The sequence below is a fragment of the Fistularia commersonii genome, chromosome 24 (assembly GCF_037954325.1).
Source record: "Fistularia commersonii isolate RoL2024-O1a breed Wild chromosome 24, RoL_Fcom_v1.0, whole genome shotgun sequence".
Classification (NCBI taxonomy): Eukaryota; Metazoa; Chordata; class Actinopteri; order Syngnathiformes; family Fistulariidae; genus Fistularia; species Fistularia commersonii.
In genome coordinates, this window is record NC_141307.1 from 11,559,716 (window position 1) to 11,703,894 (window position 144,179).

The 144,179-nt window shown below is 42.6% G+C and overlaps 2 protein-coding genes across 4 annotated transcripts; both read left to right on the forward strand.

Moving 5' to 3' along the window:
* The first annotated feature begins 37,938 nt into the window (after positions 1–37,938).
* Positions 37,939–87,091, forward strand: col8a2 (collagen, type VIII, alpha 2). The gene is made up of 3 exons (XM_086171573.1): positions 37,939–38,469; positions 79,079–79,268; positions 83,178–87,091. The coding sequence occupies exons 2-3, from the start codon at positions 79,106–79,108 to the stop codon at positions 85,079–85,081; spliced, it is 2,067 nt and encodes a 688-aa protein (XP_086027699.1). The 5' UTR covers positions 37,939–38,469; positions 79,079–79,105; the 3' UTR covers positions 85,082–87,091.
* A 2,414-nt stretch (positions 87,092–89,505) lies between these two features.
* Positions 89,506–108,990, forward strand: ptp4a2b (protein tyrosine phosphatase 4A2b). 3 transcript variants are annotated; one of them, XM_086171779.1, is made up of 8 exons: positions 89,506–89,977; positions 99,104–99,291; positions 102,633–102,926; positions 103,253–103,361; positions 103,443–103,535; positions 103,650–103,780; positions 106,675–106,749; positions 107,221–108,990. In XM_086171779.1, exons 3-8 carry the CDS (start codon positions 102,922–102,924, stop codon positions 107,330–107,332), a joined length of 525 nt encoding a protein of 174 aa, XP_086027905.1. In that variant the 5' UTR covers positions 89,506–89,977; positions 99,104–99,291; positions 102,633–102,921; the 3' UTR covers positions 107,333–108,990. The 3 variants fall into 3 exon arrangements, with proteins under 3 accessions (XP_086027905.1, XP_086027904.1, XP_086027903.1); XM_086171778.1 differs by having other exon boundaries at positions 99,187–99,291; XM_086171777.1 differs by lacking the exon at positions 99,104–99,291.
* The last annotated feature ends 35,189 nt before the right edge of the window (positions 108,991–144,179 follow it).

Consider the following 144,179-nt stretch of genomic DNA (forward strand, 5'->3'; position numbering starts at 1 on the left):
GTTGTCATATTGTTGTTGTTTTCGTGTTGTTTTCATATTGTACGTCTGTCAAACGGATGTGAGATTGGGCAGAGAGTTGTATATTGAAAGCGAGCAACTGTGGCGGTGAGGATTAAGGACGCCGGTTCAATGAGGGCGGCCTTCTGCCTCAACCGATTGGGGAAAAAGTGATCAAAAATAGAAAACAGTGCTCAAAAAAAGTGCTCAAAAATAAAGGGAACGCTAAGATAACACATCCTAGATCTGCATGAATGAAACATTCTTATTAAATACATTTTTCTGTCCATAGTTGAATGTGTTGACAACAAAATCAGATGAAAATTATCAATTGAAATCAAATATATTAACCCATGGAGGTCTGGATTCGGTGTCACACTTAAAATGAAAGAGGAAAAAAAAACAACAAACATGTTATGTCCTTAGAAGTGGAAAGTGTGATTGACTCGGAGTTACATTGTGTTGTTCAAGTGCTCCCTTTATTTTTTGAGCGAGTTAATATAAACAGGTAGGGGTTGTATTCACAAGTTGCAACGAGACATTATGTGGACAATATATAAACAATATAAACTTGTGCAAAAGTGGTGATTAGCAGCGAACAACAACAATCGCCAAACTCATTGTCTTCCTTCAAACACAACCTCAAGACCCGCCTCTTCCAAACCACCTACAACACCTACAGCTCTTCCCATTAACAATGTTTATGTTCTATGTTTTTCTGTCGTCAACTTGTAAAGCGTCTTTGTGTACCGTGGAAAGCGCTATACAAATCGTATGTATTATTATTATTATAATTAATACTTGCAGTGGTAGCAGCGCAGCAGTAACACCTACGGTGTCCGAGTGAGGGGATGCTTGGGAGAGTGAATGAATGGACACTTGAGTAGATGAATGAAAGAGTGAATAAATGAATGAAGCGAGTCCACGGGACCCTCGGGACGGAAATAGCTTTCCACAGCAGATCGTGGATCCTCTTCCTGTCAGCTGCTGCTCTGGCAGACCAAAGAAAATAGCTGATGCCACCAGTCCAGTCCAGTTTATTGTTCAGATGAACACCAAGGTAGTTCTAAGAGACCAGTCTCTCTATGTCAGGGGTGTCAAACAGACGGCCTGCAAGGAGATTCGATCAGGATACTTTGAAAGTGAAAAAAATGCATAAAAGACAAGGTTTTATTTTTTCTAATTAAGTGCAATTCGAGAATTTTCCGCTAGGAGCGCACTATTTTGGTCAGAGTAGAAGACAAGCCGCATCACTGAGACGGACCAATCAGCAGATGTTATCAATGTACCACCTGCATCTTGTTACCACCTTGTTTCTACCCTGTTCTCCACCTCCTGCTACTCCCTCATTAGACAAAATGTTGTTATCAAGACAGAGAAAAGTTGATGAAGAGTGTAGAATTTTCAAAGAAAAATGAACTACCTCCTATTTATTTACAGAGACGCACGGGAAACCTTTGTGCTTGGTGTGTTTGCAACAAGTTTCGGTATTTAAGGAATATAACATTCGGCGCCACGACGAGACTCATCAAAAATATAGTTTGCAAGGAAAACTGAGAAGAGATAAGATGAATGAATCGCTGGCAGGTCTGAGGAAACAGCGTCCACTTTCACCCGTAGCAGAGAAATCAGTGCAGCAGCGGTAAAAGCCAGCTAGTTAATTGCTAATTGCTAATATTAGTCACCAGCTTCACCACAAACTAGTATGTTGGAATTCTACCGTTCATGCAACTCCATGCATTTTCAGTATGTATTGTATGTGTTTGCATGTTTACATGTATGAAGTTTACACATTTACAGGACAGGTGAATACTTTCTTCCTTACACATTTAATAGCACTCTCTTTAATTTGTAAGATGTAGGCAGGGATTCAATTTAGATTTCATATGCACATGTGGAAATGGTTTAAAAATCCCTTTCTTTATATGTCTCATTTAATCTTAAAGTGCATTATTATATTTTTCAATACCAATGACTTGTTAAAGTTATGTGCCTTTGTACGATCAGTGGGATCCGTTGCAATGCAAACATGTGAACGATAAAAGTAAATTGCACTTTTGTCTAAGGAAATATGAGGTGTTTCATGAAATGTTTTGTAAAAGGACTGTTCATTAAATTCCAAGATTTTCCTCATGTCCTTGTACTTCTTTACACCAAAACAGAGGAAAGACATGATATTTTGGTTATTTATTGCCGAGTATGGTATCATTTTAATGATCCGGCCCACTTGACATCTACCTCGGCCGTATTTGGCCGCCATGAGAAATGAGTTCGACACCCCTGATCTACGTCCATCCCCTGGATGTTCATTGATGTCAGGGAAATCCACCACCAGCTCCTTGGTTTTTCCTGTGTTTAACAGTAGCGCTAACATTTACATGGTAGAAGGAAAGTGGGTTGGAATGAATGGAGAAAAGTGTCGGGGGTACGAAGAGATAGAAGACTATCGGCCAGAATGAGAGGAAAGGTGGACAAGACAGTGGTGAGACCTGCGATGATGTTTGGACTAGAAATAGTGACAATAAACAAAAGCCAGAAGGCAGAGCTGGAGGTTGCAGAGATGAAGATGTTGAGGTTCTCTTTGGGAGTGACCAGGATGGAGAGGATCAGGAATGAGTCCATCAGAGGAACATCACATGTTAGATGTTTTGGAGAGAAGGTCAGAGAAGCCAGACTGAGATGGTTGGGTCATGGACAGAATATATATTGAATATAGAACATAGAATATATATTGGTTAGACGGATGCTGGAATTGGAGGTCGAAAGCAGCGGTCGGGAAGGTCGCGAGCCATATTTGGCTCTTCTGGTGACGACATGTGGCTACTGGACATTTGAGTTGAAAAAGGAAAAAATCAGTCGTGATATTTCTTCATAATACTGTGTCATTTTAAAGTAAACAGAAATTAGTTTTGAAGATAAATGTCACGGGTCACCCGTCGGTCGGGTCGGGAACCACTGGCTTCCGAGCACGTCCGGATCGTTGTAAAGGGGAAGAAATTACCGTTATTTCCGGACGATGAGCCGCGACTTTTTTCACGTAAACAACGATGCGGCTAATATATGGACTTTTTTGGGTGGGGGGGGGGACGCTAACGAGCTTCACGCCGCTAAAACGTTTATCCTCGTCACATCGGACCGATGAAGTGACCGGGAAATTCTGAGTCCGTTCAACTCCGACACCGAAGAAGACGACTTTGGCCCGAGATAGCGATCGGCCAGCCGGTGCGGCTTATATTAAGGTGCGCTCTATAGTCCAGAAATTACGGCAATTTTATCAGCTAGTTCATCCGCGTCAACAATCGTAACGGAAAAGATGGCGAAAAGAAAACAAGACTATGATTACCGTGCATTCCAGGCTGCGTGGGCAGAGGATCTGCGGTACGTCTCAAATGCTATGCCAAAACGGTCAATAGCTAAAGCTAATAATAGCTTTAGTGTTCACGGAAAAGCTAATAGGTGAATGTCAGATAGTGATTTTGATTCCAGCCAGACTGTGCACGCTCCGCTCACCTGTCACCGCTTGATCCTCTTAACCGGCCGGGTGGTTAAAAAAAAAAAAAAAAAAAAAAAAAAAGGAAATAACTCCGCCGCTCATTTATCATCCGGGTTCCGAGTCAAATGCGAGCAGGGCGTCGGTATTAGCGAAGAATTCCCCGCCGTCTCGAAACTCTTAAGAGTATTTGGAATGTATAACAAATGTTTCGGGCGCCGTTTTTCAGTGTTTTCACATTCCAGACATACAATGATGAGGGTCATTTGTCTTATGTGGTCATTTGCGCGCCGGCAGAGGACGGGGAAACGGGAGACATTCGGGGGCAGGAAAAACAAGAGCGAAGATAGATAAAGTGAGAGGGTGGAGTGAGGTGGAGAAAATGAAAGGAAAATAAATGGAGGGTAGAGAAGCAAGAAGAAGTGGAGGAGCGGAGCCGGGGTGGAAACCGGTGGAAAAATAAGGAGGGCAGGGAGGGAGGAGGGCCGAGGCCTAAGGGAGTGGCGGCGAGGGTCGTTTGAGTCGGAGCGGCGAGGAGAGGGGGCTTCGGGAGGGGAAGCCAGAGGGACACTGTGAAATGTTGAAAAACCTCACAATTGATGGTGTTTGATTTCCACAATAATTACCATTCCTCGGGCTCTCCGCGTTCCCCGATCCGGGCCTATCTTATATCCACGCCGCATTCCATAAATGATTAGCCGGCCCGCCGCTGCCCACGGACGGGACGGAGAGTTTAAAAAAAAAAAAAAAAAAAAAAAAAAACCCTTTGAAATTTCAACAGTCGCCACTCTGAAAAGACATAAATGGAACCAAAAAGGTGTAAAAACCGCAGTGTTGCCATGACGAGGGGCGGGGGGGGCGTCGTCGAGGGGGCATAAAACGAATTCCTCCGAGTCGAGAAAGAGAGGAACAACAAAAGGGAAGGAGACGGAGAGAGCGGCGGGATCGCTGTGCCAAGATTTTTTTTTTTATTTTTTCACACACACAAATCCCCACAGCAGCGGTGTTTAACAGCGCGAAAAAAAAAAAAAAAAAAAAAAAAAAAAAAAAAACTGGCCGCAGCCATTTAGGAAATGTAATGTTTTCTCTTTTTCTTGGTTTCCAACTTAAGGAACATTATGGCATCGACGTGCTCGGCAGATCGACGCGCGCGCGCGTGTGTGTGTGTGTGTGTGTGTGTGTGTGTGAGCGTCCGCTCTACGCGATTTTACCGCGTAAAGTTGGGATGGCGGAGGAGCAAACTGCAGATCGGGGCGAGTCCAGAAACTCTGGGGCACCCCGAGATCTCGGGTCCAGCCGCTAGCCCGTCAGCCTGCTCATCAATCGTCGTCCACTTATTCAGCAGGAGGTTTCACTGTTATTCTACGAATCCCGCCGCTCTCTTATTTTCCGATATTTCACAGGCTTTACATAACCGGGCCCCGTTTTATAAGCACGAACGCTTACTCCACGTCCATTGAGCTTAAACAGACGTCCGCATCTTGCGGGAAACCGACCTCCGAGTTCACCTCGGCCCTCCGGGGGTCACGGTCGGCGGCCGGAGGTCAAACGAGCCGCCGTTACGGAACCGACCCGACGGTCCGACCAATCGGACATCGGAAAAGCATCGGAAAAAACGTAACGGACGACGCGGCGCTCACTTTAACGGAGAGCAAATGCATCCGTTTGTTTGAATGGAGCCTTTAAGATAAGATAAGATTAGAACAATTTTATTTATCCCGAAGGAAATTGTTGTGCCGGAGTTTCAAGGAAAACAGAACAATAATAGATGATAGTAGGAAGGAGGGAGAATAAGAAATACGAATAAAATATAAAGTGTCTAAGTTAAGGCTGTGAAAGTTTTTTTGGTTATTACCCATTCTTTACAGGAATTAAATTGCCAAAGATGTTGTTTTGACAACTTTAAGACTCGAGTCTGCGTCCAAATGGTATTTGGTCTTTGTACCGTACTTGGTTGCTAACGTGCTAATGATCTCCGTTAACAAGTAATGAATTATATATGACTTTATTCCTGGAGCAGGTCCATCTAAATATAAAACATACTGACTTTAAATACAGACTTTTCCGCATTTTACTCTGTGTACATGCATGACTCCAATAGTTATGACTACACTTGCTTGACTGCGTGGGGATTTGCGCTGATTAGCTATCAAGTGTTTTAAGTTCTTAAAAAGGTACAAAGATTTGAATTTTCCCTTCGGCCGAAGGAAGAGGAATTAAAAAGTCTGATAGCCTCAGGTAGGAAGACTCTTTAGATACTTTTCTTTCTTTAGCTTTTAAGGTTTAGCGACGTTTAGCGATGTTTCCGAAACGTCTCGGCGGTGTGGGATAATATTTTTTAGTAGCGGTCGGTCCCTTATGAGATAATCGTCTGTCACCGGCTCAGCTTTGACAGAAGCGGCAGAATTCAGGATAAATAGAAGGCGGGATTGCAATAACATGAAATGACGCGTTTGGTCTGTAGGCTGGAAAACCTTCATTTCCTGCGGTTTCGTCAAATAGAAGGAGACTTTCGGACCTTTTCCTCCCGTCAGGTGTCATCAGAGGCAGAGATAAGCCAGACCGACGGGATTCATTCATTTATTATCTGCAGCGTTTATCCCGCAGTCTGCACGGCGGAGGGGCTGGAACTCATCCCAGCTGTGTGTTGGGCGAGTGCACCGGCCGCTCGTGCACGTGGAGAAACATGCAACCGTTCACCCCTTCATTTAAAGACATACGGCGGAACCTCGGCTCACCAATTCAATTTTATTCTTTGACTGTTTGCGAACTGAGTCACCGTTTCCCCTTGAAATCAATGGAAATCCCATTGATTCTCCAGCACCGAAAACTTACCGCACAATTTTTTTTTTACGGGTTTATTTGTGGCAAAGATCGGAGTCAATCATAAACTTAATTATTGCTGTATTTCTGGCGTTTCCTTCACTGAAACAGCAAAAGGGAAAGTCTGGCCGCACAGGAGACGCTCGCTAACGCTATCTTCAGCTACCTGTCATTAATCCAAGCTAACTTTTCGACTTCTTCTAAGACTTGAGAACTTTGTTTTCGTTAAAGCAGTCGCCCCTTTAGTCTATCTTCCCTTGTGTAGATCTGTAACACGGCCACCACGCTAATGTTAAGCTACTATTTCCTTCTCCAGATTGACCACAATTCTTAACTTCTTCTAAACACCACTAGCATTAGCACTCTTGACCTTCTTGGGAGCCATAATGAGAGCTATCTTTCTCAAAAAAAAGCGTTCTAACCCTCGTGGTTCACCTTTTGCGGCTACACTGTTTCCCGTTTTTTAGCGCAATTTTTGTTGTTTGTTTTTTACAGTACAGTATGTTATGTTCTGCATCCTCATTGGCTAAAGGAGGGTAGCCCGCTGTCAACAATCTCCGCGCCTCGTCACTGTACAGCTTGGCAAATTTACCTTTGCAAATTTTCTCCATGACAAAAAAACCCCACAGTGTCGACGAAACGTTCTGCACCGTCAAAGACACCCGACGACGCGCCCGAAAGGAAGAAGAAGATGTTAACTATTGCAGAAAAAGTTAAACTTCTAGACATGCTGAGAGAAGGTAGAAGCTATGCGGCTGCAGGCGCGCCATTACGGAATAAATGAATCTTCAAAAATAACATATTGACTATTACAATTAAAATTTTACTATACAGTATTTCTAGAAATTATCATTCGTCAGAAAACGTTTATATATATATATATTTTTTTTTTAAATGCTTTGGCCCTGAAAATAGGTTTTGATCATTGGTTTCATTCTATAGTACAGAATTGTATTCTATAGTAATTGTAAAAAATTAAGCTGACCATTGCGAGTTATTTCTATAACGTAACCCTTGCAATAAACGAAGGTTTACTGTAAACAATGCATGAAAACCATGAAATATAAACAAATTTGCTTTGACTTATTTGGTTTTAAAGTTTTCGCTAGCAGTGCTTTACACCAGACAAATACATTTTAATTTAAATCCACATCTGCGCACTCCTATGGAAATGGGAAACGAAAGATGAAAGAGCTGCTGCTGTCGAAGACCTTCTCCGGCAGATTGTCAACATTTGTATTATTTTTTTTTCCTCAGCGAGACATTGAATATTTGCAGAAGTGACAGTTGTGTATTTGGGTAAGGATGAGAAAATTTGCTCGAGCCAGAAAAGAAGGCGGGTTAAGCAAAAGTGAGAAAACAAACTGTGGTTGTGCAACGAGTGCAAAATGTGAATTACATTTTCTATCCCTCTGTCATCCCGGGTCAAGCTCATGCTTTCTCTTTTTATGCGCCGTTTTCTACGATCTGTGCTTCATTTCCACCGAAACAATTCTTTCCAATTCTTCACGACGTAAATTAAGTATTTAGAGCGCCCCCCCCCCTTCCTGTTTTTCGGCGTCCCGAAACTTTTGCAGGCCCCGCGTCGCTCCCGGCTCTGGAGCTCTGTCATCCTCAATGACCCCAAAAATCAATTTTCGTCCACGCCGCGTTTGAAACCGCGCCAGATCGCACATGATTTTGGAATTATCCGACGACGGGCTCATAAGGCGTCTGGTGAAAACGGTCCCCCCGGACTTTGATCAAGAATGCCGGCGACGCCGACTGTGACCGTCCCAAGCGGAGGCGGGGGGGCGGGATCGGCGCGGGGTGTTAAAATTGGCACGGCAGAAGTCAAAAAAAAAGTAAGACTTCAGGGGGAGATTTGCGGGTTTTCGGGTACTCTGGGTATAATTTTCATAGTTTCGGTCATCGCTCCCGTCCGTATCAATATTTAGTTTCTCTTGATTTTTTTTGGGGCTCGACCTGGAGAGCCAAAGCAGGCGTGTTATTTTAAATAATGCGGCCAAACTGCCTGATCATTTTTCTTGCACTGTCAGACTTCATTGTCAGTAATGCCGTTCCCTTATCTCCCCTGCCTTCTTTAAAATCGGTCATTACATTCGCGAGCACTGTGCGTTCCCTCGTTCCCTGCCAGTGGAAACAAAGGAAAATGTGGTTTGATTTTTTTTTTTTTGTTTTTGTTTAAAAAGTCAAAAGACTGGGTTGATCAGTACGAAATAATGGATTTGTATTCTGACTCTTACGCCTTGTTTCCGCATCGCTCTGCGGACACATGAGAGAATTTCATTCATTCCTGTGGGAAACTTCCTGATCTCTTCACCTTTTTCTATCTTTTGTCTGTTCCTCAGGTCCGATAAATCTTCTTTTCCTCTCATCGGCACAGCCAATCACCTGCCGCCATCTCCTCCTCTGCATCCTCTTCTCTCACGCCGATCCTGTCCGTCTTCTTCACTCTGTAAGAGAAACACGACATCTTGATCCCCGCCGCCTCCGGCTCGGGCTTCCCGTCTCTTCCCCAGCACGTTTTTGCCTCGTGAGCCAAAAAGATCAGTCCCGCATCTTCCAGCCGTCCTCCTGCAAACCCCTCATCGCCGTAGCGTACCGCCTCTTCCTGACATTGCGTGTAGAGGAGGCGAGTTTGCTTGATTCGGCTCCAAAACTCACGTTTTACCCTTTCGTCATTTGAAAGGCTAGGTTAGCTTCGCTAGGTTAGCTTCGCTAGGTGTAGAATATTGACTGTGGACACAGTACTATTGAACAGTTAACCATATATGTTTACTTGCAATCTGCGCATGCGCAGACTCTCTGTAGGCGGGCTCATGTCTATTGGTACCAATTTGTAAAATAACTAAGCGCTACTCTATAATATCTCCGGTTGTCTTTTACCCAAAACACAACACTAGGTTAGCTTCGCTAGGTTAGCTTCGCTGGATCGCGGTTGCTCGCGCGTGCACCCGTGAGTCCAAAAAAAAAAACAAAAAAACAGACTTTGACTGGTTTGATCTCCCAACTTAAATCTTAATCTCCTAATCCTGCTTCAAACTGCAACGCAGCATCTCCCGTCCCGATCACTATTATTATTATCGACGAGCCCAGATCACTATTTGTTCACTGTCACCTGCATGCCGTGCATCGGAAAATCCGCACAAATAAGCAAGAACGCTTTGGCATCGGTATCTCATCATCTATAGAAAAAAGTAAAAAAAAAAAAAACCCAAACTCATCTTTTACTGTCATGTTTTTTTTTCCCCCCTCTTTTCTCAACTATGACAAATATGCATCGGTGCGTTCCCTTTTTAGGAATAGGAAGGAATGCTTCTATCACCCCGTGTTTTTCCAGCAATTTTCATTTACAAAAGAGCAAGCGGTGGCGAGGCTCACGTCTAGACGTCTTCGGAGGGAAGGCAGTCAAAATAAATTAGGGGGGGAAGATGAGCTGGACGAGAAGCGTGGAAGGTATGAAGTTGATTGACTATGTATTACTTTGTTGTGAAAGGAACAGGCAACGAAGCAGCTCAGATGTTTGCGGTTGTTAAGAGCAGATCAATAGGTGATCCTTGGACCATGCGCTCGTTTTTCGAGCCACTATTCATCTATTTTGTTTTTCTCTGGCAAACGACATCGCCGTCGGATCGCCTGCCTCGCAACGCCGAACGGGCTGCTTAAACGCGGGCTGGGGGATTATTCCAGGACTAATAAAAACGAGCTAGCGGCGGCGCTATAGCGGGTAGAGGATTTGAGGCCGAAGAGGAAAATAACGTGGGTGGAGATAAGCGTTTAGCTGCCAGGTCAAATAAAGGTCGGATGTATTTAGGTAGCTGCGGACTGTAAAACAGGAGAAAGACATCTGAACAATGCGGGACGGCGCCCCAGTGATCTTTTAGCGCTGCCAAAATGTTTGAGGTTTCTGAGATCGGGAGAAAAAGGGGGATGGAGGGTGCGGCGTTTTTCGGCTCTGCCATCTTAGAAATCGACGTTCGCCATGGAACAGCAAACTTGCGACTTCAGACAGACCGATATCTTGACAAATGGGCACCCATCAAAAAATATTTGGAGAGTTGAAGATATTATCTCTATTTGACTGAGTTAGATTTTTTTTTTTTTTTTTTTGTGTTTTTTTTTTTATTTTTATTTTATTTTTCGCTTACTAGTGAGGAAATAAGTGACCTATAAAGAATATTGTATAATTTGTATCTTGTTATGAGGTTTTTTTAAGAATGTGTGTGTTCTAATAAATGCTCAAAAAAAAAAAAGAAATCGACGTTCGCTCTCGCGTCGTTCCCGTCACAGCATTTCTGATAAGCGTAGCGCTCTGTTAGCCGCGGCTAGCGCCTTTCAACGCCGCGAGTTCGTCCAGTCCGAACGGTTTCTCTACATATTTTAAGGGTCCCCATAAATTCCGTCACCTGGACTCGGATGCCGAGGGAGGAAAGGGGGGAAAAAAAGGAAAAAATAAAAAAAACAGTCACCCGAAATTGGGAGTGACAAACACGTTTGACTGGAGGACAATAGCGGGTTTGCTTCGGTGCGGGTTATACGAGACCCTTGATGTACCGGCTCAGACTTATGAGCCACAAACGTCGAATGAAAAACAAAAAAAAAAAAAAAAAAAGTATGAAAATTTGGACATCGTTTTAGAATGACCTCATGCGAGGATGTAATTTTCTGCCCCTGAGCAGGAAGGAATTTGCCATTAAAAGGTTTACGGTTTATATTAGCGAAAGGGCCAATAAATGTGGCCTGAAATGCAGTTTACCTCCTGAGTGGATACACCTGGACCAGCCTTTGCTTTCCAGTTCGCGTGCGCCGCAATGGCACGGACGTCTTCATTTCCGTCGTCTCTCAGCTGTTGCTTAAGAAAGCATTGTCAGTTTAGTCTTAAGTTTTGACAATAAAACTAATCAGCTCTTACCGAGACCAGGCTCCCGGCCACATTTCGGGGCTCCCGGAGGATAAAATGTTCAATCTTTTCCAAATAGAAAACAAGAAAAAAATAATCTACTCTGTCAGTATTCCATTTGTCTGCTACAGCGAAAACATTTACAACCCGGAGAGGTACATATTATGAAAACAGAAGCGCATTATAACCCCGAAGCTCACGCCAGAGCGCATACCTCCATAGAGGGGGGAAAACTGGTGTTTCCCCATCTCAATAATGGGCTCTTTATGGCTGACTTTCACTGCACCTACAATAATTTGGGGGGGGAAAATTAGCCAAGTATTATTTCATAATCTTGTGCGGAGTCGGTGGTGATTTTAACACTTAGACACCCTGGCGGCATCAGCCGTCTTTTTTTTTTGGAGCGGTCTGCCAGGTTAGTAGCATAGCATAGCAGCAGCGGGCAGGAAGAGGAAGGACGGATAAAGAAAGTCGAGTTATTATCGTTGCCGGACGACATTTTGCGACGGGCTGGAGTTCGTCCCGGCCGTCGTCGGACGAGGGGTCGCCAGTTCATCGCGGGGCCGCGTACGACTATTCACTTTCTCATTCGAACATCTGGCCAATTAAAGGGTCTCCAATGACCCCACCGCATGTTATTGGAGGAAACCGTGGGAGGAAACCGGTCGGAAGCCAACCAAGAACCCCCTTGATTTCTTGTTTGATATGCCAAGTCCAAAATATCACAAGCCTTAAAACCGAACGGCGCCGTGAAAACAAAGTGCAATTTCCCGTTTTTTTTCCTCTCTCTTGTGAAGTATGCATTGTCTTTATGGAATATTCCATTTGGACTGAAACATTTTCAGCGGCTGCTGTTTCTGTTTCAGTGTTTGGTCTCCCTTCACTAAAAGGATTTTGGTTCTTTAGTTTGTCAAATATGTCGGTGTAGTAGCTCTTTAATGGGGCGGGCGATGTTTACCCAAATGTTTCGGTTCCCGTTCCACCCGAAATAAAACTCAAACAAAGCGACACAATTACCGCTAATTTCCCCCGAAATGTTATTTAGCCGAATGAAGAGGAGCCAAATGCTACTTTTGACGACTGCGGAGAGAGCGGATGCTTCACGGCCCTCTGCTGAAACATCTGTCCTTTCACAATGTTACCAGGGCATAAAAATGGGTCCAATTATTCCCGCAAGCTACAATCAACTGCTAAAAACAATCGGCGAAACTTTTTTTTCCGTTTTTTCAGAGACCACCGAGTCGTTCCCAGCACCAATCCCTTCAGCTGTGGGTCCAGTTTTTTGAGGAGGGGATACTTGAGTTGGTTGTATTCGAAAAAAGGCGTAGACATTTTTTCACCCTCTTCCGGTGGTTAATACTTTAATTTCTGGACTATAAGACGCAGATTTTTTGCCCACGCTTTGAAAACTGCGGCTAAATTATGGATTTTTTTGGGGCTTATGAGCTTCAGACCGCTAAAACATTTAGCCTCGTCACAACGGACCGATGAAATTACCGTGAAAACAACTTCAGTTGGAGTATCTATCTAATTATGGAGAATATATTTTATTAAAAGTTTAAAAAGATGTTTCTGTGTTCCATCTTACTGTGTAAATATCTCATGTTACAACATGGACACCTGCGGCTTATAGACAAGTGCGGCCTATATATGCACACATATATTTACTTCTTTATTTTTAGCCGATGCGGCTAATATTCGGGTGCACTCAATTGTCTGGAAATTACGGTAGTTGTTTTATTAGCGGGGTTGTTGCTTCTAAATGTGTTCCCGGTGATTGACTGGTCCAGGGTGAACTCCAACTCTTGCCCAATGACAGCTAAGATAGGCTCCAACCCTGATTGTAAGATAAACCATATCAGAAGTAATGAATAAATGAAAGCATACTTTGATTCCTCCAGCTTCTGTATATCTATTTCCTGTAGCTTCGTCATTCTAAAACAGGGGTGTCAAACTCAAACACAAATACACAGTGGGCCAAAATTCAAAACTGGGACAAAGTCGCGGGCCAACATTGATATTTATTGAAAAAAATCTCCCTCCGGATATAACATGGACCCAAGCAAGTTTTGCTTAAAAACTAAATATGGAATGAGCATAGCTTAATGCTATACAATATATAACGTAATATTGCACACATGCAAGATCCTGTTTTCTGCCTAAGTAGCAGGGTGCCAGTATTAGCATAAAGTCGCTATGACTACTGTCAACAGAGGAGAGGGCGTTTATGGGTCCCGTTGTGATTTTCGTGCCGAAACACCGGCAGAAAACTCTGGGATTGGTAGAATTAGCGGCACGTGCACTGTAGACTGTCCAGCTCTAATAGTTATTTGCTATGGCTCTGCGGGCCAAATATAATTAGAGTTCGGGCCAAATTTGGCCCGCGGGCCAGAGTTTGACACCTGTGTGCTAAAGTCTTGCTGCTCATCTTCGGATCACAATGTCATCTGCAAAGGTAGTCCATTGTAGTCATCATCTGTCAGCCCGTCCGTCAACTTAGCAAACAAGAAGAGTCTCAGAGCTGATCTCTGGTGAACTCCCACCTCCACCTCGAAGTCCTCACACCTTCGTCACGCCTCACCACCGTCTCCCAGCTGTCATACATGTCCTGCACCACTCCGACGTACTTCCCCGGCCCTCCCGACTTCCTGGTTCAACCACAGTTCCTCTCCCGGCGCCCTCTCGCATGCTTTTTCTAGATCGCCAAAGGCACAACGCAGCTTCCTCTGACCTTCTTTGTACTTCTCTGTCAACATTCTCAAAGCAAATCCTTGCATCTGTGGTACTCTTTCTTGGCCATACTGCATCCGTAGCACTCTTGGTAACCTACAACGGTGACATGGACAGCATAGCAAAGCACCACTGTTGTTTTATTGTACTGTTTGGATATTATATTGTTTTTGCTGACGACCCGACACCCCTGGTTTTTTTATCAATTATCTAAAAAACATTGCCTTCAGCCCTCTTTCTTCTCCCTTCTCTTTTCCGCGTCGCAGCATAGCATTAGCACGGCACAGCTTACTTCACTGTTTTGCCCGGGTAGGTGCTAGCGATACAAACTGTTGGTCAAAATAAACACCTCTTCACGATCGTTATAACCAAAATGAAAAAAAGCCTGACAAATGATGGCAAGCGTCACTTCAACGCGCAAAAACCCGCCCGTCCTGCAACCTGAGGCTGTCTTTCACACGTCCACGTACCGCCGACATCTTCTTTGTGGTTGTAACCATGTTGGAATCCACAAAACACCCGGAACATTCCCCGGGAACTGTGACACACACGCAAATTATAAAGGTAACAGTTGGGCCCCACATCTGCAGGCGTTTTTCTTCCTGTATTTGCATGGATCGGTGTGTGTGTGTGTGTGTGTGTGTGTGTGTGTGTGTTCCTCCAACTTCTATTTTGAAGCAAGAGGAAAAGGTGTAAATTGTAAACGCAATCTCTTCGCTAATTGGCGTTTGATTTATTCTCGCGTGGACGACGGTCTTGTAGTTGCCGAGAAATAATTTACGTACGTCTCGGCGGTTGTGCGTGTGGTCTGAAGAAAGCCCCACATGTGGCCGTGGTTAAAAGAGGATTATTTCAGTTGTTCAGAAATCGGAAAATATCTCCACCCTTTACCCTCCCTCCCCTTGTCACTGACACAGAAAACTAATGGAGTCTAATGGCATTCTTTGCATTCTTGGTGCACGGAGCCGCTGTTTCCGTATTTCACGGATCTGAATGGTGTGGCCCAGGCAGTCTGGAATTCCTGGCTTTGAGATCAGAGGCCATGATTTATCAGGATGGACTCCCTCTAAGGTGTGTGTGTGTGTGTGTGTGGGTGTGTGTCTGCAAGCCCAGGGAACTTCAGTCATCGTGCATGCACACAACATGCAAAGCTGTATCTCTTGTCGTCTTCGGGGTCACGGGGAGTCTGTGGGGTTACTGATGTGCGGTTTATAATTCTTTTATTCTGGAAGTGACCGTTCACTCTTTCATTCTTAGAAAGTTCGATCCAAGTGGTCATTCACGATCTCGTTCAAACGTCCGGACGATCCGACCGGACCTCCGGCGTCTTTTTGTACTGCAGGATGGAACAACATGGAAAGACACCTTCTTACTGTGAAACACCCAATTTATATTTTTAAGGATCAAGCATCAGGGTTTAAGACTTTTATTGTCATTACACAAAGTGCAACGAAATTTTTCGAGATACAGTAGCAGCTCTCGTATTCAGCCTGATCAAGAACAGACACAAAAAGACCTTAAAAAGGCAGGACACAACGCAACACAGCGATAATAAATGGATAAATATGTAGAAAGAAAGTGGAAAAAAAAAGATTCAAGTGTTCATGTTTGTGTCAAATTTAGTGCAATATAAAAAAGAAATATATATATGTGTAAATGAATAGCAGCAGATTCATTGAAAACAACCAGATCTGGTGAAAAATACATACATATTCGACAAAATGTTATGTACTGGTAATGCACACAACGTCTCACGCGTCCAAAATACAGATGGACACAGAAATAGGGTTACGCTGTCATGTGCCAGGCATTTTATCTTTTGGGGAAAGTGGATGTAAAGATATGATTGTGAACCAACGCAAAGCGATGACCTCATCTGTTGGGTGGGGTCCATGGGTTTATTTTTATTTCTTTAAAAAAAAAAAGCACACATACAACAGCGCTTGTTGAAGCAGTCACAGCGACGACACTTGACTGCAGTGCTTCCCCTTCAGAAAACAACACCCATATATTTACCCCCGCTTAGTGCAACAGGGGTGTGACATCGGGCCGGGTTTGGGGGTCCCCCCCTGCGACCGCAGCAGCGCCTCAAACCCCCCGTGCTGTTGGGGTCGTGTGTTTACATATGTTTATTTTACCAATAGCCGACGTCGCTCATGATATTTATTAATTAGCGGAATGCTAAGAGCGGGCGGAGGGAGACGACTGGTTCATTCATAAACATTTAGCATGTTGTATGCTTTTATTGTATGAGGAAGTCTGGAGTGGCAGAGAAGTATGTTAGACTGGTGCAGGACATGTATGCCAGCTGTGAGACAGTGGTACGGTGTGCTGTAGGGGTAACAGAGAAGTTCAAGGTGGAGGTGGGACTTCATCAGGGATCAGCTCTGAGCCCCTTCTTGTTTGCAATGGTGATGGACAGGCTGACAGATGAGGTGAGACGGGAATCCCCATGGACCATGATGTTTGTAGATGACATTGTGATCTGTAGTGAGAGCAGACAACAGGTAGAGGAAAATCTAGAGAGGTGGAGGTATGCTCTGGAAAGGAGAGGAATGAAAGTTAGTCGCAGTAAGACAGAATATATGTGTGTGAATGAAAGGAACTCGGGTGGAACGGTGAGGCTACAGGGAGTGGAGATCAAGAAGCTGGAGGATTTCAGGTACTTGGGGTCAACAGTCCAGAGCGTAGGAGAGTGTGGAAAAGAGGTGAAGAGACGGGTCCAAGCAGGTTGGAATGGGTGGAGAAAAGTGTCAGGGGTACGACGAGATAGAAGAACATCAGCCAGAAGGAAAGGAAAGGAGTACAAGACAGTGGTGAGACCAGCGGTGATGTTTGGACTAGAAACTGTTCCAATGACCAAAAGACAGCAGGCAGAGCTAGAGGTTGCAGAGATGAAGATGTTGAGGTTCTCTTTGGGAGTGACCAGGATGGAGAGGATCAGGAATGAGTCCATCAGAGGAACAGCACATGTTAGATGTTTTGGAGAGAAGGTCAGAGAAGCCAGACTGAGATGGTTGGGTCATGGACAGAGGAGGGATAGTGAATATATTGGTAGACGGATGCTGGAATTGGAGCTGCCAGGCTAGAGGTCTGGAGGAAGACCAAAGAGAAGATATAAGGACGTAGTGAGAGACGATATGAAGGTAGTTGGTGTGAGAGAGGAGGATTCAGAGAATAGGGTTAGATGGAGAAAGTCGACTCGCTGTGGCGACACCTGACGGGAAAAGCCGAAAGAAGAAGAAGAAGAAACATTTAGCATGTATTATTCATATCACATGTGTGCAAATTCATCATTTTGTTTTCAGAAATAGATCATAGGGCCAAATATAAAGAAAAACGCCCATTCCCTCCTTCATTCAAGTGTAATATACAGACATCCAACCTCCGCTCTGGGTTTAAGCTCTCCGGTGAACCTCCAGAAATGGAGAAAGTACCTGCAGAAAGTACGGATTCGTACCAGGGACCTTCTTGCTTAGAGGCGGCAAACCACAACATGATGCATATTGAAGAACCTATTCCTGTGCTTTTTTTTTTTCCCCCCCCCTGAAAATATATTTTTAGATATTGTTTTCCACCGAGCTGCCGGGCCAAAATGGAAGAGGCGTGTATGGGATAGAGTTACTTGGTACATTAGAAGCAGTGTGAGGAAAGGGAAGAGTGATATATTGGATAGAATTAGATTTTATATTGAAAGCAGTTTTTTTTTTTCTGGTGAAGGGTTTAAGTACACCTACGTAGTAATTTAGTCGAACATTCGCCCAACAGGTTACAGAACCACTCAATTGAAAAAAGATGTCTCTCCGGGGAAGCGTGACATGTCTCACAAAGTAGCTGGGATGTCAAATCATTTGTCTCGCTCTGGACATTCGTACCTGGAGCGTGGATAGCGCACAGCTAAATCGCTCCTGGCAAAATTCATCTTCAAGTTTCCACACAGGAAGCCTTTTCATTCATACAAGTCATGAGCTAAATGTTGAAAAGGTTTTGGCTTCGTATTTTAGGAAAGAACAAGCTCTTAACCTTTGAGGTTTGACGTAGAAAACTGTTATTTTTTAAAAACAGTAACGGCGAGAAGAAGTTCCCTCAGCAGATTCATGAGTCGTGTTCTGTATAATTTGCCTGCGTTTGCTTTCAGAAACAGCTCTGACTATTGGATACGCTCTTTTTTTTTCCCGTGTTTTTCTGCTTCCAGCGCCGAAAGCGCCGAACACGACATTGTGAGGTGGCTGAAAATAAAACTCAGCCCGCTCAGCATAGGTTTTTTTTTTTTTTTTTTAATCTGCATGTCTGAACGCACAAACTAACCCGCGTTATAAAGGTTTGATAAATATAAGGGCGACTCGCTCTAAAAGCCCCAGATGTCAAGCGGTCGTTTTTTTCCGAAAAAGAAATAACGGAAATGAAACACTTTATTATATCTCGTTATTTATGTATGTAATAACACATTGAAACTTCCCTTATAAAAAGAGTATTGAGTTCATACTTTCACCCTGAATTTTATGGATCGAAAGGCTTATTTACGCTCAATATCCTTTACACTCCTGACTTTCCTATTCATTCATTCATTCATTCATTCATTCATTCTGCTCCTCCTGCACTCACGGTCGCGTTGGCGTCCGTCCCAACTGTCATCGGGCGAAAGGCGGGGTTCGCCGTGGAACGGTCGCCGGTACGACCGACACACGACCAACTCATTGGGCAATTTAGGGTCTCCGGTGAAACCTGAAGAAACCCACGCAGACGTGGGGAGAACATACCAACTCCCGGTGGGAATGGAAGCGGGCGCCTTCCTGACGTCACCTCCCCCTGGGCTTGTGTGAAACACAACGCGGAACTCGGAAGTGAAATCTGAACTCTGCACTGCCCTCCGGTGGATGCATTGATTAACAACCATGGCAAAGTGAAGCACGCCGGGGAAGTAACATAAAAAGAGCCTTAAAGGGGAGCATCATGGTTTTGATTTCAGTCTAAACACAAATAAACAAGCGTTTGGTCCATCGAAGCTAAAGATGCAAAGCAGGAATATCCCCAGTCAGTTTTTGCCCCAAACTTGTCGAAACTCAGTCGTTTGACTGAAACACAGATGATCCGAGTATCATCCGCATGCACGGACCTGCAAGCGATCATTTGTTTTAAAATTAGAATTAAACGGGACATTGAAGTTCCATCAAAATGACGCGATGAAAAGTCAAATATCCCTGTATTTCAGAGCTAATCACGGAAAGAACACACATCCGCATCCACGTCCGTATTGACTTTTTGATTACATTTACAAATGCACGACTCTTGTTAACGCCGCCGACTGCTTATTTTTTTTCTTTTTCTCTATTTAAGCGGGAACATTAGAGAGGGTTTTGCGGGGCCTCGGTGCAGATGGCCCCCATGATCCGCATGCCGAGGACCCACACTGGAATACTTGTACCCTTTGCCTTTTCTCTCTGCAACTTGTCATTTCTCCTGCCAACCAACAAAGCTTTGCTCCTTGAAAGCCATAAAATGAGTGTTTTAACAAAAAACACTGGCATGCCTTTGCAGCTCTTCAAAGGGGGACATTTCTGGCATTGGAAACAGTACAGAGACTCTGGTTGTGTCACGCTGGATGTTCTCAGACATATTCTCGATCAACAAACGCGGAGGGGTGGGATATTTGCTTGGCAAATCGGAGCATCGCCGCAAACTTCAGACAGATGCTACGCAAATACAATACAGGATGTGAAATGAGGAAAAATAAATCTCCGATCTCCATAACATTATACCTGAAACGGCCTTGAGAGCAAGCATTCCCAGGGCTCTGATGAGCGCTGCGCTCTGGCGCTGCGGTTCCCAGGAGGTTGTGCGCTCCAATCTTTCTAATGAGAGAACCTTCCAGGCTAGACATTGTGGGATCTGGCTCCAGTCTGCAGCCCATGCTGTTCTCACCACAAAGAAACAAGCCAAGTTATTCACTGATTCCTCTCTGCAATCCCCGGCCAAAATGTCTCCGATCCCATCCTCTTACTGCCACCGCTCTTCTCTCTCCCTTCCAGTTACCCTCAGATTTCTTGTTTTGTTCTTTTTCTTTCAATGCTCTTTTTTTTTTTTTTATTACAATCGAGAAGAGAACATACTCGATGTTTTATCCCGTCTCGCCCGTCTTCGTAAAGGTGCCGGTGTTTCTGAAGCACAGGAAGGAAAGTGAAAGCAGGGGTGGGGTGTCAAATCAAGCTTGGGTGACAAGGCAAACAATGGAGAGCGAAAGCGGGGAAATGCGAGGCATTCCTCTCTGCGTTTCAATCAACCGCCGTCCTCCTGAAAAGAGGCGTGCCCTCGGAGGACCTCCGTGGGTTTTTTTCCCGTTTTCGATTCTTATCGGAGGCGGCCGGGGCGGTTTTGTCTTTTCGAAGACGTCCCGCTTCTTCGCGCCGAACGGGAGATTTTGATGTGTAAATAGCAGAGGAGGCGGAGGCTAAGTTGAGATGGGTTTGTTCGTGTGGTCACATGACTGATGCCTCGAAGTCCTCGACAAAACAAGTTGGATCTCTTCATCAAGCACTAAAAAAACAAAAAACAAAAAAAAAAGGATGAAATGAATGTTTGCATTTGGTTCTGAGATGGCTGTTTGGTAGAGTGGTCACTTCTGACCTCCGATTACTTGTACTTCGGATCTTCGGGGACTGGATTTTGTAAGTCGCTTTGGATAAAAACGTCTGCCGAATGACTGGAAGGTGATATGACGTAATCTGACATATTTTTGTACCGTCAAATTTAGATGTGATATCTTGCATTTACGGACGTATGATTGAGTCAAAAATTGCCATTTCACTTTGGAGTCGCCATTACTCAGAAAGTCAACATTTTCAATATTTAGTCATGTTGCATTGATGATAAATAGAATATTTAGTATTTCTTACCACTTTTTTTGAGACATACAATCATCCCCTCCCTCAATCACATATCTGGGCAATTTTCAATGAAATTGCATGTTTCACAAGGAGGCTTGGAATAACCAGAGACCTTCTCGCGGTCGTGCAAACCTCTGCATCACCAATAGCTACACGTATTCCTAAAATCGAGACAAATTAAACATGATGCTAAAAATATGTAGCATTTTATAGCAATGATACCATATCTCACATCATCATAATCAATATATTGCTGTAATCTAATAGCAAGCAAATAATTTCTCATTTTTGTGGGTCAAAAAAAAATTAAAAGTAAAGAGTGGACTGAGCAAAAGAAAATATTTATGTTCTCACAATCTAAAAAAAAAGCCCTGCGAGCTCTGGCCATGTATTTGCCAGTTCTTGGTAATGCCACATTAGCAACAGTAATGCAGAACGGTTACAATAACATGAACATGAGTAACTTGGACGTAATGAATCACTCCAATACAATGATACTCGATAAACTTAAAGACTTAATAATGCTTATTTTAAAAATAATGATAATAATAATGTCAACAAAAAGCATCACGGGATCTTGTAACGGACATATGGCTCCGTTTATTTGCGCGACCATTTCCAGCCCCTCCTGGGTGACCACATGGCGTTCCCAGGCGAGACGAATATAAGATCGATATAAGACAGCGCCTCCTGTTGGACGGACGGACACGTCGGGAACCCCTGAACCATCTCGGCAGACGTTTTTTTATAAATGTGACAGAGCGACGGCTCCACTTACAGTTCCCGATGTGGACCGGATGAGCAAGAACCCTCTGGGAACCTCGCCAGAGCCGAGAGCTGCTTCACCGTTTAAATCCTTATCTACCAGACCAAGGGTTCCCATTTTTAACAAAAAATGGGAAAAAAATGGCCTCGTCTGCGATGTAGAGATCGAAATACTTCCATCGGTGACGGTGAAGAAGCGTGCCGTCCAAGTTTTCTGCATCTCCGATACGACGCCTCCATTTCCGCGTCGCTGAGGAGCTTTCAGACAACGCCGGTGATGCTGATTGGACGTTCCACCTCCGCCGAGGTTCTCTCCGAAAAGACGTAGGGACCGTAAGACGCCCGTAGCTGGAAAATTTCTTGGAGGGACCTCTGGGAGGATGGAAGCCGTCGGTCCTTCATCATCTCCGCGACATTGAACATCTCGCATCATCTGGTGAGCCTAGACCAGGGGTGTCAAACGTACGGCCCGCGGGCTGGAACCGGCCCGCAAGGGGATTCGACCAGGCCCGCGGGATAATTTGAAAGTGAAAAAATGCTTAAAAGACAAGGATTTATTTTTTTTAATTAAGTGCAATTTCCGCTAGGAGGCGCACTATTTTGGTCAGAGTAGACGACAATCCGCATCACTGAGACGGACCAATCAGCAGACGTTATCAATGCACCACCTGTTGCTTGTTATGACGATTTTTCTACCCTGTTCTCTACCTCCCCGCTACGCCCTCATTAGCCAAAATGTTGTTATCAAAACAGAGAAAAGTAGTCAAAAAGTGTAGAATTTTCAAAGAAAAATTGACTACGTCAACCTTTGTGCTTAGCGTGTTTGCAACAAGTTTAGGTATTTAAGGAATATAATATACGGCGCCGCTACGAGACTCATCAGAGCGAAAAATATGACAGCTTGTTAAGAAAACTGAGAAGAGATAAGATCGATGAATCGCTGGCAGGTCTGAGGAAACAGCGTCCACTTTCACCCATAGCCGAGAAATCAGTGCAGCAGCGGTAAAAGCCAGCGAGCTAATTGCTAGCGAATATGTACAATTTAAAGTTAAGTCACCAGCTTCACTACAAACTAGTATGATGGAATTCTGCTGTTCATGCAACTCCATGCATTTTCAGTATGTATTGTATGTGTTTGCATGTTTCATGTATGAAGTTTACACATTTACAGGACAGGTGAATACTCCAATCCTTGCACATTTAAAAGCACCCTTTTTAGTTTGTAAGATGTTGGCAGGGATTCAATTTAGATTTTATATGCACATGTGTAAATGGTTTAAAAACCCCTTTCTTTATAAGTCTCATTTAATCTTAAAGTGCATTACTATATTTTTCAATACCAATGACTTGTTAAAGTTTTGTGCCTTTGTACGATCAGTGAGATCTCATGATCACATGATTGCAATTCATACATGTGAATGATAAAAGTAAATTGCACTTTTTTCTAAGGAAGTTTGAGGTGTTTCATGATATGTTTTGTAAAAGGATTGTTCATTAAATTCCAAGATTTTCTAATGTCCTTGTACTTCTTTACACCAAAACAGAGGAAAGACATGATATTTTGGTTATTTATTGTTGAATATGCTATCATTTTAATGGTCCGGCCCACTTGACATCTACCTCGGCCGTATGTGGCTGCCATGAGAAATGAGTTTGACACCCCTGTTTTAGACGAAGCCCCGGTTTGAGGAACAGCAGAAGCGGTGAGGTTTTCGGGGCATCTCTTACGCTTTTGAGGTATTTTTGAAGCATTTCTTCGTTGCTTCCTTGTCGTCGGTGTCTTCAAGTCACACTAGAGTGCCTCGGGAATTTGAAGACGGGAAGAGAGAGGGAGATATTTGACTTTTTTCCCGTCGACAAATAAGGTCCGCCTGCAGATGAATGGACAGCGTGGCTTCGGACGGAGCGAGATTCCCGGCCCTGTCCTTTCCGTCCTTGAGCCGGGCCTCAGGGGTGACAAAAAAAACAAAAAAACAAACAAATGACGACACTTTTAAGCGAGATCGGCCGATTTTTTTCGGCGGGGGGAAAAAATTCATGCCGTCCAGCGCAGCCGAAAAACTCTTGGTCTTCGTCGGTGGCGATATTCCGCATGAAAGTGACTCACACGTTCAAGCTCATTCAGAAGTAATGCTGTGTTTGGCAAATTCAGCGAGCGTCGGTGTTGACACAGCATGCGATAGCTCAGGCTAACGGAATGGAGGAAATAGCACCAACGAAAAGGGTGGCCAGTTCTGGAGGAAAAGGTCCATCTGTGTAAACACCGTCTGAGTAAGGGAGTAATTAATTACCTCGGAACGCCGGAGAACCCTTTGGCCCGTTCCGGCGCAGGAATCGTATTTTTGGATTTCATTTTAGGCTCTTTTTGACAAAAAAAAGGTGCACCGGTACGCTCATTTCGGGCTTTTCGGATAACCCGCCGTACGCCGCCGCGACGGCCGCTCCCTCGCATGTTATCTTTTCTCCCCTCGCTCACTTTCCGCTCCTCTTAAATTCGGGAGCGAGGGGTCAATGGCTCTGGTCTTACCCCTCCTTTCTGCTTTCAAGAATGTCTGCAATGCCTCTCAGGAATCCCACCTTGTTGACTTTGGTTTGGGATAAAAGGTAAAAATCTCCTCTGTTCTCCACGCTGATCCGAAAGGTGATTAGGCCGGCCTCGACGTGAGCCCATGCGTAGCCCTGCACGTCGGTCCAGACAGATTACCCCACGTTCCTGTGCGCTCCTGTTTTTCGGGGGGAAACCTGAGCGCAGAGGCGGATGAGAATTCTGGAAAGTCGGTGTTGCAGGATGAAGCTCGAAAGAAAGGCGACGATGAAGAATCGTTTCGCTGAATCACGAATGAATGATGCAGACGCCGTTCATGTTATGAGATCGACTTATTCGATTTACACGTGAGACAAGTTTGCATTCCAAAAGTTACTGTAATATTCTCCATATGTCATATATATATATATATATATGTATCATTGTAAATAACTCCATAAGGATCGATTGCGACTGGCTGTAAAACTGAGCCCTAATCCGTGTCTGAAATTCAACCCGAGGATATTTAATCCTTTAGCTGTCCTCATGTTTCCTCGAGAAGAGCTGCAGCTCTGAGCTGTTTTGAGAAATTGTTTTGCCTTTTTGTCAAATAAAAGAAATATTTGACCTATTTTAATGATGTACTTCAGTAAGAATCGAAAACCACAGACAGGATGTTGAAGTCTGGGAGCATTGTAAGTTGGTTTTGGTCTTTTATGGGATTTGTTTTTACCGTAAAAAGCTTAGTTTGGTCACATACTCGGGTTTTTTTTTTTTTTTTACATCCAGTATAGACAGAATCATGCAAATACCTGAAGTGAACAAACCGTTAAAATATAATACTCACATTTTTCCCGTCAAAATGAGCCACATTCCAACGATCCATTTTTTTTTTTATGCCTGTTTTTAATTTACCGCAGGTTTCCGAACAGTGCCAACTAGTTTCCTTCCAAGTTATTTCAATCACTAAATAATTATTCCACATTATGGGGGATAAAGGATCTTAGTTACTACTGTTTAGTGTTCATTTATCGGCTATTTCTTACTTAGCGGCGCGTCAGATGTCATCCATCATCTCCCACCTGGAGTGCAAACACCGCACTTTATATTTTGTGTCGTCCAGTCGTTTGTTTACCTGCACGTGACCGTAAACCGGCCGGTCGTGCTGCTTCTGACTCCGAAATTTCTCCCTTTTTTATGAACATTCATTTGAATCTCATCCAGTCGTATTTCATTCCCTCCGACAATAATCTAGATGTTGAACATTAATAATCAGACTGTGTCTTACTTGTGTAAAGTCAGGTCGAGTCAGATCTTATTTATACGGCGCCAAATCACAACACATCTGGACCACACACTTTCGATGATTTACAGAAACCCAGCATTCCCCCAAGAGCAAGCGCCTGGCGACAGCCGCGAGGGGGAAAAAATAAGCCTTTCACCTGAAAAGACAGATCGGCTTTCTGCCTCGACCGGCGGCTATCGAGCTAACAGTTACGTGATAATAGCTGACTTGATGCGATAATAACTTCAATATTCATGCAAGAAATAATGTTAGCATAACAAGGCGCCGGCTAGGAGGAGGGTTGCTACCTGAACGGTAGCCACGTTTTGCTTTTTCGCTATCTTAAGAAGTAGCGATTTTAGTCCGGCTGCAGATTTTTCTCGGGTGAAAAACAACTTTCGCGCTGAAATACGTCTAAATAGAAGCGCGTCTGTAAGGTTTCCTCCAAATGATCCGTGTTTCTCAACAACGCAGTCCATTCTGAAGATCCTTTTTGTTGTTTTTCCTGCTCCGCGACGCTTCGCTCTTTCTCTTCATCCCCGACCGTGATTATCATCTCCCTCTCGCCATCGGGAAGCTTTAAGGAGAAACTGGTGTTATGAAATACGGCCCGTTTCCACATGCAACGCAGTTTAAAACGGGGGTGAGAGAAAATGGTGATTGGCTGCGCGGGCCAACAAAAATATTGTGCTTAATCTAGATATCATTACATGAAAGACAGAGAAAACGAGGGGGAAATTCAAGGGCACCGTTGTTTCCCTTGGACAATTTTGTCCGGGGTCTGTTGTGGAGTGTTTCCTTTAGAAACTCAACCTGAAGAGATGTGGAGGTGCCACTTTCAATATTAGCGAAGCCAAAAGATGGACGGGGACGCAGAGAGACGTCGGGTTAGATTTAAAAACATGACATGTTTGGACTTTCACCTTGTGCTTCTTTACGCGAGGCGTCGCGCAAGCGTCTCCCGGCTTCGGGCCGCAAGGTTGCAGACAGACAAGAAAAGAAAGGCTGTTACACAACTTCTGTTCTTAGAAGTATCTTCAAAAAGAAAAGAAAAATGTCTCCACTTATAACACTTGGCGTTGCGGACGAGAGCACGAGGGTGAACTGAAATAGTGAAGTTACAGGGAGCAAAATCAGACGTGAAAGTATGAGCGCTGTACATTGCATGTTGCTAGTGTTACCTTTTTTTTTCTCTATATTTCATATCAAATTCATCTCTAAATACATCTACTAGATACATCTAACCCTGGGATCAAGAAACTACATCTATCTATCTATCTATCTATCTATCTATCTATCTATCTATCTATCTATCTATCTATCTATCTATCTATCTATCTATCTATCTATCTATCTATCTATCTATCTATCTATCTATCTATCTATCTATCTATCTATCTATCTAGCTATCTATCTAGCTATCTATCTAGCTAGCTAGCTGTCCATCTGTCTACCTAGCTAGATAGCTAGGTAGACAGATGGACAGATTGCTAGCTAGCTAGCTATCTGATAGCTAGACAGCTAGCTAGCTAGATAGATAGACAGATAACTAGCTAGCTAGCTTCTATCTGACAGCTGGACAGACAGATAGTTAGCTAGATAGACAGATAGATAGGCAGATAATTAGCTAGCTAGCTAGCTATCTGATAGCTAGACAGAGAGATAGTTAGCTAGCTAGCTAGCCATCTGTCTATCTGTCTGTCTTTGTAAAGAAAAATGAGATTTAGATGAATTACAAAGTGAAATATGTGTCATATTAATTCCATCCGTTCATGTTCATCCAAACGTCACCCAGAGACAAACAATGATCAGCCTCTCATTCGAGTTTTACGCCTAAATGTAATCATTCTTAACGGGAACGTACGCTAATTTGGAATTATAAAATTCTAGCAAGGGTCTTTTCAAGAGCACTGGCTCGCTCCATTACTCAGTATAACTTAGCCGCTGCAAAACAACTCATGACTCTCTCGGGACTTTCCAAAAAGCCAGTTTTAAACATTTCACATATCTATATTTTTATTCGTGTATGTATTTATTCATTTATTTATCGACGGAAAGGCGGGCACGTTCCCTCGAGGCGATGGATCAGATAAGCGCGAATGTTTCGCCGCCCACTAGAAACCAATCCAGTTTTCACAAGTCATTTTTTTTTTTTTTTTTACACCCTTATATTACACAGGAAAGGAAAAGATAGGATCAGCTAATTCTCTCTGTCTCCTCGTACCCTTCTTAATAACTCCTCTGAGAGGATGAGAGGAAGAGGAAGGAGGAAGAGGGAGCTCAGAGAGGGTGAGAGTGCCATAGGATGTGATTAGGTTGGACCTCCCGTTTATGATTTCTGTATTACAGGCGCTCGGTGCCAGACATTCCCTCCATGGAAGGAATGTCTTCCTAACCAGTTCCATGTGAATGGTTTAGGAGGGAACCACAGCCCGCTGGTTGGGTTGAGGGCTCAGACTTAAAACACACACCAAGGCAGAAAATATGTAGAGGATGAAGGACAAGAGGCTGGAGAGGGAGAGCGAGAGAATGGGAGGAGAACGATGATGAACAGAAGGTCAGTGCAAGCGGGTGGAAGGATCTAACTTATGCGAAATAAAACACACATGTACTTCTCTACTGCGCCGCCGCGATCGTAGACGTGACGCGGAACGGCCGATCGCGATTTTGTCGCGGAGATTCCGGTAAAGTGACGCCGCTTTACGTTTGGGGTACGAAACCGGCTCGCTTCGTTTCTGTGATAACGTTCGGGTTTGCGAAGCGAAACGTCCGGAGGAAGAAAAAACAAGGTTGAAATTTTTTGATATGAATCCCGTTCACCGGTCGTGCGGTTCATTTGTTTTTGTCTTTTAATCTTATTAGGTGTTAACGCCATGACGATAATCTCCTACAAGAGGCGATGGCGATCTGTGTCCTTCTGCAGCAGCGACAACTTTTCTAAACGCCGATGCTAACAAATCTTTAATGTGTTTTTCCGAAATCTCCAGACCTAAAATCCACCCTCTTTTTCTGCTCCTGCAACAAATTGCCCGAGGAGGCAACAAGCGCTTCCATCTCTTCAGCACCATGTTGATCGCTTGAGTGTGAAAATCGGTTTTTATCGTGGAATTTCTTCTTGGCTTGATCACACTCCTGGTTATTTTTGCCCTGTGAGAGAAACAAACAAAAAAGAAAATTCTTTAATTTTTTTTTTTTTTTTTTGTGAAGAACATTTATTTGACATTTCCATTTAAAAAAAATGATGCGCTTTAAATCATAATACAATAAAAAAAAACAATACAGTTTCCAACCTCAGAGCCATCTTTACAAGCGCTGCCTAATTGCCTCATTTCGGAGAGCGTGTCTTACATTCCCCTCCCGCTTATTTTCCCCCGTTCTGTTATTCCAAGCAGCCAACCCCCTTTTTTCTTTTCTTTTTTTTTTTTTTATATCTTTCCTGAACATACACTCACACACATATACAGCTGACAGAAGTCACGACCTTGTCCCACACCAGCTCCTGGCCTTCGCTCCAACAATAATGTTTACTCGTCTGTCTCAGGAAAGAAAAGACACGCCTGCTGCGAGCGGCTAGTCAAAGCAGGAAATCTACATGTCCGAGTCTGCATCTCATGCATATAAACACCCCGGGGTGCGCGGGCGAAGCGCCGATCCGGGCGGGCGTTATCGAGGAAGGCGTTAATTGGCGAGACGATGGGAGTCGCTTGGTTCCCGTGGATAAAATCAAGCCTTCGTAACCGTATAACTGGAATGGTTTGGACCGAAGGGGCATTACGTGCACGCTTTGCAACATGTAGATACGGCGGAACCTCGGTTTCCATCAAATTTTAAACGAGCCTACAATGCACAGACACACAAACAAACAAACTGGCAGGCTATCCGCGTTGTGGCGTAGCCGCAGTCCTGCGTGCTACTTAGCATTGTTTACATCTTTCGTCGGCGTGTTCTGCTGTTGTAATGTTTTTTTTTTTCCATAAGTTAGCCCTCATTAGTCCGAGTGCTAGTGGTGCCGAGAAGAAGTTAAGTACCGTCATTTCCGGACGATAAGCCGCGACTTTTTTCACGTAAACAAAGCTGTGGCTAATATATGGACTTTTTCGGGTGGGGGACGCTAACGAGCTTCACGCCGCAAAAACATTTATCCTCGTCTCATCGGACCGATGAAATGAGCGGGAAATTCTGAGTCCGTTCGACTCCGACACCGAAGAAGACGACTTTGACCGTTTAGCGCGCAGGAGGAAGCCAGAGATAGCGATCGGCTAGCCGGTGCGGCTTATATTGAGGTGTGCGCAATAGTCCGGAAATTATGGTATATCAGTTAATCTGAAGAAGGAATTAATAGTTAAACCGTGGTGTTGATGTCACATATCGCACCGAGCACAACAACACGGCTAAGCTAACCGTCTGTCCAAAGCTGCGCTGAAGATAGCTTATGTGGCTAAAGGGGCAAAGAAACAAAGAAAAGGTCTCAAGTCTTAGAAGAAGTAGAAAAGTGATTGCCGAGTTGGATTAATGAAAGACAGCTAGCTGGAGATAACGTTAGCAAGGGTCTCACACGTGGAAAGGCTTTACTTTTGCTGTTTCAGTGAAGGAAAGGAGGAGAGAAAGGAGAGAAAGAACACCAGAAACACAGTAATAATTAAGGTTATCTGTAATTCCCTTTTGTATTTTTGCCACAGATGAACCCACGAAAAAGCTTCAGTCGAGCGCGGTATGTTTTTTGGGGCCTGAGAACGAATCAATGAGATTTACACCGATTTCAGCGAGGAACGACCCGGTTGGCGAACGTCAAAGTCAAGGAATGAATTAAAATCCCAAGCCGAGGTTCCGCTCGGCTCAAATCGCCCCGGTTATTGCAGATAATCGCCAATCGCGAATGCCTGCGAGGGTGAAAGTTTGACAGCCGACGGAACGCGATCGACAAACGCCCGGATCCGAACTCTTTCCTCTCCTCCTCCTCCTCGTACCGCTAATCGTACTTTCCCGCCTTCTCAACCCGGCGTTGCCTCGGCGACGTGGCCAGCGGTCCGGCGTGAACGCGACACCGAGGGGAAAACGCACAAGATTACGACAAGGCCGTGCAGCCAATTACTTCCTTTGCATTTCTCATACCGCCGTTCACCCGCCGCATCTGCCTCTCGCTCTTTATCCATCCGTGCGTGTTACGCTCTCTATCTGGTAAAGCCGAGATCCAAAAAGCTGGTTTTGATCGCGGTTCCTCTCTTACCGCCTCCGTGGGTGGTCCGTGTGGCAGTTTTTTTTTTTTTTTTTTTTTTTTCGCCGTGGTGTTTGTACAGTTCAGAGGTCTTTGTTTTTCTGGCATGTGTCTCCATGCTAACCGAAAGCCGGAGGCCCGCTGCCTGTTTTCTTTCTCATAGCTACACATCTGCAGGCGTTGGGGAAGAAAATGGGCAAACAGCAGAAAACACAAGGAGGGCGGATAAACACAGAGGCGGGGAAACGCTAATGCTCTGCCTTCAAACCAACTCGCCACTTTCTTGCCTATGTGTGTGTAAGAGTTAGTGTTAAACCCCGCTGCCCGAACACAAACTGCGGTCTGTTGGCAAAGACCTGGCACACATGTTGACAGCTCCATTATTTATACTCCCTTTTGACAGCTTGTTTTTTGTCACATACAAACACATATTTCCATCCTCGGGTCCCTGTGACGGGATGGACGAGCGGACAAAAATTCAGAGGCAGACGTACCCCAAACTTGCTAATTCTCTGATATAAACAGAGAGCAAAGGGTAAACACACCGCGCAAAATCAAATACCAGGCTCAAAAATAACTTGCTAAGTGTGGAATTAAAGCGGAGCAAAATAGCAGCGAGGACACGACAAGATCGAACCAACCGTGTTTTGGACTAATATAAGAGATTCGGGAAATCTTTCCAACCTCATGCCATAATCCTTTACAATAACTCACTCTCATACTTCACTTGCCCATTATTTATTTGTTGGTAAATATGGATATTATAGTGACAAGCGAAAAAATACATAGTATAAAAGAAATAAAATAAATAAACCTTGAAATGTAAACGTTTTCCTTGTATGTCTTGCTGCTGCTGCTAAACAATTTCCCGAGCGTGGGATAATTAAAGTGTATCTCATCTTATTTCGATGATGTTTAAAGGCTATCAGACTTTTTAATTCCTCTTCCCTCAGCCGCAGGGAATCTTCAATCTTTGTAGTTACTGCTAACAGCTAAGACAATTTATATTTCATTATATTTCTTATTCTTCCTCCTTTCCACTATTATCTATTACTGTTATGTTTTTACTTGAAACTCTGGCACAACAATATCCTTCGGGATTAATAAAGTTGTTCTCATCTCATCTCATCTTAAAGGGATCGAAAGGGGCGGTTGGACGTCCGTCATCCCCGCGACGCGCAACATGTCGGACCGGCCAAATTAACGCCGGAACACAATAAATATTATATTAATAAAAGAATATTAAGAAAAGCTACCACCCCATCTGCCCAGTTCTCCGTCAGCACGCGCAGCAAATTGCTAAACGCGCCCGAAGACGCGAAGTAATGGAACGTTCGCGCTTCGGATTTATCCGGAGGAGGTTCCCGTGAGCGTCAAGGTCAGGAGAGTTTTCGGCCCCTTCGATCTGGAGCCGATACGTGAGTTCACTCGCATGCCTTCTTAGATTCATTGCCGCTGACAGCTTTGTGCAGGAAAGCGTCTTGTGCATATTTGTGCGTTTGAGCGATCGAAACAAACACGCTTTCGCCGTCCCTGGAGGTCACCGAGCGGTCAAGAGGGTAAATGAGTTTGTTATAGCGGGACCAAACTGCACTGATGTTTGTGCAAATGCGAACACAGAAGCTCCTACGTGTAAACACACCGGGAGGGGTCAAAGGTCAGGGGGGAAAAAAAGGTCACGACCTCCGCCGCTACGTTTCTTCGGGGAGCGTCACGCCGCTCTGAGGCGATCGGTCTCGGTTGAACGCAGCCCGGAATTCGCAGTAAAATTCAACAACCGTTTTTTTTTTTTTTTTTTTTTTTTATCAAATCCAAATCCAGTATCAAATTTGTTTTGCCAAATCTTAATCCTGTTGAATCCATTGTGGAATCAGGTTTATTTTTTACAGATGCAGCCACCTAGAATTGTCGGTGCGCTCCCAGCAGATCCCCGCCTGGTCGTTGCGTGTAACGCGATCCCTCGTGATGATGCGGCGAACGCAGGTCCCGATCGACCACGAGCACGTCGCTCTTTCCCCGAAGACGGACGTTTTAGAATTTAGTAAACAGAAGCAAGAATCCGCTGCTCCGGCCCAGTAGGAACATCGTTACCAAAGAGATTTTCCCATCAGAATTTAGAGGATTTCTCGAGGATTCGCATTAACGGACTCCTCCCGTCCTTAGCTTTGGACGCTTGGAAGCGTGGATGAGCTATTTTGTTTATTCCCGCCTGAAAATTAAGCAAAAGATGACGTAAAATACAGTAATAAACAATATTCAGGGTGTCTCTACCTCTCAAAAGTCATCTAGATCTATTTAAACTTTGAAGGTAACTGATCTGATACCCATAATTATGGTGTTTGGACAATGCAGTTGATTAAATGTTGATTTATTTTAATTTTTCACCACTAAACTTGATCACAATCACCGTATTCTGCCTTATTTTACTTTAACACACATTATTTTGTGACTGTGACCGTCACCCAGTGATCTGTTTTTTTTTTTTTTTTTTTTTTCAACTGTAACCTACTTTCCAGTATCCTTTTTTTTTTTCTTCTTTTTTTTTTTTTTTTTTTTTTTCCAGAAGCATCCACTCCAGTGATTTCTTTTGGATTTTCCGTAGTTTATTCACTTGTGTTCCTGGCTGCTGTGGCCATATTTCATCACTCTGCTTTGTGAGCACCCACAATCATTCTGATGTAAAGCAACTTACGACAGGAACTCTTGTAATTACGGGTTCTGTATATAATAAAATCGAGAGATGCCAGACAGAGATGTAGTTTTAAATTAGTCTCCGGATGTATGGAATACGTTTGTTCGTCTTTTTGGGTCGCTACGAGTTGGAAACAGAACTTTTTCTCCGCCGGGTTTGACCTCCACGCTTCACAACTCGATCCCCTTAAACGCTTTTTCTTTTTATCTCGTCTGGGTTACGGCCCCCTTTTTTCCAAATCTGGACATACAATTTGAAATCTCGATGACAAATCAGTCTTTCGGCGGTGCCACGCAGGGTCAAAATAACAAGTGGGAACACAGAGGCGGTAAATAAAACCCAGTCCAGCATCCTGCATTTGTATGCATTCACTTCCTGTTTGCACGCACCCGCGTCTCGCGGTGGTTTTTTTTATTCCGTCTGTATTTTCGGTCATTCGATGCTCTTGCTTGGTTTGGATGGCGTTAAAGAATTACCATAGTCCGTTCTCTTCAGGGACCGTTTATTCCCAATTAGCAAATACCGTAACGTTTCTGTTTTTTTTTTTTTTTTTTTTCCCCCGCTCGCCAAATAGTCTAATGATGACCCCGGAGGGGAAACGTGAGCTGTTGAAACTCATGCTCAGGTGTGTTCTGGAAAGTGGGACCAGCATAGCTCTGCTCGTGACCTTCATACATCCCCTTCTTCACCATCCCATTATCCAACCTTCGCACGCCGCCCGAGTGCCAGCCGAGTATCGTGGCGGAGGTCAGAGTCCAACGCGGAGGAATTTTTCTGATTAAACCTTTCATTCATTCCGATAGAAGCCTGAAATTGTATCCAGAAAAAAAAAAAAAAAAAAAAAAAAAAAATCGGACGTTTCCCTTTATATACCATTCATTCCCGGGTTCTTTTCTTTCGTAAATCCCGCATTCCTCTATTCCGGATCCTCGGTCACGATGCCTTTTGACGCTCCGCTTTCCTCACCTTTTCCCTCCTCTCTCGCCGTTTCCCTCACCACCTTTTTCCACTCTGCTTAACAGCCCTTCGCCGGCACAGCTCGGCGAATGCCAGGCATTCCTTTGTAAGGTTAGAACAGACGAAGGTGGACCGCATCACCTGAGACCGACGGCGAGTTCGATCGGGGAAGAACGAACGGCGGTGGAAAAGCCTACCCGGCCTCGTGCGACCCTTCACCTTTGACCTTTCTCACCCGGTACTGTGCCTTGTTTGAAGGAAACGGGCTTAACGTTGAAAAGCGAGGTTTTAAAACGCCCGTTAATTCATCCGAGGCGTTCGATTTTAGCTCCGTCAACATCGTTAACGTTCTCCGGTGATTTCGCGACATACGCGGCTCGGAACATTCGGACAAACGAGGTTATATTGCGACCCGAACGTTAACGCCGACCGAGCCCTCACACACAGCCGCCCATTCACACACTCACTCGCTTACTCAAGGAACATACTTGCTCACTGAACCCCCAAAGAAACCGACTCCACCCCGGACGTAAACCCCACCCAGGACTCGAACAGACCCCCATATGTGAACACACAGTGGGTTTATGTTGGCGGCGCCGGGCGGGGGTGTGTATCGGTGACGCCAGCCTGCATTTCGTGGCTTATTTTCGGCGTCCGACTAACATCGAGGCCCCGTGTGATGCAACGCGACGATTTTCCAGTCGCTAAAGGGCCGCTGTTTGTTTTTACTCCCGCTGATGGAAATGGAGCGAAGAGGAAAAGTGGAGCGAAAAAAAACAGAAACCGCCGATGGCCAGGTGTTTCTGGCCACCCCCTTTTTTTTCAAGAACGTTGTAAAAGTAAACAAATGGGAGGGGATTTGTGTGCCTTCGCTAATGTGAATATTGCGGGAATCTTACGGGAGGGCCGCCGCCGCCGCCGCCGCCGCTAACCGAACAGAGAGCTCCTTGTGTCCGCCGGGCATTCGCTAAGCAACAAAAAGCTGTCATTCTTATTTTTTGGTAGGGCGTGAAGAACAAAGTGCACGACACGGTCACACATAACCGCACACCTGCGCACGGATGAATGGCGGTTCTGAGAACCACACAGGGCTTCTATTGATGACATCACCGCCGGGCATCTGGTCACTCCACCCTTTCCACGTTCAGAGGACCATTCAGAACCCCCATTACTCTTTTACAGACGTGACGCCTGTTGCTTGTTTTTTTTTTGAGATTATTCAACATATGTAGCTCCGGTGAAGTCGATAATGTCACGGTTTCCACTTTTTAATGGCGCGTTATTCTCATTGAACAGCGTAAAAAGAGGTGTAACGCTCTTGCGCCGCATGTCATAATCTACTGCTGCTGAGAGGGAATAAAAGAAACAGAAAAGTGCAAGAGTATCATCGTCAATACAGGAACCGGAACCGGGATTCGCCGAACGGTGACTCGTCGGCAAAACATGCCGGTGCAGTAGAAGGCTAAGTCAACAACGTAAAACATTTGCTCTTTCCCGATTTAAGAATAAGAATAAGAGCAACTTTATTAATCCCGAAGGAAATTGCTGTGCCAGAGTTACACAAAATATAACAGTAATAACTAATTAAGAAAAGGCAGAATTAGAAATAAAAATAAACTATGAACTATAAACTATAAACTATAAAGTGTCTCAGTGATAAACTATAAAGTGTCTTAGTAAACAGTGATAAACTATAAAGTGTCTTAGTAAACAGTGTCTTAGTATTATCCGACAAATCGCGAAATGACCGCCGTCAATCTTCCGTACTGTCTTTAATTTAATCACATTTACAACAGTTTTTAGTTTATCTACTGTTTTCTTTTTTTTAAATTTGTACTGCCGATTGCACTTGTTTTTAGCTTTATCCACCCCCTTGTACTTTTTAATTTGATCTCATTTTTTACTTGTTTCGAGTTTTATCTACGGCTTCCAAACTGTCTTAAATTTCATCTCATTTTCACCTGTTTTTAGTTTATCTCCTGTTTTTTAATTTGATCTCATTTTATTGTTGTGCTGTGCTCTGCTTTGCTTGTAAACTTGTCGACCCTGAAAATGAGGGAGACCTCAGTGGTCTTACAAGTATAAATAAAGGTTATTATTATTATTATTATAATCAATGGACAACCGGGAATATATCGACGTGTGAATTATCCGGATCGGGCCGAACCGTTTTCTCTACCGAAGGGGTTTTTCGCGTCAAATCCGAAAACCTGAACGCGCCCTCGCAGATGAAGGCGATAACAGCTAAACGTCGATGCCTTAATTACGTCATCCGTGCTGTTTTTGTGGAAAACGTCAACAAGCGTAAAATGAATCAATCGCCGCCAATCGTACTTAATGTCCGATATTACGCCGGGTTATTTTACGCCTCTCTCCAGAGGCTGAGCGTTTATTTGGAATAACGTCTTGTTCTGATCTCTAAATCAGCCATCTTAGACCGAGTAGGTCCTTTAGGAGAAACCCAGGCCAGCTTTCCTCCGCGCCGTCCAATCACAAGCTCCGAACGGCTTCGGTTCCAAGGTCCACTCCTATCGCACGGGGCCAACTAACACAGCCAATTAAAAACTGAAAGCTTCGAATGTCTGAAAGCGAACGTCTGTTCGGAAGTCACCGATAAGGAGCGATTGCGGTTCGGCGGGGGATGTCGGCCAAGACGCGATCCGTGCCTCGTAATTACCCGCGTTGATGGGAATTTATGTATTTTCCCATCCGGCGTTTGGCGCATTTTAAATGCAAACTTTATCTGATTCTTGCAAGACATCACGGAGCGATGAATGGCCAGGTTGTTGGTGATTAACCCCGAGAGAGACGCTATCGTTTAACAATTATACACAAACTTGCAGGGGTTTTTTAACGTCGAACACAAAGCCCCTTTTTAATCTACCGCTCTCTCTCTCTCTCTCTCTCTCTCGAGGATGTAGAATTCATTAATCGTCCGTAAAAACAGGGTTTATTTTGCAGCAATTTCAATTGAAATTGACCAAACTGATTTGAGTTATTCTGGAAAAAAGCAAAGAAAAGAAGGGGTAGTTCTTTAAAAGGTGAATTGTGGAAGGACGGGAGCGCGGCGAAAGTAGCGGGAAGGCAAAACAAGGGCAAGAGACGCCTCCACATTCCCTTTTTTCCGTCTTTTTTATTTTTTTTTTTTTTATTCTCTTCCCTCCTCTTCATCCTACCCCACGCCTCTATGCACGGCAGCCACCCCACCCCATCCTGCTCACTCCCCTTCTTCTTCACTCCAGCAACACACACACACACACACACACACTAGCTTTTTTGTATGAAGGGGGTTAACCCGATGAACAATCCTGTCTGTCTTTCCCAAAATAAGCCAGTGGGAGAGGGATCGAGGAGTAAGCCAGGGAGATTGGAGCAGCGAGGTGCACGGCCCCTGGTTATAAGTCCTGAGAGTGGGAGCGCAGCCTGCTGGAACCCACAGCCTTTAGCTCAGCGTTATATTGCATCGCTGCCTGCCTGCCTGCCTGCCTGCCTGACTGACTGAGGGCCGATGAAGCGAGTCTCACTTCACTCTTCCTCTCTCTCCCTCTCCGTCCAGCTCCGTCGGTCCTTCCCTCCTACTTTTTCTACCCCGGAGCGCGAGGGCGAATAGATTGGGAAGGTGCTCTCCTCAGATCTGCGTCTGGACATCTTACAGAAAGTAAAGGAGAGGGTTCCCCCCACCCACCCACCCACCCCACTCACTCCTTTTTTCATTTTTTTTTTTTTTTTTTTTTAATTTTCTGCCTTTTTTTTTTTTTTTCACCCCTTTTCTCATTTGCAGCCTAAAAGCATATGGATGGAGTTTTTTTTTTTTTTTTTTTTTTTTTTTTTCGCTTTTTCTTTTTTGCCGGAGACAGAAAAATAAAACATAAGGAGTCAGTTTGGTCCACCTGCAGTTAACTTTTTTTTTTTTTTTTTCCCTTTTTTTTTTTTTTTTTTGTTTTGTTTCGTTTCCTCCAGCACGCGTGAGCAGCGCCGGTTCTTCACTTTTTTAAGTCGCCGAGCCAAGGGGACACCACTCCTCTCTTTTGGCTTCATTGAAGAATATCCGATGCCATCGTATCCCATGGGAGACACACGTGGCTGAAGCGAGGAGGGAGGTAGACGAGAGATCCGCCAGAAGCTCATACGTACCACTGCCCTGCCAGTGCATCCCCCCCCCAAAAAAAATCTCCCTGCCCCTCAATACTCTGAGGAGAGCAAGGTAAGTCCTACCTGCCCTCGCTATTCCTTTGGATCTCTTCGCGTCCCCGCCGTCTCCTGTCTTTTCACTTCATCACATGTGGCTGCGGTGGCCCGCGCCAAGAGAAACAGAAGGAGAGAACAGGAAAAGGGAAAAAATAAAAATAAAAAACAGACGTCGCAATATCTTAGTCATGGGACCTGCATAATTCTCCACAGTCCTAAGCTAGCGTGGAGGGTAATGGCTTGCAGATTAGAAAGTTCAGTTTATTCAACCGGCTCCGGCTCAGACTCTTTACAGACGCTTAATCGTACGATTTCGGGTGTTGTTGTGCGGATTTCTAATGACACTCTATTATTTGTACATTATTTTTTCATCAACAACAGGTTTACCCCATCTGGTTGTTTTAGATGCAGGATTTCCAGGTGTAGCATCGGGACGACCCGGTCGCGTGTACTTTTTTTTTTTTTTTTTTTTTTTTTTTGTGCGCGGATGATGCTAAAATGTGGGCGTGGCGCCGTATCTGAACATGCATCGGGTTGGGGGGGGGGGGGCGGGGGGGACGGTAACGGGATACGGTAATTCAACCTAAGGGCAGATGATAGCTTCGGTTTTGGAAAAAAAAAAAAAAAATGGAGTTTTAAACTATGGTCTTCATAGATCCTCTCCTTTAATTTCCATTCATCTCTCCTCCTCTCGCCATTCTGCCTCAATATGTCCATCCACTGTAACGCCTCTGGCAAGCCATGCTGCATTCCAGTGTAACAACAGAGAGACGAGGCAGAGTCGGGACTTCTCAGGTGTCTCGTATGACAAACTTAACAGAGAGTGAGTAATAGATTGGAGGTTTGCGGGGAAAGAAACGTCAAGGGGACGGGGGGGGAACCTGTGATAAATAAATAGAGGCGGATAAAATCTCGAACATTTTCGATCGCGTGCGTTTAACGGGGTGAAGGGAAAAAAAGGGAGAGAAAAGAACGGAGGGGAGGAGGGGGTCAGCAGAGGTGTAGAACCAGTGTAAGAGAAAGAGAGGAGGAGATAGTCTGGAAAAGAGTGTGGGCTGGAATTCTGAAATCCAAAAAAACATTTGGCAGCGTCGGTCTCTTTAACCGGCTCGTGGCGGGGAGAGCGGACTCGGAGTGTACCTGCGTGTTCCCCCCCCCCCCCACCCCCCATTTTCGAGAGCAAAAATCGCGAATTTTCTGGCGCCGGGACGTCTTTAATAGTTCTCATCCATTCCAAGACCTCCGCGTAGCTGCTGGTCCACAGCGACTCCTGCTTCACTCTCCAAAACACTGTTTGCTTAAAATGTTCGGGGGCCTCTCGGACGGATTCGGCGGTTTGCAGTTGGACCCCGGTTCCGTCTCTGCTCCTATTAAAACACCCATAGGTTCCTAGATTTATGCTTTCTCTGTCGTTCGCCAGCCTCACGGTGCCGTTTTCTTGGAAACGTACTAATTGTGTTTCCGCTCCTGGCATAAAGATTATACCAACATTGTGTCGTAACCATGGCGATTCTATTCGGCGAGTGTTCTGGAGTGAGAGCTCTCGCTGACGCGAAAAAACCCCGGCGACTCTCGGCGAAATCGCCTCCCCGAAAAAAGGCGGCACAAGAAATCAAAACAACAGATGATCGGTAACGGCAAGAATTCTCCGCATAGTTAACCAAATAGCTGAACTGGGTATTGTGCTCATTTAACAAACATTGGCAGGTAAAAGTAACCGCATTAACTATTAACTTTGCGTGCTGCTGGTGAGTCATGCATTTTTCCCCCATCTTCAGTTTAAACAAGGAGACATCAGAGGGAAATCTAACTAATGACTTGTTTTGTTCCGTGCACATCGAGTCCCTGCTCGCAGGGATTTGTTTGTTTTATTCGCAAACAACGTTTTGTTGCTTCCCGCCCGGAAGCAACAAAGCGTTCGGCTTAGAACCCCTTTTCCAATTCAAATTTAAAAAAATGGTGAAAACCCACATGGCTTAGCGCGCTCATCCGGTGAACCATATAGCGAAAAACATAAACAACAACAGCAGCGGTGGTGATTTAGCAAACAAACAAACCAAAAAAAAAAATAACACGCCAACTATTAGCCTTCCGGTAGTTTCCGATGGTTTCCGACGGGGGAATTCGCGCGCTTTAGCGACCTCGCTTACGAAAAGCCCAAGCGTGGCCAACCTTGACACAAACAATCCTCGCGCTGAACGCTCAGTGGCAAAACACCGCACACTTTATGCCCGGCGCAACACAAACACACATGGTTTTACACTCCTTACAGACATTTGCAAACAAACACACGTTTGGAACAGATGAACGCGCTCCCGCCGCCTGTGGCCCGACGAGCTTATCGTATAGCGCAGATCTACTCCGGTTTTGATTTCTTCTTTTTTTTTCCGAGGGGGCCGGAACGAAACGCGGGGATCGTCGGACCGATTCGTCATCGGATTGAGAAGCGATAGCGGTTGAGGCGGGAGAGCGTAGTCCTTCGAAAAACCGGAAACCCCGAATCGCACCGAGGTTATCGCCGCCGCAATTTGCCGCCTCGGTGCTTCTCCTCCTCTCCGGCTTGGAGAACGCGTTACACGCGGTGGCCACAAGGGGGCGCTATAGCAAACATTTCACTCCAAAATTCCCTCTCCTGTCCCACGGCCGCTCAGAAAAGTCTGTTCTCAGATAAACGCGGCAATATTCAAAGATTGGAAAAGTCAAAATCTACATTTTATACAAACACATCAGTTCTACTTTTCATGTATTATTTGTTAAAAGTATTATATTCCTCTCCGTTTTTGTGTTTTAACGCATGTTTGTTCGCCTACTATTGCTCGCACGTGCACATAGGCGGAGGCTAAGTGTGTCTTATGTCTCAGCGGACAGGAAATGAAGAAGCATGCCGCTTGTTCTCAATCAGAAGTAAAGGCCACTTACTTCAAACACACACACACACACACACACACACACACACACTCACAGACACGTGTGTTTCATGGCAAACCATCAGGGTAAAGCTTATGTAAACCTCACCTGCAGCTGCATGCCTTTCCTTACCTTCAGAACACACAATTATGAAAACACACACACACACACACACACACACACACTCACAAGGCCATGCGTGCCTCTGCACAAATTATAATGATGCAAAGTGGTGCCACTGATATAGCGAATGAAGAATTGCACCGAGGGGTGATGGAAACAGGATCCAGGCCCTGGTCTTAATCAGAGTTTGGACCGTGGCGTTCCAAATTAATAGGCTGGATTTTAGGTTTTTTTTTTTTTTTTCGGTTTAAAAAAGGGGAAGAAGAAAAGACGTACAGCGGAAACACGTTCGAGATGCGGGAAGATGAACGTTCCCCCTCCTCCTATTTTGCGTTTCGAAGTCCCGTGGCTTCTTCGCGCGTCGCCGGTAGCCATCTTGGCCTGACGCGCGGCTAATGTGGAAGTCGGTTCGGGGTCTACGGCGGAAAAAGCGAATCTGCGCAAACATACAGCCCTCCAGAGTGGACGGAGCAGCATGTTATTAATCAGACACATTGTTTTGGATCTCAGCGCCGCATGAACTTTGCAAAAAAAAAAAAAAAAAAAACACACGCACACACCAGACGACGGCGGGAGGAGGGGGAGGAAAACAAAAACACAGGCGCGCTTTGTATTATTGTAATTCTGTTTTATGTCTATTAAAATGTTGGCAGCTTAACTTACAAGTTTTTTCTCCGCGGGTCATCCTGATATGTTTGTCTTTCCCCTTTATCTGTGTTTATCTCTGTCTGTCTTCCACTTACGCTTCCATTCTCTCATAACTGTGTCTGGACCGGAGGGAGTTTTTCCATTGGCCTGGCAACAAAAGGGGGACAGGGAAGAGCAGCGAGAGCGAGCAGTGGGGAGGCTTGGCAGATGCTCCTTGTTATTTTTCCTCCGTCTCCCATTGACTCGGCGAGGAGTTGTTGTGTCTAAACGGGGTTTCCGAGCTCAAGGGTTATCGTCTCGGGGACCTTTTCGCAGACGACCGCCGTCTTTCGCGCGTCTCCTTTCGCCGACCTCGTATCGGATCTGGTTTTTCCCGTTCCGCTTTCTTTTTTCTTTTTCTTTTTGGGACGAATGTTATAACGACGAGAAGCGAGAAGGTTCCTCCCTCGGTCCGAAAACACGCAGTAGGTTCATCGGACGCCCCGAATGTCCCCCGTGTGGTTGTTTGTGTGGGTGGGAACTGATTGGTCGATGTGAATGTGCGAGCGAATGGCTGAATAGGACGTAAAAAACGACTACCATGATTTCCGGACGATAAGCCGCGACTTTTTTCCCGTTAACGACGAAGCGGCTAATGTGTGGACTTTTTTGGGCGGGGGACGCTAACGAGCTTCACGCCGCTAAAACGTTTATCCTAGTCACATCGGACTCATGAAATGACCGAGAAATTCTGTCCGTTTGACTCCGACACCGAAGAAGACGACTTTGACGGTTTTAGCGCGCAGGAGGAAGCCTGAGATAGCGATCGGCTAGCCGGTGCGGCTAATATTGAGGTGCGCTCAATAGTCCGGAAATTACGGTATATCAGTTGATCTGAAGAGGGAATTAATAGTTAAACCGTGGTGTTGGTGTTACGGATCTCACCAAGCACAACAACACGGCTAAGCTAACCGTCTGTACAAAGCCGCGCTGAAGATAGCTTATGTGGCTAAAGGGGCAAAGAAACATTGATGAAGAATGGGACTCAAGTCTTAGAAGAAGTAGAAAAGTGATTGTCAAGTTGGATTAATGAAAGACAGCTAGCTGGAGATAACGTTAGCAAGGGTCTCATACGTGGAAAGGCTTTACTTTCACTTTTTTAGTGCAGGAAATGCCGAATACGAGTGTCGGCAGGAGAGAAAGAACACCAGAAACACAGTTATAATTAAGGTTAAAGGTTATCTTTCCGCTCGGCTCAAATCACCCCGGTTATTGCAGATAATCGCCAATTGCGAATGCCTGCGAGGGTGAAAGTTTGACAGCCGACAGAACGCGATCAACAAACGCCCGGATCTGGACTCCGAAGAAGACGACTTTGACGGTTTTAGCGCGCAGGAGGAAGCCCGAGATAGCCATCGGCTAGCCGGTGCGGCTAATATTGAGGTGCGCCTAATAGTTCGGAAACTACGGTAGGTTTGAATGGGCATTTTTAAACAATAAGCAAAAGTCAATAAAAGCGGGACGCACATCGATACATTTGTTGTGTCGTTCTATCCATGAAAGCGTGGATTTGATCCACCGATGACAGCGGAAGGTGTCGTGTTTATTTCCGACGAATGAACCAACGTTAGCTTTGAGATGAGCATGAAAGTTTTTATTCGTGGGCGGCGGATATTTATTTCCCTTTTATTTTGTTTACCATCCATGAATCAGCTCTGTTTGAATAAAATACCCCCATTCTTTATTGCACCGCAGCAAAACACGTATTGAGCAACGCCTCCGTTTAGCCGAATCTATATTTTTCCAACCCTGTCCGAGTTCTTTCGGGACGCCCGCCCGTGTTTTCAAAAAGAATCCAGCAGGAAGAAACGGGCACGAGATCCCCTTTGCTCATCCAGCGGCGGCGTCGTTCCCAGTTAATGGGATGTGACATCTTGTGTTCTTCCACTGACGCTGAGGTTTTCTGGATATCGTAAAGCCAAATAATGTCCATTTTGAGGTGCAGCGCAGGTTCTCGTCTTCCCGTAGGCGGGAAAGTTGAAGCCGACTCTTAACGGGGGTCGCCGCTTCGTTGTAAAAACTCACAATATCCCACGTTTTATCTGGTCACAGACATCCTCTATGAGCCAACTGTTTTTTTTTTTTTATTATCTTTATTACTTCAGATGCAGGATGAATATATCTTTCCCCCTGAATGGTCAATATTTTGCGAGGGTCTGGAAACGACTCTTTTGAGACCATTCGAACCGCTGCAGACTTTGTTATTGTTCAGTCTGAGCCTGATTTAGGCATGTGCATAGTAGTTTATTAAAAAAAAAAAAAAAAAAAAAAGAGCAGGACTTGGTGCGAGGGGCCAGGTGTACTCAACAGGGGAAGAAAAGCAATTCAGCAGATGTTAAAAAGTATTATATTTAAAAATAATTGAAAGTGCCATTAACGTGTTTGTTTATTCAGATCCATCCAGGGCAAACACGTATCAGATGCTGGCGAATCGCTTTTAAGTTTTCCACATTCAACTCGCATTCATTCGTCACGCTGAGAATTCGAGCAAACGGACACGTTTCGTGGATAGAATTGCACAAACGGAGGCCGGCCATTTTTATTTTTTTGCGCGCATTTGTTATTCGAACTGAAACCGAGGCTGACAAAAACGTCGAGGTTCTGTTTTGATGGATTTTTTTTTTTTTTTTTTTTTTTTTTCTCACTGGCCGTGGGAATTTTTTTCTGTTATCGGGATATTTTGGCGAAACGCATTTTAAATTATAATCGTCCCTTTGGTTTTGGGTCAGGTTCTCGTAAAAAAAAAAAAAAAAAGGAAAAGGTACCTGGGTGGAGTTTATGTATTGATTTTTATTTTATATTTATTGATCATTTTATTGGTTTTAATTTTTTATTCATTATTTATTTATTTATTGTTTTTTTTCTTATTTATTGCTTATGTGACGTGAAGCCGTAAAATCCGAGATGGATTATGAACGATGAAAATAAAAAAAAAACTTGACAGCGAAATATTGATATTTTTTTGGGGGACATTTTTTTATTGTTTTTGTGAATCATCGCTCTCTTTTTTTCTTTTTTTTTTTTTTTCTCCCCCCAAAAAATCAGCGTCGTTGTGACATCATGTCTGTTCGATTCCGATTAGCGAAGATATCTCAGCCGCGGCCCCGCCGAGGATTTCATTACGTGATACGCTAATTTCCGCTTGGACTCGAAGACAAAGATTTCGACGAGATTGTCGTCGGGGGTTTCGGGTTTGCGTGACCTCCTCCGGGGGTCACGTCTTGACGGGACACCGATCGTGAAGACATTTTACATGAGAATCCAAAAGTGAGGAGAATGATGGCGTGACCAGACGCTGCTCAAAAAAATAAAGGGAACACTTAAAAAACACATCCTAGATGTAAATGAATGAAATATTCTTATGAAATACTTTGCTCTTTACACAGTTGAATGTGCTGACAACAGAATCACACCAAAATGATCGATGGAAATCAATTGTATCAACCCATGGAGGTCTGGATTAGGAATCACACTCAAAATTAAAGTGTAAAAACAAACTCCGGGCTGATCCAACTTTGATGTAATGTCCTTAAAACAAGTCCAAATGAATCTGTGTTGCTTCCTGAGTGGACACTATGATTTCACACAAGTGTGATTGACTTGGAGTTACATTGTGTTGTTTAAGTGTTCCCTTTATTTTTTTGAATTTAGAATTTAGACTGAAAGCGTCGGAGAGAGGGGTCATTCATTCATTCATTCAGGGCTGCCGGCGCTAAAACCCAGCTGTTATTGGGCGAAACGTGGGGTTCACCCTGCACTTCTTCCCATTCATTCGCAATTTAGGGAGCCCTCCGCATGTTTTTGGAGCGATCGGGACATGACAATGACACTTTAACACGACAATCACATTTGTTTTTGTTTTTTTTTTTTCCTCCTCTTCCACGTGCCTCCCTAGCACAGGTGCCCGCCACATGGCCACACACATCTGGCCACACACACACATCAGTTCAGGACTATTTACTGCGCTGATGCTTGAGCCGCCCCAGATCAGGTTAGGCACCAAGTTAGGCTATGCAGTGTGTGTGTGTGTGTGTGTGTGTGTGTGTGTGTGCATGTTTTTGTCTTAAAAAACAAAACTAACCCCAGCTTACTGTTCTGTATATTTCCTGTGCATCTTGTATTTGCAAGTGTTATTTGCAGTCCTTATGTCCTCTATTGTAAGTCGCTTTGGATAAAAGCGTCTGCCAAATGTAATGTAATGTTATTCTTCTTTCTCTTAAAACAAACAGGCAGATGTTGCCATTTTCTACCGCCGTAAACATCTGAAAAGTCGCTTTCTCCCTGTATCCTGCGAAAGAGCGCGAAAACCCCCCCCCGGCGGGAATTTTTAGGGGTAATCCGGCGAAAAGTTCACCTCGTCTCGCCGGACGCTCGGATATTTTTGAAACCCGGTAAAGTCCAATACACGTTTTGGTTGTTATCGTATCCCACCGGTCCTCCTGACTGTGTTTTTAAATAGCGTCAGCTTAGGGAATAAATCCTTTCTGTACAGACTTTGAGCTGATTGGGCAACACATGTTTCATAATGTAATGCTCAGAGGCATCAGGCCACGCACAGCACCACCAATCCTTCACAGATTTGCTTCTAATCATTTCCTGTAATCAGCAAAACAACAAAAAAATGAGTGAAACAAGCAAATGAAAGAGTAACTTAATGTTCATTCCTACTCGAGACCAACTCCGGTCGAAGGTTGCCGCACTGCCGAGCACATAATGTGTGTGTGTGTGTGTGTGTGTGTGTGTGTGTAGTCTGAGATCTCTTGTTTCTGTTTATCCACATAATATATGTAATGCTTTCCGGAGTTAGACAGGAGAGGCGACGCAGTTTGGCGGCGTTCCCAAGCCCTTAAAGAAGCCGTTGAGGATGATTTATTCTGTTTGGTGCGACGGTGAAAAGAAGCGCCGTCGCTCCGTCGAACGATCTTAGCGGGATAGCGATTAGCGGTTGGTTAGCATTTCAAACGCCGCGCTGTCGTGTTTGACGGTACTTCGAGAAAGACGGCGTTCGGCAACGAAACGAAGTATATATCCGGTGAAATTTAACAGCCGGGGTTTTGCCGACGCACTGGTTTTATGCCTCTCGTTCGGAGGAGCTGAATCAGAAAGATTAAGAGAAACGATTATTCGTGGCGGTTCCGTTGAAAGGATGCAGATGTCGTGGAATAAAGCACCACAGAAGGGAACTGTCTCCTTACTAACCGAGGAAGCTGGAGGACTGACGTGACCTTGAGATTAAACCGGTTTCTTTTTTTTTTTTTTTTTTTTTTTAAATGGATGACGAATTAACAAAATTAAAGGATGGAAACAGAAAAAAAAAAAAAAAAAAAAATCTTCTTGATGTTAGCCATGCAAATCTGTCATTCTGTCAGTAGTGAATGCTAAGAAGGGAAAAAAAAAACAAAAACAAAAACAAAAGCAAAAAAAAAAAAAAACCTTGCGGGAGGATATTCTTTGGACAGCCAACGTAAAACTTCATTAGGACGGACTTTGAAACAGTTACCACTAGATTTCATGTGGTTTACAGATGGCAATACGCTCTTTTTCCTGACTGTTCCTGCTTTATACTCTTTGAGTCTGAAAAAAAAAAAAAAAAAAAAAAAAAAGTCTTATTCTATTGCCTCATTGCTAATTTGAACCAGAGAAGTGGTCATTTTCTAAATCGCTTGGCCCCTCGTTTTCGACGAAAAGCCGAACCGAGAGCTTCCGCGACCGAGAACCGGGGCGGAAACTGCAGGAACCCGCCTGAAAAAGCGTGATCGGGGGGAAAATTGGAAACACCGGGGAAAGTCGGTGAGAAGGCGAAGCTGGAGGGGTTCGGTTATGGATCGAGCGCAAAATGGAAATGGCAGTGAGAGCGAGGAAGACGTGTTAGGAGGTAAAAGTAGCGGTGCGATCTCAGATAGCATCGATAGATCGTTCCTCCATGAATGAGGCTCAACTACTGCGCTGTTTGTTTACTAAGAGACCAGGCCAGTTTTTGCTTTCTTTTTTCATCTTTAACCCTCATATTATGTTTAGGGTCAATTTGACCCGTTTCACCCATTGACCCAATGGGTCAAATTGACCCTTGACATAATATTACATTACATTACATTACATTTTGCAGACGCTTTTATGCAAAGCGACTTACAATAGAGGACTGCAAATACACTTGCAAATACAAGATGCACAGGAAATATACAGAACAGTAAGCTGGGGTTAGTGATTTTTTTTTTTTTGACAAAGACATACACAAATGTACACACACACACACACACACACACACTGCATAGCCTAACTTGCTGCCTAACCTGATCTGGGGCATCAACGCAGTAAAAAGTCCTGAAAGAGAACAGTTTTTACCTGTTTCTTGAAGGTTGAGAGAGACGATGCTAGTCTTGTTGCTTCCGGAAGTTTGTTCCACCACTGAGGTAGTAGAACGGAGAACAGTTTTGCCTGAGATCGCTTCGAGCGAGCAAAAGGTACTTCTAGTAGGTTTATGAGGGTTAAAAGTAATTTAAGTCTTACCCAAGAGCCCGGCTAATTTATGTTTTATTTCCCCGAATATCAGATCTAGATAGATCTGAATGGAACCGTTCAAGTTGTGTTTTGAGGAAGGCGTTTCCAATGCGAAGGCTTCTTCCACGGTACTTCCTGGTGGAACGGTGGGAGGGATAGCACCGGCTTGCGGAGACAGAGCCGGAGATCCAGACATGTCGGCGTGGTCATCATGGCGGGAGAATGCGTCCCTGGCGCGACGACCCGCTGATTCAAACCTGATGTCGGAATGAAGAGACGTCACAGTTTGGGATCGGTCTGTGGCCGATTCGCAGGCCGGACCGCCGTCCCTGATATCTAACATTGAGCAGAAATGCTAAATGATAAAGAGGACGATGATAACGCGTCGATTTGCGGTCCATTCTGGCTCCGACCCTGCATGTCAGTGGCTCTGAATGACGGGCGGAGTTGGTTCGCGCCAGAAGCTGAAACGACAAGTATTTTCTCATTATTGTTCCCCGAAACCTTTTTTTTTTTTTTTTTTTTTCCCCCCTTCCTTTTCGTCAAAAAGGCAAGCAGATGATTCGTATTACGCCTATCAGAGTTTGCGGTCGCCCCGATCCCTCGGGCGTTCCCGAAGCGTCCGTGTTCTCGTAACTCGATTATTACGTCTCGGTCGCTACTAGACTTCGCTCCGGACTCAACCCACAAGAAATAAAACCTTGAAAAGAATAATCAATTTGACACATATGTGCAAGTATATGGCTAAATCGGAGCAGCATTGTTTGTTTGACAGTTATATTTTCCTTTGTGAAAAGGGGCAACCAAAATAGACTGTCAGTTGTGTTTATCGATACAGGGGTATGACGCCATAATTGATTACCGTAATTTTTGGACCATTGAGCGCACCTCTGTATTAGCCGCACCGGCTAGCCGATCGCTATCTCGGGCTTCCTCCTGCGCAGTAAAACCGATAAAAAGTCGTCTTTTTCGGTGTCGGAGTTGAACAGACTCGGTCATTTCATCGGTTAAATGTGACGAGGATAAATGTTTTAGCGGCGTGAAGCTCATTAGCCGCCCCCCCCCCAAAAAAAATCCATATATTAGCCGCATCGTTGTTTAAGTGAAAAAAGTTGCGGCTTATCGTCCGGAAATTACGGTATATTGGTGTCCCTGCTTTATTGGTTATTGGGTATCATCATGATTGGATTTTTTATTTGTTATTATTTTTTTTTTTTATCTTAGGTGATGGATTTAATAACACAACACAGAGAAATGAATGCAAACCAACAAATGGCGGCTTTGCGTGGGTCGGATTCAATGTCAGAATCCGTGCTCTGAGATTTGCAGCAGGTTTAATTTATTTAAAAGTGAACGTGATTAGCTAGAACAGACTTGGCTATTTTACGGCCCGCGGGCTTCATCCGGCTCGTTCTGCATTTTTATCCGGCCCGCCAAACTATTTTATTTTAATATTTTAACAAATATTTTCAATCAATATTGAATTTAGAAACTTATTTTTTCCCTTTATAATTTTTTTCCCTTTCATTTTTTTTCTCCAAATAATGTCAGTCGGTACATTTATATTATTATGAATGATTTTATAATTGAAATAAAAGCCCCAAAAAATTAGAAAAATTAAATAAGAAATGTGTCTCGTTTTGCATTTTTATCCGGCCCGCCAAACTTTTTTATTTTAATATTTTAACAAATATTTTCAATCAATATTGAATTTAGAAACTTATTTTTTCCTTTTTGATTTTTTTCCCTTTCATTTTTTTCCCAAAATAATGTCAGACGGTACATTTATACTATTATTAATGATTTTATAATTGAAATAAAAGCCCCAAAAAATTAGAAAAATTAAATCAGAAATGTGGCTCGTTTTTGCATTTTTATCCGGCCCACCAAACTATTTTATTTTAATATTTTAACAAATATTTTCAATCAATATTGAATTTAGAAACTTATTTTTTCCTTTTTGATTTTTTTCCCTTTCATTTTTTTCCCAAAATAATGTCAGACGGTACATTTATACTATTATTAATGATTTTATAATTGAAATAAAAGCCCCAAAAAATTAGAAAAATTAAATAAGAAATGTGGCTCGTTTTGCATTTTTATCCGGCCCGCCAAACTTTTTTATTTTAATATTTTAACAAATATTTTCAATCAATATTGAATTTAGAAACTTATTTTTTCCCTTTATAATTTTTTTCCCTTCCATTTTTTTTTCCAAATAATGTCAGACGGTACATTTATACTATTATTAATGATTTTACAATTGACATAAATGCCCCAAAAAATTTAAATTTTGGCCCGTGCATAAAAATTAAATAAGAAATAAGGCCCGTCTGCCAAAATAATTGCCCACCCCTGCGCTAGACCCTCCACGCAACATGAACCCATCCACTCTCGCTTGTGGAACGATGAGAAACCCAGACCACTCCATCGTTTGGGGAATGTGCACAGGGTCTCCGAATTTACTGATTAACTGCACCCTAATGAATTAAGGATGATCCCCTCGTGGCCTTTCTACATGTGCGATCCAAAAACCAGCTTTGCTTACATTGCTCTGCAGCCCCGGGTTCCTCAGCGTCCCCGTGCATAATTCTTTGCCTCACAGATAGCGGACTGTTTTTCTGAAAGGAGTTCCTCCCGTCAGAAGGCCACTTCCTCCCAGCGGAAAGTGATGGAGGGTGCAAATCCTGCCCCTGCCGTAACACAAAATACCTCGGCCTCCAAGTGCAACGTGATAGAAAAGGACAAAAGGGTGATTTGGAAATGTTTCAATTTCCACCTCTCAAATGGAAACGGTATCTGGATTTTAATTTGAGATAATTCATTCATTCAGTCACTCATCCAAACTGTGCAGCGGCTGTTGTTTGCTGCTAATTTTTCAAGTTTTGATTTACAGTGTTTATGTTTTTTTTTTTTGTAATATTTTTTGATACTTTTGTGTGCCATCCTTTTCACTTGGAATTTATTTACAACTCAATGCACAGGCCACCTCCTGCTGTGGGAATTGAAATTTAAAGTAACCTATTCTATTCTTCTATTCTAACTATTCCACTTAAATTGCTTATTATTATATCCACATAGCTTAACTTGTATATGATAAGGATTATTATTATTCTATTTTATTCTATTTGTAGTATTATTGCTATCACAATTATTATTTCTATTATTATTGTTGTCATCATCATCATATTGTTGTTTGCATCATTATTATCATCATCGCCAACATTATTTCTGTTATTATTATTATTGTTAGAAATGGTAGTTGTAGAAATATCATCATCCATCCATTATCATAATTATTACTATTCGATTATTGTTATTGAAATTTATCATTTCTCCTCAGCTTCAAAAGCTTCTGTCATTGTAGAAGTGATAAATTTCAAGAACAATAATTGAATAGTAATAACTACCATTTCTAATAATAATAATAATAATAACAGAAATAATGTTGGCGGCGATCATGATAATAATAATGCATACAACGATATGATGATGATGACAACAATAATAATGGATATAATAATTGTGATAGCGGTAATAATAAAAATAAAATAAGATAATAATAATCAATGACAGAAGCTTTTGAAGCTGATGAGCCCAAGATTTTAAAGGGATATTGCAGAATTTTTTGTTTTTTTTAGGGGGGGGGGGGGTTATCAGATCGCCCACCTCGGACGGACAATGGGGTCCGTCCAAGAATTGTTTTTTTTTTTTTTTTTTGTCTTGTTTTTTTCTCAGCTCACGGGGTCACAGCACACTCCCCACTCCCCCCGGAGGTGTTTCGCTTAATTTTTCTTGAAGCAATCCGGATACGTGTAAATTATGAAAATACTTCTTGGGAAACATAAGAATGTTTATATGATGTACTCCCTTATTCCACTCGGCTTCCCCCTCTCCAGATGGGATCTGTCCCAGACACATACTGACCCCTTCCCCCTCTCCAGACTGCAGCCAGACTCCAGTTAGCAGCTCAAACAATCACCCATCATGTTAGCTTTGCGACCGCCGCTCACCAAATTTCCGCGACGGCACCGGTTCCCCTTCGAACCCGCGATTTAAAAAAGACCGAAATGTAAAGAAACCCCCTAAAAGACGCCGAGCAAACTTACAATAACAATTGGTGTTGTTCGACCGGCTGCTGTTGGGTCTGGGAGTTTTTTGCAGAATGCAAAGAATTAAAACAAGAAGCGGTCCAGCTCCCGACCAAAAATGCGTCTGCATTTTCCACCACTTTGTCAGCCCGAAGCCTCTTTTATCCAATTTTTTTTTTTTTTTTTTACCAAATTGCCGTCCGCCCCGACAAAAACATGGAGACGCAGTCGCTGTTCTGAGCCTCGGCCGCCGCCACATGATTTTTGTTTTCTAGCCGCATGCTTTTGGCCACCGGCTGAGGTTTTTCTTTTTTTTTTTTTTTTTTTTTTCCGAGATGCCTGTACGTCTAATCTTTCCATTGTCGGGGGGGGGAAACAGGAAACAGAACGACAACAACATCCCCGTCTCATCGGCTCGCCGTGTGTCTGCGGAGGCTCTTTTATACCGAGGAATTCCAAGTCGCGGAATTGCGGGCGAGCCTGGTCCGCGCATGCAGGTGCTCCTCCTTCCGTTCGTCCTCGTGCGCCGTTCGTTCGGGGAATTTCAAGCGAGCGTTGTCATTTTCGGCCACATTTCACGCAACTCAGACGCAACAATGCTAACATGTGGAGGGTTGAAGCGAATAGAAGCGCGATAGAGGAGAGATACTTTGTTGACACTTTATGTTTTGTTGTATTTCTTATTCTCCCTCCTTCCTACTATTAGCTATTATTGTTATGTTTTACTCGAAACTCTGGCACAACAGTTTCCTTCGGGATAAATAAAGTTGTTCTTATCTTATCTTATCTTGAACCCGACGGAAACGAAGGATGAATGGGCAAACAATCGGGCAAAGTAATCATGTGATCTCCGGAAATCGAAACGGGCGCTGAAATTCCGTCTCGGGATGGATTCCCGCGTATTTTCTCCAGAGCGCGAACATGGCGTCGCTTCCCCAATCGTTTTTTTAAACCTCGTTATGCCGGCGTAACGAAATAACCTGACTTTTAAATCCAGACGTCACGGCTTTTGCCTCCACTTTCAGTCCCGACTTGATCTATTTTTCACATCTGCGTCAGCGCGTTAGCAAACAATCGTAGCCGTCACCTTACGAACGCCGCGATTTTCTCGGATAAAGAACAAGACGGAACACAAGTTAAAAGCGAGTGTGACCGCCGAGGGCGATGCGGTGAACATCAAGAAGTGGGGCGGCGGCCGGGACGAAAATTGGCGACGGGCGAATGGAAACGCGGTCTGGACCCGGCGCTAACTTGTACATAAACACATGCGTGTCAACAAACACGCACACAAGCGAAGGACAGAAACCGGCAGCCGTCATTCAAAGAGCGTTACGAGGGCCTTTTAAGTCGTCCGGACGGAAAACCGCAGCCGTTATTGAACGGAGCGGAGGGGGAGCCGGGGCGATGGCGGGCAAGGAAAGTCAGACGATGTTTATTTTTACGTCTGAAGCTTTAATCTTTTTCATGTCGGTCTTTCTCCCCCTCTTTTTTTTTTTTTTTTGGGGGCTTTCGCTCACCGATAGCGCGAAAGATTAAAGTAATATCATCACGGTAAATCGGGGTGGTCGTTTTCGTGGATTTCTTCGTCCTTTTTTGTGGATTTTTTCGGATTTCTTCTAATTGCGACGATGCCGTGTTCCGCATTTGTTTTTTTTCTCTCGATATTTTTCAAACGCGGGTTGACCGGTGTGATCTAAATTTCCTGTAAAAAGTCGGGAAATTGGACGCGAAAACCCCCCCGGGGTCCCGGTCCGAACCCCAAACGTGGACTCGAGGGCGTTTTCGTACGACCCTTCGCAAACGCGACGATTCCCCCCCCCTTTCAGATGACAGTCTGGTCATAAAAATCGGGGAGTGCGTCCGTCTGCATCACCGTCTCAAATCTCCATCCAAACCAAACAGCTGCCTATGGAGCGCCGCATTCCGACGCTTGTTATTTCGACATTATGTCTGTTTGCACTGCTCCAGACCGAGGGGGTGTGAAACGTCGTCTAAACACGGCTTTCTCGTACCACGTGGTCCCGGACGGTGTTAGCATAGCTGGCTGAGTGCAAATATGGAATCGGATGATGGGGGTGTCAGATAACAAGCGTTTATTCGTTTAATGGCATGTGTCTTTTTTAGCGATCTCGTCCAACTCTTGGTTTCACCCACCCTTTGAGTCAGCCTCTCAAGCATGCAGGACCTCATATGAAAAACATGAGGCTGATATTTTACCGAGTCTTGGTGATTTCATTGAATTCTATCCATTTAAAATGAGAAAAGGTCACATTTCTGTGTTCCAGCTGTCGTTATTACAGCGAGTGAGACAGACTGATAGCCGAGATGAGTGAAATTAATCAATACATTAAAAACAAACAAACAAACAAACCAACCAACAACCTGCAGCTTCCTTTAAAACTAACATTACCGAGCCTTCATTTTAACAGGTTTAAACTGTAAATGAATTGATTAATTGCACGGTGCAAAGTCCCAAATCAAAGACTTTATGTCAAACAACAATAATGATAATGACGAATAACAGTAATAATTATCATAATGATACTAACAAGAATAACACCCCTTACTCATAATATTAATAATAATAGTAATAATAATAATAACAACAATGATAATAATGATGAATAACAGTAATAATTATAATAATGATACTAACAAGAATAACACCCCTTACTCATAATATTAATAATAATAGTAATAATAATAATAACAACAATGATAATAATAATAATAATAATAATAATAATAATAATAATAATAATAATAATAATGACAATAGTGATAATAATAATAGTAATAATAGAAATAATTATTATTATATAAATAGCAACAGTGACAATAATAATAATAAAAATAATAATAATAATAATAATAATAATGGTGATAGAAATAATAATGATTATAGAAATAACAACATCGACAATAATAATGATAAAAATAATAATAATAATAATAATGGTGATAGAAATAATAATGATTATAAAAATAACAACAGCGATATCAATAATAATAACAATTATTATTATTTTTATTATTATTATCATTATCATTATTTATCAGTAACATTAGCATTAGGATCATCATCATTACTATTATTATTATTATTATTATCATTAATATTATTATTATTATCATTAGGTTAAAGGCTTTTCATATCAATCCGACAACAATCTTGCAAAGGATAAGGATGATGATGATGAGGATGATTTTTGTCATCATTGGTCAAAAGCTTTTCATATCAGTCTGTGCAGGATTGCCAAAGCCAACACTTTCCACTTTGAAACACGTTGGCGGTCGTTGTGTTTCAAGCGCAAACCAAAGAGGGTGTGCATCTCGTTCTGACGCTGGCAGGATCATGAGAAAAAAAAAAAAGACCTACAGAGCCAGTTTTCATTAAACATTCCAGAGGGTTGCAGAATTGGCTACGGAAAAATCGGTCACATTTAGGCACGCGTCTGCGAAACAAAATGAAAACTGCCTTTTTTTTTTTTTCGGTCATTGGAAAGTGTTGGTGGTCTGCATTCCACGAGCGCCCGCCCTGTCAGGAGGATAATGCAAAAAGTAGCCGTCCCCGAGTGGCTTAACGTCCAAACTGTCTCTGCCCCGCCGGCGTTTCACAACAACGCGGCCGAACCCCAGCGAGTCGGGGCTACGATTCTTTGAATCGAGGTATTTTGTACCTTCTAACGTCTCTGAATTTCTCCTCCCTCCTTCTATTCGGACGGTATTTGCAATAATGGGACCCATTCCGACCATCTACTTTACATCGGGCGGGTTGCGAAAGTAGCCTTTGCTGCTATTTTGGAGCGTAAACATCTGATCTTACCTATTTTCATCCTTGTTGTTGTCTTTTAGTCGTCCCTTTTATCGAAACTTATATTCATATTTATTGTAATCGTCGCGCTGCCGTGACATGTGAATTTTCCTGATGGAGATCGACAAAGTATCGTCTTACTTTTTAACAGATAGCGCTTATCCTTGGCTGAGGGTGTTCAGCCTGCCCATATAGAGATGTACATTTAGACATTCCCGAATTCAGACGTTATATAAAGACGACTGTTGTCATGGGCGAACCTTGGGTTCTCTGATTTACGCAGCACCTGTTTTTGGACTGTCGGAGGACCCAAAAGCGGAGAACACGTCAGAATAGAACCAGGAACCTTCAAGCTTTGAGACAGAAACACCAACCATAGCGTCCGCTTGTCACCCAATATATTTATCTTGGTTTTGTGGGATTTCGTCGGACCTTTTGTTGGACAAACTTCAGATTTTCATTGTGTGTCGTGGCAGGGATGTTTCGTGTGTTTGTTCACGCGGGTGAAAAAAAAAAAAAAAAAAAAAACCTAACGTCAAGCCAACATGAGGTTTTGTTCATACTTTGGGGACTTTTCAGTCACTTCTGGTGTGCTTTATCACGGGTGTTACATCCGGGAACAAAAATCCACCAAGCACCAACCATAATTTTGTTTTATTACCTACATATAATTTAAGCTTTACGACCCTCCACACTCTTTTATTAACCTTTCCTGTACTCTTATATAATTCACACTACGAGTAGCTATTGCGCGTCGATGTGAAACCGAAGCCATGTGATGCGCCGCAGATGCTAAAGGTGAACCCCGATATGGCGAAGGATTACAGTTTCACCCATGCAAATTTCATTTTCTCAACATGCAACATGCAGAAGTCTCGCGGTGGCGGCGGAGATTTCAAAAGTCTATATTTCGCGGTAATTCCCGGATTATAAGCCGCTGCCTTTTTTTCCCCCCACGCTTTGAAGACTGCGGCTAATTTATGGATTTTTTGTGGCTTCCAAGCTTCACGCCGCCAAAACATTTAGCCTCGTCACATCGGACCGATGAAATGAGCGTGAAATTCTGAGGCCGTTCAATTCTGACACCGAAGAAGACGATTTTAATGGTTTTAATACGCAGGAGGACAGCTTATTATTATTATTATTATTATTATTATTATTATTATTTCTATCACTGTTATTTATTATTAATCTTTTAATCAGCCGTGTTACAGGCGTTGTTTGACAAAAAAAAAAAAAAAAAAAAAAAAAAAATCACATCACATATTTCTAGATGTTCCGGTATGTATTTAATTAAAAGTAATTAAAAAATGTTTCTGTGTAACGTCTTTCTATGGAAATATCTCATGTTACAACTTGGACACCTGGGGCTTATAGACAAGCGCAGCCTATATATGGACACATATATTTATTTAGTTATTTTTAACCAACGCAGTTTATATGTAAATGCGCTCAATACTATTGTATTACTTCTCAGCAGAACTCTTCACCTTCTTTATGACACAACATGTTTGCTTTATTCAAACATGATATATGATGCGTCGGCCCACCGAGTCGAGATCAGACCTCAGAACTTTTATAGACCATTTACAGTTTTCGTTAACTTTTGCACGCATGTGAGATTTTCCTGTTGATTTAGTTGATGTTCCCATTATGTGTTTTTTTTTTTTTTTTTTTTTTTTTGCTCTGCAAGTCCAAAAAGCGCGCACAAACTCACACACACGTGCGAGGAGCGGTCGGGTTTTCGCTCCTACTTCTCCAAACCTAAGCAAACACGTCGGCTTCCAAACAATACAGAGTCCCAACGGAGAGACGCATCAGACGGACCCGGAGTTTTGCTTTCCCAGCGGCGAGTGAGTGATCTGAAAGGAAAGAGAGGTTTTGTGGGCAGTTTGAGTCATTTCGGGGTCAATCGTGGCGGCTGATCTCTCCGGGCGGACCGTCTCGTCCATTTTCCATTCAAAACGCTCACGTTCGAATAGAAATAATGCGTATTTCCCACTGAGCCGACGAACCCGGTTCACACACGCGCGGTCGTAGCCGTTCCCGATGTGTGGCCTCTAAATTGAAATCCGCTGATTTCAGAAACCAGCGAAATATGACGCCGGCCGGGACGATAGTGGGAAGGAATTTGAGCCGTCACAGGAGACGGAGAGGGGAAAATGGATAACGGGTATTTCGGCCACAGCAAGTGCAACGCCGGAATGTACTCGGGTCTTTCAATGGCATTTATCTCGCCACACCTGTGGAACTAATAGGAAGCCACTCGGGGCAGATGGTTTATGAAAATATTTGGTGGAATCAGAGAGGAAAGGAGGGGGGCGCGGATCAGGACGAAAGGTTCATACCTAAAGAACGGCGTGCAGTTTGGCTCGGGTTTAAGATTTCCATTAAATGGTAGCTTTGAGGAACAAGATAAATGCTCTAACAGAATCTCAGACCCCGACTTCTCCTCCACCTCCCCCTGTTTTCCGACGACACCTTCTGGATCGGTTGCTAAAAACCCCGAAGGGCGCGACGGATGTTCATAGTATCGACGGCTGGGCGCGGTGACACACGCCAAGTTTGCGACGCCACTCTTACACTGCATGCTTTGGTTGCTCGGAAGGTAAATATTTATTCTTCTGTCAATGACAAACCTCGACGCACAGGGTTTCTTTCATGACTAAATGACTAAAAAAAGAGTGATTGCGCTAATGCTAAACTGTTTACTTGTCAAGTCAAGACCTCGATCTTTTCAAGTCCCTAACTTTATTATTTTCTTTTTTTTGTCATCAATTATCTTTCTTGTAATATAGCAGAAACGGTAATATTATCAACAACCACACAACATTTTCTGCAGATTTTTTTTTTAATTCTACCCCATATCAAATCTTCATATCTTTGTACTTTTTAAGACCTTAAAACACTTTATAGCCTTGACTTTGACACTTTATAGTTTTATTTGTATTTCTTATCCTCCCTCCTTCCTACTATTATTTATTGTTGTTATGTTTTACTTGAAACTCTGGCACAACAATTTCCTTCGGGATAAACAAAGTTATTCTTATTCTTATTCTTATTCTTATTCTTATTCTTATTCTTATTCTTATTCTTATTCTTATTCTTATTCTTATTCTTATTCTTATTCTTATTCTTATTGGATGGCTCACCACTACTTTTGGTGTAGATATTGCTGATATTCATGTTGGTCATTAGGGGTGAAGCTAAATGCTAGAGATACAGACCGAGAGGCTATTCAGACAGTGGCTTCTTCCAAATATTTAGTCGAAATGAATATTTTTCAAGGAATTATTTTTGAGAATGAATAGATCCGGTAGGCCTGAATTAATCCGGATTAATCGTATGCAATGCATATGAATACATCGGATTACATAACACTAAACCACAGGCACCTCCCGGTATAAGTAGCTTATTTTGGAAAATGATACCTACATACAACGTCTGAGCCGACTTCCAGTGCTCTTTATGCATAAAATCACCCTCAAGCGTCATCATGCATGGTGATTTTTCTTTTATTTCTGGCCACGTAATGGTGACTTTTACATGCATGGAACGTAACCATCTACTCCACCCTTCTGCAGTTCGTGCCTTATCTGAAACCCCTCCCTCAAAAAAAAAAAAAAATCCTGGACACACCCCTGTCAAATAATACGGAATAATGGTGAAAAGATTAGGTAAGAAGAGAAAAATAGATTCAGTTTGCAGGGTATTTAACCTGCAGTGGACAAACAATTACTTTTTTGTTAAATTCAAAGAAAAGAGATGAGACAAACACATTATTCATTAATAATATTATTATTTATTTTTTCCGATTTTTTTCTTTCCTGTCAAGATCCCAGAAAGGGTTAATTTTTGGTTTGACACCTGCAGTACGCTGAGCACTTGCATTTCAAGCATATAAAAAAAAAAAAAAAAATGAAGTCCCATTTGTTACACCAAAAAAAAACAAACAAAAAAAAAAAAAAAAACATTTTTAAGGCATTCCTAGATCCAGTATCCAAAATTCAAATATCTCTTATGCCCTCCAAAAAAGAGACAAGGTTTTGGCCCCACATTCCTTATATTTTGTTCACATTGTTCATCACATTGTTCAAGATAAAACAAATAAAACTTTATACCTGTATATTTCCCCGTACATCTAAGAATGTTTACCCAAGTCAAAGCGTTTTAATCTTTGTAACTGCACATGATTACATTGCACGCTTCCAGTCGGGGAAATAGAATATGATTGTGATGCCGTGGGACAAACAGGCCGACTTGACAAAGCTTGCATCCCCTTGACTGCGTGCAAATGTTAAGAAAACCGACCGCTTACATTTACTTGAATTTTGACAATAAACATCCAAGAATACATATTAGCTTGCTTTCGTCTTGAACCGGCGATGGCATGTTTATATGAGCGTTTTGAAAATTCTTGTAATTGCGGTAAAGCTACCGAAAACGTAAATGGAAACGGGAGCGTCGTCCATGCGCTAGCGGTACCATAATCACACCCTACCGGACCCAACAGTCGGCACAGCTATTGGTTCAGGCCATTTTTATCTCCCGCCTGGACTACTGCAAGTCCCTCCTAGCTGGACTTCTTGCTTGTGCAATAAAACCACTGCAGATGGTTCAGAATGCTGCAGCACGGTTGGTATTCACTCAACCCAAAAGGGCTCATGTTCCACCTCTGTTCGTCCAGTAGCTGCCAGGATCAAGCACAAGGTCCTGACCCTGGCATTCAAAACCACCCCAGGAACAGGTCCAGCATATCTGAACCAAATGATAAGACCTTATGTTCCCGGCAAAGAGCTGCGTTCCTCTGATACAAACCTACCAGCAGTACCTTCTGCTCGCTCTAAGCGATCTCAGGCAAAACTGTTCTCCGTTCTACTACCTCAGTGGTGGAACAAACTTCCGGAAGCAACAAGACTAGCATCATCTCTCTAAACCTTCAAGAAACAAGTAAAAACTGTTCTCTTTCAGGACTTTTTACTGCGCTGATGCCCCAGATCAGGTTAGGCAGCAAGTTAGGCTATGCAGTGTGTGTGTGTGTGTGTGTATGTCTCTGTCAAAAAAACCAAACAAACAGCCTTTTCATCTCAACACTCGAACCAAAAACGAACCACGACAAAACCTCGGCGTGAGAAGAAAGAGTACATTTGGAACCAAAGTAACAATATCACAACAATATCACAACAATAGCACTTTTAACTTGAGAAAAAACATATTTTATTGCCTGTTTATATATTGTAGTTATTTTATTGCCTATCTGTATATTGTATACAGTTTTATATTCGTATTGTCCAGGACTACAGATGGAAATTAGCTATGAGCTATAATCTGGTACAAACATCTCTGCCTCTGTGCTTCATGTATTTGTATCATGTATTCAGGACTTTTTACAGCGCTGATGCCCCAGATCAGGTTAGGCACCAGGTTAGGCTACGCAGTGTGTGTGTGTGTGTGTGTACCTTTGTGTATGTCTTTGTCAAAAAAAAAAAAAAAAACCTCACTAACCCCAGCTTACTGTTCTGTATATTTCCTGTGCATCTTGTATTTGCAAGTGTATTTGCAGTTCTTATGTCCTCTATTGTAAGTCGCTTTGGATAAAAGCGTCTGCCAAATGCAATGTAATGTAATTTAATAATCATACATCCCAGACAAACTATACTGTGCTTTGCACACATATCCCGACAAATACACCTTCTATATATACTGCTCAAAAAAATAAAGGGAACACTTGAACAACACAATGTAACTCCAAGTCAATCCCACTTGTATGAAATCATAGTGTCCACTCAGGAAGCAACACAGATTCATTTGGACTTGTTTTAAGGACATTACATCAAAGTTGGATCAGCCTGGAGTTTGTTTTTACACTTTAATTTTGAGTGTGATTCCTAATCCAGACCTCCATGGGTTGATACAATTGATTTCCATTGATCATTTTGGTGTGATTTTGTTGTCAACTGTGTAAAGAGCAAAGTATTTCATAAGAATATTTCATTCATTTGGATCTAGGATGTGTTTTTTAAGTGTTCCCTTTATTTTTTTTGAGCAGTGTATATATTCCAAGACTAGCATTCGGCGATATTAAGCTACACGACGGAAGGTTCCATGTCATGATGGACGGTGGAGTGTGTTTGTTGAAAGCTCGGATGTATTTTGACCGACGCAAGCTTAGCTGGAGGGCAGATGGCGGTTGATAAACGGAGGGAACGAGATACGGAGGGAAACTAAGCCATCGGTTGCTTTCGAAGCGCTACAGCGTCGCATTCCTCCCAGACGCAGACTCCTAAATCCTTCCTGAGATGGTCGAGCACGAGATGTGAATTGATAATGGAAGAGCGAGCGAGTATGTCTCGCATCAAGGCAGTGGAAAAGCAATGTAAATCTGCCAAGCGGTGTTCTATGAAGAGCGGATTGACCTGGATGAAAGGAAACGCAAGCTTTCCTTTATTTTCCAGCCATCTTCAGCCACTAGAACAGAGAAAACACCGGACGGAGGGTGAAATACTCTGAAGATCGAGCTCCATTTATTTTCCTTCATTTCACTTTGATATGGAAGACAAAATCGCTAATTTCGGCCAACTGCGAGGAGGCAGACGGAGACGGACGCGGGCCAAAAAAGGGGTTTAAAACGCTGTGTTTTTATTAATGAAGCTAAGAGGCGCATTCACGTCGGCGGATCAAACGATGCGGTGCTTTTTATTGTTGCAAGACCACAGCGAATGAAGGAGCTGAGGTCGCTGGCAGCTCGCCGCTCTATGTCATATGAGGAGCTCCCGCTCTGCGTCTGTTTCTCCGTCTGGAACTTTCTCATGCTCTCTGCGCAGACTTTCCAATTCCACGTCTCCGTGACATTTACGCCGAAACCGTCCATCGTCCGTGTTGGGTAAAACCAAGATAAATAAATCACTAGATAGTCCAGAGGGTTCCTCGGGGTCAGCGACGATAAAAAAAAAAAAAAAAAAAAAGCGCTATATCACCGAAGGGATCCTCGCGAGTGAGCTTTCTTTTCACGCGTCTTAATCCGGATGTCGGATTTATCACCCGGCCGGGCGAAGCCTCCCGCGCAGCTGTTAAAGCGTCGAGAGGTTTAACGGTAGGGAAAGTCTGTGTGAAAAATCGGACAGGTCATTAACGACCGCGGGAAACGACACATTTTCCCATAAACGGAGATTCGGTCAAATAAGCTCCGCGTCCCCGCGGCGGACTTTCCCCCCCTCGTACGCGAAACGACGGCCTCTAAACAAACCCGGTGAAAGGGCCGCTCAACACCCACTTCTCCCGCGACTCCCCTCGTGATCCCTGACATTCCTTATTTTGGCAGGTTCGGTTTGTTTGGAGTGAAAACACGGCGTGGGCTCCCGCCCTCCGAGACGCTCTGACATCACCAAGGTCTCGTCCTGTCAACCGTGTCGGGGTTAAAAATATTTACGTCGTGATGCACGGACGCCTTTCGCGCTGGAAAAGAAATGTATCAGGGTGAAGCGTTTGTCCGTAATCCCCGGTTTCGTAACCTGGCGCTCCGCGATGACGTCGGGGATTCTCGTGTCGGCATCCCGTCGCCGAACACGTCGGGCGATCTCGCTTAAACCGATTCCTTCGGCGCGCTTGGATAATCCTCCTGTGCACGCTTACCTGTGGTAGAGCTCTCGCCGGGAGTTGAGAGCCTCTCGGTTTCCAGCGGAGGATAGCGGTTACATCGGTCGGAAGGACTCGGAGGACATCTTTTTCAAGACTGAAACGGTTTAACTTTGCTATTTTGCCCGCTGGATTTTTCTGGAGGAGGATCCGCGGGCCCGGGTCCAATGGCACGTTTCCTCTTCCCACATCTCCTGCCTCCACGGTGGGGGATCTAGACTTATGGATGTCTGAAACCCTGTGTTTTTGATTTTCTCCAACCTCCGCCGCAGCTGCTTTTACTCTCCGCATTCCCGCTAGCCAAATGCCCGCCATCGGGAGCGTTTCTCACGCCGCTAGGCGTTAGCGTAAGTTAACGTGTCTAACAGGCAATTAGCTTTATCCTACCTGAGCGCTCGCTGCGGGCCTTCTAGCGGCACAAAGGCCAATCCGTCTCAGCGAGGTTTCGAATATGACCGAGTAAATGTTTATTTCATCGTGACCCAAACTGCTCTCGACGTTTCATCGTACCGACCAAACCCTTGCCCGTTACGTCACTTGAACGAAAATGCCGGAGAGAAAGTCCAAAAGTGTCCGAACTTGACACGGACAGATCGTGCGGAGTTTATCTAAAAATGATCGCGTTTCTCGAGCTAATTACGCTAATAATTTTTCCGTAACCCAGGAGTTTAGCTGCGAATCTCTTGCCGGCCGTCCGGGCGGTTTACAACGACGGATCTCGGAGGACCGTGGCTACACTTGGAAAGTTTGCCATCGTAACTTATGTTTTTGTGAGCGGGCAGAAACAGCAACAAGCTGAGAAGATGTCATTTGGAGGAAATGTGTTTGGAAAACCCTTTGCTCCGATTTCCATCCACCTGGTGAAAAAATTCGTTTCGGTCCATCTGGCGGTTTTCCCCTATAAGTTGATAATGCAAAAGCGCTTTTCTTTTTTTTTTTTCTTAGCTCCCGAGTGTTGGAAATGTCCTATAAGATCTCAAAAATTCAAACCTAACGCTGTTTTGTCGGGAGCCAAAAAACCCGAGCGATCCCCCATTCATAACTGTGAGAAATCCTTAACATTTTAGCAGTCATGTTACCCATTATTATTCATGAAATATCGTTTGGCCGCTTTTAAGATGTCAGAGAAGTCAACAGATGGATCTCCAAGATTTGTGAATAATTCAGACTATTCTTTGGAATGTGTTCACTTTGTATTGCTCATAAATACGGCTGAGGAGGTTTTTTTTTTTTTTTTTTGTTTTTGCATCCTCAGAACAAGGCCTCCATCACCTCTCCGTTCTTTACCGTCCTCCCCTACTGCTCCATCTGCGTCCAAAGATGTGTCTCATTTCCATGTTTGCAGCGTAGGTTTAATTCTTCTCTAAATCTCATATTTCCCCCCCCGCCGATCCTCCCGACCTTTGCAGCTGTCTCGCCGAAACAATGCCTCTCCTTCTTCCAGTGACTATCTAAACGCGAGCCCATCAATTTAAATCAGCTCCCCGACTCTCAAGAATGGCCTTTTTTTTTTTATTTCTATTTGGCTGCCGGGCCGGAGATAAATGCTAATCTGATCCCGAAGAAACTGGTCTCTTAATGATCCATTACGTGCATGAAGCTCGATGCGTGTCCAGTAATTACCGTCATTTTGTAGCATCCATCTTTTACGCGAGATAGACAGACGCGATTCCATTAGATGCAAAGAAATAAGTCTTCTCTTCCTCCTCATAACGAAATCTAATGAGAGCTAATGTTTCTGCTATACGGACTTTTACCGTGCCGTCATTATGGCCTTTGGCAGCAATGCAAGAATCCAATGAAGCAGACGATCAAGGTGAACAAGGAAATGAAGTTCATTCAACACCACGCCATTATCTGAATGTTTGTCCTAACGAAAAGCGTTTTTTTTTTTCTTTTCAACCTGACTAACTAACAGCCCTTGCAGCACTTGACTTTCTTTGTTTTTTTTTTTTTTTTTGCAAGATTTGCAAATAAATTGCCACGGCTAAAAAAGTCATATCGTCGAGCGGTTCGTTTCGAAGTTTATTAGGACAGTGTACAAATACATGAAGCACAGAGGCAGAGATGTTAGTACTAGATTATAGCTCATAGCTAATTTCCATCTGTAGTCCTGGACAATACAAATATAAACTTTGGTGAACTTTGGTATCCCGGATATTCCGTCTGTTCCCACCGAAGGCGTTCGTCAACGTCGACGTATCGGAAGGGATCATGGCAACACGGAAGAGGAGCTGACGTCCCGTGTTGACCTTTAACCCCTGTATCAACAAGGCGCACTTTGCCTGTCCGACTCCTATCTTGGACTAATTTATCTTTGCGCTCTTTCTCCATCTGGTAAAAATCCTGCTTCGCTGTCTCCGCCTCTCACGGTTCAGCCATTTTTTTTTTTTTTTTTTTTTTTTTTTAACTCTCCGTCCTTTAAAAACCTAGTTTTGAGCGCTGAGTGATACGCAGGGATGACATTACAGAAAAAAAAAAAAAAATTCGCACGGGTTGTTTTTGCCAATTCAAGCAATAATCCTGTCATTATTTTGGAAACACAGTGGTCGCTAATGTTGCAGCGAAATGACTGCTGTCTTTGGCTTGCTTGCCGCTGATCTGCTGCATTTCATTTATCCGCCTTTTTTTTTTTTTTTTTTTTTCTCCCACCCCCCCCTCCTGTTCTGTACGTCCGCCGTAGAATTATTGCTCCTGGCAAACCTGCAAGTTTCTGTCGCCTTTTGTTTCCTGATATTCAACAACAATCCGGACGATCCAAACGAATCACGTGCAAATTTAGAGAGCGCGCCAGTTTGACCCCTGATGTATTATTGACTATATGCGAGAGCGTCGATAAATACACTGACGTTCACCGCTTTTACCGTCTGAGAACGTGAATTTTGTTTTTTCGCTTGTTGTGGTGCTTTTGCCAAGTTTATATACCGGCCTGTTTCTAATTGAGTGATCCAGAGAACACAATGTACTTCCTCTAGGAAATGTGTTCATTAACTTGATGGTATTTTTAGTGGACCGGCCTTATCGAGCAAAGCAAAGTCAGGCATGGCCTGGTTATTAATCACGTCTTTCTTCGTATCAGCGTCCTTTTACATCTCCGACGACTGGATACCTGAGTGAAACTTCTGTTTAACCCCTTACCGTGCTCGTTGGAGTCTTCGCCGTCGTCGGACTCTTTGAGGGACTGGCTTTTATGGAGGCTTTGACGGAAGTTGGACCACTCCGCGGGGAACGCTCCATCTGTGCACTTTCATTTTATAATAAAAATAATAATAATTTATCCTTTATCAAGCCCTCTGGGAGAAATTCGTTCTCTACGATTAACCCATCGTGGGTGAACCATGAGCAGACCGCTGCCGGGGAGAAGTTAGAAGAAGTTAGTCTTGCTTAACATCTCTTTGATTCTGGAGGAACCAAAATCGAACCGGAAATGTTTGCTTCCAAAAAGCTGGAATCAGTAATTTGCCATCCCTGCGATTGACGATTAACAACAAATGTGATGGAAGTCACAAAATACATATTTGCATATACACGTATGTCTTGACAGCAAACTCAGCAGCCTTCATCTACGCCGCATGCGTCAAACTCAAGGCCCGCGGGCAACATGTGGCCCGCCACGTCATTTTATGTGGCCCGAGAGAAAACTTCTTAAAAGGTCCGATTGTCAAAAAATAAATAAATCAAACGCGTGCATTGACTATAAACTACATTTCCCACAATTCACACGAAGTCATGGTTCCCCGCCATTAGATCGCAGCGTCGTCACATCAATGCCTTTTTCAACAAGTGGAATTGAGAAATAAAATCCCCGAAATGTCCGGCGCGAGAAAAGTTGCTACAGATGGAAGGATGTTTGAAGAAAGAGGGGAAGTTAAATACATGTTTGTGCTTCAAGGAGAAAAAGCGGTTTGTCTTTTGTGTTATAAGGCAGTGTTTGCTGTCAAAGAGTACAATCTACATTTTGACACCAAACACGGAGCTAAGTATGCTAAAGTTAGCCTTCCGGAAAAACAACAAATCGTCCAAGAATTAAAAGCCAAACTACGACGGCAGCAGAACGTTTTCACAAAAAAAAACGCATCCAAAAACACGGCAGCAGCGCAAGCTAGCTTTGGAACAGAGGAACGAGTAAAAATCACTTTTTTTTGCAAATGCATATGTAACATTTTGGATTTGAATGAGTGATAAATTCAGAGTTATTCAACATCAACATTATTCTACATTAAATTCGCCTACATTTAGTTACATTTTTACCGTCACACGCGGCCCTTGTGGCAAAAATGAGTCCCGATAATAACAGAACGCGTGACGCTGATCATAAACGAAATATAGTCCCGCCAATACGAACATGCTCTGGTTGTGAAGAGAGTTGGCCGGGGGTTATCAGAGTCCCCGGTAAGGCCAAACAAAACGAAACAAAAAACGACCAAAGTCGAATTCCGACCGGAGACGAATTTTCCCGATCGTCTCACCCACCTGGATTCAATCAGATCGTCCCGTGTTATAAAGCTACGTAAGCTCTGTGGCAGCCTCCGTTTTGAACTTGTCAAAAAAAAAAACGAAGGCTCTCGACCTCGGCGCTGATGAGCGTCCAGTAAATCCGCACGATTCCACGGTAATTCGATAAGTCCTTTGGCTGTCATGCGTCCACTGCTTAATAGTCGTTTATGATGTTTGGGCCAAGAGGTATATTCATCGTCGGTCCAAAATACCTAGAAAGTTGCATTCCTATTGGCAAGTGTTGCAAATTTTTATCCTGTAAATTATACTTTTCTTTGGCCTATGCAAATGTGAGTATTTTCATCTGCCGATGATTGATTATATCTCCTCTTTCAATACCCTCTGATATTCCAATATTATTTTTCAAAGGCTTGTCACCCCGTATAAACCTGTACTAATCCGCACGGCGGGATATCCAGAGAGTTATTTCACTTGAGGGATCGAAGTATTCCAATAATTTCGGGGGGACGACCTAATCGGGGGGGTTTCTCTATCATTTTCTTTTTCACGGATAAATACCGCGAGCCCGGGGAGATCTTTCCACCCATATTGTCCAAACGCTTTCGGTCCATGACTTCCTAAACAATTTCTCCTGGTTTGGAGCTTTCGCCCCGTTTTAATGAATACCAAGTGTTTAGGAATATGTGAGACTTCAAAGCTTTTGGACGGCTCGGGTTATTTTATATCGCTCAGAAACGACGTGACGGATACAGTATTTCATTCCTATTCTTATATCTGCAATGGATATGTTGATATTGTAAAGCGCGAGTCCAGAAGACGGCGTGAAAAGCGTACATTCTGACCGTCTTACTCAAGTCGCGGACAAATATCTTTATTTTTTTTTTGCGCTAACTGCTCATTATCGATGCAACGGGTTGATACACCTTAGTGTTCAGGCCATGTGGTGAAATATGACATTGCACGTGCCCGTGTATGATTTCACGTGCACGTATCGGCACTGTATCTCCATATATGAATGACTAACTAGATGAAATATCCAATGATTTAGTGGGAGACTGGACCGGGAGTGAGTGTAGCATGTCTCCTGCCACACACACACACACACACACACACACACACACACACACACACACACACACACACACACACACACACACACACACACACACACAAGCTCCAGCTGTCTGGTCTGACCTGTGCTGCTCTCTGGTGGACCAAACCGATCCCACGCTGCCTTACTCAGTCACCAAATAACACACTTTATGTGTTTTATACAAAAAAAAAAAAAAAAAAAAAACTTTTTTTTTATGATTTCACAGTTAGAACTAAAGTATAGTCCAGACTTTAAACCATTGGAAATTTTTTTTTTTTTTTTTTTTTTTCATCTGATATTTGTTGGTAATTCCCGTTCCTAATTCCCACTTATTTGTTCCACTTGAATCTCATCAATTCATTTAATCTCCTCAGACACTGAAGCTTGCAGACACACACACACACACACATACACACATACACACATGCGCGAAGCCGTGTTTATACAGTCCAGCTGAGGATTTTTTGGAAGGTGTTAAGCCAGAACTGGCAAGGTCTTCTTACACAACCAGCGCCCTTTGCCAGAAGTTAATAAAGACTTGCATTGATCCTGATGGGTGGGGAGGGTTTTAGCAATGACCACGGTCAGAAGGGACCATGCACTGTATGCTGGTGGTCTAGCGGGTGTGTGTGTGTGTGTGTGTGAGTGCACGTGCACGTGCATGTCTGAGGTTTGCAGCATTTCAAGTGATCAATCAACCACATGTCTAAGAACAGTTCACGCTCCTCCAATACAATGAATTACCATTTTAAACTTTGTACCACGAGCGGAGGATCACGGCCTCAGCGCAGCAGAGAAGAAACAGGAGGAAGATAGATTTGAAAATTCCCTCAAAAGAATGAGATTTTTCGGTGCAAACTTGGACTTGGAAACAAAAGCATAAAGCGAGATCGTGTCACTTTTACACGTCCCGCCTCGAGAATTGTTTTAATTATCAAGGACGTCGAGATGGGAAGGTTTTTTTTGTCATTCAATGCACTTTTTCTGGGAATTTTCACACTTTTCGTGTTTTAAAACTTTTTTTTAACCTATTTTAGTTTCCAGACTCTATCGCATGTATTTGAAACAAACATTTGATATATTGAAATATATTTCTTAAGAAAAAAAAATATATATACATATAGATAGATAGATAGATAGATAGATAGATAGATAGATAGATAGATAGATAGATAGATAGATAGATAGATAGATAGATAGATAGATAAAGATTTATATATGAAAAATGTGTTCATAAATTATACATAAAGAATCGTGTGTATTTGAAACAAACATTGGATATATTAAAATGTATTTCTTAAAAAAAAAAAAAAATATATATACATATATATACATATATATATATATATTTTTTTTTTTAAGTAACATATTTATATATTTCAATATATCCAATGTTTGTTTCAAATACACGTGATAGAGTCTGAAAACTAAAATAGGTAAAAAAAAGTTTAAAACACAAAAAGTGTGAAAGGCCCAGAATTTATATATTTTTTTTATTAAAAAAAGAAAAAAAAAATTTTTTTTTCTTTATTTTTTATAAAAGAATATATTTAAAAAAATACATTATATAAATTTTTAATATAAATTTAAATATAAATTAAATATAAAAATATTAAATATACATTAAATATTTATATTAAATTTAAATTAATATTTAAAAGTTTAAATATAAATTTAGATATATATATATATTTTAATATATCAATAATAAATAAATTACTAGAGGAGTTACAAACATAATAATACCGTCTTTTTTTTTTCCCTTGAAGGATTGTGAGTCCATATGTCCTGATTTAATTTCCTATGTTAGACAAAACATTTTTACGCGCCGATGCTCAGCGTGTTGGAGTGGGGTTTTATCCACGTCCAAATATGTCCGTTCCTTGTCTGTCGTCTGATTCCCTGCTTGTCCGTCGCTGCTGCCACGAGCATAGAAGCCCATTCACATGGAGCCCAGTCAGTCTGTAGTCCCGTCGCCTGCAGCGAAAAGGAATTTCAGCTCCTTCAGGGGGATTTGAACAAAGATTTCCTGCCCCTTATTAAATTGTAATCTCCCCTCTGCCGCTCACTTTCTCCCCTCCTCTCCATTTCAGACAGAAAAATCAGCCCCGGTTCAATCCGCGCGCTATTTTTCTGCAGATAGATGTGTTTGTACCTGCACGTTCGTGTGACGTCATATTACCTGCCACCAGATGGGGTGATGATTCTCTCTCCTTCCCCTTCACCCGCCTCTTCCATCTCCTATTTTTCTTTGAGCCGTCCCTCCGATTGATTTAATTTACGCTCAAAACTCTGTTTTTTGTCTCTTTCTTCCCTTCTTCCTGTCGCACGTTTATCGCCACTCCGTTGGCGTTGGCGGTATTTTCATGCAGTATCAAACTGTGGAATCCTTTGATAGAAACAGAATACAGACTTTCCTGGGCTTTTCCTGCTGGAAGTCGTCCCTGGCTACGTGCGGCTCCGGCCTTTTTTTTTTTTTTTTTTTTCACTTCTGGCAAACAAAGAATGGAACAATTGATGCTGCGTGATTGTTCTGGATTTAGCCCCCGTAATTCAAAGCCCCAGAAAATTTCTCACCTTCAGAGATCTGATTCTCAAATTGACTTGTGTATTTCCTCTGCATGCACGCACGCTTGAATACTTGCCAGAGCCAGAAATACTGTTGGAAAAAAGCGTCAACATGTATCTCGAAGTATAGAGAGAGAGAGAGAGAGGGGAATGAAATGGGGTTTTTTAATCGCAAGCTTTCCAAAGCTGACTACTTCGCCTTGTTTCACGAGCCTCATTCTGAAAGAAAACTTCTCGGATCGGGGGACGGGGTGAAAGCCGCCGAGAGATTTGGCAAAGAAATGAAAACCAACTACTCGAGTGCCCCACCGGGCCCGGCCTCTTATCCTAACACAACAATATGCTATTCATTTATTCGACCGTTCCTTGCGCCTCGGACCGACACTTGCATGTGTTGTGTTTCCTGATGGATTTCCTGAGACTCCGGCAGGAGCTCAGACCATCTGGATTGTTCTTGAGGCTTTCTATTTTATATACTTTCATAGTTTGCACCCTTCCAGTGCCCGTGAAGGTTGTGAAGTCATCCAGGTCGTGGTTAGCCGCCCTCAAACCTCGTCGCGGCGACTGGATGTTGCTTTTTCTTGAAGATGTTCGCGTCTCTCATCCCGAAGGCTCTGTCCTAACAAAGAGCAGCTTTGTTTGGGGACCAAAGTATGAACGTTTGGGGAATTTGCACCTTTGTTACCCAAATGACAAAAATGTGTCCGCTAGCTGCAGGATGCAGTAATACATGACTGAAAAATAATCAGCCTGCAACAATTAGTACCCCAACTGTTTGGTCTGGGCGCCGTGATGCATACATATTATCTTCTTCCACAATATTCAGAACTGTGCAATATTTCATTTCATAACAGCTACACTACAATTTTTCCTTTTATCATACTATCGTGCACTCCTTACCTCACTTGTTACTAAGACACTTTATAGTTTCACTGAGACACTTTATAGTTTATTTCTAATTCTGCCTTTTTCTTTTTATCATTTATTACTGTTATATTTTCTGTAACTCTGGGACAACAATTTCCTTCGGGATTAACAAAGTTGTTCTTATCTTATCTTATCTTGGGACACGGTGTCGGAGCTGCAGCTTTGCATACCTGCGCCACAGCCGCCATTGTCAATATTATATACAACTTTGCACACATGGTATATATTTCCGCAGCGCACGGCACGTCACTCCTACCACAACTCTACCCTCTCATTTAATTGCGGGCACATTCGGCATAAGACGACTCCGTTTCTTTGGCGGAATCCCAAACAAGCACGTTGGAAACAGCATTACGGACAAACCGACGGAGCACGTTGAGGTCGCCGTGATCTTTAACAAAGTCTCCGGTTATGGACGACGATTATTAGCTGTCGAGGATGCTGACTAGCCTGCGGTGTATTTGCAGTAAACCTCCTCTATATCATATTTTAGCAAAAGTATCCGTGGTCCAGACACTTTTTTGCTGAGTTCGTTTGTGCTTCACGGTTCGTATTGAAATGAAGCGTTTTCCCTCATCGTGCACAAAACAAAATAACGGCGTGCTTGTCCAGGCATGCGCGCAAGCGACCGCCCGCGCATACATATGCAGATTGCCCTCATCGACCTGCTGTATCTTTATTCGTCTCTTAATGAGCCGATCGGAAATATGTTGGCGTTTCGGTACGCAGCTGGGGTTTTTTTGGGGGGGTGTCAGCTTACCTGTTTTCTCAGATCCCCCCCAATCGGCAGCTGGTTTCTGGTTGTTCGCGGCTTCACGTTAGCTTGAATACCGAACTGATTTTCAATCTTCGTCCCTTGGGCTTTCCCTAATCACAAAAGTTTGGCGGAAAAAAAACCAACAAGGTGCGCACGTGCAAAGACACGTAGCATTAGCGGATAATTTATGTGATGCTGGCTTGCTTCTCTCCCTGCCCGTGCACACGCGTCCACGTGCAAAACATACACACACCCCGTCTATAATACGCTCGTCTGTTTATACTGCAATGAAATTGTTAAATACCCCGGGCTACGAAACATGATCTCACGTACTGTAAGACGGCACATTATTACTTCGCTTATATATTACACAGGTACATCCTGTCCTTTGCATTCTATTTTAATTATCATTAAATCTCTTAAATTATTCTTCACGATCTCATCTAGTGTTTGGAAAAAACATGTTTGACAAAACACGTGTATTTACACTCACGTACACTTAATCTCAATACGCAGTTGAAAGAGAATATGTCATATCTTGTATTGTAGGGTGTACATAGGGTTAACACACACACACACACACACACACACATGCACGCACAGCATAAGACTAAACAGATCTGTGTTGTGTAACAGCTGTGCTCAGTAGTTTCTTCCCACGACTCTGCAGAATGAATAAAACAATGTATCCATATATATATATAGATATATATGTATATCTGTATATATATCTATATATATAGATATATATATATATATAAAACATATAATGTCAGTGGTCAAGGGAGCTCTGTCTAAGTGATATCTCGCTACAGTTTGTCCGAGTTTTTGTGCGTTCAAATGTTTTCTTAAGAATCGCAGGTGTGTTTCCTCCCCGTTACCAATTTGCAGGACCCGTTAACACACACACGTCTAGACGGCGTAATGAATAACAAACCGATCTGGCCGAGTCGAACTGGCTTCGCGTCCCGTCCCTGAACTTGTTCCCCGTTGTAAAATGGAAGTTTCCAACATTTGCACGTCGGATTTACAAGGAGAGGGTTCAACCTCACACCCCATTTTTAAGTCCACACACACATTTAATAGCGCTCGCATTAATGGCTCAAGTTTGTCGGGGATGCGGGAGCGGGCCGAGGTATGCGGCCGGGATTTATGTGCGTCGCTTCTCGAGACATGTGGTCGCGACCAAACTATGCTAATGGATCTTTGTTCGTGTCTGAATTATTTTTTTTTTGCGTTTTTGCAAAACGCTGAAGTTAGCACGGCAACATCAGGTGGCTCGCCGCAAAAAAACAACCGCCCCCCCCCCAAACCACCGCCGCCTGCTCCATGACACCGAATTCTCGCACGTGCAGCGCCGAGGAGCCGTCTGCGGCGTGCGGTTTAGGAAATGCCTGGTAGTCTCGGTCCACGCCGTGCAGACTGCAACGCACCTTCAACCTCACCTCCCCGGCGCCGCTGATTTCATTAGCAGGTACGCGGCGGTGGGACGCTCCAGCCGGCGCTACGGAGACGTGGGAAGTGCGGGTTTTGGCTGCGTCGAGATGGCGCACGTTATGTTTTGACTGAAATGATACTCCACACGTGTTTTAGAAAGTTTTTGGGACGGGCGTCAGGTTACCAGGTGGTTTGGAGACCAATCTAGTCTCTCAATGTAGGGGGTTTTTCATTTTCCAGAGATGAAAACGAAATTTCAAAGGATGTTTGCGGGACGCTCTTTCTGATTTCATCGTGAAGGTGTATTATTAATATGAAGATGTGTGATGGCTTTTGGTATTTAACCATTCTTGTGTGTTATTTCCCTCTGCCTGCCCGGCAATGTTTTTTTTTTTTCAGTGCCACATTGGATGCCGTTTGTTTGTTTGTTTGTCTAGAAGTTTATCAGGACAGTGTACAAATACATTACATTACATTACATTTGGCAGACGCTTTTATCCAAAGCGACTTACAATAGAGGACATAAGGACTTGCAAATACAAGATGCACAGGAAATATACAGAAAAGTAAGCTTGGGTTAGTGAGGTTTTTTTTTTTTTTTTTTTTTGACAAAGACATACACAAAGGTACACACACACACACACTGCGTAGCCTAACTTGGTGCCTAACCTGATCTGGGGCATCAGCGCAGTAAAAAGTCCTGAATAAATGATACAAATACATGAAGCACAGAGGCAGAGATGTTTGTACCAGATTATAGCTCATAGCTAATTTCCATCTGTAGTCCTGGACAATACGAATATAAAACTGTATAAAATATACAGATAGGCAATAAAATAACTACAATATATAAACAGGCAATAAAATATGTATTTTGCAAGTTGAAAGTGCTATTGTTGTGATATTGTTGTGATATTGTCACTTTGGTTCCAAATGTATCTTTCTTCTCACGCCGAGGTTTTGTCGTGGTTCGTTTTTGGTTTGAGCGTTGAGATGAAAAGGCTGGAACTTGGCGCATTTTAGCATTTTCAGCGTGTAGACGTTGACATTTTCGACATTGCGCAACCTTCTCCGGCGTTTATATTGGATGCACAGACAGCCAGGCTGGTCTGATACCTATTTATGAAGGGCTTCTGTGCACAAGAATCACAAGGTTCTGTGGAGAGCCTGCAGAACAGCAGGCACCGAGCGTCGCCTGTTGAATTATAACTGCAACCGGGCCGCAGACCCCCATACCAGACGGGCGTCGCTGCCAGCCAGCCGGCAAGTCAGCCAATGACCCACCCCAACCTCCACCCCTCGCCAGTCTCTCTATTTTCCTCTATCTCTCCATCTCCCCCTGTTTGTTTCCTCTTAAAAAAAAAAAAAAAAATTGCCATTGGGTTTTTCTGATTGAGCTTGAGATTTTTTTTTTTTTTTTTTTTGGGGGGGGGGTTGTTTTTCGCACAATCTTATGTCTAATTATGCAAAAAAAAACAAAAAAAAAAAACAGGAAACCTAGATGAACTTTTTGGTTAATGGCTGTAAAACAAGAATTTGACTGGCCAGCGATGTGGTTTCTTAATAATCACAGACGATGGTAAATGCATTACTTTAAAGCATGCAGTCTGAAAACAGATGGTTGCAATGACCGGGGTTGTTTCTGCTCGAGTCGAGTCTGCTCTTTATTTACTCTCAAACCTAGATTTCAATTAACTGCAGTGTGTACACTCAGTCAACTTTTATATATAATCTATTTCATGCCAGCTCCTTTGGCCAATAGTAAACTTTAGACTTTTCTGTGCCGTGACAAAGACAAAAAAAAAAAAAAAAGCAAGGGGTGTTATGTAATGATTGCGATTAGGTTAAAATTGGAAATTCAGAGTTCAGAGATGGAAAGGAGAGCTGAATTGAAGCGAAATTTACGTTGCTACAGATAGAAGAAGTGATCACCACCTACCAGGTTTTGACAACGCGAGTGCAAGAAATGTCCTTAAGCATTTTTTGAAATACTCCAAAAAAAAAAAAAAAAAAAAAGTTTTTTTTGTATGAAAATACTCATTTTCGGATTTTATCGGCACGTATTTTCAATTTCACTGGTCCTTGAATGAGAAATAATTCTAGTGTTTTTTTTTTTTTTTTTTTTTCTTGTCTGGTTGCATCAATAACAAATAAATAAGAAGTTAGCGGTTGGTCGTGATTTACGCTGCACGTCTGCCGATTCAGAGACGTTACCAAAGATGGACGCGCACAAAATATCACAACTACGAACCATTTTCTGTTATTTCATGAGTGCAAACCGGACGGTACTTAAAGGGCAAGGAGACAAGATTGCACATTATCAGTTCAGGACCGCGAGGGAAACTCTCATCTCAGCAGGATGTTGCAGCGGCGAGCGACGTGAGTTTCACACATCATTTGACAAGTTAAAAACCACCTCGGGACGAGTCCAGGAGGACGCTCACGCTACGCAGACGCTCCCAAAGATACGCCGGTGGTTTCCTGTTCGCACCTGACCACGGTTGTAAAAACATTTAGCGGAGGATGATGTGGTCATTTCTTCCTGAAGTAAATGAATGTCAACAGACGCGCCGAGGCCAAACATTACACCCTTCCAGGAACTTACCACACGCAACATCTGTCCAGCTGCAAGACGGATCATATAAATATATGCTGACAAGCCGTGTTTGCACGGTCTCGAAGATGTTTCTGTGACAATTTCCGGCTCTCCGGTTTTCCTGCCGGTCCAAAAACATGAGGTAGATGTAAATAACCCCGATTTTTGAATGGGAGGGAAAACACTTGTATGTATGTCGCTATATTTTGGTATTTGGGTATTTTTACATTACATTACATTACATTTGGCAGACGCTTTTATCCAAAGCGACTTACAATAGAGGACATAAGGACTGCAAATACACTTGCAAATACACGATGCACAAGAAATATACAGAACAGTAAGCTTGGGTTAGTGAGTTTTTTTTTTTTTTTTTTTTTTTTTTTCCACACAAACGCACACACACACACACACACACACACTGCATAGCCTAACTTGCTGCCAACCTGATCTGGGGCATCAGCGCGGTAAAAAGTCCTGAAAGAGAAACATTTTTACCTGTTTCTTGAAGGTTGAGGATTTTGCCCCCAGATGACCAAAGTAACAATATCACAACAATATGAGAGATGAGATGAGAACAACTTTATTTATCCCGAAGGAAATTGTGCCAGAGTTTCAAGTAAAAAACATAGCAGTAATAGATAATAGTAGAAAGGAGGAAGAATAAGAAATACAATGAAATATGAATTGTCTTAACTAATCACAACAATAGCACTTTCAACTTGCAAAATACATATTTTATTGCCTGTTTATATATTGTATAGTTATTTTTTGCCTATCTGTATATTTTATATATATATTGTCTTTTGCATACAGTTTTATATTTGTATTGTCCAGGACGACAGATGGAAATTAGCTATGAACTATAATCTGGTACAAACATCTCTGCCTCCGTGCTTCATGTATTTGTACTCTGTCCTAATAAACTTCTAAACAAACAAACAAACAAACAATATGTGATAGCAACCCTGAATTCACTCAAATAGAAACTATCCATCTTTTGTAAACCCGTCATCTTCCGTTTATGTCCGCAGTTCTTCGAGTGACATCGTCCGCCCGGGATGGCGTCGACCATGCTGCTGGCGCCCGTCTTTGTCCTGTGGATGTTGGGGGGACAGGCTCTCGCGGGGGGCTACCCCCCGATACCTCACATGAAGTACATGCAGCCCATGATGAAAGGGCCCATCGGACCCCCGTTCCGAGAGGGCAAGGGGCATTATGTTGGTGAGTGGCCCATGTGGGCATCCTGATGGCGCCGAATCTCTTAATTCTTTTCGCTACGAGCGGGAAAAAAACGTCAAGAAATGCGAGGCTGTTCGCGATAGTTTGTTTTGAATTAACCGCCACCCATTTCAAGGTTGTTTTTGCTGATGATGTCATAGCAGGAGAAACTAAACGAGGCATCCAAGACCGCACCTCAGCCTGGCTTCTCTAAATGTACACATCATCGACAAAACGCAGATAAGCGGCATTTTCATATTAAAAAAGGGACGCGAAGCGACGTCTCCTCGGGAAACTCCTCAGCTAGCTCGTCCCGTGTCACCTAGTTTCATCCCGGACCGGACAAGATGAATCTAATCTTGTCTAATCCGAGCGACCGCTCATGCCGTACATTTCATAATACACTGCTCAAAAAAATAAAGGGAACACTTGAACAACACAACGTAACTCCAAGTCAATCACACTTGTGTGAAATCATAGTGTCCACTCAGGAAGCAACACAGGTTCATTTTGACTTGTTTTAAGGACATTACATCAAAGTTGGATCAGCCTGGAGTTTGTTTTTACACTTTAATTTGGAGTGTGATTCCTAATCCAGACCTCCATGGGTTGATACAATTGATTTGCATTGATCATTTTGGTGTGATTTAGTTGTCAGCACATTCAACTGTGTAAAGAGCAAAGTATTTCATAAGAATATTTCATTCATTTAGATCTGGGATGTGTTTTTTAAGTGTTCCCTTTATTTTTTTGAGCAGTGTATTTCCCCCCCCAGCTGTTGATCCCCGCGGGATATCAACGACACAAAAAGCTGCAGCGCGCGACGGCAAATGTTTTTTTAGGCGGAGACCCGAGGTGGTTGGAATACCAACTGTTTACAAAGCTCTCCTGGGGTAATTGTTTCTCCGCCATCTGGATGCCGTTACCTTCCCGATAATTTATCGCTTGTTCTCGAGTTGCGGCGCAGAGACGAGAAGGTCGAGAAAACAAAAAGTATAAGTCGTGCAGGCGCGGGTGAGGTGTGATACTCGCTCTAGATACAACTTGCTTTTCGCTCGATATCTTTGAAATCCGATCCAAAATTCAAGCTCGATGTGTGCCGTTCTGTCCTTGCGCTCATTCAAACTCAATTTCAGAGTTCTTGAGGTGAACATTTTCACTACGGTGCTATGAAATTGAGTTTAAACACATGTTCTATCAAAAGGAATCGGAGAAGAAACAAAAGAACTAAACAAAAGAACAGCAAAAGCGGGACTCTGGATTTGGAGAAAAGGGTTTTCGGCTCACATGATGGGCTGTTACTGCTATCTAGTGGTCACTTGTGGATATTGCGATGCTTATAAAAACTTCATGAGATGAGATCAGATTTAAAAATGACCTATTTTGCAAAACATTTCGTTCCAGTTTTGAATTAGAAAGCTTCAACTCAAGGCGTCACTTGAGAAACAATCATTTCAGGTACATCCTCATTGTTTAATCTTTGGCTGGCAGTAAAAGTAGACAGTGGAGCTTCATGCCAGGAAATAGAGCAGTGTAACTGTTCTTTATGAAAATAATATTCAGAAATAAATTCACCAGTCTTATATCGAATGTTGCTTTTCAAAATGCTAAAGCTGTACATTAATAACCCGTCCAAACCCAAATCTGATTGGAGCACAAAGGCGCCTTTTTAAAATGTTAGACAAAGCTCACAAACAACTTTGCGGGGTTACTTTAATAAAGATGCACTTTGGTTGGATATCTATTGAATGGGTGAAATAAAATGTGTAAAAACTTCTTTCAACAATGACGACCACAAGTGTGTTTTAGGTGAGAGGTGACGTCACAAAGGAAAACCAAAGTTGATCTCTTGTTTGGGTATAAAATACAGATTTTATAGATAAATGTCAATTTATAAGTAAGTGTACTTATGTAATATGCTTTCAAAAGTCCATTGAACAAGTATTATGAGAAACCTGCAGCACGCTAGTGTAAAGAAATTATTCTGTGCTGAAATTTCCTCTCAAATGTTTATAAAATATATAGTCTTGAAAAGGAGTTTTCACATTTGATCATGTTTTCTTTGCAAATGGAGCGCAGGCTAATCGGGAAGAGGCGCGAGTGTAAAAAGCCTGACCCGGTCGAGGTAACCTCGTACTTTCTGCTTTGGACTTTTACTCAGGGGAGAATAAATCCCTCCGCCTCTTGAAATTTGACCCCGCGTGCAAATTTGTAACGCCGAGATCCTTCGCCGGCGCCAAACCGCACGCCGTCGTGGCTCGGGGTTCGACAGCGAGCGAGGGGAAAGCCACCTTTTCGCTCCGACATCGTCCCGCTCGGGCGATACGAACGCGGAAAGGTCTTTAAATATGAAATATTACCTTGAATATCAACCCGTGGCCGTCGTTTTCCTTCAGGAGGTTGGAACCGCAGCCGAGCGTTTGCTTGAAAGAGTTATAATTCACCTTTACGTCCGCTGAGAACAAAGTATATCATTGCCTTGGGTGTTATTAAACAATTTCCTTCGACTTTTTCCTGCGTTTTTTTGTTCCAGGTAAACATGTCCCGAAATTCTTTTCGGGACGTTTTTAAAAGCGTCGGTATTTCAAATCTTGGAATGATTCGGACACACCGTCCCCACGCTTGTGTCCCGAATGTCGTGATTAAATCCAGGAATTTGATAAATATGCGAGAGAAGACGTCACCCTGCAGACGAGGACCGTGAATGTTATTTTCCTCTCACATCCTCATCAAATATTAACTGTTTCAGTCATTTCTCAAAATAAATGAATGAATTAATGACGAAATTAAATGAGATTAAATTAAATTAATCAAGTCGTACGCGTAAAAATCCTCTTAACGTTTTCCTCTCAACGTCTGCTTTACCAAAACAAGTCTTGCCACTTTGTAGGAAACTCTTTAATTCCATCCCGCCCTCGAAACGAAAAACTTAGCCTCAAAAAAAGACGCCATTTTTTTGTCATGATAGCAAAGCTAAATAGAAATATAAATTCAACCTGAGTTGTGATGTTATCATCCTTTAATAAAACGGGCACCTCTAAAGTTACATCTGAGAAAGTTCAGTTCTAAATATGTCACAAATCACTGCCCTCGTCCTTTGGTTTGGAGACTAACTAAGTGTCTCCAAACTAACTAAGTGAAACATACACGATGCAGGTTCAGCTTTAACTAACCGTCCCACAACCCGCAGGGATGCCCTCACTCTCCTTTTTTATTTTTTAATTTTTATTTAACCTTTATTTAACCAGGAAAAGAGTCTCGTTGAGATTAAAAACCTCTCTTAGAAGGGAGTCCTGGCCAAGAGGCGGCAATAAGTTGCAGACAGAACAATATTACAAACAGTCAAAAGAAGCAATTATATTTTAACAAGTTGACCTCGAGTGACCTCAACCTGTTTTTTGAAGCCAATACGAGGAAAACACTCTCAAATGGAAAACATGCAGCAATGATGCCTGCATGCAATAATACCGAGATCATGACGGTTTACCGGCGTTCGATACTCGTATCCTCGATCGGCGCTGGATCAATGAGTTTGGTCTCTTTGAGATCCCGCTGAGTGCTTTGTAATAACATGTAAGTTATCGTGAAGGTACCGAAAAGAAAGAAGGGTATTTGTGTGACTTTAAGGAGATCGGGATTTGAAAGTCTTTCACCTTTTTTTTCTGGCATTTTACCACTAATCTCAGTAAGCTGTGAAATCCTGCGTCCCGTCAATCGATGATGACCTTCTGTGTGGAAAGAAATCCGTCACTTTGAAAAAAAAATCCATTTAATCATCATCTCAATCTTTCTAAGACCTGATATTTTTATTCCAATGTATTATATTACCGCTAAAGTGAAATCAAATCCTCCTTAACACTTTAAGGGTCGTTTTAATTTTTTTTGAAACACACTATCTGCACTTCTTTCCAGACATGCCGCCCGTGATGGAAGTGAAAGGGGAACCAGGTCCTCAAGGCAAACCCGGACCGAGAGGCCCGCCTGGGCCATCAGGACCTCTGGGAAAACCTGGAATCGGGAAGCCGGGCCTCAATGGACAACCAGGACCTCAGGGCCCCGCTGGTTTTCCTGGAATCGGTAAACCCGGATCTCCGGGTCTCCCGGGAAAGATCGGGCCCAAGGGGATGCCGGGACTCAACGGAGAAGTCGGTCCTCGGGGTGAGCCGGGTTCCAGAGGTCCTCCGGGGCAACCCGGCCTTCCCGGTCCAGCCGGACTGTCTCTGAACGGGAAACCCGGGCTGCCAGGTATCAGAGGACCACCGGGGGCCAGGGGAGAACCAGGATTAAAAGGCATTTCCGGCCCTCCGGGTGAGCGCGGACTGAAAGGCGAGAACGGAAATGGGAAGCCGGGGCCGACAGGTATAAGGGGTCCGCCTGGGCTTAAAGGCAGCACTGGATCTCCCGGTCTCCCGGGTATAGGCAAACCAGGGGCAAGAGGCTTGAACGGACTGCCGGGTCATAAAGGTGACCGTGGACCGCCGGGCGATCAGGGTGAACCGGGAGAAGTCGGACCTCCGGGGTTACAAGGTCTAACGGGCTCGGCCGGGATAGGAAAACCCGGCGTAGATGGACTTCCAGGGGCTCCGGGCCAACAAGGTCCAAAGGGTGAACCCGGGATAAAGGGTAATCCAGGATTTCCGGGGACCCCGGGCTATGGAAAACCTGGTCTCAGTGGGCCAAAGGGGGAAAAGGGCCACGGCGGGTTGCCCGGCCTTCCAGGGGACAAAGGGGACCAAGGAATGGGGGGCCCGGTCGGAGAGCCAGGGCTGGATGGACAACCGGGACCACCTGGAGTTCAAGGCCCAATGGGACTCCCTGGAAAGCACGGTATGCCAGGACAGAAGGGCGAGCTCGGGCCTCAGGGCCCCCCGGGGCTTCCTGGCCTTAGAGGTGATCAAGGCCCCAATGGGTCCCCTGGTAATCCCGGAAACCCCGGGGAGAAGGGCCACCCCGGGCTAAACGGTGCCATCGGAAAACCCGGACCCAAAGGGGAGTCCGGTCATATCGGCCTGCCTGGAAATCCGGGGTTACAGGGCGCCCCTGGCACTAAAGGTGAGGCTGGATTTATGGGTACACCCGGCCCCAGGGGTCAGTCGGGAATTCCCGGTCTTCAGGGCCCCATGGGTCCCATGGGGCCACAGGGGGCCCCCGGGCCCAAGGGTGAGCCCGGGCTCCAAGGGTCTCCGGGGCTGGGTAAGTTCGGAGAGAAGGGTAGCACAGGCCCCCAGGGTCCTCCGGGGAAACCAGGCCCTGCCGGACTTAATGGCAACCCCGGGCCTCCGGGGCCTCCGGGGCCCCCCGGTCCTCCAGGAAACGGCCAGACGGTTATTGCAGGGCCAACAGATTCACAGTTGGAAGGAGATGAAATACCGAGAGACAGGAAAGGGCCAGCGTACAGTCAAATTCCACTCTCTGCCTCGGTAGCGCCGGCCTTCACAGCCATCCTGACCAAACCTTTCCCTCCCTCCGGCATGCCGATAAAATTCGACAGGACCCTGTACAACGGGCAAAACGCCTACAGCTCCTCTACCGGCATGTTCACCGCTCCGTTATCTGGCGTCTACTACTTTGCTTACCACATGCATGTAAAGGGAACTAGCTTGTGGGTGGCACTTTACAAGAACAACGTCCCGGCCACGTACACCTATGACGAATATAAGAAAGGCTACATGGACCAGGCGTCGGGAAGTGCCGTCCTAGAGTTGAAGGAAGGCGACCAGGTTTGGGTCCAGATGCCGTCAGATCAGGCAAACGGCCTCTATTCCACCGAGTACATTCACTCTTCCTTCTCTGGGTTCCTGCTCTGTCCCACATAACCCTGACCGTCGTTTCCAGCATGTTCCAATATTGGCACCTCGGAGAAGCCAAAAACAAAACAAAAAAAAAAAAAAACCTAAAGTACCTGCAGCCATAATAGATCCCCAGAATCCATAACATTCTCATTATTGTTTCATCTTTATCCGCGTCTCCCTCGACGGCATCAGTGAAAGAAAAAACATTTCCGAATGAAATACTGAATGATTTAAAAAGGCAGGGGAAGGAATTTCATACTGTGTTCTTTTTTTTCATTGTGCTTCAGATGTGTGTTTTCAGTTGTATTTTATGTTGGTGTTTTTTTTTTTTAAGCATATATTATTTTAATTATTGTTATAGTTTTATTGTTATTTCTCGGTTCCTTTTTTCGTCATGTATGTTTTGGGTTTTTTTTTTTTTTTTTTTTTTTTTTCAGGGGGTTTGGGAGGGGCTCAGAATATGAAGTGCCTTACTTTGTGATGTGCAAGTAACAGATCTTCCCGTGTGACTGCACATTCTGGCCAGATGCTCTGACATCGTACAGACAATATCGAAAAAAGAAGGGGGAAGGGGTTATTTCTTACTCTGGCCGCCGTCACGTCCCGTTCATGTTCGGACTGAACGCAATCAATTACAACGCTGGCATTAATAGCAGCGATACCGTCGTTACTTTATCTTTTCCTTTGTTTGGGCTCCAGTTGTTCGGTCAAATCTATACATGAGACGGTTTCTTTGTTTTTAGAGTGAAGTATATATATTTGACTGTTAGTCGGCTTAAACACCTGCTGGATATTTGTTTATCTGCTTCTGTCTGAATTTAGTAGCTGTCAATGATGGGTCGTTGTATAACTAGTAATTTATTGAAATATCCAGAAATACAATAAGAGACACTCTCGGACTGACGCGACCTTGTATAATGAGAATTGTCGCATTTTATTGGCCCTTTTGAAAAGAATCGACACGATCGCGCCAAGGCAAAGCCCTTTTCTTTTTTGAAATATTGTAACAGGATGACGGTGATAGTTATACAAACACGAACACATGCGTTTACACGCTACAAAACAGATCGGGAAAGAGATCGCAAATGGAAAATAAGCCCCGGTATCTTATTTCGAGCGGATTGATCGATCCCCCCCCCCCCCCCGTTTCCCTTTTGCACTTCACATCCCTCGACCTCGTCGTCGTCACTTTACTTCGAATGCTCTCTTCATGATATCCGCGTTTCCAAACGGTATGCTAACTATAACTGAGTCAGTGTTAACCTTTCCTCGCAAATCTGCGCCGCCGTGCCACGGGAGTCAAAGCCTCTTCACGTTGCGCAAACTCCGTGAAGGTGTCGGGAAGCGTTCGAATGTCCGAATTCCTCCGTAGATCCAAAAAAAACCCCCGTGACGAGTTTAGCTTCTTAAGGACACGCCTCGCTGCGAGGACACAATTTGGGATAGCGGAGTATACAGCTGGACATGAGCGTGGATTTGCATTTACTCCATGAATAAGTAAAGGAAGTGACTGAGGCCACAGCTTGTGAAAACAAAGGTTGTGTAACATTTAACAAGCCAGTGCCAGAATTCTTGGAGAGGTGGTAGGCCATGAGTGAGAGCTGTGCAGTTATTCATTTTTGTCGGGTGAAGCATTAAATATCCTTGCCGTGTGTGCGCACACGTGGGTTTGTGTGTTTTTAGTAAGTGTACCCCTCTGCCTCACATTGTGTCAGTTGGAGTGAGTGGGCGTGTGTGTGCGTGTTTGCATGTGTGTGTGTGTGTGTGTTCATGTGTCGTTGTGTTATATTGTCCGACCGGCATCCAGGTCATGAACACATCCGTGAAGACAATAATTAACTCTGGTTAAAGTTACAAAACCCCCACATCTGCCAGTGTTCCACAGGAAATTTAATTTGTTTTGGTTTTAAGAAAGGTTTACATGATCACACAAAAGGTGCATTTACAAAGTAAGGGAACCATTTACAAAAGATTTTTTTTTTTTTTTGTATGAATAGGAGGAATACATTATAGGAGACAGAAAAACAAAACAAATATTAAACAACCTTTTGAAATAACAAGCATTTCTATACATCAGTATCGCATAACACTGAAATAGTCAAGTTTGTACCTTGCTCCAATTGGTGTCCTAACGTCGTGCAAGAATCGTGTTGTGAAGTCCAGTCCATTCTGTGATGTGTTAAAGATTTTTTGTCAAAGATGAGAGTTTCTGAAGACAAGGGAGAAAGTCGATCAAAACGTTGGATGTTTTTTTTTTTTATTTCCAAAATGAAAAAAAAGAAAATTGGTGCTCGCTTCTCCTTTTGAGTGCCTTTGGTCAGAATATGATTATCATGTCACTCATACCAACCAACACTACCATGATTACAATGACTTTAAGACTACCTTAAAATGTGATGGAGGAATGTCAGTGTGTAGGGAGACAGTGCCAAATATTGAACTTTGCAATAGGAATGAAGATGTATGAATGTATGGATGAGTGTATGTATGTATGTATGTACGTATAAATGACATTTTTTTCTGAAAGAGCGGAGTATGTCGTGTCGTTATACAGAAATAATTCCCATTTTTTTTTCGGAAGAGGCAGTGCCAGGATAAGACTTAATCAGTATTTAACATCTACGGAACACAAACAGTGCACTCGGTCCGGCTCTATTTGTCTACATAACATGAACACACCTACAACTGCTATGTATCATTATTGTAATGTGAGTCTACAAGCAAGTCCAAGGCTCGTAATGTACTGTATGCTGCCTATTTTTTTCTACTTTGGACATATGAAATGGTGATGTGACTTACATGTGGCTATTACTCTCTGTCCTAATGTTTCCATCGACAAGTCACTTGCTAATGGAGTTTGCCCTGTGTGCAAATCACTTTAACAAGTGTCAGTAAGATCCATGTACCTTCTCAATCACAAATTATTGAACTCTTCTTTTCTCCTCTTTAACAAAGAAAAAAAAAAAAAAAAAAAAAAAAAAAAGCCTTGCTTCGGTTCTTGAGGGATATTTGTTTGTTTTAGTTTCAATAAATACAAACGGCCATTCCCATTTGCACATGAAATTAATGAAGATGTATTTATACATTTATGATAATTTAATAGGGATGCCAAAAGCCGACCACCGAAGCATAGAACGTATAAATCGTATTTAACAGCATTGATGAGTTAAGAGCATTTACAACATGTAGTTTGCATTCTAGTGTAATTTGTGAAGGATTTTTTTTTTTTTTTTTTTTTTTTTTGAGTTTTATTTTCTATTTGCGTAATGTACAATGTATCTACTTATCAGACTTTTGTCATACAAGGCTATTGCGTGCACTCTGTGCAATAGAATTTGGGTATAAAATGCACTCCTTTTGATTGAAAATGTTTGTCTGCTTATACAAAATCTACAGTACTTGATTGTATTGATATCACATCAATAAAAACCTTCTTGTATATGTGTGCCAGACTTCCTTTTCTGTATGTCATTTCCCGTTGGCATGAAATTACTTCCTTGTTGCACTTGACTATGATGACTGGACATTCAAATACCCACCATCGGTGAGTATGTGTTGTCGCAAAAAAGAAAAAAAAAAAATTGTAGCTTTTTGTATCTGTGTGCAGTTGTAGGTGGAGATCTGCACACTAGAGGGTGATAAAGTCTTTTAAAGTACAATCAGGAGTTCAGGCTTTAAATGCTTTTATAAGACCTTTTATCTGATCTGCCGGTTTCATCAAAACAGTTGTTTGACCGATACTTGTTCGTGAAAATAATTTTTATCAGTAAACAATGTGCGACTTGCTCGCCGAGCCAAGGATGATAAGACATGAGATGACCGGAGGAGAACATTGAACAATCTTGAGTCACTGCATGTGTGCGTCAGATTCTTGGCCATAAACCCCGACCAAGGGCCTTCTGATGATCCCCACTGAAGAGATATTTCACCAAGACCATGGTTTTGTGCTCCTTATTGCTGTACTGTCTAAAAGCGGGGTAGGTCGAGAAGCGTTAACTCAGTGGTGTGAAATCAGGGGCTTTATTATTATTTCTCTGGGTAGTCATATAAGACATAAACCAAAACACTTCTATTTAAACAGCAACCGGGACTGAACTTGCTGTTGTTGAGATAACCGCCAACAATGTGCCACCCCTTAAGCCTTATCCCTTGGTGAATGGATTACAAGTCAACGTTAGCCATTGAGAATAATGCATATTTAAAAAAAAACAAGCATCTACCGAGCACAGGCACAGCACCGTGCGGTTATTTTCTGGAACTGTCGTCACTATGGTGAGCTGTCATCATGGACCCGGATTCTTCTTACGTCGCACTGACGCCAAACCCTTCATGTGGTGTTCAAGTTCTCCTTAAAGCTGGTAAAGTCCAAAACACCTTCATTCAGACGCCTTTTAATTCACCAAACTTGCAGCCTGTGCAGATTCTCGGATGTCGGTGCTAAGCTTCGCATAAATCATATCATAGTCTCCATGCAAAAAAAAAAAAAACAGAAAAAAAAACAAAACACCTTAAATGTTTATTTTACTTAATGTGCAAAAACAATCGGATGGGATGATAAATCAAGAATTTTGTTGTCATTTCGAAAAACAAAAAAACAAAACAAAAAAACACCAGGTCACATGTGTCCGTACACGCTCGCAAGAAAATAGAAACCGGATGATTCAGAGATACTGAAATATCAATTTAAAAGGATGAAAATTAAAGAGATTGATTGACATCAACGTGATACAGACTTGCGTTTCCAATTTTCTAAATTTTCCGATAGTCGTGAAGGTATCGGCGCACTGGGAAGGCTCCTCCCCAACAACAGTTCGAGCTGCCACATTGAAGAAGAACAAAAAGGCAACCTGACAGCGGCTCCTGCACTCCCCACACTTTCTCTGGGCAAGTCACGGGATTTCAATGTTCATCCTGCTATTTGTAAGTTGCAAACACTTTATCTTGCTCTAACTGGTCTCTCTTCAGGTGTTTCCGAGTAGATTATTTAGGATTTTACATCGGAAACACGCGATACGTGTGTCAGTTGTTTGGCTATGTATTGTTGGGAGATTAGCACAACACAAGCTAAAGTAAGTTGTCGGCTATGACCGCTGCTCCGAGCAGGCGAACCACTGTAGCCACGTTAACGTTAGCATTCAGAGTCGTGCTCGTACTGCTATATTTAGGTAACGCATGTTTTACAAAATTAGCCCAAACTATTCCGATTAACTACTTTTAGATGTGGGAATTTGTAAGTGCCGCAGTGGAATAATGTAATCCACAAATGTATCAGACAGGAAAATTGGACGTTAACGGGAAAATAGTGGCTAGGCTATACTTCAAGCTAATGCAGCAACATTAGCTTGCTTTCACAGCTGAGGCAATTTCCCCAAACGTACGATAGAATTGCTATTGACTCGTGCCACGGCCACTTTTCCCCTTTAACGTGTGTAAATTACTATTATTACTGGTATTATTATTGTTACAAAATACAGGTGTACTTTCTTTTCTAAGACTAATGATAAATGTCAGAGAAGCCGCCGAACGTCGTCCGCAATTTCAGGATTCAAGACCTCGCGCTATGAGCTATGGGTTTAGTCAGTGAATGTAGCCTTTTTTCCCCGTGGTCTGTCTCTTATCGTTTACAAAATCCGCGGTTAATACAATTATGAAGGTTCGGTTTTAATTGTTGACAGCGTCACGACGGTAATGATTTTCAACATGTTCCGAATCGGTGTGTTTTTGAGCTTCCTCGGCGTTCAGCGGTGGGTACAACACACGACGGTAGCTGTGGAAAGCTCGGGTAGCAGCAGGTAGCCTTTAAGCTAACTGCCTTCCGCCCTTTGTGACTATTGTTGGTTCAGAGCACGAGTGACCCATTTTTAAGTAAAAAAAAACATGATAAATGTTTATTTAGAATGCGAGGTGGTCGCTAACCCGACGTTTCCCGTCTGTTGATCAAAGTTGTTATGCACAAGGTGGTTAGACTTGTAGAGTTCTTCATTCTAACTCGCTACTTTAACTGGATAATGTCGACGTTCCATGTAGACATATAGCCAACATTGGCTTTAGCGGGGTCTATAATTTAGCCTTGTCTGGTTTCTTCAAAAGGAAAGCACCTAACTATTTAGCCATGTGGGCTGAAGTGAAATGAGGAAATGCACTTTGAGAGGAAGTTGACTTGAGCAGCTGTGACACTAAAGGCCGCAGCACATTCCCATGGCTCTCAGTTTTCAATTTATGACCTTCCAGTGGTCTCAGTCTCCTCCCTGGTAATCATTTCCAGTGTGTAACTAATAGAAATTAATGGGTTAGACCAGTCCCGCTAACATAGTCGTCTTAGTCAATGCCTAACTGTTGTAACAGGTAAGCTAATTACTAACGCCCTCTTATGAGTCACTGCAAGGTGACCTAATTCTGTTGGACAGCATAGACGATAAGACTTATTATCAAAGATATCCTCGGTTGATTCTCGTGGATGAGGAAGAATGAGGGGAGGATCAAAAGCGGATCAAATTCTGATCAACTGTATTGTTTCTTTTTTTTTGTCAACCTTAGCCTGCTACTTTTCAGTTGTTGCTCTCTCTTATCACACTTTTCACACTAAGTTATCACACTTTTCAAGAGTACCACTGCATACTGCTGGTGTAAAGAATGTTGTTTTTTTTTCTCTCCCTTGTTTAGAAGTACATATTCTGTGGTTTGACTCTGCAAATTCTTAAATTTGTTGCATGGGGAAGGTAATTACCTGTACAGCTATTTAAAAAGCTTTCAGGTTGTGGCTGCAGAGTTGGGTTTTAATTGTGCTTTAATTTGGGCCAAGATATGACAATTGAAAATTGAAATTTCACTCCCACTGCTTGTTCTTTTACCACTAGTTATTTATCTGCTTATTGTGATTGTTAGCTGGTATGAAAAAAATTGACATACCAATAGTATGTAGCTGGTACTGGCTATTATTTGGTCTTTTTTTTTTTTCATACTTAAACAAAATGTTGAAATCTGCCCTGGGTTATATTCGACTACAGTATATTTTACTTTGCAGCTCACAATTACATACTTGTTGAAAGAAATTCAGTCACAAGGAATTTATGTATTTCTAGAAAATCATTAAAATGTCACATTCTAGTCATGTTGCTAATTATAAAACAAATCCCCATTGTCTTGTTTTCATCAGTTATCAGTTTAGGGACTATTATATCTGTTGTCAGGTTAATGGTTTTATATTATGTATGATGATGAATTTTACCCAGTAACCACTTCCTAATATTCAACATTGAAAGTGTAACTTATTGAACTAATTGCAGGAATATAGCCCAATACCCTAGTTGTCAAATATCTAACTCCTTGTGTATTTAGCTCTTTCAAAATAGGCATGTAATTCCATCTACACTATATCAGGCTGATGTGGACTTGAGTAAACAAACTTTCGGGATTTGTTTTTAAGCTTTGAATTGAGGGATCTTTGGTCTACATCTCAACACTGGAAGGTTCTCATTCATGAGATGCCAGACTGCAGGTTAAACTCCTTCAACTTGTGTCTCAAGGCTTTTGTGTAGCGTTAAATAATTTTTTGTGCGCGGAATCCATGAAAGTTCACTTATGAAAATACATGTGTTTGGACTGTTGGAAATGGGATTAAATTAATTTTTGACTGGTATCTTTTTTCTATGTACAAAACATACAATAAATAACTCTCTTTAAAGGTTTCACTGACAGGATTTGTAGCACTTGCGTTCACTGTAATTGATGCTCATTTTAAAGTTTTTTTTGTCAAAGTTGTCTTCAATCTAATTTAATGTCTACAATTCTTCACAGACAAAAAGGATGGTTCCTTGATCTCCCACCAGTATAAATACAGTCTATGTGACAGGAGGGGAAGTTCTCAGCCTTGGTTACCGTAATGCTGAAAGGTGAATCCAGTATACAGTAACGTGATGCCAACTAGCCAAGGAGAGTTACTGAGGGAGAAGAACACCTATGTTGTATCCTGCTGACAGGCAGCCCATTTAGCTCTGGGGTGGCTGTGCGTATTAAAGGTAGAGTTGAAGAGGTCTGCTCCACATTGACTGGCTTAACAGATTTGGTCAATTTAAAATCTAATTATGTCTCCTGTTGTCTGGCTGCGTTGACAAAAGAACACTAGCTTTGGTTTGAGTGTTTGTTAGCTTGCTAAAATGCTTGGCTCCAAAATAAGTCTCCTATTGAGCTTCAGCCAATGTGGATAGCCAAGAGAAGATTCTCATTTTTTTTTTCTCGCTCTCTTTTTTTTTTTTTTTTTCGTTCCAGTCCAGTAAGTGAAAATCCATCGAGGATTATGCATTCGTAGCTATGGACACCTCATGTGTTTCTTTTGCTGTGAGTTGGTTAATGAATCCTGCCCTTGTCAGCATGGTTTTCGTTTACTGTTGTTGCCACAGCGCTGAAATAGAGCAAAGGGAAAGGCACTTTAACACCCGTAGTGTCTAACAGACAATTCTCCTTGATGCTATAAGACTCCCTACTGGAACTATTGCAACAGGCAGGGATATGAGCTTACTTTTTTCATGGTGTTTGACGCTATGTTGTCAAACAAGAGCTGTCAGAGGTGTGGTAGAAATAAGAAGAAAGTCACAATTATACCTGTTGTTTGTATTAGTGTGCAGCAATGTACCTTTCTTGGTCTGGAAAGTTTTACAGTGTTAAAGTAAATGCACATGAACAAACTGTATCTTCCATTTGCCTTGAATGTTCTCCTGTAACATTTCAATAAATGTGAAATGGGACTATGTCATATTTTGTGAACTCAAGCTCTCAAGCTGTTCATTTTGGTTATCATCTAAAGAAAAAAGAAAATACTACCAGCATCTGATCCTAGATAACAGGGTTTATGATTTTACGCTTCAAGTCGACAAGTTGGATTTTCAAGGTTAAAAAGTGCCTGGATCAGCGCAGCCATTTCCTCTGAACCATGACCTCTCCTCAGTTTCTTCAGTTTTGCACTGTGAATGTTTGAAGAGAGCACATAGCTCCTCTCTGATCTCTTCACAAGAGACACCTAAATTCCCTACAGGAGCTCTTGTTTCTACTGCTGAGATTGTTGGTATAGCAACAGGCATCTCCTGATGGTGCAGTCAGAAGGCCAAGTTTTTCGCTAAATGTCAGGAAAAAAACTGATGTCGCAGCAGGACTCTGCACAAATGTGAACAGGGATCCGCTTGTCTGGATCTTTGTGATGCTGTCTCTGCTACTTGGCTACTGATTTGTTAATTAGAAGACCAAGCAAAAGGTGAGGGTCATTTTAGAGGCACTGAACATTGATACATTCTTGGCCATTTAAGTAAATTAATTGAACTTCAGTCCTGACACGTCTAAGTAGAGTATTGCCTTTTCATTCATTAAATTAGTGTATGCTTACAGCGTCAGTAAACTTTTAACTCCCATAAAAGACTGGAGCGAGATTTTTTTGGAATTCATGAAAATTCAGTCATGGTCCTCCATTTAGAAGCGTTTTTCAGGCTCTTCAAGACGGGTATCCGCTCTGAACCCTCTAAACCTTCTCAGGATTGCAGTGGTTTATAGAATATGGGTTTAATCTGTCGTGACCAAAGCCCTCTGAAAACCTTTGGACAACTCTGGCGTGTTACTTTGGATTCTGCGGCAGTATCTTCTTGTGTTGCCCTCATCCAAGTCATACACCAATCTCCACCAAATTGCTGCTCTGTCACTGAAATGTAGCTAAATGCAAAAAAATATAGACACCGTGACAAAGCAGAACGGAATTGGGCAGCATATAATTATGACATTCCCTGCACACACTGCCCTTCGTCAAGACCAGGCTGCTTTCACAGATTGCTTCCCCAGTAATAACTAATTGGAGATGTTGCATTGATCGCTTGAGACAAAGTAATCAACACTTTGTAATGGGGTTGGCATAGCTGGATAGTCCTCCACAGTAAGTGTTGGCCAAACCTGCTTTTTTACTTGGAATCATTTAGTTAAGTTGATTTCTCAGTCAATGTGTGAATACATTTGTGCAGACTGAGATTTTTTGACTTTAAGGTTAGCATTAATACATTTCCTGCATATCAGTGTTGGCAAACACTAAAGTCTTTTCAATAACACAAACTGTTGACTTGAGTGATTGACATCGGTGTGTTCCTTTATTTATTTGTTTGTTTGTTTTAATTTTTTTGCAGGACCTATTATTTTTTGCTCACTACTAATCCATCTACTAATCCTCCTTCTATCATAAATTGTCATGTGCTTGTGTTTAATTTAGGATAAATGTGGTTAAACTGTAACCAGTCCAAACAATCTGACAGATTAGGCCATCATTATGAGATATCGTCCTCTTCGCTGAACTGTTTCTCAAGATTTTGATACCAGTGTATTTTTGGTACTTTCCAGAGATGCATCAGTTGTCAATGCCCCAACTGTCAGTCCAGGTGCTTTTGGAGGCCTCTGATCTTCACACTAGTTATCCAGTGTGAGTGTGAGGCTGCAAATAACTTTTGATTAGTAGGTTTTTAACATGGTGTTAGTTCATGTGCTTGAATTATTCCTCAGACTTTGGAATGAGTTTGATATTTTTGCTTCCTCTCATTGGTCCATATTTACAGATACAAGACGCCCCTACAGATATTGCACAGAAAGATAAGTTTTTTCACAGGAAGCAGAGTGATAACTTATGTTAAATGGATAGACGGATAATAAAACGGTTGCTTTTGTATGCATCTCGTGCCAATACTTTTATCTTACATGAACTGTGGTATGGATAGAGTATCTCATCGGCCCTGTTGTGTCCTTATTTGCATCGTGGGTTTTTGGCAGTTAACATTAATTTGGGGGGAAAAAAAAGAAAAGTTGTACCAGGAAGATATAAAATTGCGTTTTTTTTGTCATCAGTTTTCTAGCGTGTTGCCTGAATCACAAGAATTGAGGCTGAGCAGAAGTAGCGTTTTCCCAATCGAGGTATAACCGTAATCAATGAACGGTTTGATCGATTCCTCATTTATACTATTCTACTTTTAAAGCGTTCCCCGAAAGCAGGAATAACTTTGCCACCAGATTACGAGGCAGCATGTGTCAAGCAGCTGGTAATTCATGGAAGAGATTACATCCATGATGATGAAAGTTGATACCTTTCATTGCTGCTGCAAAGTATTTTTCTTGCTTTGTTTTAAAACTGTTTAGATCGTCTCAATTTGGTTTAGTTTTCTTTTTTTTAAAGCACCTCTAGTCTTTGCTCCACTTAGGCTGACAAAGACACAGGTTGAAACATGTTAGGTTTGTGGAAAAAATCAAGCTCAGGCAGTTTGGGGAGTTGCTACAAGTTTAACATCCTAAACCACTGAGCCCAGTTCAGACACCGAGGGAAATCATTTAAGTCAAGGATTGTGTCTGCTTGCTTTGGTCTTTGGCGTTAAAAGTAGGTGTGATGTGTTTTTGCAATGAGGCATTCTAAGGGCTCAGGAGAGCTTAGGTTGCAGTTAGCAATGTGTTATCACAGCGTTGTCAACATGGTTATGCTTAAGTCCAGTGATCAGAGATAAATCAATCCAAAACCATTACAATATGAAGAATATTGAAGATCGGTATCCATACCTACATCCAAAGTTACTCCTAAACGACCATGTAATCAGAATTTCACCGAGGCCCCGTTAAAAGCCACCGACTTGAAATGTCATTTTTAGCCCAAGGCTCCTCTGTTGAAAGGCACAGCAAGTGTTGGGATCACTGCTGCATTTCAGTTTTCGTACGAGGCTCACTTTCTCAATCCTGTCTTGGCCGAGCTTGTTTGACAATTGGAACGTTGTGCCTTTTACTCTTAAGAAGCCAGTGAGGCCCAAAGAAAGGGGTAGGACCCCAGATATTGTTGGTGCGTTTGTGCGTGCATACTTGTGCACATGCTCGAATGTACTCGCTATCTGTCTCGAATGTCTGTTCGTGTGTGTATTTTCAACCATGACTGGTACGGCAATCTTGTACAAACCACTTCCTTTATGTGTCTTGTTTGCAAAATGCTGCAATGGACTGTCACAATCCCCCATATTGAAATGCCACATTTACAGTTGAACTATGCCCTAGACAACCGGGTAATAAATGTGTTTGTTTTTATGAAGCATGGATTTTAGTCACAGATCTTGTCACCAGCGTAGGGCGTTTAACGTTAAATTAAGTGCGTTTCAGGGTAGGCGTAAATAAACTATTTTGAGGCACTTTCCGCCAATCTGAATGAATTTGCTCTGTCTGCATATTTGGATTTCACATTTACAGAACAGACATACTGTAAATATCTCCAGGAGACCACAAGAGGATCCAAGTGAGTCTCAAACCTTTATTTAGGGGTTAACCAGAGTCTAGTGTTCTGGCCTACATCAGTATCGGACACTCGGTTTAACAAGTTATCAAGGTTTCATTTTTAGACATGGCAGGGGTTATCTTCGGCGATGTGTTTTCACTCTCCCATTTGAATAATAAATTAAAAACAAAAAAAGGTCTCTCGTCCTAGCATTTTCACCAACACAAACACAAAAGATATCTCGACAGCTGTTTGATTACCTGACCCGACCTTAAACTCGTTACAAATGAAGATGTTTTTGTTTGACTTAGGTGTGCTAACGGGATGAGCTCATACGTAATACAACATTGTAGTGGTAAGGACAACACTAAACAGAGATGAGATCCACCCACTTAGCTTATCATCAGCATTGACGTCACTCCAAGCAGCCAGCTGGGCCGCTGAGCAGGTGTGAGCTGCTGCTTTATCTCTGCTATAGTTACTACTGAACTCTTTGCTACTTCCCAACATGAATTATGTTGTCTATCCTTTTGCTCAGTTGTAGGACCAACATTTTTAACTGCCTTTTCTTAGCCATCCTTTTAGCGTGTCATATACCTTTTTGTTTTGAAACAGCAACGGCTTAAAGGTGTTGTCCTTTTTCATACTGAAAGATTTGTGCTGCTGCTGGTCTTCCTCGGTAATATTGACTAAGCAATAAATTAGTGACAGCTAAACTCTTGACAGCGAGAAGGAAAACGCAATAGTCCTCTGCCCCCCTGGATTTGTTACAGTGTTAGTTGTGGTTATTAAAGTGTATAGTATTCTAAATCATCTCAATGAAGCACTATAAATAAGTGCCCTGAATGTAGGAAACAGGTGGTTATGTAGGGCACAGGCATCAGAGCGTTTATCTGTCTTGTGGAGCCCAAGCTGCTCAAACACCAATGGGAACTCCCGCACTGCCTCCTCCTTGCTCTCGATCCTGCCGTGGATGACAAGCACCCCCGCCCCACCTCCCTCGCTGCTTAACTCTGCTCCCACACAGCAAATTAGCCCTCCAGCTGCTTGAAGGCAGCACAGTCTGGTCATGCCCAGTTTGGTTCCAGACAAAACATTAGTGAGACTCAGGCACAGCCTCAGACCGTCAAAACGGATCGGATGTGTGCGAACATCTTTCACCGGGGATGAAAAAGATGGACTTCGGATTCGGCGTAAAAACAAGGAATGTGTTCGCGCCAATGTCCTTCCAATATTTCATTCATGTGTGCGTTTGGAGAACAACCTCCTCGGCCCCGAGGGAAACCCGCCCCTCTCAAATCATCAGTATTTTTACCATGTCCCCGGCAAACATTATGGTGTAGTGATAGTTTACCTGACAACCGCAACACGGACGTAGACTGTGGTCCACAATTATGAAGTTACCGGGGCTTAAAATCTCCTTTAACTCGAGGGACGCCTCCTCGGGCGTGATGACCAAGACCTCTCCATCCATTTTGCATCTCCTGTTCTTACCAATGATGTGAGGGAATGGATGTTTTACAAAGACTCATAATAACTGCTAGCCGCTTTGTCCTCACAAGTCTTTATAGTTTGATACAACCTGATGAATTGTCTTAAATGTATGCATTTTTGTCGCACATTACCCATGCTCCTGTTCCCATGTTATCACCTGTTTAGGTTTGCATGTACATTCTATTCTGAGATAATGTTTTCCTTATCAGTCAGTTTCAGTTCTTTCTGCTCATACACGCTTCCTATTCTGCTCTCTCTCTCTTTCTGTTCTTTTTCTGAAATCGTTCTAGATTCAGTGAAGCGGCCAGCTGATTTGGGGATGTCCTCTGAAACTCTGACAGTCTCCCTCATGTTATCCTCTTTCCCCTTACAGCAAGAGGAGCACATGGTCAGGAACAGGGGCACCAAGGGAGCTTTCTCTGAGCCACTGCGTGGGCCTCTGCGTTTCTCAAATGACCTTTCTCCCAGTTTTATATCGGTACATAGACACACAGAACGCCAGATGTAAGAGGCATATATTTTAAACACAAGTTTCTGAAGTGTTTTTCTACACAACTTAGAGTCAATCACATGGTGACTCAAAACACGCACGCTGTTTTCATCTTATCGCATTATGTTTTGAAAGCCTACATTTTATTCAAGATTCACATGCTTTGGGGGCTTTACTACATATGTATTTAGTCCTTTGTAAATGGTTAATATTTTCTCAAGATTTGTTTGGGACTTCCAACCATTTGCCTACTTGGAAATATAAATGCATGCAGCGATCATGAAAATCTTATTTTTCTGAAACAAGTCAGTCATTTTTTTTTTTTTAGTTGAGTAGCTCATTGAATAACTATTGGGAAGAAACTCATAAATGCTACAAAAATGAAACGACGCTATGAATTATCAATACCGGGAATGGTTTTCGATATCCTTCATTGATGGCAGAATAATGTGTATTTACCTCCACAACATGAACAGTTTGAAATGGTTTACTTTTTTGTTTCATATCTGTACAGGATAAGAATAAATGCACCACAGTTTATTTACTTCCCCATCGATGAGCTCTGTCAAGAAACCCTGGCCCGGGTTGTGACTATTAACGTTCTCATCACATTTATGCATCTGCAGATTTTGAGTTTTTTAATGTTAAAACATGGTATGATGCAGAGAATGAGATTGGGTGGAATTAGATGATGGAATTAGTTCTGGCAACCCCTTGAAGGTAGCAGCTGAAAGGAAAAGAAGAATTTTAAAACCCTGTGATCGAGTTACCAACGCAGACGGTCGATAGTCTTATGTAGACTACATGGATTGCAATCATTAAATCTTACGTGTTCTGTCATCTATATTTACATGTTTTTTTACTCTTGTCCGCTACCAGCTGAGGTTGGCTTTGGCTTGGGCCATACAATGTAGGAGTTAAAAAAGCGAAGCAATTTAAAAGTTAAAATGTACCAGTGTTTGACATTTGCTGTCATTTTGTGCAAAACTTAAAAAGGCTTTGCAAAAGATGACAGTGTGGTATGCCTGGTGCATCTCGTGTTTTTTTCTTTTTGTTAATAGTTAATAGTTTATCCTTTATTAATCCTCGTGGGGAAATTCGTTCTCTGCAATTAACCCGTCATTGGTGAACCAGGAGGAGCAGTTAGGGGTTCAGTGTCTTGCTCAACAACACTTCGACACACTCGGAGGAGCCAGGAATCGAACCTGGAATGTTCAATTCCAAAGATGATCGCTCTACTTCCTGCGCATGCATGTTAGCAACATCTGTATTATTTGTAGAAGGTTAGAAGCTGATGAAAATACTGCACTTAGTTTACCTTGTAACTGTTGCAAAGTTTGATAGGAGATAGAGATACTCAGGTGATGTTTGTTTATTCTGTTTTATTAAACCTCCTTCAAAAAAAAATCTTATCTGAATGCAATTGAGGCAGGCATGATGACATCTATGTGCAGTACAGAATATGTCATGACATTAAAAAAAAAATAAAATCCGGCTCTTCAAAAGAACAACTTTGAACAGATATCAGGCATATTTTAATATTTTAAGGGTGCCAACAACTATTAGTTTGCGCTGGGGTTGCATACTGAGGGATATACACACACACACACACATATATTTTGCTTTGGAAGGGAGTGAATGAAAGGAACTGAAAGCCGAACAAAAGAAGTTTCAATGTTTGTTCTAAGAATAATGTCTTTTCTCTATGGATTGTTTGCATTTGGTTGCTCATTATCCCATTTTGAGGCAAAAACTTAATTTGGAACTGATCCTGTGTCAGTCAGAACTGTTCCCCCTTAGTGCACTCACATTTGCCTTGGCTGCATTGCCATAGCGATAGTAGGAAAAAAAACAGGGCCGTAACACAAGAAAATTAAAGAATATATATTTATAAAGCCAACCAAGCCCTCATTGCCTTTAAAAAGTTTTGGCATTGCTCAGAAAATTTTGATTTGTATAAAAAAATAGCTTTTAGTTCATATATTTCCACAACATGAGTTAATAAAAAGCTCCTGTTACTGTTCCAAAGCAGTGTCCCTGCGTGCTTGCAAAAGTGAGAGAGCAGGAATTATTAGTATTATTATTATTAGGGCTTTATTTATCAATACCCTTTTAGTGAATATGGTTATTTTCCAGATTAATCCCCCCCAAAATGTGACTGCTTGAACATCTGTATTTGAAATGCCATTTCACAAATGTTAATGTCAAAGGAAGAGGGGTTTCCTACTAGTTAAACTTTATTTGTCTCAGATCTCTTTCCACTGATCAAAATCTTCACAGTTGATTTAATGAATAAATGATCATTCAACCTGGCACACAGACTTTAAGCAAAATCATGAGGGGATGTTTTTTTTTTTTTTGTAGCCCCTAATCATAGATTTCAAGAGACTTCTAAGATTTGACATTTCATAACACTGGTTACCATTATTCAATAAGTAATGGATAGTTTTGTTATCTTGGGTAAAAGTCAACACGCAAAATGCTGAATTCAGTTCCTAAATTTACTTTTCGATTCTGCCTTCTGTGTAAATGGATAGTCTGCTCACATTTTCGAAATCCTGGATCAGAGGGCAAAAGAAAGAGAATGAATGAAAATGTCAGTCTCATGGAGGCTAAATGGGAGCGTGGGACTTAAACGCTCTGCCTGTTTGAAGCTTTGCCCACCCTGTAATCCTCAACTTGTGACTGCAGCCTGTGGTACAGTGCTAAAGTCCAAGCCCCGTGTCTTTTTCCACCCTCCCACCTTCTATACATAGTCAGTGTGGCAACGACAATGTACGACACCTACGTTTGCTCGACACCCACGCCTCTCGGACTCCCAAGTTACGCTGAGACAGTTACAGCTAGTTCGCGGCGGCAAGGGTCAGTCTGTCAAGGGCATTGTTACACACTGCCCAGTTATCAACCAGACATGAACTTGTTTTGTAAGACTCGTGAAGTGTGTGTGTGTGTGTGTGTACTCTCACTGTGAATAGTACTGCGGTTTGTAGCAGCATGAGCTTTAAGCTCACAAAACCGACGTATGACAACGTATTTGCAGAGCTAAAGTAGAGAGGAATTTATATACAAGCATACTGACTAATACTACATTTATTTGAAGTGGTGCGTTTTGATGACATTAGAGGTGTGCACTTTGGTGCACTTCTACTGTGAACCTTTTCCATTGTGTCTTCTCCAATAGCAAAATTGTTCACATTAATCCAGTTTGCGAGAAGAAAATTATGCTAAATATGCAGCGCAGGAGGAGGCCAAGAAGACCTGATATATTCCAGTGGTGTTATCGAGGCTTATTTTGACGTCTGTGTGTATTTTTTTTTTTCTCTCCGCAGGGTTTCAGTGCTGACTTGAGCCGTACCTATATGGCGTGTGTGAGCGGAGAATTTTGCCAGGCACAGCACCTCACCCCTGTGGAGAAGTGAATCGGCTGCCCCCCGAGGGACTACGCTACCCAGAAACCTCCTTGACTGCCAGCACGTTAGGAACTGCTGACTCCTCCACAGGCCACTCTGGGATATCGCGTAGTCCTTGGCCCGACCGCTCTGCCTTGTCCCAACCAATACGAAAAATCTTTGGTTTCCACTTTCTCCTTGAACAGCCAATCACAAACAGCTCTCCTGAATGGGGTAAACGGATTGGATGACTCCTGGAAATCTCTCCATCTTTTTTTTTATTCCTTTAAGTCTTTGGTTTTATACTATTTCATTTTTTACATCCCATAGTGTTGTGGACTAGTTTATCCTTTTTTTTTTTTTTTTTTTTTTTTTTTTTGTTCCGTTCCTCCTCTCTGCTTAGATCATCCCAATAGTTGACCCATCCTTCTCCACTTGTTGTCCGTTTTTATTTATTCAACCATTTCCTGAATACATAAATCACCTAGCGGTCTTTGCTGACTTCTGAGCCAAAAGTCGCTTTTGTTTGTAAGAGTATTGTATTGTAATTGTTCTTTAAGCCGTCTCGCCAACATGAACCGCCCTGCTGCAGTCGAGATTACCTACGAGTGCATGAGGTTCCTCATCACCCACAACCCAACCAATGCCACGCTTAACAAATTCACTGAGGTACGCTTTCATCTACACACATATATTTGTGCATTTCGATGATGAAATGTCATTTACAAAAGACTTGCTGTTACCGCTCAGGAGCTGAAAAAGTTTGAAGTGCACACACTTGTGAGAGTTTGTGATGCCACCTATGACAAGGCCCCGGTCGAGAAGGAGGGAATCCAAGTCCTCGTAAGGGACAAAATACACACACGATGATCTTCATCAGAATAAACGTCTTCTCTGAACTCTAGAAAATCAAACTGACATCGTCTTTGCCGTTGGTTTTGGATTTTCTGGCTGCAGGACTGGCCCTTCGATGACGGTGCCCCTCCTCCCACGCAGATTGTGGATGACTGGCTCAAGCTCCTGAACACCAAGTTTCGAGAGGAACCTGGCTGTTGCATCGCTGTCCATTGTGTGGCAGGGCTTGGCCGGTGAGTTTAAGCTACTTCTTTGTTTTGTTGTCGAGATGCCAGGTGAAGTTAGCCATTTTAGTTTGACAACGATTTTCACACCTGAGAGTAAGAGTCAACGCTAATTTATTTTTCCCTGCATATAAACAAGTTGCTTAGTTTGTTTATGACATTGTGCAAAGTCATGGGAAACAAGTGAAAAGTCTGAACCAAATGTTGATTCCTGAGGATGGAACAAAGCCCAGACATAAAATAGTTGTCATGCAAAACGCCTTCTGTATTGTATCATCGGTACGTGCGTTCGTGGACTTTATATCAAGAAGCTGCATTAGCATTTCCTGTTTTTTTTTTTTTTCTAAAATGTTCAAGTGTGCTATATTTTAAGGAAGCAATCATAAATATTGTAATTAGAAGCATGTCGTGGCTCTGACTGGTAACATTGCAGCATAAGGTCATTCAAGTGCTGCGTTTGTGCTCAAATATTGATGTTTTTCTCAATGTTCTTGCCATGTTTTGGTTTATTTAAGAGTAATCGTATTTGCTCTGGAGACTGTCGGTTTGATTCGTTTGCAAGCGGTCACCACAACTGACTAACAAGCAGTTTGGGATACAACCTGTTCACTGGACTTTTCGCCTTTTAATAAATGCAACTCAGTGTGCTTGTACACCGTGTCACAAATACAAGCGACCGCTGTGTTCTCTTCTCCCATTTTGCTTAACTTCTTGTCGGGATGCGGCAATTTGCCTTTGCTTCGATCGGCGCGTCTAACATTTCTCCAACATTCAAAGCGACTCTGGTACAATGTTGGTCCAATCTTACGTGGCCCCGCCCAGCCTTTTACCAGTTAAGACTGCATTTCACTACAGATGTTCAACCAAAGTTTGGCTATTTTAACTTGGTCATAAAGCAGCACACCTTATTCCTCCCCGACCATGTTGTTGTGTACTTATGATGCAACTTTGAAATGCTTGTACGGTTATAAAAAAGCAATTTCCAGTTAAGAGGTTACCAAGTGTCACTGCAACCGGATCTGTACATTGAAACAGTTTTTGTCCCAGGCAATGTTTTTTCTTTTTATGTGATATGTGAGGAATCTGCTGCTGCACCTGCTTTGTCATTAACCTTAAAAACACCCATGGGACAGAAGTTAATCATGAAACTGGTGTTGTTCACCATTGTTGTTTCAGTATTCCTCCTAATCCCTTTATTTTTTCCCGAATGCTATCTTCTCTCTCCCGCCTCCTCTTTTTCATTGGCTCTCGGCAACATGTGTTGAGTTATGTTGGTTATCGGCACACAGAGTCCGATTCCGTCCAAATCGTCAAAGGAATTCAAACATATTTCACCGACTGTGACTCGGGTCGGGTCTGTTCCCACCAAACTTACGGATTCAGGTTTTAACTCCTCACGCTGGCTTGCGATGCTGACTGTCCTTGGCTTAATATCGAGAACTATTGATTTCTAAACCGACTGTGCTTATGTTCTATTCCTCGAAAGAAATCCTCCTCGATCACAATATGCAACCTAATCGATCCAGTTGGGTATTTGTTCATTGATAACCTAACCGAATACTTGATTAGTAATGTAATGATTAGTTACGATACTTCTGAAGTATTATTACTCCTGTGTTGTCACTGCATGCTTGCGTGCATTGCCTATTTGCACTTACACTGTGTACTTCTTTCACGTATTCATTTTTATTTTACTTGTAAAAGCGAGCACTTCTATTCAATGTTTGACTTCATGTCAGTCTTATTCGGACTCTGCTAAGGCCACTGCTAAATGGTTCTCCGTAAGACTACAAAAAACTGAAGCAAGTCCCACCCTGAAAATGGCTCTAGTCATTTATTCAATATTTTTAATTCTGTCCGCTGGCCTTGTTTTTTTTAAATACACTTCTGGGCATGTCAGTCAATCATTAGTGATAGTAGCTGCTGCCTGGAAAAAAGTCAAAGTAATCACTTTGTTTGCATGTGATTTTCCTGTTCGTCATGAGCTTCATATCCTGGGTCTGATAAGACATCGGATGAAAAACTAGTTTTGCCAAATAACGCAAGTGTGAAAACAAAGAAGGCAGGAGCACATGATTCAGGCAAGCTGGTGTGAAAATATCTTTTGTGACCACAGAGGAACCCCAAGCCAATCAAATGTCTGTGGCTTTCAGCATTTTGCATTGCTGTGGTCTCGCAGAGGCCGTGCAATGCCCGCTCTTGGTTAGATTGGCATTTTTTCTCCTCAATTGATCTTCACTTCTTCCCTGACCTGTTTACTGCAATGGTATGGCGTCTCCATACCCCTGCAGTTTGTTCCACTTCACAGAGGCCGGCGTTCGAAAACGGCCCTCTGTGCCTGCAGGTGTTTACAATGCCATTGCTTGTCCTTGTTTAACAATATTCTCAACCCTTCCTTTTCCTTGTTTTTCCTTTTTTTTCTGACTTTTGTTTACTCCCTGCTTCTCATACACCGCCCCATGCACATTCTGTGAGGAAAACTCCATGACAGAAACGCTGTTGGCCTTGAGCCCTTACCCTTCCAGCGCGGAGTTTTTTTTTTTTTTTTTAATATATTTTTCTTTCTCACTGGCTCTCTTGTGAGAAAGGAGTACGCTGTCTTGTTGTAAGTTATCACTGTAACGTGTGTGTGTGTGTGTGGTTGTGGGGGTGTGAGCACAGTGCCACAGCAGGGCAGCAGTGAACTTGTGCACCCCTGTTGATTTCCCAGGCCTGTTTCCCAGGTTTAATCACCCCTCCTCCCCCACCCTTACCATATTACTATGGAATTATGTGAACCCGAGCATTAAATCTTCTGTTGCTTCTCTCTCTTTATATCTACTTATTTATTTTCTTTTATTTTTTCAAAATCCGTCACTGTCTCGTCGTTAACTGTGGTCGTCTGATTTTCTCTTACCTCCAAGCGCTCCAGTCCTGGTGGCCTTAGCTCTTATTGAGTGTGGGATGAAGTATGAGGATGCTGTGCAGTTCATAAGGCAGTAAGTGTGTCTCTATTTCTGGATCTACAGATTTATGAAATGTCCAACATTAAAGAGTTCCTTTTGGAGTTAAAAAGTAAATACAAAGCTAAGTTTGTAAATGAGGAGCTTTCTCATGTCTCGCAGTCTGCCTGTTTCTTGACATGCTACACGTAGATCATTGCCGTCATGTAAAAACCAATGTCGTAGCCGTGCATGACGGTGCTACACGTGCAAAGTGTGTTTGTGCTCGTGCTTGTTTAAAAAGAATTTAAGTTCAAGAATATTCAAATGATGGTGTCGAGTGTGACAAAGACGGTTCAAAAGCAGCACGTTGTGGTAAATGCAGTGCAACTTTTGCAAAACTTGTTTGTAATAGCAGTGAACCTGTACCTCGCATACCACATGTGTGCTTACCATACGGTTTTCTCTACGCTTGGATGAATTTGTTTTCATACCCCTTCCCGCCCTGTGTCTATCTATTTTTCTTAGGAAGAGACGTGGAGCCTTCAACTCCAAACAGCTTCTTTACCTCGAGAAATATAGACCCAAAATGCGTCTGCGATTCAAGGATACCAATGGCCACAACTGCTGTGTGCAGTAGGCTTGCTTGTCTGTGCATCTGTCTATGCACAACTAGTGGGGAGTCCTCTTACAGGGGGAGGGAAAAAAAAAAAATGAAGAGCGTGCTATGAGTAATTATTGTGATGATTTGTCAATACTGAGTCATGGTTAATTGATCAGAGAGCAAGTGATTGAATGAATGAATTCCAGATCTGGGGATACACCAGCTGAACCAATGAATGGAAGGTCAAAGCACACATATGGGCCCGGCTCCCATTCAATCACGGGCCGGAATTTTTTTTTTTTTTTTTTTTAACTTGAGTCCATCCTTAAGTTTTTTTTTTTTTTTTTTTTTATTTCCTTTTTTTTTCCTTTCACTTGTAATCATGAGATAACATATTTCAATTTTGTGACTTTAATTTTACACAAATGATGGTGATGCAATGATGTATTATTATTATTATTATATTATTATTATTATTATTGATATTATGATTGGGGCAAAGTTTCTTTTAAAAGCCTTTAAACTTTGAAAATGTATTGGGAAAGTTCATTTTGTTATTGGGGTGTTTTTACTTTTGTCTTTTTTTTTTTTTTTTTTTTTTTTCCCCACAGAAAATCAAAGGTTCACCTGAAAATGCAGTAATCTTTTACCCTTCACTTGCTTAAAGTCACTTTCAATTTAGGGGTTCACTGAGTTTGAAATGTCTGCAATATTTATTCACAACATATTTGTGGCAGTCAAGGATTTAGGCAGGGTCAAGGACACTGTTTCCAATAGTTGTTGAATTTTCAGCCTTCGAGAGCCATGTCTTTATTTTTTTTTTCTTTTATTTCTTTTTTTTTTTTTTTCTTTTTTTTTGTTGGAGTGCAATAGTCTGTCCACCTCATACAAGCCCACCAAACCTTGGTGACTTCATGCACACATGCACACTAACTACTCATTCAGCCACTCAAAACAGGAACAAAAATCAAACAAACAAGAAAAAAAAAAACCCGATAGGTACTTTTCCTGCTTTTGTTTGTTCTCCTTAACAAGGCAACAATAGGACTTCCCTATAGAGGCTCATCTAAACTCAATGTATCGAGCTGGAGATCCAGTCTAAAAGGCAAGGTGGAGAAAGGTGAAAATGGTCAGTTTTTATAGTTGTACCCATTTTGAAAACATCCCCAATTCGTATTGGTTCTTTAAAGATAAATAAATTGAAATAAAAAAAAAAAAAAGAAAAACGAAAAAAAAAAAAGACTTTGTCTTTTCTTTTTTTTTACGATTATGCGCACAAATCTGTCATTTACGGGCTCGGCATCAACGAATGTATTCGTCATGTTGTTTTTGGCCTTTTTCTGTAAGCCGTCTTTCAAAAGTGAGCAACCGTGTTCTCAGTATGTACTTTGTGATCAACGTGATTAGTATTTCCCAGACAGTGTGTTCTCATTAGGCATGTCTGTTAACTTGCCCTATATGTCCTTTCCCCAGTGGAGAGTGACTCAGCACCACGTGGAAGGCACAGGACACTGAAATTACTCACAACCAAAGCTGGTAATCCGTTTCGGCCATTACTTTTTAACCTGTTGAATGGCGCTCTCTGCTGTCCAACCGATGTCACGACAACTGGTAGTGAAGACAATGAGGTGTAGACTGTGTTTTATTATGAGGAATTCTAGTTTGTAAAATAAAAAAATGTTTGGATTTATCAACCTGTGGGATTTCCTACCAATATATCAAGTAGCTGTCACAGTAGACTATATCGCTTTTGGTATTCATTTCCGCACCCCGACCATTTCCTGGAACCATATGATTCACCTATATTCAAATGTTCTGCTGGATCAGAGGTTTTATAGGTAAATAAGCCACGTAGGTGTTTGCGGCTGCGTGTCCTGCCCTCCTTACCCATGGCGACGAGGAGGAACAGAGTATTTTACTATTCCTCCTCGAGTAATGTGATCAGTTGTCCAGATAGTTGCAGCCTCAAATGGAAGGGACTCCAATGTAAGAACTTTTAAAAGTATAGAATACTGATAGGTGTATATTTGAGAGGTGTTTATCTCGCCTTAATGTATTTATATGCTCAGTTAAGAGGTCGGGTATTTTGCCTACATTGGTTGTTAGGTGACAATAACGAAACAATTCTCACTAGTGTTCATCATGGACTGCCTGTATTAAAGTTAAGCGGGTCCGAAACATATTGCTGTCACTTGGAAAGTGCATTTGCAACACAAGCAAAAGAAATCCCCCGATCATCTGTAAAATTTCGTCTTGTCGTCGACTAACAATTACAGATGCTTTCTAGAATGTGGCATCCTTCCGTATTTAACAAATTGGTCCTGAGAAAATCCATTTGATCCGACTTAATAGTCACAATAAGCGGGAGAGCAAACCGAGATCCGAGAAAAATAAGCATTGGAAAAAAAAAGCAAACTTGGGAACTTCCCTCCTTCGGTTGGCGGGAGTAGCAAAGCGTGACAACTTTACCCGTTTAGGTCGAGAAATAAGGATTGGAGACGCGACGGGATCATCTTTTTTTTTTTTAAAATGGGATATTAAATGATGATTCACAAATCCGTCTAACAGGTCTGTCACTAAGTACAGGAGGGGTCATGTCTGCAGACAAACTCATTCTTTTGCATTTGTTTGTTTGGATATTTAGTCATGAACAGCATGACAATGTGAAGGAAAGTCAAATGATGCACCCACTGAACATCGACTTGCATGTCTGGAACACATCTGATGAAGACTGCGACAACAGGTCCCAGAACTATTTACACAAGTCTAGTTGTATTGACAAGTAGGCATTTCTGTACATATGTGTCATTTTCTGTCTCCAAGTATTAGTTCTAGATTAACAAAGGTGCTTCTGTTGTCTCGTTCCGGCGGATGTCTGAGTTTCGCCCAGGTGTTCAAAAGTATTTTAAGACTCGAACAAATGCTGTTAAATACAGGCCTGCTTCCATTTTACTTTGACGTACCAGTTGAAGAGAGAAGATGTGGGATTAAGAAACTCACCTTACAGGTACTTTATCTTTTCCTTTCCTCCCTTCAGGGGTCACCAAAGTGCACCGTAACCCTCCTTCTAACCCGATTATCTGCACCCACTTCTCTCACAATAACAAACCTCATGTTCTCGCACTTCATCCGTACGTCTCTGGTCTTCTCTGCGCGTCCTGCCCGGCAGTTCCAACCTCACCATCCTTCTCCCCAGATCTTCCCTCATCTGTACATGTTCAAACCACATTGGTTACATCTAACGTCGCGATCCCATCCATTCCCTTCGCTCCCAAAGGTGTCAAGATCATCTCTGCCGCATCCTGCCATTTCCTCTAAACCAGACAGCATGGCTGGTGTCACCTCAGTCATCTGCACCTTCTGTTCTTGCGGATAGTCTTCTATCTCCCGAACCCTTTTCTACGCCTGCTCCAACCGCTTTTCCACATTCTCCGTTGCTCTGGACTTTCGACCCAAAGTACTTAAAGTCCTCTACCTTCTTTATCTCCACTCCCTGTAGCCTCACTGTTCCACTTGGGTTCCTCTCCTTCACACATGTATTCTCGCTTATTGGGGCAGACCTGTAGTCCTTCCTTTTCGAGGGCATACCTCCACCTCTCCAGATTTCACACCACCTGTTCACCTCTCATTACAGATCACAATGTCATCCACAAACGCCATGGTCCATGGATATGACTTTTACCTCATCTGTCGCCCTGTCCATCACCTTGAACCTTTCTTTCACACTTAAGTCACACCTCATCATACTGTCATACATGTCCTGCACCGCTCTAAGATACTTCTCCGCCCCTCTTTGCCAGACCTTTGCTAGGAGTCGTCGTATTTTTCGAAGTTGCGACATCTGTGAAGTCCCTCTGCAGCTAAACAGGTTCTTTATTGTCGTCACGGAGATTTGTTTGGAGTTTGCAGTGACTGTTTGGAATCATGTGCCGCATTTTAACAAGGTGAACATTTTCTTCCTTTGAAAATGTTTTTTCGTAAATGGCCATGTGACTTGTGTCTATTACCCTAAATGCTGGGGGACATTCTCCTCTGAAATCAAATAGAGATGCAATTCAATATTTAAAATCCAAAAATAACTGTCTGACAGTGAGATGCAGATTTTGTTTACTGAGAAGGAATTCAAGTTTTATATGATATGAACACTGCAATATTATGTGTGGAATTATAACAGTATCGTAGAAATGGAAGGAAAGGGTCTACCGTTATTTAGCCTGAGAAGTCAATAATTTGAAAGATTGAAAAGCGCAGTTAGCGCAAGATGGTCCCGTTGTGTGTGGACTCACCCTGTTCACCCCGTGTCTCCGCCAGTCCAAAAACCTGTAGCCGGTTCATCGGAGACCCCAAATTATCCAAATCTGTGAATGACAGGGTGAATGGTTGTCTCTATGTAGCCCGGCAGTGATGAACCCACCCCTCTTGACCCATAATGTGTGAGATTGGCCTCAGCCGCCCTGCTGCCCCAAGCGCCGGGAAAAGCGGCGTAGATAACGAACGTTCGATTTCAAATCAGAGCTTGTTCAGGTTATGATGTGACACGTTTAACCTGCAGTCGGAATCAGCGGCGTTTTGACCTCAAGCACCGAAGCCGGAGGGTGTTTGTATTGTTTACCATCAAAAACAGAAGAAGCGGAGGAAAAGGCGAGCGTTTTCGGAGCGCTTTCGTCGGAAAGGCCTCGGCCGCCTGCTGTAATTGTGCCTCGCCGATCTAGGCCACACTACAAAGCAGCCAACTATGTTTCCATTGTGAAACGTGGCCCTTTAAAAATGCATGCTCGCTCTTGGCTCTGTATCTGTAATGAGGTGTGTCTGAAATATTTGATAGCCTTGTGCTCATTTGAAAAACAAATACGTTTATTTTCATTAATATTTGATACGGAAATGAATATATGTAAAACACATACATTAATTAGTCTGTTTTGATCAATTGTCTCCGTCTTATGCAGACAGAGTATTTCCGTGCTGTGTCTCCCCACAGGCAACACTGGTGCATAACATTCTCCGCTGCTTCTGGTGCTTAATTTTCAAAGTGGGATTTAACATCTTTCAAGACTTTACGCATTCAAATAGACGATCCGTTTCCGCACTCGATGGGACAGATTTGTTACGAGAATGTTTTGTCGCAGCAGAATGTATCGCTGCGAGCGTAAATGAACAGGGACCGACGCATAAAAACCACCGACGGTTGGGAACTTACTTTGCCACAAGGGGGCAAAGGAAGGATGGATGCATACATGTAAGGATGGATGCATGTATGTGAGGAAGGACGCATATATGTAAGGATGGATGCATATATGTAAGGATGGATGCATATATGTAAGGAGGAATGCATATATGTAAGGAGGAATGCATGTATGTAAGGATGGAAGCATACATGTAAGGATGGATGCATGTATGTAAGGATGGAAGCATACATGTAAGGAAAGAGGCATGTATGTAAGGAAAGAGGCATGTATGTAAGGAAAGAGGCATGTATGTAAGGAAAGAGGCATGTATGTAAGAATGGATGCATATATGTAAGAATGGATACTTATATGTAAGGATGGATGCATACATGTAAGGATGGAAGCATATATGTAAGGAAGGATGCTTATATTTAAGGATGGATGCATACATGTAAGGATGGAAGCATATATGTAAGGAAGGATGCTTATATTTAAGGATGGAAGCATGTATGTAAGGATGGGTGCATGTATGTAAGGATGGAAGCATGTATGTAAGGATGGGTGCATGTATGTAAGGATGGATGCATGTATGTAAGGATGGATGCATGTATGTAAGGATGGGTGCATGTATGTAAGGATGGGTGCATGTATGTAAGGATGGATGCATGTATATCAACCACCTAGTGTGTGTTTGAGATAATAAAGGACGGCTTCTGTTTTCTCAGAAAGATCTTTCAAGAAGTCAGGCTTGTTTATTTTCAACAGCTGTAAGTGACTTCCATTCATTTCAGTGGCGTTTAAGTGTTGTTCCATAAAAAAAAAAACTTGCAAAAAAAATCAACTTTTAAGACGTTGAGGTTGATGGTACCAGAAACCAAATGTTGAACCATAAAATTCGCTGTTATACCAATGCGTGTGTGAGTTGTTCGAGCTGCTCCCTTTTATTCAACACAAAAATGACATGGACGATGAATTAATGACAAAAGCGTAACCCAGATTTGATCCCGTGAAATAAATGCACGCTCATTTGCCGACATACAGTGCGCAGACAATGCATTTATTCTTGGAGACAGAAAGAATTATTAGGCGTCGAGGAATCTCTAAGCTGATTTATTTACTCTGCATCTCCTGCGCTGTGTTGGAGCTCAATAGTTGTATAACTGCAGTCAGTCAGAAACAATAGCCTCCAGTTTATTTAATGACTGGTTCATTTGTAAAACTGCTCTGTTGCTGTTTGTGGTCTGGCCAAAAATGTGTTTGGCATACAATATAAATAGCAGAATTCCAGTGTTTAAAATCAGCATCGGTATTTAAACCGCCCGTTTCAGTCCCATTAAAAGCCAATTACTTCACTGGCTTGTTGAAAAGACCGATGTGGACAAACCAGATAAATACGATGTAATCTACATGTTTGGATTGTAAGGGAATCAAACACTAGTTGATTGTTGCGACTGTTTGTGAAATATTTCTTTTTTTTTTTTTTTTTTTTCCTTGACCATTTGTACCTTTTTGCAGCACCGTTGGCGAGAACCGTGGAAGATACATTTAGGCAGATGAGAGCCGAGGGGGGCGGGGAAATAATCTGTCCACTAGATGGTGGTGGAGATCCATATGAGCGAGACAGGAAAAATGACCACTAGGGAGCAGCGACGACACACCGTCACCCCGGATGGCTGCGTCGGGCGTTCGGCGTTGGAAAAATTTGATGCGTTCTCCCTGGCAGCACCTTTGACAGCACCAATCTGGTGAGTCATCCTGCCACAGAATTCTGGGTGTTTCCATTCAGCAGTGGAGTAATTAATATCTAATACATGCATGGAAGACAGAGAGAGAAGGGGGGGGGGTAACTGGAGCATGGTGAACTTTCCCCTGACTCACCCTCGCCCAACTCTCTGAGCATCATGGCGACGTGAAACGAGCGCAGCCGGATGTTTTCACATCCGAAATCTATCTGAATTTCCACAGCCGCGTTCTCCTCTCTGTGACGCCAGAACACCCAATGTAATAGTTTACTGCAAGAACGGTGAAGCTTGGACTTGGATGTCTCCCCAGGAAATAAGACATGAGACTTAATTGACAAAACGCGGCCGTTTGGAGTGTATATGTGTGTGTGTGCGTGTGTGTGTGTGTGTGTGTGGGGGGGACATTCGAAGAGCTCTCCGTCGCAGGGAGTTCAGCAGGCGCTGATGATTGTGAGTGGATTGTGAATGACGGGCCGAGGCGCCTCCAGTCCATCAGCAAGGGAGCTTCTCCTTTTCTGTCCCCCCGGGTGGGATTTTGGGGGTCGCACCTCCCGACCCCCCCCATGTAGCATCTCCCCACGGCACAACCGCGATCCTCCAACTGTGCCGAGTCCTCTCTGCCCCCCCTTTTCATCCCTCAAATCTCCATGGCGTTCTCCTCCCCCCCCCTTTTTTTTTATTCACCTGTTTGCTTATCGCCGCAGCTCTCATCATCTGCAGCTCCAGCTGCCGCACCCCCCGCCTTCCTACGCGAATTTCTGGAATCGTCCATCGACGTGCATATTTGCCCCCTTCCAGCTGCAGCCTCTGTAGTTGACTCGCTTCCAGATCAGGTAAAAAGAGCAAAAAAAAAAAAAAAAAAGTAACAAGTGCACTTGCAGTGCGATCTAAGAATCGCACAGAAGAAGGGGCGTGTTGAGCCGCATTTTGTAATAACAGTGCATTTTGTAATAAACTGCCCCAACGCATTTTGTAATAAATTTTGCCGCATTATGTAATAAGTTATTACATATTGAGAAGATTATTACAAAATGCACTTGCAACTTTTTTATTTTCTAGGAAATGTAATAACATGGTGCATTATGTAATAACAATTCTAAAGCATAAGTTTGTTAATTGTGTTTTATTTTACGTAAAAGTATTTGTAAAAGCTAGGTCTATTATCAGTATCAGTGTATTAGCCTAGTAGCAGTACTTAGCAATTACTATCAGTACACTATTCAAAGGTTGCATTAACAGAGAATATTCTATAAATTCCATGTTATTACATTTCCAAGAGAATAAAAAAGTTGCAAGTGCATTTTGTAATAATCTTCTCAAAATGTAATAACTTATTACATAATGCGGCAACATTTATTACAAAATGCGTTGGGGCAGTTTATTACAAAATGCGGCAGTTAATTTCAAAATGCGGCTTTATTACAAAACAAAATAAAAAAGTTATGACATTTTGGACGTTTATTACAAAATGCACCGTTATTACAGAATGCGGCTCAACAGGGCGTCGACAGGCCCAAGGCATCCGTCCCGAATGTACTTGTCAGCATTTATACACATTTTCCCACCGCCGCAAGGATTTTAATCGCATTTCTTTTAGCGTAAATACGTCGACCGCTTTCTGCGGTTCACCTTTTTCCGAGGGTTGGCTCGGGGGTCGTCTGTCAAAACTCTCGGTGGATGACGTCAGTGACCTCGGTGTAATCCGTTCTGGCAGATAGCTGATCCCCGCTGAGTGAAATGCCTGCCAAGGAGCGCGTTTTCAATGCCAGCCCCCTCCGCGTCCCACCGCGCCCCCTCACAGCCCTCGAATCTCTCGCTGACAACGAGTAAGCCAAGTCCATCTCCGAGCTCACACTGCTAATCAAAACAAAAGCATTGCGGTACAACAAACAGTCCTCCTGCTGACTCGCTCACTCACTCGCCTCTCCAGCCCCTCGCAAAGTCCTCGCAACGAACGATGCTAAAATATCGTCGTAACGGTGGAGTTTGGCGTGGTCGGCGCGTTTTATCTTTTCGCTGCTGTCCTTGTTCCACCACTGAATGGACGAGTTGCGTGAAACAGGTTTTGGGAAGCAACCTTGGCGTGCCAATCACAGGAAGCATTGAGAAGCATTAAAATAGATTTTGTAAAAATTAAGGCCTTGAATAGCATTAAATGGCCTTCAATTCGATTTCTAGAGGCATTTAATATTTAAATGCACTTGATGGGGGGAAAAAAAACATTGTTCTTCTTCTGATTAGGCTGTATTAACATTTAATAGTATTGATTTGAATAGTGGTGTGATCGGTGATGATTGCCAAGCGTAACCCTTTAATTGGCTATTGCTTCCGGCTGGTGTTCTGACAGTGGATGAAGTGACGCCACCAGAGTTGGAGAAAAAGCAAAGAAATATACACTAATAATCATAAACAAAGTTAAATCCATAAAAGTCTTTGGTTCCATTGTTACACAATGAAGATCCAGAGTTACACATCTGCTACTGTGCAAAATCTATTCCAGATGTAAATGATTGACATGATCATAAACAAACATACCTGCAGTTTAAACAGCATTAAATTATCATTCAGAATATAATAATGATTCAGAAATTGGGTAATATATCCCAGACAATTCTAAGGAAATGTTGATATTCCATCATGTTGTGAAGTTATTCAGGAAATATGATTGTTCACCTTCCGAAATAAGACAAACTTGGTGGAACTGGTTTTCCCAAGTTTGTCACCACATTATTTGAGTTGTATTTCGCTCTTAAATCAGCAGAAAGGGAGCGCAGCTATTCCCCACAATGGCCGACCGCTTGCAAAGATTTTATTTTGATGCCGTGACTTGATTTTAAAATAAGAATTCGGAGTAACTTGGATTCACCAACTTGAGCTAATTTTTTTTTCTTTTTTTTTCTTTTTCCCCCTTCTTTGGTTCACTCTCCTTACTGAGAGAAATGCACGCTGTGAATTGCACTTTGAGGACAAAATAGACACACCCTACTCAAAGCATACGTCGTCGTTACACACACACAAACACACACACACACACACACTTGTGTTCGCTGTGATCATTAGTGACGTCGGCGTCTTTAGGACATAAAAGTGAGAGCGCTGATGTTGTCATTAGGTGACAGTTGGCGGATCTGTCACCAAAAAGCGCGTTCCTTTAATCCGCACTTTTTTATTTTATTTTTTTATAACATGCATGAGTATGCTGTGTCATGAAAAGTATTCCCGGTTATATAATTGTTAGATTAATTTAAAAATGAAACTGATCCATGATTCTAGACATCTTACTTTTGCACTACAGTAAACCCTTGTTTTTCACGGGGGTTACGTTCCAAAAACAACCCGTGATAGGCAAAATCCGTGAAGTAGGAACCTTTATTTTTTTTTTACAATTATTACACAATTAAACACTCTATTATACTCTATTAACTTTATCTGCGATAGATAGCATCTTCCGCTGCCTTTTGGGCCCTTTTGTCGCTCCAGAGCGTTTTGTCAACATTATGGGTTTTAGAGAAACTCGAAATTGCGAGAGAATTTGCACGTACGTCATGTAAAGTTGGCAAGCTGTTTTACGTACGTGTACATATTAAACTGCAACGTTATTGACGCACAGGTAGAGAAGAAGCGGAGTGACTTTTTAGCCAATCAGAATGCAGAACACAATGTACAATGCAAATCCAGGAAGTAGCGAAACCGTGAAAATTATAGAGAGGGATCACTGTATACTGCTCGAAAAAATAGTTACATTGTGTTTTTTAAGTGTTCCCTTTATTTTTTTTTGCACACTGTACATCTAGCCACTGACAGCAACACTCTATTTTCATCAAATACCAGTAAAAGCAAAACCATGTAACTTTGAGGAGGCAGGATTTTCTGAATGAAACCAATAGGAATCTGGTACGGATCTTAGCATTTCAAGTTAGCGTATTTTCACGACCATAAGGCGCACCGCACAAAAAGGCGCAGTCTGAGTTATGTGTGCCATTATTGTATTAAACACACACATAAGGCGCGCCTGATTATAAGGCGCGGGTTTTATATACAATCCACGCCTACACTTCCCCCTTTAACGTTCTCATGGTGTCCGCGAAAAGTAAACCGCGTCATAGCGAGGGAACAGTGTATCGCAAAACTACTATTTCCCTAATAGGTCAGGGTATCTGAGGTATTTGTTGTGTATATTTGTGTGTCCCTAAAGTCTCCATTCCTTGACATTTATCTTGTTTTATCCTTCTAGGCTTGAGCATTAGTTTTCTCCCCCTCCCCAACATAAGTTAGATGTTATTTATTCAGTCTATAAAAGACCAGAGATGTCGGCATTTGCTGATTGCTAATAGTAAATGCACAGCATGCGGCAGAGGCTTGCATACTTAATGGCAGGGAGGCTGAGGCACAGATTGCAATCAGAGAGGTAAAAGAAAACAAAAGTGGCGGCGGAATGGAGGAAATGATGTCCTACTTCAACCAGTGCGATTAAGAGAGGCACCTGAGACAGGACAAGCAGTCGGTGAGTAGGAGGACGGTGTAATTGATGGCTGATTCTACATAGCTGACTTCTGACTTCCCATGCTTTTGTTTTGTCTGTGCATATAGTGGCAGAGATCTCAAATACATGTATAAATCAACCCTATTTCCTCAGCACAGCCGGTACACGGAGGCTCGACGCAAGCCTATTTTGTATTCCGACCATTTACCACACTGGCACACAAGCAAACACCCACCACTGTCAAGTTGTATAACAGGTTTCCTGTCGGCTCAGGTAATGGAAGCAGCTGGGGAGGAAATGAGAGGGTAACCAAGAGGTTGAGGAACTCGGGAACTTCATAAGGTTGCGAAACTCACGGAACTTCATGCAAATCCACAAGTTGCGGCTCTTTCTTCGAAATGGCATTCTGGAGCACGTAAACACATCACTTTGAATCCGGTATGTGCGGGTCACGGACATCTGGGAGGCAATTTTCAGCGGATACAAAGGCGGGGTGTAGAAATAACTCCAGGCAGGAATGGGATAGATCAGGAAATGCAAGCCGCCGGGGTTCTTTCTAGCCGTGCATACATACCGAGCGACGGGACGCGATGAATTTCCCGGGTAAAGCTCCCTTGTTTCACAGCGCTCGCCGTCAGACGGTTGTTTTGTATTCATGCCGCGGTACCTCGGGCTTTCTCCTCCGCTGTCCTCCGACACGCCGAAAGGAAACGGCAGGGAAAGGTCTCTGGACGGGGCCTGCTGAGGTCTCGGCCCCTTGTAGCGAATCAGACCCTCTCAAGGCTGCTTGGAGGCCTCAGCCGTGCCACCTCGGGCTGCTGCACGTGATCTGGTTGTGCAGAAAAGCGCGTTTGTTTCAACGCGATTTACTATCTGTGTTTCCTGGTGCTGCCTTTTATTCTCTCCCATGCTTTCCGGAAAGGCGACAAAACACGTTTCCCCTGGTCCTGCTCCTTCTTCTTCTTCTTCTTTCGGCTTTTCCCTTCAGGTGTCGCCACAGCGAGTCAACTTTCTCCATCCAACCCTATTCTCTGGATCCTCCGCTCTCACACCAACTACCTCCATATCTTCTCTCACTACGTCCATAAATCTTCTCTTTGGTCTTCCTCCAGACCTCGTGCCTGGCAGCTTCACCTTCAGCAACCTTCTACCCAGATCTTCACCATGGTTTGGACATGAACACTCCTTTGTTCATGTCCAAACCATCTCAATCATCACTTTGTCTCAGTCATACATGTCCTGCACCCCTGTGACAGATTCTTCTTCTCCTTTGGGCTTTTCCCTTCAGGTGTCGCCACAGCGAGTCAACTTTCTCCATCTAACCCTATTCTCTGGATCCTCCTCTCTCACACCAACTACCTTCATATCTTCTCTCACTACGTCCATAAATCTTCTCTTTGGTCTTCCTCCAGACCTCTTGCCTGGCAGCTCCAACTCTAGCATCCGTCTACTAATATATTCTCTATCCCTCCTCTGTCCATGACCCAACCATCTCAGTCTGGCTTCTCTGACCTTCTCTCCAAAACATCTACCATGTGCTGTTCCTCTGATGGACTCATTCCTGATCCTCTCCATCCTGGTCACTCCCAAAGAGAACCTCAACATCTTCATCTCTGCAACCTCTAGTTCTGCCTGCTGTCTTTTGGTCATTGGAACAGTTTCTAGTCCAAACATCATCGCTCGTCTCAACACTGTCTTGTACACCTTTCCTTTTATTCTGGCTGATAGTCTTCTATCACATAGCACCCCTGACACTTTTCTCCACCCATTCCAACCTGCTTGGACCGTCTCTTCACCTCTCCTCCATCTGGAGTTAAAGGTAGAGAGGCAGGAATTAATGTCAAATGCCAGGATTCAAACCCCCGCCTGCAGCAGTGCCTTTACTAACGGCTGGCATAGTGGAAATGTTGCCTGGATTTGCGTGCGGCCATGATAACTATACTTCAAAATCGGCGGCTCGAGGAACGGAGCTTCTCCGAGGCGCACAAATTATCGCGTTCTCGAAAAAGAAAATAGATCGCGGGCGTCGGCGTTGTTTTTCAGCCGGCCGTGCGAAAAAAAAAACTCAATGCTGCCGTTCGCTCTCCAAGCGCTGCAAGCGATACGTTTCCAAGACAGTCCCGTCCTCCCCTTATTCTCCTTATATCAGCCGCTCTCCAAATCCAGTTTGGGATACAGTCAATGCTATCTGATCCTTCCAATCCATGCCACACACACTCACACACACACACACACACACGCTGAATGCCAACGCAGTGCCTACCCAGCCTGTATGGCCGCCTCTGTATTTCCGAGTACTTCATTTACCAACATAGAGGTACTGATTTTATTTAAGTGGCCCAACAGTGGCTCTCTTATCTGTTCCTGGGATAAAATAGCAGATCGGTGTTGTTGACACATGCGTCTCAGAGCGTTTTTACATACCAAAAAAAAACAAACTATGTAGCTTCATGTTTTGGAAGCTGCTGGAAAACAGCAAGAATTTTTTTGGAATTCCAGGTCCCACCAAAGTTTGGATTTAGTCTGTGTGGACTTATTGACTAGTTTCATAGAATTCTGTTGTCGTCCTAGATATGGTGTTGTCTTTCCAATCCAATATGGATAGTTTTACAAACTATTTCAATATCAATAGCCAATAATATATTATCAATAGCCTCGTCATGGCGAGATCACTTTCAGTCATTTTTTTTAAAATTTTTTTATGGTGACCTTGGGTTTAGAAAGGCGGTCACAAATAAAAAAAATATTATTATTGTTATTTTTGAGGATTGGGTCTTTATGCCGGGGCTGCTCATTATCAGGGTTCAGTCAGCGTGTTTTCTAAAGCGATGCTGCCGGACCAGAGTGTTTTTCGGTGATGTTTTACTTAAATGTGGAAAGCAAACACAGCGGCATCAGCCTTTAAAATGTTCGCTTTTGGGGTTTTTCCTTATGTAACGAGTTCACACACACATTTATTGTGTTTTCATGGTAGAAGCATCCCACATTTGCTTTGGCGTCTGATCCGGATACCGCATCGTCTCATGGTCGGCTGATGGTGAACTGTAATTTTTCAAGCACCTTTCAGTCCAAGACCGATTTTCCGGAGGCTTAAAAAAAAAAAAAAAAAAAAAAGGGCCTTTAACTTGTTGAAATCATTCAAAAATAAAATATAATAAGAGGCTAGATAGATTAGCCAATTCCACTATTTTAGGGTCATATCGGTTTGGGGGGGTCTAATTCTTTATCTGTCTTTTTTATTACAGTGTCTTATTATTTAGTTCCATCTGTTATAGAATGCTGTGGAATTCTCCTCTGCTGTGGGCTTTGTGTTCAGTAATTGAATCTGATGCTTTTGGTCCAGATGGAAACTGTAATCTTTGAGACAACAAGCAGAGCTATTGGCTTACGGAGATAGCGAGAGGAAGGTGCGGGCGTCTCGCAAGTCTTCCCCTTCCCGGCAAGCATAACTAATCAATGCGCAGCTTCTCATCGAAGCTGCACTGCAAACATGTAGGGATTTTCAAGTCGGTAAAAAAAAAAAACGCACGCCGGACATACGGCTGCGCTCGATGTCAGCTGGAATTTCATTTGCGAGTTCTGGAAAGCGACCCGCTTTGGATCGACGGTAAAATTCACCCAAAATCCAGGGTGAGACGCCAGGTTAGGTCAGCTGTCATTCCCGCGGTGTTGCTCCGCTTAGAAGAACCCCGGTAGCCTCCACGCTGGTTATTTGGCATTTAAAATTCAACTCTTTTTACTTGTTGCTCTTGTTCTACATAAGCAGTCCGCTCATTCCCCAGGGTTGAAGCCGACCGTATAATAATGACTTTGAATACCAGATATAGAGTTTTAACATTTGAAATTATTCCATAATTTCTGACTAATGCGTGACTAATAGCTTTCTTGCTCTTTCCGTCTTCTAGCCTAAGTCGTCCCCTCCTTCCTCACGCTCTTGTCTGTTACTTTCTAATAGCTCCTTTCTCTGCTTCTCGCAGTTTCCTGCAGTTTGTTAAAAAGATGTGGCGGCGGGGAAAAGAAAAAAAAAAACATTGGGAAAACGAAGGATGAAAAGCTGCCACTTTGCCAAAGGAAGTTTTAATTGGGGCCCATGGGAAAAAAAAAAAATCCTCCCTTTTTTTTTTTGCAAATTTTCTCTTTAAGGAGGAGAGAGTGGCGATCCCGCGACCGTTGGGGAAACAAATGCATCGACGGGAAAAGAAAAAAAAAATCGGCCTCCCCAAAAGAATATGCATCCACGAGATGCCGCGATGTGTTTGTTTGTATTTTCCCCGAAAAGAAGTGCAGTGCTTTTTAAACCAGCCGCAAAGATTTGCTGTCAATCAAGGTTTTTAACCGTGCCTTTTCAGAGGATCTGCATGGGTTTGGGGTTTTGTGCGTGTAAATAGGCATTAAAAGACACTTGCATGAATAATACAGTGCAGCTTCATTATAGCCGCTCTCGCTGAGTCACTTTAAAAGTCCCATCCATGTCTGCGTGTCACTTTAAAGTCGCGCCTGTCTCATTTACCCGGCAACACCAAGGCCGCGGCGTATCACACACACACACACAAAAGTTCACTCACACACACCGGCCCCGTATTGAGTTTATGTCCCGGCTCAGGCGCCAACTGCCAGCAACGCTCGGGCTAAACTCTAAGGAAACGTCCGTCAAAAGTCACGGGCACAGGAGGCGCGGCGTATAACAACAATGGCGGCGGCGGCGGCGGCGGCGGCGGGGGAGGGCGGGGCGACGACCCCTCGACTGACGGACATCTCCAAGAGTAATTGCCTGTCATACGTGCCACACTGTTTTCACACAAACGCTCCCCGCCATCCTCATCCACACACACCAAGGTCGCCGCGCTTGTCCGGAGACGAGTAATTGAACGCCTCGACGCTCCGGAATGCAACCGAGGAGCGACTCAAGGAGGAGATGCTTTACATTTGAACGCAGCAGCGAGTGAAATGATGCAGTGAGTGAAGGGTTTGAAGTTTTTTTGCTCCCTTCGAAACGCCTCCTCTCATAGGGGAGATTCAAAAACAAATAGTGGTGGCGCGCCGGTTAGCGCTTCCGCCTCGCAGCGAGAAGGTTCCTGGTTTGATTCCCGGCTTCCCTTTCGGAGCCTCCGTTCCTCCCGGTTCTGCTTTGGTTTCCTCCGGATTCACCGGTTTTTTCCCCCAAAACTCCCAAAAAGGGTTCATGGGAAATTGTCGGGCAGATGATTTCTGAATGAGGGAGCTCTGTATGTAGAATTAATTCACATATTTTAACCAGAATAAGAGTAAAGTCCTTGAAGGTGCTTTGATCGTTCTTCACGTCTAGATTGTGCACTTTTAGCAAGCTTTTGCCTTTTTGCAGTTTAGTTACAGTCACTTATTCCTACACAGGGTTTCTGCTTACCTTCATCTCTACTTTTACACCTCAACCATCTCCAGACTCCATTTTTTGTTTAGTAAATATGTTCACCTGCAGCTACTGAATCCTGAGATAAACTAAAGGCACTCAGCATCACCGGATGCCAAAAGGTGTCTCCCTTTTTTCTTTTTAATCAGTTTTTTTTTTTTTTTTTTTGTATTAACATTTGATTGCAACCTGCAGAAAGCAAATTTAGGAAGGTACACTCATAGAAATGCACCAAAAGGAGTCTCCGTTTTTTCTTTTTATTCATTTTTTTGTCATTTTTTTTTGTATTAACATTTGACTCAATTGTAAGTTGCTTTGGATAAAAGCGTCCGCCAAATGCAATGTAATGTAATGTAATAATTGCGACCTGCAGAAAGCAAATTTAGGAAGTTACACTCATAAAAATGCACCAAAAGGTGTCTCCCTTTTTATCTTTTTAATTATTTTTTTTTGTATTAACATTTGATTGCAACCTGCAGAAAACAAATTTAGGAAGTTACACTCAAAGAAATGCATCAACTTTCATACATTGCTATTTTCTTTTTTTCTCAATGCACGTGAAACTAATAGGATTTGTTAATTTGTTGACACGTCGCTGGTGTTTTTATTTATTTTATGTATTTATTGGTGCGTCTTTTCCGTCTTATTTGTTTGCAACGGCGAAATAGTGGGGTTGGTGATGCCGCGGCCTGGACTGAAGGAAAGGGTTGCAGAGGTGATGTTATAAAATATTCATAGTGCAGCAAAGCCCAGGTCAGCTGGGGCTCCTGCAGCCTCTCTATATCACCGAGAGCTGCTTACCCAGCTTTCCATGCAGGGGCTGGGAATTGGTGTAAGCATGTGTGTGTGTGTGTGTGTGTGTGTGTCAGAGAATCACAGACAGAAAAAGACAGAGTAAGATATAAACAGAAAGATAGTTTGTCAGGAAACCGTTGGCGCCCACAGCTATAAAGTTTGCTTTGCTTCAGCGTTTTTTTTTTTTTTTTGTGTTAAAGCCATCAGCATGTTAACAACGCCGCTCTGCGTCAGTATTAACCGTGTATATCACTTCTTCGGCACGTTAAAAAAAAAAAAAAAAAAAAAAAAAAAGCCATGTGTGAACATCTCAATTGTGTGAAAATGCCAAAAAGTTGCATTTGGGTTTATATAGATAAGACCATGCGGCGACCCCCTCCCCCATCTTTAGCCCATAAAGCAGTGTGTCTGACAGTGCCAATGAATATGTTACTGAGTCTGTGAGATTAAGAGGGACAGGCAAAGCGTTCCATATCAAATCAGGTGGAAGCCATTTCCACCTCTGCCATACATTTATCATCTCATGTCAGGAGTCCCCCCTCCGTCCCCTCCTCCCCGAACCACCCTGGTCTGTTCCCTCCCGCTCCCTCACACTGTCAAAACAACCCCTTTAGCATCTATTGAATTCCGTGTGTTATATAAATATATATATATATATATATATATTTTTTTTTTTTTCTTACACTCCTGAGAGAAAAAAGGTGAATTAGAATGGAGAGACTGATGACTGATCCAGCGATGAGTCGGGTGTGATTTATAATAAGGTGTTCCGGTCCAGGTTGTGAAAAAGAGAAGTTTCATTATTCGCAACTTTTTTTTTTTTTTTTCTTCTCTCCTCCCCCTTCCGCACCTTTCCGAGGGATTCTGTAATGATGATGAATTGCAGGCATTACCTCCCCAGTCTAATTTGATGCTGGCAGAAGCGACCATATTGAATTTTGTTTTTCAGGTTCTTTTTCAAGTGGTTGAAATAGGAGAAAATATTCTTTTTTTTTTTTTTTTTTTTTGTGGCATGCAAAGTAAAATGTCATTTCGGCAGAGAGACCCTGGTCTGAAAGTTAAAAATGTTTTGTTTGGGTGTGTGTGTGTGTGTGTGACAGACGCTGCCAACATTGTGACGAATCGTTTGTGTCGACGTGCACGTGAATGAATGAATATAAACTCCACTTTCTGCAGGGTGTCTTCAAACGTGCACGAGCTTTTTACACCTAACTAATGTCAATAATGCCAATGTTGTGCCGTCAGCTTCTATTATGAAGTTCCAACTATCACCCGGAGCGTCGTGTGTTTCCATGGCAACGCCGGGTCCTCCGGCCTCACCTTTGTCGTTCGCCGCTTTGCAAACGGAGAGCGTTTCTTAGCGGTGTTTCGAATGTGAAGATTAATAAATCCGATATAAGAGAGGATGTTTATTCGTCGGATGGCGTACAAAGTCAGGTAGTTGTTAATCATCCTTGTTGTATTGGACTTGAGATAAAAAAAAAAAAAAACATCAAACTGATTCTTTTCTGACGTGCGTGCTAAGAAAATGTGAATCGACCGAGAGGAGCAGCGTCGATAATTTTTGTGTTAAAACAAACAAAAAAAAAAAAAAAGACTTGCGGCGTCAAATCAGGGGTTTTATTTATTTTTTAGTTTGACTGCCGGGTCGGTTCGAACCGTTCATGAATGCTTTTCTTTTTCTTCTACTGAAAGCATCACATTCAGCAGTTACACCTCATGATGATGACGATCCACAAGCGCTCTTCATCACAATTTATTTCTTTATTTTTTAATTTACTTTTTTTTTTTTTTTTCCAACGGCGACCCAAAGCCGAACGGGGTCAGTAGATGATGATTTCAGAGCGAGAGCTCGATGACTCCCGCTCATCCCGAGGCTTTTCTACATGCCTGTATAAATGAATGGGAAGGGCACATATTTGCCATTTGGCTGACAAAAACACGATTTCAGCCATGTGCGGTTTATCGTGTATTTTTAGTTTCATGTCGCATGGAATTCACTATTTCATCATTTCGGTCACATATAGTTGGTTGAATTGGATAATAATGGACGACGTCGCCCGTCAGGTATCGCTTTTCCATCTTATAAGTGTAATGGTTGCATTTGACGAGCAGGAATAAGGGAATAGTTGAGGCATCGGCACTTTGCTTGGAAACTAACCAAAGTTTAAAAAAAAAAAAAAAAAAAAAATATCAAACAAATAAATCAGTTTTTACTCTTGACTCTAATTGGCTTGTATGCAAGGTTTATTAATTTAACTAATTTCCTCCCCTGCAAGCTGACTTTTCAGTTGCCGTTAACGGCAATAAACAATATAGCATGTCGTTATTTATGAATTTATTGTGCGTTTTGCTTCCCTCACGGCAGGAGAGGAACTGCGAAGTCGAGGATTTTAATTAATTAAATAAAATCCAGTGTAAATCTCGCGCGTGTGAAGAAATAATTTATCGTGACGCTCCGCCGCAAAGCTTTGATGCGTCAGGAACACAAACCAAAAAATGTCCGCAACGGCAAGTTGGAACAAAACCAACGGGCAAGCGTCTCGCCATCTTCGCCGCCGCCGCTGAGATATAAAATACAGACATTAACGACGGCGGCGCGTTTTCCCCGGAAATAAAAATCACATTCTCATCAACATCGGCCCGAGGAAACGACTCCGCGGAAGACGGAGAAACGCTGCGCTATTGATTACGGTCATATTTCACCTTTAGTTTACGAGGTTTATCTGGAGAAAGAGTAGGGGATCTTGGCACGTGAGCGGAACGTCTTCAGAAGTTTTTTATTATTTTATAAACATTAATTTGTTTGTTTAGTTATAAATCCCAGTGGACTTTGAGGTAACGGTTAGATATTAGAACAATAAGGACGGCGCTGTGAGCCGTATGGTGATACTCACATGATTCAGACCTGTTTTAAATTTTGTAATATCTCACCGTGGAAACTAGACTCGGTTTTATTTCCTGAAAGAAAATTCCCCAGCCGTCCTCCCCTCATCCCAGAGAATCCTCCAACAGATGTTTCCGGCACGTTCCGGCTCGGGTTGGACTTGTGCGGTCCAGCATCCGCGACAAGATTTGGCAAATATTCCATTCAGACACCATCAACACCATCCTTAAAAACTGTGATTCCAAGAAGCCTGTTACTAAGAGGAATATGGGTGTAAACATTAAGATATTAATATAAAATAATTTTTTTTAAATTTTTATTAATAAAAAATTTTAAAAATTAATTTTTTTTTATTAATTTTTCTTTTTTTTTTTGAATAGATATAATAATTAATTCATAATCAATCGGCCATAAACAACATTTCCATATATTTATTTTCAGCCATTCATTTATACTTGTGCTATCTGGGTGGTTTGTGCCGGGTTGTGTCGCGAGTATCAAGACTAACACTAAACGTAAAAACATGGATCGACCTTCTCGGTGATGGAAAAGAAATGATTGTAAATCACGCGTGCAGAATCCCGTCTTGAATCCCGTCTTGATCACGACCTTCTTCCGCCCTGTCGTTTTTTTTTCCTTTTCTGGATCCGCCATATTTACGAGGGACGTATCGACGTGATCACGCAGCGACGGAAGCGCTATTTTCAAAACGCTGTCATTGACTATTACACACACACACACACACACTTTATGCTCCTCATCATTAATACGTCAGTTGTAATTTGCAGTTTACATGCATGGGTTTCTGAGAACGGAGAAAAAAGCCATGCTGACGTTTTCTCCTTTTTGTCATTAGAGACGGTTTGCTTCTTCAAGAGCTCGCGGAATAATAATAATAATAATGATAACGGACAGATTGAGCGTGTAGTTTTTATGCGCATGTTGGTTTTTCATCCGTTGATATTTTAGCAACAAGTAGGTGGTGATTTGTTTCACCGCGGGCTCATATATCTGCAGTAACCAGGGTTATAGCTGTGCAAAAAATGCCACCGGCTTTATAAGACGCAATGAAAAAACGTCAGCTTTAAAGAATAGCGGAGCGGCGGCGAGAACGGCAGAGGCTTCGCCCTCCTGCCGTCTTTCTGGCAATTTTAATAATTCTGAGTTGCTCCAGCCGGGTCGGTCCTCGGGGATCGGAAATAATAAAAGAAAAACAACGAAACAAACACTTTGAGAGAATGAAATATGAAACAAACTAAACAAGGATAAAGCGAAACAGTTTATTCCGTTGCGATCTGTGATTAAGGATGGATGTGCCTGCGATCTGAAGATGTGAAAGTGGAGGACACACGATGTCGCTCTGAAATTCAATTAAATTCAATGTTAAATTTGCGCTTCTCGTGACTTGGAAAAGAATAAACCAATATATATTTGATTTAATTGTCATCCAGCATTTTACGTTCTCCCACTTTCACGCCTTCCATTTGCATGTAGACGTCAACAGTTCATTATTATGATGATTATGATTGCTTTTTGCATTGCAATATGAACAGTTATAATAGTCTGACAGCTTGAACTAAATGCATGATGTATCCCTTATTACGTGTCAAAAGCATTATTTTTTTCTGTTTTTTTTGAATCAATGCACATATTTTTCTAGTCTTGTCATTTTAAATGGAAGAGAAAAGAATAGCAGCATTCTGTGAAGGCTTTTGAACATGTTTGCACAAATATAAATATTAATATAAAATTGTCAGACCAGTTCTTATGATGAAAAATCAATTCCTTTTTTTAATTCGATCATTTTACATGTCTAATTACGAAAGGAGGCGCGAATATTCTGAATTTACCCGACAAGATCCCAGAAAAAAAACAAAATCCACTCACTATAAAACAAATATCGCGCTCATACGTAAGGCGGTCGTCTTTTGGAGACCTTTGGAACTAATTAAATATAAAAAAAAAAAAGTGTGTGCATTTCAAAGCCCATTGAGAATTTGAAAGGATTTAGAAAAATGAAAGCTCTATCCAGAAGTAGCAGTTTTCCCTCTGCTGCCCATCGAGCGGCGATGGACTTTGGGAGCGTTTGGTGATTGTGATCGGAGCCGCACACTTAAGAAAAACCCATGTTTTTCAATGAGACACTTGTAATCAAATGAGTTCCACTATTATTCTCCCGCTGAACAAACTGAAAAAAAAAATAAAAATAAAAACGAGACCATGCGTCCACTCTCTTTTCCCACTTGATGCTCCGTCTTCCCTTCGTCTACCGTCTTTTCTCTCATTTTGATTTTTTCTCAAGATGAGTCCCGTAATGCAAGGGATGAATGCGCGAATCACGTTTTTCCTTTTTCCCCGCCTGTCGCTCGGCCTTTTTTTCTCCGCAGCTCTTCCTCCTAATCTCACATTCAGTCAGCATTATTAATTCATGTGATGCAGCAAGGCGGAGTGATACACTTAACCGTAATAAACAAGCCGAAATATCTGCATTGACCCAGTCATAGAGGAATAAGATCAACTTTATTTATCCCAAAAGGAAATTGTTGTGCCAGAGTTAGAAGAAAAACATAATAAATAATAGTGGAAAATTGTATAAGCAGTAAAAAAAAAAAAAAAATTAACTATAAAGTGTCTTAAGGTCTTTAGTGCCAGGTGCAAGATAAGGAGTGGACAAGAGAATGAAAAAATATAAAATTTTGGAAAAATTTTTGGAAAATTCGGGTGAAATTCGGGTGAAATATTCTTTTCTGCTGCGTTTTAACTTTAAACCTGTTTGGAGACGTGAAATAAAAGCCAGTCTGATCGACTATTGACGTCGGGAGCGTCTACGCTGACTTTTCTCAAAGCAAAAGAATAACCTCGCTTCCAAAAGTCCTAAAAGGACATGATGGTGAAAAAAGTAACTTTGAGAGGAAGTGGCTGGATTGTTAAAAATAATTAAACCCTTTTTAGCCACTCGCGAGATGACAGATAAGCTCCGCCTGCCCGGATAGATGACGAATGAATGAAAGAACAAACAAACCCAGCATTATCAAGATAATGGAAAATAAATACCAAGAATCCATTAGGAACTATTAGCTGCATCGGTGTCACCGGGTGAATTACCTGTTGATACGTTTACAGCGCAGAGGTTGCTTTCCTTAGAATAGACAACGGGATTTTTATATATTTCTTTTTTTTTAATGATCAGGCCGCCCCTAAAATAATCCAGCAGTTTCCCTTCGTGGAAATTCGGTAAAGGCTTTCTGTTGCGACGCCGAAGAGGAAGCGGCGAGGACGGCTTCACCGTTTATTTACGCGTGCAGACGACGACGCGCTCCTTTCAGATCTGCTATTTGCAGCTCACGTAAAATCTAAAATTAGGGGTGAAACTCCCTGATTTTTTTACTTTCCGATAACGTCCTGCAGCAGTCCTGCAGTTCCGGCTGCCAGTTTGTCTAAATGCCACAATATTGAGCGTCCCAGTAGGAATAATTGCCGCCAGAACGGAGCGCCTCATCGTTCCCCCGCTAAAAAACACGAGCCGGGTCGGTGCTTGTAAACGCCGTGCAGTCGATGCCTCCGCGTGACATGCTTACGTCTCGCGTGTTTTTCGTTCGGCGGCCAGCGAAGCGATCGACTTCAAACGATCTCAGGGAGAAGATTCATGATTTAGAAAAAAAAAAAAAAAAAAAAGAAAAAACACCATCTACTTGTCCACATCCATTAATATTGCAAGGTATTTTTATAACTTTACCTCACCTTACCCCGGGCTCCTGCTCTGAATAAAACTAAGGTCATCTGTATCTCACACACACACACACACACACACACACACACACAAAGGTATTGCTTCAGAACCCGGATTCGTCCTTTATTATTTATTCTTTTTACCTTATTGCCGTGACTTCTATGAAATAAAAACAGGACACATATTTATGTGTCTGAATTCTCACGATGTGTGTTTTAAATTAGCGACGAGTTTGGATTTCATTTTATTTACTCTGTGCGTGTTTTTAATTCTTAAATCTTGGGTTGTAACTTTGGTTGTCGTAAATTTCATTTAGTGGGCGATCCCTTTTTTTTTTTTCCTCCCCGCCGCTCCATTCGACACTCAACTGCCTGAATGATATCGCTAGTTTCAAAAGAGCGTATTTGATTTTATTATAAACCAATTTTAGATTATGCACGGTGTCAAACCATTGACCGGCGTTTGCACGAGAGTCAAAAGGCTGCCAATTAACTCCAGAGAGAGTTCCGGAACGAGCGCCGCTTCCACTTCTTTGTGAGTTTTTTGCCCGAACAAGCTTGACACGTGTTTTCCAACCGCGTGGACTTTAACTGATTTGTTTTTAGCCAAAGCACAGCGATCGACATATCGAATATCCTCTGTTTTATTGACTTACCTGCTCATTTATTAATCACATCGGACATAGTAATTTTTTAAACAGTGTCTTGTTAGATATTGATGGGAAATCAGTTCGTAGAAACTTGAGGTATTTTGAAAATGCACTAAAATTAAATCGTCGGGGGGGTTAAAAATGATTTTTCGAACGCTCCTCCACAGAGGACGCCTGCACATCATTTTGCTGCGGCAGCTACTCGTTCATAACCACGTTACTCTCAATAAATGTTCAGTAACACAATCTCGTTTCTCACTCGCGGTCGTCGGGACGGTTTCGTCGTTAACTCGATATTGTCACTTTGCCGTCTCTAGGAATGCAGGGAGGGCAAATACAAGCAAGGATGAGTTCCCTTGATATTATTATTATTATTATTATTATTATTGCATGTGGACGAGTGTCTCGCTGCATCTGAAATGCGACTATTTTTAGACAGGATTTCAGGGATGTTTACTAAAACGCTCAGAATTAACACCACAACGCGTCATCAATTAGAAATTCACACAATCAAGCAGGATGACTTTGTTTTCCGTCGTGCAAAAATCATGTTTTGGACGATAAAAAACCCAACACCTCCAGAAAATGTGCCAAAAAAAAGTTCCTCTATTTTTCATCCCAACGACAGAGACGATCAGCCTTAAAAAAACGAATGATCAAATTGGCAAAAATGATAACGTTTTATCGTATCAGCAGTCCAGCGCAATCAATTTCAGTCTTTATTCAGTGAGTCATTTATCAAATAGGACCGCAGGTTTCACCGGAAGGGAAGCCGGTCCGTCCAAGTGGACGGGTGAATATGGAGAGATGGAATTGCTACTTTCATTTCTGAAAACCAGGTGGTTTTGGCCTAATGACCATGCATCAAATCTTTTGTGTGTGTGTGTGTGTGTGTGTGTGTACTCACGCTTGCACGCACACAAGGGTGGCTCATTAGTTCTTTCTATAAATGCAAACATAAATTCCAAAAATGAAAACTGCCTCACTGGCAAACTTCAGCTTATGAAGCATTTCGACGTGCGGCGACCGAAACCTGCCAAGAAATGCACCACTTCATTCACTAAGTGAACAATGACTAACCTTGACCTGGGGATATAATTCATTTTCACCAACAATAAAGAAGATTAAATTTAATATATGGCTTTCGAATGGAAAAAAAAAAAAAAAAAAGACTTTTCTGTCTCCGATTTGCATAGCTTTTAATAAGCGAAACTTTTGAGGCATTAAATAAACAAAATGGAATAATCAATGAGAATTCAATGATTGGCGACTATTTCTTGGCAGCGCACGTGGTTCGTGCAAGCAAAGTGGATGAGGTCTGGCGCTGATCTGTGCAGTCCACTGTTTTACGGGCAAAGAGTTTTTAACGTGGCTCTCCGTGTTCGGATTGGACTATTCGATCGGAGTTAGCGCTCTTAGCTTAGCAGTTTCTAGCGGCAAAATGTTTCGTGTCAAATAAGCGACATGTTCCCACGTTAACAGAACGGAGGAACCGAATTCCGATATTCAGATTGCCGGCAGTTGTCGTGCCTTGGGTGAATAAATAGTGGACCGGACGTTGTTGTACCGGTGTGTTCAGATTATCATTCAGGGAAAAACGTATCAACGGCAAGGAACTGATCAAGCAAGAATGGTTTATTCAAAGTCAGGAAAATACACTTAAGCGAAATCTCCGGGCCAGAATGAATGTCATCCCACGGGATCATTCGGCTTCCGCTGAGACGCGTCCAGTTGAACGTGTGGACAAATAGGCCAAGGGTCTACTTCATTTTATACCTCTGACCCGAAGGTCAGGTTCACTTCCTTGTAAGGTTCTTTTTTTTTTTTTTTTTTTTTTTTAAAACACACGCGCAAAGTGGAAAAGCACGTTGTCGTTCATTCCTTGAAGTCACGCCATGCAGTTAAATTTAACAAAAGACATTACATTGCATTTGGCAGACGCTTTTATCCAAAGTGACTTAATATAGAGGACATAGGGACTGCAAATACACGATGCACAGAAAATATACAGAACAGTAAGCTTGGGTTAGTGAGTTTTTTTTTTTTTTTTTTGACAAAGACATACACTAACGTACACACACACACACTGCATAGCCTAACTTGCTGCCTAACCTGATCTGGGGCATCAGCGCAGTAAAAAGTCCTGAAAAGACAAGCTATAAGTCTGTCCATCAACATTAAGGCTCGGCAGTCCCAGGATTTCCACCTGGATGACGTTTGCTAACGCTATCTTGATTAGCCTCGGACAGAAAATGCAAACCGGTCCGTTGAACCGACGCATTAAAAGGATAGAACGGAATGAAAGAATTTCGAAAAGGAAGCAAACCCGGAGTTTAACGGCGTCCGATGATTTCAATAGATCCCAATGCGATGCAGTTTTAAGCACGCGAAGCGCCCTTTGACTTTTCCTTCTTCCCCTCCGAGTAATTTGCCTAATCGCCCGTGACAATCGTAGTTGCGCTTGGCGTGCGGTCTTTGAATAATAATTCTTATGTCCATTGGTGTAAAATATGAAAAAGCTTAATTATCCAATCAGAACTTTCCCCTTCCCACCCTAGACGGCGTACATACACTGCCTCCTCATCGCCGCTTAATCCTCCGTTCCTTCCCGGCATCATGAATGCTTCATTACACTTGCAAATAATCACATTATTGGAAGCATAAGACGCCCTCTCACAAACAAAGGACGCAAGCGCCAGTTGGCGCACAAAAACGGCACGCTGTAATTTCTAATGAAAATTGTTGTCGAAATTGGTAAAGTGTGAACCGTCCTGCCTTTAATTTGCCACAATCACCGGGGCAAGTGACAGAATAATTAGATTAAATGGGAATAATGGATTTTTTATGTATGCATTGAAAAGATGATTGGGGCAAACAGAAGTCTTTGGCGGTGTAATTAGTCAGGACTAATTTGATTGAAGGAAAAACTGCTGCAAATGCAAGTCATAAAACAACTTCCGGAGAATTCTTTTGGAAGTTTTTTATGGAGGGGGGGTACGAGCAACGCCCGCCATTAATCACCTTTCGCACATTTCCGATGCTAATGAGCATCGTGACTTCATGTCCGATTAACTCTCGTTTTCCCGTCCGTCCGTAAAATTAGCCGAACGACACGAAGGGTGCGTTTATCGCGCAGAGTTAAATGCGATTCATCAGAAGAATATTTACACATTGAATAATCACTAAATATTCATTTCCACATTTAATGTCCGTCGGGGTCGAATGGCTTTCTTTTTTTTTGTTTGTTTGTTTTGTTTTCTTTCTCAACATCACCTGGGACTGTCAACCACCGTTATGCTAACATCAAAATTCTCCACTTCCCTGGGCAAGACACTGAACCCCGACTTGCTCCCGATGGCCTGGTCGTGTGTGTGTGTGTGTGTGTGTGTGTGTGTGTGCAATCTAGCGCTTTGAAATCTCGACAGCTGATCCTCACAGCACATATAAAAACACTTTTTTTTTTTTTTAATTTGGAGTGAGATGTTTCTCCAAATAAGCCTCTTTCCAATTTCATTTTAGTCACTTTTTGCAGATTCCCGTGTCCAGACCGGGTTTTCATCATGACCTCCATCTTTTATCTTCACGTTCATTAATCTGTCCATTCTTTCATTCTCTAGACCGGTGATTCTTAACCACAGGGCTGCGGCCCAAACTTGGGCCCCGACCGCCATTCTCGTGGGCCGCGAAAAAAATCTGTTTAGTCCGTGTGGGCCGCGATGGCTGCGGGACGCAATAACAACTCCCCATCATGTGGTGGCGCTAATGCATCAGTCAGTTGTTACTTTAACCAGTTTCGTAAATAAGGAGAAAACACTCAGCTCGCTGGAAACAAACAAGATGGAGAAATATTTAAAGCGGAAAAATGAAGACGACCCCCCCCGCCAAAAAGTAAAAAAATTGCGCAAGTACAATCCCGACTTGTTTAAGTACGGCTTCGTAAACGGAGGTAGCGAGGCAGTGGCGAGAGCCCAGTGTGTGGAGTGTGTGTTAACGCCGTCTAACGAAACACTTAAGCTGTCAAAATTACACCGGCACCTGGAGACCGAGCATCCGACGCTTGTGGGAAAGCCGGTGGAATTTTTCAAGAGAAAAGAAGTTGGGGTGCAGATGCAGAAAAGATGGATCGTGTCGCTGACTGGCAACTCCAAAAGTGCACTGAAAGCTAGCTAGCTCGTAGCCAGACGTGAGGCACAAAGTAAGAAACCGTTCACCATAGCGGAGGAGTTGGTTCTGCCTGCTGCTGCTGAGATGTGCCGTGAGATGATCGGAAAGAAGCTGCTGACCGTTGAATTGAATACAAATCAAACCAAGAGTGAGATAATTATAAACCTATACAGTGTGTATATACTGCTCAAAAAAATAAAGGGAACACTTGAACAACACAATGTAACTCCAAGTCAATCACACTTGTGTGAAATCATAGTGTCCACTCAGGAAGCAACACAGGTTCATTTTGACTTGTTTTAAGGACATTACATCAAAGTTGGATCAGCCTGGAGTTTGTTTTTACACTTTAATTTTGAGTGTGATTCCTAATCCAGACCTCCATGGGTTGATGCAATTGATTTCCGTCGATCATTTTGGTGTGATTTTGTTGTCAGCACATTCAACTGTGTAAAGAGCAAAGTATTTCATAAGAATATTTCATTCATTTAGATCTAGGATGTGCTTTTTAAGTGTTCCCTTTATTTTTTTGAGCAGTGTATATTAAATAATACATATTAAATAATATATAATATAATAATAATAATAAATAATATATATTAAACTGATATTTAATGGGCTCTGGGCCACTCCGTACCGAAAAAAATGGGCCTCAGGGTCAGAAAGGTTAAGAACCGCTGCTCTAGACCGCTTATCCTGCAGTCAGGGTTCGCTCTCGTTCACATTTCGGGTTTCCGCTGCATGTTTTGGGACTTCTTGTTTTGAGATGAAACGCTAATCAGGGCACCGGCGAACCGTCCCGTCCACGACATTCTTTGTCATTCTTTGAATGACTCAAAACCTTGAAAAGAGTGGCTATTGTGGTACGGTGAAGTTTCAATAAAAATATACGTTTTCTTCTGAACAGTGATGGATTTGCCTCTGCTCCCGCCACAATGGGATGGGTTGTTTTGTTAAAATCCGTGGAAAAATAAGCCTCCGATTCTAAAAAGGAAAAAAAAAAAGGCGAGGTTTTCTTCTTTTCTTGTTTGGTCTCACCCTGCGGTGCAGTACCTGAGACCAGAAGGAGCAAACGCATCAATCAAATGGATTGCTTTTTAAGGGCTGCTTGACAAACACAAACTGCATGGATAAGTGTGAACACATTCACCAAAGAAAGACCTTTTTTTTTTTCCCCTTTTACTATTCCGAGTACCTTCACAGTTCTGTGACGGCTAAATCTGGGGAATGATGTCTTATTCCTTTCACCGTATTTTCACGACTATAAGGCGCACATTAAAAGTCTTAGATTTTCTTCAAAATGTGCGGCGCGCCCTGTGTGTGTTGTTGTTGTTGTTAGGCCGACGTAGAAGAGAACTCCATTAGAACGATAAAAGGGGAAGTATGTGTGTTGATTGTATATAAAAGAACATACACTGCTCAAAAAAATAAAGGGAACACTTAAAAAGCACATCCTAGATCTAAATGAATGAAATATTCTTATGAAATACTTTGCTCTTTACACAGTTGAATGTACTGACAACAAAATCACACCAAAATGATCAATGGAAATCAATTGTATCAACCCATGGAGGTCTGGATTCGGAATCACACTCAAAATGAAAGTGTAAAAACAAACTCCAGGCTGATCCAACTTTGATGTAATGTCCTTAAAACAAGTCCAAATGAACCTGTGTTGCTTCCTGAGTGGACACTATGATTTCACACAAGTGTGATTGACTTGGAGTTACATTGTGTTGTTTAAGTGTTCCCTTTATTTTTTTTGAGCAGTATATATGTGCATTATGCAGAACATGGTTGTTTTAACAACCCTGAAAAAGGTAAAGAGACACAATTATGAAGCAAAGTTTAAACTGAAGGCCGCCAGCTACGCGGAGGAACATTGAAATCGAGCAGCCGCGAGAGAATTTAAGATTTAAGAAAAGTGGAAGAAGCTGGAGAATGAGTTCCGACAGGTCAAAAAGAGGCAGCTGAGTTTCTGCGGACGTAAGGCGAGGTGGACCGAGTTTGAAGGAGTCGGGCGGCAGATCATCAAGCGATGCATGACCGATGGACACCACAGTTTCACTAAGAGTGGAAGGCGGCGCCGGGCGAGTTACGCCACGATTTGCGAACGGATTTATAGACGCTCGGGCTAACGTGTCTGCCGGCACTGTTGTTCCAGCTTTCGCAAAAGCCGGCATCATTTCCGGCATGTTTGATGGAGAAACAGAAACAGAGAATGAGGACTTCCATGGGTTCGATGGATGGCGATTACCGGTAAAAAAATGTGAATGGCAAACTCAGTTTAGCTCCTGCTCTATTTTTAAACACGCACACTTGTATGCTTGTGTGTTGTTGTTGTTGTTGTAAGGCGGACGTAGTAGAGGACACCGTGAGAACGTTAAAGGGGGAAGTGTGGGCGTGGATTGTATATAACACCCGCGCCTTATAATCAGGCGCGCCTTATGTGTGTGTTTAATACAATAATGGCACACATAACTCAGACTGCACCTTTTAGTACGGTGCGCCTTATGGTTGTGAAAATACGCTAACTTGAAATGCTAAGATCCGTCCCAAATTCCTATTGGTTTCATTCAGAAAATCCTGCCTCCTCAAAGTTACATGGTTTTGCTTTTACTGGTATTTGATCAAAATAGAGTGTTGCTGTCAGTGGCTAGATGTACAGTGTGCAAAAAAAATAAAGGGAACACTTAAAAAACACAATGTAACTCCAAGTGTTCCCAATATTTTTTCGAGCAGTATACAGTGATCCCTCGCTATAACGTGGTTTACTTTTCACCGTTTCGCTACTTCCTGGATTTGCATGGTGCATTGTGTTCTGCATTCTGATTGGCTAAAAAGTCACTCCGCTTCTTCTCTACCTGTGCGTCAATAACGTCGCAGTTTAATACGTACACGTACGTAAAACAGCTTGCCGAATTTACATGACGTACGTGCAAAGTCTCTCGCAATTTCGAGTTTCTCTAAAACCCATCATGTTGACAAAACGCTCTGGAGCGACAAAAGGGCCCAAAAGGCAGCGGAAGATGCTATCTATCGCAGATAAAGTGAAACTTCTGGACATGCTAAGGGAAGCTAAAAGCTATGCGGCTGGAGGTCGGCATTACGGAATTAACGAATCCTCCGTTCGTTCCATAAAGAAGGAGGAAAAAACATAAGGACGACAGCAGTGATGTAGAATAGAGTATTTAATTGTATAATAATTGTAAAAAAAAAAAAAAAAAAAAAAGTTTTTTGCCTATCATGGGTTCTTTTTGGAACGTAACCCCCGTGAAAAACAAAGGTATACTGTACACTGTATATTCTACATCCAGTATAAACCGCCGTGAGATTTCAGTGATGGCTGTCAGCTTTAAAATGGGCAGAACTGTGACGAACATTGAAAAGGGAGTTGATTCTTTGAATTTATCTCCGATATATATATTTTTACTCGGTACACTTAGGATCTCGCGGACCCTTTCTCCGGCGCCTCTGTCACGAGCGTCACACGGATCCCGGCGCATCCGAGCCGGCAAAAAGCGTCCCGATAATACCATCTTTAATGGCGCTGAAAGCAACGGGCGCCTTCGGGAACGGAAAGAGAATTTCGTTTAATGGTCAAGAGATGACAAGCAGCTTTCAGTCCTGAAATTATTCGTTCTCTTCGTAAGGTTGTCATCGCCGGGTCGGCTTTTTTTTTTTTTTTTTTTTTTTTTTGGAGTTGTTGCGCATTCAAGGCCTCTCTGGATATCGAAAGTGCAGAGTGACAAGTCATAGTCCAGTTACTTATTCCCGTATGTTCGTCCATCCAGCCTTCGTATGTGTTTGTGTGAAAGAGGGTGACTAACAAGTGAATGGTCAAAATAACAAGGGGAGGGAAAGAAGAAGTGAGCATTTGTGTCTCAGGTGCGCTACAGGAAATGAAAAATGAAAATCCAAGACAGGAAAAAAAAAAAAAAAAAAATTAAATAAAGGGAGCACTTGTCATCTCTGATAGGAAATGAATAATGCATTCTTGCAAATTTGCCATCTTATTCTGGGTGGAAGGCGCGGATGAGCACCGCTATAGACTAGAGGAGGGGAAAAGTGGGGATGAAGTTAAGAAAATAGAAGCATTGGTACATTTGAAAATGTGAATATTACTCGGTAATTTCACTGCCGCTGTTGCCTTTTCACAGGAATATAAATATAAGTGTCATTTCTTTAAGCTTCATTCTGCTAGATGAGTCTAAACGTTGACCTGATCGCAATCAATAGAGGATATCGATTAGCTAAAAAGCAGCCGGTCGTCTCGGGGACGGTATAGATATTCACTGTCACGGTTCCTCGGAAACAACGGTGACGTTATTAAGAGACGCGCCGACAGAAACATGTCTGGCGTTTGCCTGGAAAGGCATCCTTAATCCTGAGATGGAAAAAGTAAAGAGCTCTTATTGGTTTAATAATATCCTCTGGTCCTCTTTCCTCTAGCTTGCGCGTGTTTAGCTGTTACGATAAGAGCTCTCCAGAGCAACAACCCCACGCGTTCGGGATGTTCAGTCGTCTGGCTTTGCCGTCGCTCGCCGGCTGTTTCAGCCACAGCGCAAAGGAAACATCCAAATAAGAGAGAAGTAGTAATTACCCGGAGCGCACACTGTTTTCACACTCTTTCTCGAACAGTTTCATCTCCTTCGTTCCAACATCAAAGATGTTCTGACTCCGTTCATCAGCACCGCTGTTTTTTTTTTTTTTTTTTTTTTCTGTTAAACCCCAACGGCTGAATTGATGCTGTCGATTTTTTTTTTTTTGGAATTTTCATGTAATCTAACCCCCGCTGATGATCGGCGAGGTGTTAAATATTCAGCTTCGTTGTCGGAGGGGATGTTTCTGACTGGTCAAGGTTGCTCTTCAGCGTCCATCTAATTCTCACAAGGATTAAAAAAAAAAGTTTGATTTTTAAGGAAAGAAGCCTGTGAGCCATGCGGGAAGAACAAACAGGAGAGATGAAAAGCGTCACAGCGTCTTTTCATTCATGCGCTAAATGGACACCTCCATTAAATATTGACGTTGAGTTCTTGTCCCAACATCTTTATTCTGCTGCGCGTCACCAGGGATGACTCAATGCACAAGGCAAAGCGAGATCAAGGACGTGGCAAAATGAAATTCTCACTTTGAAACCGTCACACGTTTGGAAAGAAATCTAGGGCTCGCCGATTTGGCGTCGGTTAAGTTTCGAAAAGTTCACGTACGGTAATATCTCGACTATTGAGCGCATATTAATATAAGCCGCACCGGCTAGACCAGGGGTCGGCAGCCCGTAACACCCAAAGAGCCATTTGGACCCGGTTTCCTCGGAAAAGAAAACACTGGGACGCGCAATTACTTTTTTTTGACGTCTAAAAAAATGGTACCACTGTATATATTACTTTTTATTACCTTTACACTTTGTATAAACAAGTGTGTCGTGTGTTGCTTCTGAAATTCACAAATTATTATGGAAAAAAATTACATTTTATTCATGTAATGAACTCATTTTGAGCTTTGGGCCTTAAGAGGGTGTTGACCTGAATTTTAAAAATAAATCGGGAAAAAAAATCACTGTGTCAGTAAAAAATAAAAGGATAAATATTTGCAAAATATCTTCATAAATATTTATTTTACCTGGTTTATGGGACTTCTGCTCCTGAACTTCTGCGTACAGCATCTGCAAACCGGGACTTTACCAGCCGGCGGGTATACCGGCTTCCGCCAGTGTGACGTTATTTTGAGCGGCGAAAAATAATAAATATAATTTTATTTAATATTTCAAGATCAAAATAATCTTCCAACTTCGAACTAAAAGTAAAAAAAAAGGAATTAACACAAATGAAATACACTTCAAGTAAATATTTATAATTTATTTTCCCAAGCCGCTCGGAGCCGCGGTGTAAAGATGGAAGAGCCGCACGGGTTGCCGACCCCTGTGTTAGCACAACGCTATCTTGGTCTTCCTCCTGCGCGCTAAAACCGTCAAAGTCGCCTTAATCCAGTGGTTCTTAACCTTGTTGGAGGTACTGAACCCCACCTGTTTTACATGCGCATTCACCGAACCCTTCTTTACTGAATCGAGGATCGTTTCGTTGATGGGTACAAAGAACAGGCGGAGGAGCCTTATCATGGAATCTGGCTCCCTTCACCTTGAATCCAGCAAGCGCTATGTTCTTGTAGCTCCCATCTCCATGCAGCTGAAGGAAGCCTTCCCTTAGTTTTGCCGGTGCCGGACTAGAATTGCTCATCTTGTCTTTGCAAATCACGCAGTCAGGACATCGATTCCGATCGCGTTCCGTCATACATGTGAATCCTTATTGTACGTGTTCTTCCGACCGCTTTCTTTTTTTGCCCGACATAATTAGTATGAAGGGATTAAAATATTAAGAAAGAAATCACATGACGTACCATCACGACAGTCACAAGTTACTACAACTGAGCGCGCCAAAATCCCCGCTGCACGGATAGGCCGAGCTATGTAGCGTGATCACCCGCGGCCAGTGATGTCATCACCAATGTGTGTCTCGACCTCCGCCGAACCCCTGAGACTGACTCGCCGAACCCCTGGGGTTCGATGGAACCCAGGTTAACAACCACTGCCTTAATCTGTGTCAGAGTTGAACGGACTCAGAATTTCCTGGATGAGGATAAATGTTTTAGCGGCATGAAGCTCGTTAGCCCCCCCCCCAAAAAAAAAAAAAAAATCAATATATTAGCTGCATTGTTGTTTAATTGAAAAAAGTTGCGGCTTATCGTCCGTTTCACATTTTGCGCTTACTCATGCTGGGCTAACACCTTAAGATTTTCTTTCAGTTTTGGTTCTGCGAAATCGTAAGAGTCTGGCTGGAGTCGCAGCCCACGCTCCCGTCACCTCGGTCATTAAGGGTAAAGTTTTAGTCTTAAACCGTAGTGTAGTCTCTTCCTAGTCTTTGGTTTATCGAAACAAAAGCAAGTCTTTCGGTGTTCAGGGCAACACAATCAACAACCAATAGGACACCTTGTGGACAAACAATCGTATTGACAGGATTGAAGGTATTTCTTTGCGGTTTGGATAAACCGGGATGGCGAAATACGTCCCGATCGGTTGGAATTTTGGTTCTTCTTCGATATCAACTCTCCGATGTATCCCGACCGAACGGAGAAGGACGGACAGAAATAGCTGCGGCTCTGCAAATATCCGGTGAAAATATTAGAAATAGATTGTTAGCCTTTTTTTCAACCATGCAGCTTTTTCCAGAGTATTGATATAACAGCTGCATAGACTTTGTGAAATCTAAAAACTTGTCCTGAGATGTAAGCTGGTGTGAGATGATTTGTTTTACACAAGACTTTTCAAAGGCTTTAGATGGATGGGTGGCTTTAGCGGCGTGTCCATTTTTTTTTTAAACAAATAACATGATTCTCTCCCGATCTGGAATTCTGAACCAACCGTTGCCATTCGACTGAAGAGCGAGAAATCAACACGATCGTTGACGGTAATTCAGCTTTAACAAGATTCGATCGATAACCGACTGCATATCTTGTAAAAGCAAGATACTAGAAGGAAAGCGGGGAAACATCTGGATTTATAAATATTACCGTAGTTTCCGCACTATAAGGTGCATCGGATTATAAGGCGCACCTTGTTTGTTTGTTTGTTTGTTTAGAAGTTTATTAGGACAGTGTACAAATACATTAAGCACAGAGGCAGAGATGTTTGTACAAGATTCTAGCTCATAGCTAATTTCCATCTGTCGTCCTGGACAATACAAATATAATGAATGGCCTTCTTTAAAACTGTTTTCATATATAAGGCGCACTGCATTATAAGGCGCATAGAATAGAAACAACTGTAGTGGCCGGGGTTGCGTGATGAATCCACTAGATGAAGCTGCGCGAAAGGGAATGTCAGCAA

Excerpts from the sequence above, each read along its gene's own strand:
- col8a2 (XM_086171573.1), top strand. The coding sequence starts at position 79,106 with ATGGCGTCGACCATGCTGCTGGCGCCCGTCTTTGTCCTGTGGATGTTG. Across the intron at positions 79,269-83,177 it reads GGGCAAGGGGCATTATGTTG|ACATGCCGCCCGTGATGGAA; the intron begins GTGAGTGGCCCA and ends ACTTCTTTCCAG.
- ptp4a2b (XM_086171779.1), top strand. Across the intron at positions 103,781-106,674 it reads TGTGTGGCAGGGCTTGGCCG|CGCTCCAGTCCTGGTGGCCT; the intron begins GTGAGTTTAAGC and ends CTTACCTCCAAG. Across the intron at positions 106,750-107,220 it reads GCTGTGCAGTTCATAAGGCA|GAAGAGACGTGGAGCCTTCA; the intron begins GTAAGTGTGTCT and ends TATTTTTCTTAG.